This window comes from Labeo rohita, chromosome 10 (assembly GCF_022985175.1).
Source record: "Labeo rohita strain BAU-BD-2019 chromosome 10, IGBB_LRoh.1.0, whole genome shotgun sequence".
Lineage (NCBI taxonomy): Eukaryota > Metazoa > Chordata > Actinopteri > Cypriniformes > Cyprinidae > Labeo > Labeo rohita.
Window position 1 is genome coordinate 27427160 of NC_066878.1, and position 121896 is coordinate 27549055.

General features: G+C 30.2%; 7 protein-coding genes across 9 annotated transcripts; 5 read left to right on the forward strand and 2 right to left on the reverse strand.

Annotated features, from left to right (window-relative positions):
- Positions 1-3652: 3652 nt before the first annotated feature.
- nxnl2 (nucleoredoxin like 2) lies at positions 3653-7562 on the forward strand. The gene is made up of 2 exons (XM_051121891.1): positions 3653-4293; positions 6227-7562. The coding sequence occupies exons 1-2, from the start codon at positions 3992-3994 to the stop codon at positions 6393-6395; spliced, it is 471 nt and encodes a 156-aa protein (XP_050977848.1). The 5' UTR covers positions 3653-3991; the 3' UTR covers positions 6396-7562.
- A 1659-nt stretch (positions 7563-9221) lies between these two features.
- wu:fb59d01 (uncharacterized protein LOC322379 homolog) lies at positions 9222-15134 on the forward strand. Its single transcript, XM_051121890.1, has 6 exons — positions 9222-9514; positions 11549-11743; positions 11829-11993; positions 14235-14300; positions 14463-14541; positions 14631-15134. Exons 1-6 carry the CDS (start codon positions 9445-9447, stop codon positions 14686-14688), a joined length of 633 nt encoding a protein of 210 aa, XP_050977847.1. The 5' UTR covers positions 9222-9444; the 3' UTR covers positions 14689-15134.
- A 4355-nt stretch (positions 15135-19489) lies between these two features.
- Positions 19490-73263, forward strand: LOC127172250 (myosin-IIIb). The gene is made up of 30 exons (XM_051121483.1): positions 19490-19727; positions 19845-19910; positions 19996-20126; positions 24171-24273; positions 32156-32258; positions 32382-32538; positions 35002-35104; positions 37661-37786; positions 42285-42393; positions 42488-42604; positions 44873-44973; positions 46221-46307; positions 46827-46892; positions 51033-51146; positions 51343-51454; positions 52455-52498; positions 52699-52761; positions 55659-55778; positions 61099-61184; positions 61263-61310; positions 61456-61503; positions 62821-62912; positions 64772-64939; positions 65030-65160; positions 66949-67148; positions 67235-67324; positions 70174-70339; positions 70429-70779; positions 72722-72782; positions 73031-73263. The coding sequence occupies exons 1-30, from the start codon at positions 19623-19625 to the stop codon at positions 73036-73038; spliced, it is 3276 nt and encodes a 1091-aa protein (XP_050977440.1). The 5' UTR covers positions 19490-19622; the 3' UTR covers positions 73039-73263.
- Positions 73264-73309: 46 nt separating this feature from the next.
- On the forward strand, positions 73310-75016 carry ccl27b (chemokine (C-C motif) ligand 27b). 2 transcript variants are annotated; one of them, XM_051121484.1, is made up of 3 exons: positions 73310-73508; positions 74414-74537; positions 74617-75016. In XM_051121484.1, exons 1-3 carry the CDS (start codon positions 73448-73450, stop codon positions 74717-74719), a joined length of 288 nt encoding a protein of 95 aa, XP_050977441.1. In that variant the 5' UTR covers positions 73310-73447; the 3' UTR covers positions 74720-75016. The 2 variants fall into 2 exon arrangements, with proteins under 2 accessions (XP_050977441.1, XP_050977442.1); XM_051121485.1 differs by having other exon boundaries at positions 74420-74537.
- A 3669-nt stretch (positions 75017-78685) lies between these two features.
- pdxp (pyridoxal (pyridoxine, vitamin B6) phosphatase) lies at positions 78686-85688 on the reverse strand. Of its 2 annotated transcripts, none has more exons than XM_051120225.1 (3): positions 84706-85688; positions 82120-82496; positions 78686-79446 (listed from the first exon to the last, which is right to left on the reverse strand). In XM_051120225.1, the coding sequence occupies exons 1-2, from the start codon at positions 85307-85309 to the stop codon at positions 82171-82173; spliced, it is 930 nt and encodes a 309-aa protein (XP_050976182.1). In that variant the 5' UTR covers positions 85310-85688; the 3' UTR covers positions 78686-79446; positions 82120-82170. The 2 variants fall into 2 exon arrangements, with proteins under 2 accessions (XP_050976182.1, XP_050976181.1); XM_051120224.1 differs by having other exon boundaries at positions 82057-82496.
- A 2615-nt stretch (positions 85689-88303) lies between these two features.
- Positions 88304-93606, forward strand: setd9 (SET domain containing 9). The gene is made up of 6 exons (XM_051120385.1): positions 88304-88657; positions 88750-89072; positions 92828-92951; positions 93021-93136; positions 93211-93316; positions 93399-93606. The coding sequence occupies exons 1-6, from the start codon at positions 88560-88562 to the stop codon at positions 93484-93486; spliced, it is 855 nt and encodes a 284-aa protein (XP_050976342.1). The 5' UTR covers positions 88304-88559; the 3' UTR covers positions 93487-93606.
- A 16069-nt stretch (positions 93607-109675) lies between these two features.
- Positions 109676-121687, reverse strand: mier3a (mesoderm induction early response 1, family member 3 a). The gene is made up of 13 exons (XM_051121395.1): positions 121546-121687; positions 120390-120414; positions 119503-119648; positions 119121-119255; positions 116911-117031; positions 116721-116794; positions 116485-116554; positions 116148-116290; positions 114123-114204; positions 113931-114025; positions 113491-113618; positions 113228-113373; positions 109676-112140 (listed from the first exon to the last, which is right to left on the reverse strand). Exons 1-13 carry the CDS (start codon positions 121552-121554, stop codon positions 111719-111721), a joined length of 1596 nt encoding a protein of 531 aa, XP_050977352.1. The 5' UTR covers positions 121555-121687; the 3' UTR covers positions 109676-111718.
- Positions 121688-121896: the final 209 nt, after the last annotated feature.

Below are 121896 nucleotides of genomic sequence, written 5' to 3' on the forward strand. Positions count from 1 at the left end.
GGCTATTCGTTCCCTAAATGAAAGGTTCTGTTCATTGTGTTGCTAATTGTGACGTTTCTGTTCTGGTTTTTGGAATCCATTTCTAAGTAAAAACAAAGGTTAAACTTAAGTATTTTATTTTCTGCTATGCTCTGTAAGAACAAACACACTGGTGTTGTGTGGCGTGCCAATTCGAGGCAAAGAAACCAGTGTTAAAAACAGCATTTGAGGGATCATATCCTTTTGACGCAGCACCACCGTCCTGCTACAGGACAAACTTACTACGTTTCTATAAAGAGTGCCATATTTAATGATGAAACGGGCCTTACGCGACAAAATCGGGACTATATCTCATATTCAGAGCGGGCTAATGTGTGCATGTATTGAATACCACATATCTAATTCAAGCGTGTAGATATAGAACTAAAGCAAACGCACACTTTAAACTACATGGAGAGAATTGAACGTATGGTCCCTTTAAGATGCTGTTGCTCTTTAATTACTTTGTATAAAAAAAAGAAAAGATCGACAAAAATGCAGTGCAATTTGATGATTGTTGCAGATACATGTATAGTTCAAATTTCATGTTCTTTCACGTATAGGTAAATGGCTTCTATTGGACCGAATCTGTTTTTTGTTTTTTTCCTTTTCCTTTTTTTAACATGTAGATAGTTCATTTTATTTTCATTTAAGTATAAACACATTTTAAAAGCTGTTACTTAATTCATTAAGTAATTTTTATAATTATTATGTAAGTCTATCCTTATAAGATTAAAAAAAGTTAATGTGAATGTGTGTGTGTGGATTTTTATCTCGGCCTCAGAAAAAAAATTTAAGTGTTTAAGCTTTACAAATAAATTTGAAAAAACATTTCAAATTTAATTTGGGTTTTATATTATCCTAAAATTGTATTGGAAAATACAAACACTGATTCAAGAGAAACGTTTCTTCTCTCAGACTGTATTGTTGAACTATTGGCTAATATTAATAATTACGATGGCGTTTTGGTGCCACTCTAAAAAAGAAAACACATGCAAGATTATGAGAATAAAGTTGAAATGTTTCAAAAATTCATAGCAGTTACGAGATTGGCCCGGATTGGGAGCACCGGGACATATTCCAAAGTCAAAATCTGTCAGTTGTGTTGTGAAATACAAACAGTATGTTTACTACAATAATGTGTTTACAAAGCTTGTTATTATTGGCTGGCTGGCGCACTAAAAATAGGCCTAATGATGCAATCAAAGACTTGAAATATTATTTTCAAGCATACTGTCTCTGTGAGTATAACGCATGGTATGATTTCTGCTAACAATCCCACATATATTCAAATCAATTCCACTGGCTTGGCAACTTTTCCCGGTGCTCCCAGTCTGAGCCATATTATAACTTTAATTGCTACAATTTAGTTCTCAAAACATTTTTATTTGTTTACTTGAAATATTTCGACTTTATTCTCGAAACATTTAAACTTTATTCTCAATTTCGACTTTGTTCTCGAAACATTTGTTTACTCGAAATATTTTGACTTTATTCTCGAAACATTTCGAGTTTATTCTCTCAATTTTGACTTTATTCTAAAAATTTCAACTTTATTCTCAAAATCTCGACTTTATTCTTGAAACATTTGTTTACTTGAAATATATCAACTTTATTCTCTAAACATTTAAACCTTATTCTCGAAACATTTAGACTTTATTCACGTAATTTCGACTTCATTCTTGTAACATTTAAACTTTATTCTCAATTTCAACTTTTTATTCTTGAAACATTTAGATTTTTTTTCTCTAAACATTTCGACTTTTCTCAAAACATTTCGACTTTATTCACGTAATTTCGACTTCATTCTCCGAACATTTAGATTTTTTTTCCTCAAAACATTTCAACTTTATTCTCAAAACATTTTCATTTGTTTACTCAAAATATTTTGACTTTATTCTTGAAACATTTAAACTTTATTCTCAATTTCGACTTTATTCTCCAAACATTTAGATTTTTTTTCTCAAAACATTTTGACTTTATTCACGTAATTTCGACTTTATTCTCAAAACATTTCAACTTTATTCTCAAAACGTTTTCATTTGTTTACTCAAAATATTTCGACTTTATTCTCGAAACATTTTTATGTTTACTCAAAATATTTCGACTTTATTCTTGAAACATTTAAACTTTATTCTCAATTTCGACTTTATTCTCGATACATTTAGATTTTTTTTTTTCTCTAAACATTTCGACTTTATTCACGTAATTTCGACTTTATTCTCTAAACATTTAGATTTTTTTTTCCTCAAAACATTTAAACTTTATTCTCAAAATTTCGACTTTGTTCTCGAAACATTTCGACTTTATTCTCGAAACATTTAGTTTTTTTTCTCGAAACATTTTGACTTTATTCTCAAAATCTCGACTTTATTCTTGAAACATTTGTTTACTCAAAATATTTCGGCTTTATTCTCGAAACATTTAAACTTTATTCTCAATTTCGACTTTATTCTCGATACATTTAGATTTTGTTTTTCTCTAAACATTTAGACTTTTCTCAAAACATTTCGAATTTATTCACGTAATTTCGACTTCATTCTCGAAACATTTAGATTTTTTTTCCTCAAAACATTTAAACTTTATTCTCAAAATTTCGACTTTATTCTCAAAATATTTCGATTTTTTTCTTGAAACATTTAAACTTTCTCTCAATTTCAACTTTATTCTCAAAACATTTTTATTTGTTTACTCAAAATATTTCGACTTTATTCTCTAAATATTTAGATTTTTTTTCTTGAAACATTTAAACATTATTCTCAGTTTCGATTTTGTTCTCGAAACATTTCGACTTTATTCTCAAAACATTTAGTTTTTTTTCTCGAAACATTTTTACTTTATTCTCAAAATTTCGTCTTTATTCTTGAAACATTTAGATTTTTTTTTCTCTAAACATTTAGACTTTTCTCAAAACAATTCGATTTTATTCACGTAATTTCGACTTCATTCTCAAAACATTTCAACTTTATTATTGAAACATTTCAACTTTATTCTGGAAATATTTCAATTTTATTCTCGACACATTTCAACTTTATTCTCCAAACATTTCGATATTTTTTGTATCAACATTTCAACTTCATTCTCAAAACATTTATACTTTATTCTTGAAACATTTCGACTTTATTCTCCAAATTTCGTTTTTTTTTTTCTCGAAACATTTCAACGTTATTCTTGAAATATTTCAGCTTTATTCTCAAAACATTTTGACTTTTTCTTGTAATTTCGACATTAATCTTGTAGTCTTTTTTGTTGTTGTTTTTAAAATGGCACTAAAATGCCGTCCTAATAAATAAGTATCGTTAATAATTTTTTAATCCAATCATCTGCTGAACAGCACAGTCCCTTTTGTTTCTGTAAGCTAATTTCTCTTTACCTTCGGTCAGGGGTCACCGCACTCGGTCCTGGAGGGCCGGTGTCCTACAGAGTTTGGCTCCAACCTTAATCGAACACACCTGAACCAGCTAATCAAGGTATTAATATGCATACTTGAAACTTCCAGGCAGGTGTGTTGAGGCAAGTCAAACCTAAACTCTGCAGGACTCCGGCCCTTCAGGATCAACTTTGGAGACCCCTGCTTTAGGTAATGTATTTTAGGATAATTCAATTTTTTTCCAATAATAAAAAGTTAATTCTACTTGGCAACCGCGCTCAAAATCTTGATTGGTATGGTACTATGGCGTAGCCTTATCTAATTAATAACAATTACGCAGCTTTTATGTTGCTCGGCAACCTTCTCTGAGCGTCTACTGCCTACCTAATTTATATTCATGAGCTGTCAGCAAATCAGTCACGGCGCGTCATTAATATTCATGACGACAGTAGGAAGCGATTTGTAAACACGCTTCGCTGCGAGCAAAGCTGTCAAAGGACTCACTGGAGCGCGCCGTGAACATAGAGCAAAGGTGTTTTTCGCACTTTTTAAGACTTTAACATAAAGTTAGGCACTTTATCCTAGTGGACAGGAAGTCCTGCGATGGTCGAGGTGTTTGCAGGCCGAACTTTGGTGAATAAAGAAGGTGATCTGGTGGACCCAGAAGAAGCGCTCAGGAATAAAGTGGTCGGGCTGTATTTTTCGGCCGGATGGTGTCCGCCGTGTCGAGACTTCACCCCGCTGCTGTGTGATTTCTACACCGAGCTGGTGGAGGAGACTGAGCCTCCTGCCCAGCTTGAGATCGTCTTCATATCCTCGGATAAATCCACAGAAGACATGGTGGAGTATTATCATGACATGCACGGAGACTGGCTGGCTCTGCCCTGGACGGATCCGTATAAACAGTGAGTTGTCGTCATTGTTTCTGAATGCGTGCATGAACCTCAGATGTGCATCTGCCACAGTAACCTTTCATTACAGCTTTCAGTCTGTCCCTGATAAGAGCTTTAATGCACACACACTTGGAGGATTATGTTATAAATAGACTGTCTGTGTAGGTTCACTGCATCTCTGTGCCATTTTATTGCATTAATCAGGTTAATATGGGAATGTCGGGGATTTTTAAAAATGTGCTTAAGTCTAAAATATGTTATGCATTTCTTTGTAAAATTATTTTAGAATTATGTATAAAATTTAGGGCGACTTGGGGTGAAATTTATCTAAAAGTTGGCCAAACCTTTATAATTGTTTTACATGCACCTTTTATGATTTTATGATCAATTGAAAGACTATATAGAGCATACAATGCTCAATCCATCCTTTAACATGCTATCCTATAACATGCATTATATGAAGAGTTCATTTGCAAAAACTCAGTTTTCCAAAATCATGTTTCTTCATTGTGCATTTGAATCTCAATCAAACTGCAGTTGGGTTAAGTAAAAATAACTAAAAAAATACAGCTAGCACAATAAAAACAGGAGTTACCTGTTTTTGCAAAAATAAATAAATAAATTAATAATAATAATAATAATATAATAAAAAATAAAAATAAATAATAATAATAATAATAATATATATATATATATATATATATATATATATATATATATATACACACATATTATATATATATATATATATAATTTATTATTAATATTATTTATTTATTTATTTTTGAAATAAATAATTGCATTTGCATTATATTTTTAAATTGACAACAATTTCTGTTCTCTGTCAAAATGATGGTTCTTTTTATTTTCTTTTTTTGTATTTAGATTTTTTTGTACTGTATTTTACTTTTTTATTGCATTATTCATTTTAAATTTTATATATAGCAATTCTTACTATATCTTTTAATATTTACCGATACAAATAAACATTATGATGTTGTTATTTATATTTTTATTTATATTCTTTTAGTTTATTGCATTATTAATTTGCAAATTTATATATATGTTAGTCTGTATAAATAACAATTATTGTATTGTTAATTATTTTGGAAAAAAGCTTGGAAAACATGGCTTTATTTATTTTTTAGCTTGTTTTATTTTTTGATAATTATTTTGTTTTATGTTTTTGTTATTTTTGTGCTGCATTTTACGATTTTTAAAAAATTGCATTACGCATTTAAAATCAGCATCTATTTCTGTTTTTATCAAAACAATGGTTCCTTTGACTTCCTTTATTATTTTTAGCCATTTTATTTTATTTTTTATTTATTATTTTTTTTGGTGCGGTAGTTCACTATTTATACTTTTACTATTTGTTGTATTAAACAATTTAAATTTACAACAATTTCTGTTTGGTTTAATTTCCTGTATTATATTTAGCTAGATTTTTGTACTGTATTTTACTTTGTGTATTGCATTATACCTTTTAAAATGGCAAACTTTCTATTTATTTATTTATTTATTTTTAGTCAAAATGATGTTGAAATTTAAAACTGTTTAAAACTATATATATATATATAATTTATTGTAATGTTGGTCAGTATAAATAAAAAATATTATGTATGTATTAATATTGTTAATTATTTTGGAAAACAGCTTGGAAAACATGGCTTTATTTATTTTGTAGCTTGTTTTATTTTTTTTTATTTTTTGGGTGCAGTATTTCACTATTTATACTATTTTTTACTATTTATTGCATTAATTTAAATGTCCAACCATTTCTGTTTGCTTTGATTATCTTTATTATTTTTAGCTAGATTTTTGTACTGTATTTGACTTTTTTATTGCATTATACCTTTTCAAATGGCAACAACTAAATGATGGTCAAAAGAAAATAAAAAAGTTGTGATTTGTGATCCTGACATGTTTTCTGCCGTTTTCCCAGCGAGCTGAAGAAGAGATACAACATCACAGCCGTACCGAAGCTGGTGATCGTGAAAGAGAACGGTCAGGTGATCACCGACAAAGGCCGAAAGCAGATCCGGGACCAGGGCCTGGCGTGTTTCCGGAGCTGGCTAGAGGTGGCCGAGATCTTCCAGAACTTTAAAGGCTGAGAATCACATACAGAAACTTCCTCTGAATTCACAAGGGCTGCTGAAACTGACGTTTTACCTGCAGAAAAGAGCCAGAACATTCTTATGCAATTGTGTGCAAGAGTCTTTTCAGGTCAACAACCCACACAACTAGTCAGGAGTTACTTTACTGTTATTCTTAAATATTGTGGTAGCGAGCAGATGTGTCCAAACTTTTGACGGGTAGTGTATTTAAAGAAATAGTTCACCAAAAAAATCAACGTTAGCTGAAAATGTGCTCATTTTCAGGCCATCCAAGATGTAGATGAGTTAGTTTCTTCATCAGATTTGGAGAAATGTAGCATTGCATCTCCTGCTCACCAATGGATGTGAATGGGTGCCGTCGGAATGAGAGTCCAAAAAGCTGTTAAAACATCACAATGATCAACAAATACATTACTTGTGGATTATTGTGATGTTTTTATCAGCTGTTTGGACTCTCATTCTGACGGCACCCATTCACATCCATTGGTAAGCAAGTGATGCAATGCTACATTTCTCCAAATCTGATGAACAAACAAGCTCATCTAGATCTTGAAGATGAAGATGAGCACATTTTCAGCCAATTTTCGCGTTTTCCAAATGCTTTCGCTACTTATTTTTTGTACAGCTGCTTTTGTAAGAATCTATTTCTTTGAATCTTATATGAATCTATGCATATTCTCTCATGTTACTTGAAGAACAGCAGATGTTTACTGGTTCTGTTGTTGTGGTACATCTAAACGCTTGCTATTCCTCTGTGTCTCATTAAAATCGTCCTCCGAGAGTGTTTTTCCACAGCACTCAGTTCCCCGTCCGTATCTGTTTTGCTTTCAGTTGCAAAACACGCGCCGAACCCATTCCTTCAGTATGTCAACAACGTCGTGACTAATGAGGGAATATTGTGCAAAGAAATGAGCTGTGGGATTATGATCGCTCATATCTCAACTATACTACGACTATACCTGACTAAGCAAAGCGTTTGAATTAAGATACGACATTACCATGAGACCAGCTGCTGTTTCCGGTAATAAAACTATTAATATAGTGAATAATAATGAATTATATCTGTTTAATGTACTTAGAAAATTCAGCTAATTAGACTAGGAAATATTTATAATATTTATAATTTATAATAAAATTGATTTATCAGAATTAATGTTTTGTCATTTGTCTTGTGAACATTGCTATTTAACTTATTATTAAAATAATAATTTTATATTTATCGAACTTTATACAATGGTAATACAATATTTAAATTATTATTGAAATAATCATTTAATATTTATTAATGTTTAGTCATTTGTCCTGTTAACATTAATATTTAAATAATTAAAAGTAATTTAATACTTATCACAATCAAAGTTTAATTCAATATTTAAATTATTATTTACATTATTTAATATTTATCAGAATAAATGTTTTGTTGTTTGTCTTGTGAACATTAACACTGAAAATATTACTGAAATAATAATTTAATATTTATCAGAATTAATGTTCTGTCGTTCGTCCTCTGAGCATTAATATTCAAAATATTATTAAAGCAATTTAATATTTATCAGAATTAATGTTTTCATTGTTTGTACTGTGAACATTAATATTCAAATTATTATTGTTGTTTTTTTTTAAGATTTATTTTTGGCAATATTTAAATGATTATTGAAATAATAATTTAATATTTATTAATATTTTGTCTTTTGTCCTGTTAACATTAATATTGAAATTATTAAAAGTAATTTAATACTTCTCGCAATCAAAGTTTTGCAATATTTAAATTATTATTTACATAATTTAATGTTTATCAGAATGAATGTTTTGTCGTTCGTCCTGTGAGCATTAATATTCAAAATATTCAAAATATTATTAAAACAATTAAATATTTAATAGAATCAATGTTTTCGTTGTTTGTCCTGTGAACAATAATATTATTATTTTTTAAGATTAATTTTTGGGCAATATTTAAATGATTATTGAACTAATAAATTTATCATAATTAAAGTTTTGTGTCCTGTGAACATTAATATTTAAATTATTACTGAAATAATAATTTTATATTTATCGGAATTTAAATTATTATTTAAATAATGTAATATTTATCAGAATTAATATTTTGTTGTTTGTCCTGTTAACATTAACATTCAAAATATTATTAAAGCAATTTAATATTTATCAGAATTAATAACATTTTTAATGTAATATTTTAAGTATTTCATTTATTATTGAAATAATAATTTCATATTTATCAGAATTAATGTTTTGCTGTTTGTCCTGTGAAGTGATATTTAAATTTTGATTAAATGCTAAAGTAATTGTTTTGAAAAAACTTTGACAAACACAAACAAATACGTAAATATTTAAATTATTATTAAAAGAATCTTTTAAAAAAAAAAATCAACTGTCAAATACAGAACCAATATTTAAATATTTAAATTATTATAAAAATAACAAACAAAATAATAAACTCAACTTTTTTAAAAACAGAACAAATATTAAAATATTTAATTTTTTTTTTTATAAAATCAAATTTTTTTTTGTCAAATACAGAACAAATAATTTAAATAATTTAATATATATCAAAATTAATGTTTTGTCTGTTGGATTTTCTTTGTTTCTTTTTTATGCGTCTCTGAGTTCATAGGGTCTGTAGAAGAAACTAAGGGCAAATGGGACGTTGCTTGCCTTTCATTGATAAAATATCAGATGTTTTTAAATGGAATATGTTTATTGTATTACAAATTTCACATACTGCCACATCCCTCGGACCCAAATGAATCATTTCTCAGTTTTATTCGCTATCACAAACAGGTTTCTGGGAGAGCGGTTAGATCATTTCGGTTCGAAACTGTACAGTGAGACCATAAGAGGAGTCATCGACAGGTTTTATGACAGAAACCGACCTCGGTGTGAGAGAAACACACCCTGATCATAAAAACTGAGCTGATAAGAGGGTCTAAAGGACGCGAGCCGGACTCAAGTTGAGCCAGTCGTGCGGAGCGAGCAGCTGTTGGAGCTTCACCGGACCAAACCGAGTCAAAACTCAATAATATCCACCATGAGGAGAACAACACTGTACGTTCTGCTGGTCATTCTGGGATTCGGCGGTGTTTTTGCTCAATCAGGGGGTGAGTTCTGACAGATTTCAGTCATTTCCGGAGTTATTATACATGCTTTCTTTACAGGAAGTATTTCTTTTGATATTCTGTATCAAAAACGTTGATAATATTGAAAATAATTCTAACAGACATTCCTGATTCCTTTTACAATATATGCACTGAAATTCAGAATGTTTTGACGCATTCAATCTTACTTGTGACATAAAATTAGTTAAAAAAGAAGAAGAAGAGAATTTAAAGTAATAAATTTGATCTATTCGCAAATATATTTATTTTTATTAGCCTAAATGAATGTTCTATGCCAACCTATAAACACAGTTGTCGAAACCACATGTTTTACAATGACCTCTGTTTGAGGAAGAAATGTGAACTTACTGAAAGGCCAGCAGGAAGTGAAACCAAGTTGAAATTCATTCACAATACACACATTTAAGTATAATATATATACTAATAATATACATTTAATATATATATATATTAAATAAAATCAAATTTACTGTCAAGCGCAAAACAAAATATTTAAATTATTATTACAATGTTAATTTTGTAAAAAAAAAAAAAAAAAGGTAAATTTTATTGTTGATTACAGAACATATATTTAAATATTTAAATTATTATTAAATTAATACTTTTTTAAGACTGTCAAATACAGAATATGTAAATATTTAATATTTAAATTATTAACTTCATTGTCCATAACAGAACATATATTAAAGTATTTAAATTATTATTAAATTAATACTTTGTCTTTTTATGACTGTCAAATACAGAACAAATATTTAAAAATATTTAATATTTAAATTATTATTAAATGAAATCAACTTCATTGTTAAATGCAAAACAAATATTTAAATATTTAAATTATTATTAAATTAATACTTTGTATTTTTAAGACCGTCAAATACAGAACAAATATTTAAATTATTATTAAAATATTAAAAAATAAAATCTACTTTACTGTCAAATACAGAATCAAATTTACAAATATGAAATATAAAAATTATTACTAAATTAATACTTTGTATTTTTAAAACTGTCAAATACAGAACAAGTATTTAAATATATATTTAAATTATTATTAATATATAAAAAATAAAATCATCTTTATTGTCAAATACACAGCAAATATTTAAATATTTAAATTGCTATTAAAACAATTTTTAGAAAAAGATCAAATCTACTTCATTGTTAAGTACAGAAAAATATTTGAATTATTATTAAAATAATACAAATGTGTTTAAAAATAAAATAAATCTGTCAAATACAGACAAAAATAATAATTAAATATTATTATTTAAAATAATAATAATAATAATAATAATGTATTTAAAAAGAAAATCAATTTTTTTAAAGATAAAACATTGTCAAATAGAGAACCAATATTTAAATTATTAAAATATAAAAACATAAAATCAACTTTATTGTCAAATGTAGAACAAATATTTAAATTTTTAAATTTTTATTAAAATAATATTTTTTTAAAGAGAAAATCTACTTCATTGTTAGGTACAATTTTTTTTTTTTAAATATTTAAATATTTAAATTATTATTGAAATAATTCAAATGTGTCTCAAAACAAAATAAAACATTGTCAAATGCAGAAATAAAACAATAACATTTAAATTATTATTAAAATAATAATAATAATAATTTAACATGAAAATCAACTTTGTCAAATACAGGACAATTATTTAAATATTTAAATTATTATTAAAATGATATTTTTAAAAAGATAAAACGTACATTGTCAACTACAGAACCAGTATATAAATATTTAAATTATTATAGACAATTATAACAAATGTTTTACAAATAAAATCACATTATTGCCAAATGCAGAAAAAAATTAATTATTAAAATATGAATAATAATCATAATTTATTTAAAAAATTAAATCAAATATTTAAATTATTATTAAAATATTAATGTATTTAAGCAGAAGCCTACAGAAACTAAAACCATTTTCAGTGTGTCCAAACGCTTGACAAAGGTATTTCACACCTTTAAATGAGATAATAATGAGTAATTTCTGTCTTTTTTCAGGCCCAGAGTGCTCACAGCCCAAAGATGAAGGAACAGGAAAGGAAACGATGTTGAAATTTTTCTATGATCCAAAGCAGCAGGTCTGTGTCCCGTTCTTCTATAAAGGCGAAGGCGGGAACGACAACCGCTTCAACACCGACAAAGACTGTATGATAGCATGTTCAGCCAAAGGAAACGAGCTCTACCCAGACGAAGGTAACTCAGTCAACAAGTATACAGCGTATTTGTTGATTTGACATGAGCGAATGATGTTTCATCCTCTTTCCTTCGTGTTGGTCAGATGCCGTCTGTTCTCTGCCAAAGGACGAAGGCGACTGTTTGGCCATAATTCCCAGGTTTTATTACGACAGTGAAGAGAAGAACTGCCGTATGTTCTTATACAAAGGCTGCCGTGGAAATGGCAACCGTTTCAACACTCGAGAGGAATGTCACAAGATGTGTCTCGGTCAGTTAAAATCTCATTTTGCCATTTTTAATCACTAAATAGTTTTAGATTTCCACTCAACTCGCACTCTCGGGAAAAAAGGTACAATGCTGATTCTGTTGTGGAATCCCAAGGTGCAAAAGCTAAAAGGTACATCTCAAAATACCTTAGAGAAACATATTAGTATTTTAAAAAAGTATTACATTTTAATGCCTCAAATGTACATAACACTACCAGAAGTCTGCATTTTAGTGGCTTTTAAAGGGAGTAACGCTCTAGTGACAGTTTTTGTACCTTTTTTTTTTCTGAGAGCACAGGTGAGTTAATAATTAAACCGTCCGTTTCACTGGAAGTTTATGAGTAGTTAGTGTCTTTACAACAGTTGAAACTTCAGATATATAAAGATGGACTTTTTCTTTGAAGATAGCAAACAATTGATGGTAAGGTAATGAGTTAATAACTGATCTTGTTCTGTAAGTTTCCACAGCTATCACAAGTGCAAGTGCTGAAACAGAGAAAGCCTCGTTTTAAATGTTCAATAAACACATAGAGACAAAGAGAAAATGAGGAAGTCCTAAACATTACTGCTATAAAATGTAGGCAGTAAATGAGGGCGTTTTTGAGTCAGTTATTTGTGAAAATAGTGACTTGAGGGTCTATAAGGAGCTTTAGGATACACTACAGCTCAATTTATTTATTAATTTATTTAAATATTAATACTTTTATTCAGAAAGGATGCATTAGATTGACTAAAAGTCACAGTAAAGACATTTATAATGTTACAAAAAATTCTGTTTCACATTAATGCTGTTCTTTTGAATTTTCTGTTCAGCTAAAAAAAAAAAAAAAAATCTTAAAATTAATAAATAATAAATAAAAATTTAAATTTTAAATTTGCATATTAGAATGATTTCTGAAGTATCATGTGACTCTGATTATTAATAAATCATCTTTTAAAAATAAAATCTACTTCATTGTCAAATACAGAACAAATATTTAAATATTTAAATTATTATTAAATCAATACTTGTTTTTTTAAGTCTGTCAAATATAGAACAAATATTTAAATATTTAAATTATTATTAAAGTAATACAAATGTTTATTAAAAAATAACAAACTTTGTCAAATAGAGAAAAAATATGTAAACTATTATTAAAATAATATAAACGTATTTTAAAAATAAAATCAACTTTATTGTTAAATACAGAAAAAAAAAATATATATATATATATATATATATATTATTTAAACAAATAAAAATAATTTAATTTTTTAAAAATAAAATCAACCTTGCTGTCAAACTATTATTAAAATAATATAAACGTATTTTAAAAATAAAATCAACTTTATTGTTAAATACAGAAAAAAAAAAAAAAAAATATATATATATATATATATATATATATATATATTATTTAAACAAATAAAAATAATTTAATTTTTTAAAAATAAAATCAACCTTGCTGTCAAACTATTATTAAAATAATATAAACATATTTTAAAAATAAAATCAACATTATTGTTAAATACAGAAAAAAAATTATAATTATTATTTTAAAAAATAATAATTTATTTAAAAAATAAAGTCAACCTTATTGTCAAATATGTTTTTAACTATTATTAAAATAACATAAATGTATTTTAAAAATAAAATCAACTTTATTGTTAAATACATACAAAATACAAATTATATTAATGTATATAAAATTATATAAACTATATAGATATTATATAAATTATAATACAATTATTATTTGGAGAAAAAAAGTAAATGTTAAATAAACACATAGAGACACTTTTTGGGCTTTTTGTGAAAATTGAGTATCTATAAACAGCTTTAGGATACACTACAGCTTAATTAATTTATTTATTTATCTAAAGAGTAATACTTTTATTTAGAAAGGACGCATTAGATTGACTAAAAGTGGCATTAAAAAATAAATAAATAAATAAATGTTTGTTGAGCAGCAAATCAGCATATTAGAATGATTTCTGAAGGATCGTGTGACACTGAAGACTGGAGTAATGATGCTGAAAATGCAGCTTTGATCACAGGAATAAATTACATTTTAAAGTATATTCAAATAGTAAACAGTTATTTTAAATGGTAAAAATATAAGATCATTTCTTTTAGGTTTTTCAGTATTTCCTAAAATGTTGATCAGCTTTAGTGATTGAGTGCGTGTTCATCTGTTGTCCACTAGAGGTCAGTCTGTCTGCTCTGACTGGCCTGAACTGACAGTATAAATGTATTTTTACAGCACGATCCGGACGGCTGTTGGGAGCTGCAGACGTGCCAAACCCTGATGAGAGCAGTGTTAATGCAGGTAAACTCACTAATTATTTATATTCATATTATATTTTAATTTTTGCTACTGTTATGTGAAGTTCTGCTGATGCTGTAACTGCACGTTTCATCATGAATATGTTTAAAATGCATTAAAAAGAGTTCATAAACAGGTTTTCATCATGTCCGTTTCCTCTCTCAGGGCTGATTGTGGGTGTTTTGGGTGGGATTGTGTTCGCCGGCGCTCTCATTTCTTTGATTGTGGTGTTTGTGCTCCGCAAGTAAGTATCAAGTGATTTTACAGTCATTTTACCATGTTTAATCTTAATCCTTTTGAGAAAGTATCTAAAATGTTTCTTTTCTTTCATAGGAAAAGCAAGAAAGGAGAACGAAAGCCGGTGCCGACAACTGATATCGAAATGAAATAGATCTTTGTTCACAACACGTGTCTGTACATACATCCTTAGTGCCTTTGTACCGTTTATACTAGTCCTGTTTGAACAGTAATGTAACAATTGGTTTTAATTGATAGATATTATTGGTTACTTTGATAATGTTTTGTTTTTACTAAGAGTTCGGCAATGTAAAGCTATTAAATATTAAAAGCAATCCTGTTTTGTTTTATATATGACAGCAGATATCTGATGATGTATGTGATCAAATGTACTGTACTTGTTAAGATGATGATGTAACAAAAGAAATCATAGCCTTTCTGTGTTTTATATTGTTTTTTTAACAAGAAATTTTAAAATAATAAATCAAGACCAAAAAATAATAAAGACCAAAAAAGCTACTTGTTTTTAATATATAATGTATTATAATATTTGATATATAATACAATTTAATATTAATAAAAGTAGATTCTAATACAGAACCAGATCTGAAGTGCAAATTATTTATGTATTTATTTATTTATTTTAGTGTCTAATTATAATGATTAGAGTTTTTTTTATCAAATACAGAAGAATACTTTTTTATTATATTATAAATGCTATATTTATATGTGTATAATTATTTTAAGATGCACACAGTACTCAAATGAAGAGACTGCATTGATTCCCATAGAATTTAAGCCTGTTTATTTATTTATTGGTCACATGATGTGAAACCCTGTGATGTCTAACACTCATTGATCAGGTCATTTACTCCAGTGAGGTGCCAGTCACATGATCAACATAGGTCATCCAACTCATAATGACCTGTTTTCATAAAACACACCACAGGTTATAAGAATCATTAACCAAGTGCACAACTACTAGTGTAACTGATCCATAATATCCAGCAGGTAATAGTTACATGTGGTGTCTGGATCAAATGCCAAAGGTTAAAAATTCTCCCAGTGAAAAAAACAAACAAAACAAAACTGATCCACCATTCATCTGAATGTTTTGAGATGAACTCCAGAGGTTTTATTTGCTATTATTAATATATTTTTATTATGTTAGTTTTAGGTAATTTAGTACTTGAACTTTTCATGTATACAACAATTTATTTATTTATTTATTTCATTTAGAAACGTTGTTGTTATTGCGGTCTCATCTGAAATAGGTCATAGCATTTATATTACCTGAGAAGTGAAAGTAAATACGCTCGAAAACTGGGCGCTGTCAAGGGCGAACATTTAATTACAGTGTACAGACAGACTATTACAACCAGATACAACAATAATTTATCATATTTATTACAATATATACTGATAAACTGAACATTCACTTCAGTGGTAAAAGTTGACTGCTTTGCTTGAACTGTCACCAACTGAACTGTAGTCAAACGATTCACTGTTTCTCAGATCCTCAGATCGGGTTCGTGAATCTTTTGATTCAGATCGTAATTTCGCAATCATTTCGCGAATTGAATGATTCGCGGTCCAAGTTCAGAAGTCCCAATTAGAAATGGGTCGCGATTCATTATTCAGATCAAGAAATATGCATGGCGGATCACGAATCATGTGATTTAGATCCGAGCTTCGGAGCGGGTTCGAGAATCTTTTGATTCAGATCGGAACTTCCGAATCATTTCGTGAAATGAATGATTCGCGATCGGCGCTCAGAAGTTCCGATCTGAAACGTTTTTGCGAATCATTATTCAGATCCGGACTACGGAGTGCGAATCACTTAATTTAGATCCGAAGTTCCGAATCATTTCGCGAATTGAATGATTCGCGATCCGCGCTTAGAAATCCCAATTATAAATGATGGATCGTGATTCATTATTCAGATCATTAAATATGGATGGCGGATCACGAATCATTTGGATTTAAATCCAAACTCTGGAGCAGGTTCGTGAATCTTAATCAGATCGAAACTTCCGAATCATTTTGCGAATTGAATGATTCGCGATCGGCGCTCAGAAGTTCCGATCTGAAATGATCGTTTTTGAATCATTATTCAGATCGGGACTACGGAGTGCGGATCGCGAATCACTTAATTTAGATCCGAACTTCGGAGCGGGTTCGTGAATCTTTTGATTCAGATCGGAACTTCCGAATCATTTCGCGAATTGAATGATTCGCGATACGCGCTTAGAATCAAATGATGGCATTACGCGTATCTGTGTGACATTTTATATTCTGAGTCCATAGGTGGCCTTGAGCGGGATTCCGATTCCTTGAGAGTTGTGTGACGTCATCGGGGATTCCGGATAAATAGGCTGGGAGGCCACAATGGCGGTTTCTTTGTTTCTTGCGCCGCTTCCCATTTTTCTCGCGGGCGCCTCTTTCATCGCCCCATTGGGGCTATTTTGTTTTTCTACGTTTTTCTAGTTTTGAACTTTGTATTTTTTGGTTATGTCATATCCTTTGTTATTTAATCAGCAGCGGGTAGTTTATTTATTTATTAGTTCACGTTTTGTTAGGTTAGAAGGAACTGATCGAGGGAAGCAGCTGTCCGAAGACTCACCTGTTTTATTTTCACTTCTGGAGTCAGGTAAGAATTCGACTCCGAGAACAGGTGTAGTCAGGCGTTCTGCTTTCTTAGCTTTCCTACCTGTGGATTGATATTATTTCTTTGTTATTATTCATTAGAATTTGTTTGTTCCTTTGTGAATTATCATACTTTGTTTCTTTGGATGTTTAAGTTGAATTCCGTTATTGAAATAAATGGAGGCGTCTTCAAAAATTTACACCAGACGTGGTGACTCTTTAATATGTTCGGCCTGTATTCTTTAATTGTTTGATTTAACGAGCCTTAAAATAGATATAAGCCGTAACAGGCGGTTTTCGGATCATTATTCAGAACGGGAGTGTGGTTTGCGAATCACTAGCGGGTTCGTGAATCTTTTGATTCAGATCGGAACTTTCGAATCATTTTGCGAATTGAATGATTCGCGATCGGCGCTCAGAAGTCCCGATCTGAAATGATGGTTCGCGAATCATTATTCAGATCGTTACTACGGAGAGTGGATCGCGAATCACTTAATTTAGATCCGAACTTCGGAGTGGGTTCGTGAATCATTTGATTCAGATCGGAACTTTCGAATCATTTCGCGAATCACTTGATTTAGATCCGAACTTCTGAGCGGGTTCGTGAATCGTTTGATTCAAATCGGAACTTCGGAATCATTTCGCGAACTGAATGATTCGCGATCGGCATTCAGAAGTCCCGAGCTGAAATTATGGTGTGTGAATCATTATTCATATCGGGACTTTTAGCGCGGGACTTTTTAGATCGCGAATCATTTGATTTTAAATCCGCAGTTCGGTGCGGGTTCGCGATTCATTTGATTCCGATCGGAACTTTCGAATCATTTCGCGAATTGAATGATTCGCGATCGGCGCTCAGAAGTCCCGATCTGAAATGATGGTTCGCGAATCATTATTCAGATCGTTGCTACGGAGAGCGGATCGCGAATCACTTGATTTAGATCCGAACTTCTGAGCGGGTTCGTGAATCATTTAATTCAAATCGGAACTTCGGAATCATTTCGCGAACTGAATGATTCGCGATCGACGCTCAGAAGTCCCGAGCTGAAATTATGGTGTGTGAATCATTATTCAGATCGGGACTATAAAGCGCGCATCGCGAATCATTTGATTTTAGATCCGCATTTCGGTGCGGGTTCGCGAATCATTTGATTCAGATCGGAACTTTCGAATCACTTCGCGAATCACTTAATTTAGATCCGAACTTCTGAGCGGGTTCGTGAATCATTTGATTCAGATCGGAACTTTCGAATCATTTCGAGAATCACTTAATTTAGATCCGAACTTCTGAGCGGGTTCGTGAATCATTTAATTCAAATCGGAACTTCGTAATAATTTCACGAGCTGAATGATTCGCGATCGGCGCTCAGAAGTCCCGAGCTGAAATGATGGTTCGCGAATCATTATTCAGATCGTTGCTACGGAGAGCGGATCGCGAATCACTTGATTTAGATCCGAACTTCTGAGCGGGTTCGTGAATCATTTAATTCAAATCGGAACTTCGGAATCATTTCGCGAACTGAATGATTCGCGATCGACGCTCAGAAGTCCCGAGCTGAAAGTATGGTGTGTGAATCATTATTCAGATCGGGACTATAAAGCGCGCATCGCGAATCATTTGATTTTAGATCCGCATTTCGGTGCGGGTTCGCGAATCATTTGATTCAGATCGGAACTTTCGAATCACTTCGCGAATCACTTAATTTAGATCCGAACTTCTGAGCGGGTTCGTGAATCATTTGATTCAGATCGGAACTTTCGAATCATTTCGAGAATCACTTAATTTAGATCCGAACTTCTGAGCGGGTTCGTGAATCATTTAATTCAAATCGGAACTTCGTAATAATTTCACGAGCTGAATGATTCGCGATCGGCGCTCAGAAGTCCCGAGCTGAAATTATGGTGTGTGAATCATTATTCAGATCGGGACTTTTAGCGCGGGACTTTAGATCGCGAATCATTTGATTTTAGATCCGCATTTCGGTGCGGGTTCGCGAATCATTTGATTCCGATCGGGACTTTTAACGCGTGTTGCGAATCATTGGAACTTCAGAGCGGATTCGTGAATCTTTTGATTCAGATCGGAACTTTCGAATCATTTCGCCTGTTGATCAGTGCCAAAATCAAACCCACGCCCTTAGCATTAGCAGTCTGCTAAGTTGAAACAAATTAATACAGGTTTGTAACTATACATACGTGATTAAACAGTGACAGAATTAAATGTGCCATTGTGAGGAAAGGGTTAACTAGTGTCTATTAGTTGAGGGCGGGGCGAGAGAGAGAGACTCAAAGAGCGTGTAGAGCTCGCGCGCGCACACACAGAATCAACGGAATCAGCTGCTGCATGGACGCGACCAAGCGTGGATATAAATACGAGCTTGTTTTGTGATGCGAGACAGTGAGATTTGACAGTTTGAAGTACACGAACAACATTAGACACCAATGATGGAGGGAAACCTGCCTGAGGATCTGGCGAATCTCTCCGAGCTGGACGAGAAAAGTTTGCTGGAGGTTTTGACTGGACGGTTTACACAGAACCTCATCTACGTGAGTAAACCAGCTGTTTTCTTAGAGATTATCAAACAACGAGCTCTTGTTCTCTGGGAAAGTTGTTGTAGCTGCTTTATATCACTGAGATACATAACTGAATTCATATTTTTACAGACCTACATAGGAGACATCTTGGTGGCTATTAACCCATTTAAATATCTCTCAATCTATGAAAAAGCGGTAAGAGTGTGTTCCTTTAGCTACAAAGAAGTTTCGTGACCAGAAAATATTATTAAACAAGTAATTAAACTGATATTTTGTGCAGGTATCCGAGGGGTATAAGTGCCATGAGAAAAAGTCTTTGCCCCCGCATATATTTGCTGTGGCGGACCGGGCGTATCAGTCCATGCTAGGACGTTTGGCTACGGGACCCAAGAACCAGTGTATCGTGATCAGGTTTGTGTTACAATCATATTAATTCACTAAAACCAGTGGCTTCTCTTGGAAAGCATGTCTGAGGATTTTTCAGCAACTCTAGATGATCATATAGTGGCATGTAAAGTACAGTATGAAATTTCTTGCCCAGTCATGTTTGTTTTTTTCCAATGAGACACGTAGAGACAAGAGGAACATTCCCTCATATTTTTGGTGTATCTGATAAGAGTTCTGGTGTTTCATTTAAAAACACAAGCAGAAGTTTAATAACATACTGTTATTTATGGGAACTTGTTGCCACCACAGGATTAAAAAAAAAAAGGCTTTCTGACTTTTCTGGATTTGCGAGTTAAAATATTATAATTATAATAGTATAAAATAATTAAATAATATCTTATATATATATATATATATATATATATATATAAAACAACTATAGATATATTATGACTTTCTTTGGATTTAAAAAATCCCACAGTTCTGAGTTTATATCTTGTAATTCTAAATTTACATCTTACTATTCTTATTTTATATCTCCGCTTTAACAAGCTTTCATAGTTATTGTATAAACGTGGTTTTAATCCCAAATCTGAGACTAAACTTTGCGATTCCTTCGGTCACAGACCTTCAGCCAGTTCTAATTTGAGTTACTGTATATTTTCCAGTTTACTAATATTTGATATAGATCGGGACTTCGGTGCGGGTTCACACATAATTTGATTCAGATCTGAACTTCAGAGCATGGGTTGCGAATATTTGATTCAGACTGAGCACATGTTGATTTAAGTTGGAACTTTGGAGGGAGTTTGTGATTTATTTTTAATTTTTAAATTTTTTATTAATTAATAAATTTTTATTTATTTAGATCGGAACTTCGGAGCGGGTTCGTAAATCTTTTGATTCAGTTCTGAACTTGGAAGCGAGGGTTGCACATTATTTGATTCAGATCTGAACTTCGGAGCGTGGATCGCGAATATTTGATTCAGACTGGGACTTTGGTGTGGGTTCGCGAATCATTTGATCGGAGCGCATGTTGATTTAAGTTAGAACTTTGGAGCGAGTTTGTGCTTTATTCTTTATTTTTTATTAATTAATTAATTTATTTTTATTTATTTAGATCAGAACTTCGGAGCGGGTTCATAAATCTTTTGATTCAGATCTGAACTTAGGAGCGCAGATCACGAATATCTGATTCCAGTGGGGACTTAGTTACGGGCTCGCAAATGATTTGATCAGAGCACATTTTGGTGAATCTTTTGATTAAGATCGGAACTTCAGAGCGGGTTCACAAATCATTTGATTCCGATTTGAACTTTGAAGCGCAGATCACAAATATTTGATTCAGACTGGAACTTCGGAGAGGTGCGAATCATTTGATTTAGACTGGAACTTCGGAGCTGGTTCGTGAATCATTTGATTCAGATCTAAACTTCGGGAGCGTGGATGATGAATCATTTGATTTAGATGTTGTTTTTCCGGGAATTTCAGAGCACGTATGGCAAATCGGATCCAAATTCAGATCTGGACTTCAGTGTGGGTACGCAAATCACTTGATTCAAATGGGAACTTTCGGAGCGTTGCGGATCATTTGATTTAGATTGGAACTTTGGAGCAGGTTCGTGAATCATTTGAATTGAATGATTCGTAATCCACGCTCAGAAGTCCATATCTGAAATGACAGTTCGAGAATAATTATACAGAGTGCAGATCGCAAGTTATTTGATTCAGATTGGAACTTCAGTGCAGCTTAGTGAATCTTTTGATTCAGATCTAGTGCATCTCACAAAGTTTAGTTTTTCTCAGAATTGTGAGAAAATGTTAGAATTGTAAGATATAAAGCTTTCACAATTATTGTATAAAATTTTTGGATTTTAAACAAATCTAAGACCAAATTTGCGATTCCTTGGGTTTTCATGTCACATAGTTTCAGTTTCATCCTGCAAAAGCCTGTGAAAGTTTCAGATAAATTTCAGTTCCTGGATTCCTCCATAACTTAATAGTATGGTTGATAGCTGTACTCATTGCTGTATCCGGTATCATATTTAAGGTTTTTGCTGTGTGCAACCTTCCTTTGAGACTCCGCACTGCTGCTTTAGGTCGGCTTAATGTATTTTTCAGAAATGCAGCCTCATGGTAAATTTCTTAGGCACGTTGATAGGGAACACAGCAGTGCTAGAAGACCATCAGAAGACATAACGTTGGTTTTGCTTTTCACAGTCACTGGGCAACACACTTTCTCTGACCACGTAAACCATAAACCCTCAATAGAGGACACTGGTGCTCTTAGAAACCATACAGCCGTTCATGAATGAGAGAAGTACCGGTGCAGGGAGGCTGATAATCTCCCAGACAACTAGGACAGAATGTGTTTAATGCATACAGTGACAAAGCAAGACAACACAAACGTAAATGTATGCCTGTGTCATGAATTATTAATAATGCTGCTGTATTTTGAAAGCAGAGAGATTGTATGATGATTTATGTCGTAATGTTATTGTAGCTCCCAAGATGATATAAATTGACTTTGAAATCAAGTCAAAAGTCGTGGACCTTTTTGTGAAAAATATTGATTAGTTCCAGACCTTGGATTGTGTGGGTGGGTCTCTTAAAAGCTGTCAGAAATGATTTCAGATAATAATAAAAAAAAAAAATAGAATTGTAAAAAATATAACCATTATATTATTAATACTTTGCATAAGAATATATATGACAATGAGGCTTATTTTGTAGCATTGTGATTTTTTTTTATTTTTTTATTTTTGCATTGCACTGTTGTTATTTTCATTATTGAAATCTATTATATATTGTTTTTTTTGTGTAAGAATGTATATTGAAAATGAAGTGTATTTGTGCAGCATTAAGATTTTTTTATACTGCACTGTGATGTCATTTTTTTATTATTATTATTTTCAAGACAATAATGTCAACTAAACATTAACTGAAATAAAATATGCAAAAATTAAATGAAAAATATTTTCTCATTCTCATTTAGTTCTAACTTGATTTACTAAAATAACTAAATTAAAACTGACTGAAAACTTTAAAAGTTAAAATGAAAACGGAAAACATTAAAATAAAGCCAATAAAAATGTACAAAAAAACAACAACAACAAATGCTTAACATTTAAGCTAAATTTAAATAGAAAATACCAAAATAAAACAAAATAAAAATGTAAAAAAAAGAAAAGTACTAAAACTTTAGGTTAAAATGAAAATGGAAAATGTAATGATAAAACCAATAAAAATGTTACCTAAATAAGTAAATAATATAAACAAATGCAGAAACTTTAAGTTAATATAAAATAGGAAAATGCAAAAATAAAACTACATAAAAATGTTTTTTTTAAAAATTACTAAAATGAAAATGGAAAATATAAAAATAAAACGAATAAAAAAAAATGCTAAAACTTAAAGTTAGAATAAAATGGAAAATACTAAAAATAAATTTACTAGATCTTTAGGTTAATATGAAAATGGAAAATCTAATGATAAAACCAATAAAAATGTAAGTAAATAAAATAAGTATACAAATAAGTAAATTAAAAAAAAAATGCTAAAACTTAAGTTAAAAAGAAAATGGGAAATGCAAACATAAAACTAATAAAACATTTTTTTTTTTTACATTCTGAAACTTTAGGTTAAAAAGAAAATGGGAAATACAAAAAAAAAATTAAATAAAAAGTAATAAAACAGCAAAATTACTAAAACTTTAAGTTAAAAAGAAAATGGGAAATATAAAAATAAAAAGTAATTGTAAATTTGAACTATAATAGTATGTGTGTGTATGTATGTGTGTGTATGTATGTATGTATGTGTGTGTGTGTATATGTGTGTATATATATAATTTATTTTCCTCTTACACATCTCACATTTTTTGTTACAAAATTTACTACATTTAATTTATTCTAGTTTAGGTTTTCAAAAAGTTGATTTTCTTCAAACTGAAAAGTAAAACATCCATGTCTGTAATGTTTTCAACTGACATGAAATTAAAGTCCAGATAAGGCCTTCTTTTAATTGCATTAACACTAACAGTCTGATATGTTTTATCTATTTGTTCTGCAGTGGTGAGAGCGGCGCAGGCAAAACCGAGAGCACCAAACTGCTGCTGAGACACATCATGGAGCTGTGCAAGGCCAACTCACAGCTGGAGCAGCAGATCCTGCAGGTACGACCCGTCATATGCGTGTGCTGGCGTGTTCATTTGAATACAGCCACCAGGTTTGCACAGATTAGGACTTCAGTGAGACATGATTGTCCTCTGCGTTCAGGTGGTCGGGTGTTTGATTTACACACAGGAAGTTAAAACTGCGCCCCATCCTTGTGGCCACTGCTTGTGTGTGTGTGTGTGTGTGTGTGTGTGTGTGTTAAAGGCAGATGTGTGGTTTGTGACATATTCAAATGGTTGGTATATGGGGTGTGTTTAGTTTGTTTGTTATAATGTGTTTTTGGGAATGGCTTAAAGAGACCATGAAATCAGACTTAGACTTTGTGGCGTTTAGTCTGCATCTATTGACATAGAGGTCATCTCAGGGTTTCAGTAAGTCTTTAAAAGTTCTTAATAACGTCTTAAATGGCCATTCCACAAATTACAGCCTTAAAAAAGATCTTTAATCACAGCAGAAAGTCTTACATTTAAGTCATGGCATTAAATGTTTCATGCACTGCAAAAAAAAAAAAAAGAGAATAGATGTAAAATGAAGATACAAACTTAATTTCTGAAGAAAAAAAACCCACACACTTCCAGTCAAAAGTTTTTGTTTGTTTGTTTGTTTGTTTGTTTGTTTTTTTTAAATAAAGAAGTCTCTTCTGCTCACCAAGCCTGCATTTATTTTATCCATAGTACAGCAAAAAGTCAAATTTTGAAATATTGTTACTATTTAAAATAACTGTTTTCTATTTGAATATATTTTAAAATATAATTTATTCCTGTGATTTAAAAGCTGAATTTTTAGCATCATTACTACAGTCACATGATCCTTCAGAAATCATTCTTATATTCTGATTTGCTGCTCAAAAACGTTTATTATTATTATTATTATGATTATGATTATTATTATGATTATGAAAACAACGGAGTAGAATTTTTTTTTTTTTTCAGGTTTCTTCGGTGAATAGTAAGTTCAGAAGAACAGCATTTATCTGAAATAGAAATCTTTTGTTACGTTAAAAATGTCTTTATCGCTTTTGATCAATTTAAAGCATCCTTGCTAAATAACAGTATTAATTTCTATGTTCTTGTCTAATGTTAAAAAAGATTTTATTATAGATGAATGCTGATCATTGGCTCTTTCTATTCATCAAAGAATCCTGAAAAAATGTATTCAACTGTTTGTCAATAGGGGTGCTCCGATCAGGATTTTTAAGGCCGATCACAGGAAGCTGTATCTGCCAATCTGATCACTGATAATGATCTTTTTAAAGCCTCCTATTAATCATTAGGGCTGTCAAACGATACCGGGTTCGGTACTTTCGGTACTGAAATTTTAAAAGCATCCATTTCCCGCTCACATTTGAGTGCCGATTTTTAAACGTCGCTGATTGGCCATAGTGATGACGCGCTCAACAGACATGACTGTGATTGGCTACAATGATAAGCGCTTCACGCTCCTCACCGAGTACTCACGAATAAGCACAACAGGAGAGTTTGAAAGCCACATGTGTCAGCGGATCCCTAATACATCTGCCTATAGACGGATATCATATCATTGTAGCCGATCACAGTCATGCCTGTTCAGCGCGTGAACACTATGGCCAATCAGCGATGTTAAAAATCGTCTCAACAGCGCTCAAATGAGTGGGAAATAGACGTTTTTAAAATTTCAGTACTGAGAGTACCGAACCCGGTACCGTTTGACAGCTGTATTAATCATGTAGAATTATTTATAGAGATACTCCAATCAGGATTTTTAGACACTTATTCAGGTTTTTTTTTTTTGGAGAGAGGGGAGTTTTTTATTTTAAGGGGTGCAGGGGAGCATTTTTAGACTTTTTTAGACTAATATATATTGCACAATAGCTTACACGCATCACAAGTCTGATTTCCACAAACACATTTATCCATTATTTTGATTTCAAATCCAAACACTGTATTTCAACATTTTTACTGCAAACAGTGCGCTGTCACTTTAATTCTGCGCGTGCAGCCCAGACTCCATGCAGAAACGATCTCTACACTGCTGCAGATACACCGCTCCTGGAACGCACTACTAGACGCGTGTGCAGCTTGAACACTTTAATCCGTTAGCATGAGTGCGGAAAAAATACACACTGCAAGCGGAGGTATGTGGACGTGGTGTTATGTGTTTACGCTTCAGGTGTGCATGAGCGCACAGCCTCCAGGAGAGCGCGCGAGTTCTGAATGGTTAAACACTTACAAAGTGTTACAGGAAATGCAGCTTACAAACTTTAGCGACGGCGCAACACTGATTCTACCGTGCAAGTAACAATTCCTGTGTCAACTGTGCAGCTCGCTTATAGTCAGGCGCGATGTGGTGATTGGAAGCCATTTGCGCACTTTGGAGAGTGAAAGAGAGGCCGTGCGGTCATTCACTCGCGCCGTTTGTGAAATTACGGCTCCCATAAGGTTTTCAAATTACTTTAAGTTATTTAAAGAAATATGAATTGTACCTCACCTTCGGCCTTGTAATTGTTTTACCCATGCCGAAAATAGACTGAGACGGTGCCGCTGCATGCTGTACTAAAAGCTCTTACGGCAGGTGCGTCATCAGCTTTAGATCGGTTTATGAGATCGGCCTTTTTAGAGACCGCCAATCGAACATCCCCATGGGATTATCGGCCGATAATGATCGGTAGCCGATCAATCGGAGCACCCCTATTTTTCAATATTATTATTATTATTATTATTATTATTATTATTAATAACAATAATAATGATAATAATAATAATGTAATGTTTTAAATGATAAAATATTTCAAAATTGTACAGTTTTTGCTGTATATTGGATCAAATAAATGCAGGCTTGGTGAGCAGAAGAGACTTCTTAAAAATATAAAAATATTACTGTTTAAATGCATTTGATTAGTAGTGTAAAAAAAAAATTTCAAAAAGTTGTTTTAATTTGTTATCCTGCTGACTTAAAATTTAAAGTTGACTAAACTAAAAAAATTAAGTTATTTAATGTTAATTTAAGTGACAACTGGAATATTTTAGTTGACTAAAAAAAATTAAGTCAGCGGGGTAACAAACTATTTTAAGTTGAAACTTTTTTTTTAGTATGCTTAAAACAAGAATAAATGTCTGCCAGTGGGAAATGAAAACTTGTTTTTCCTTTGAATTAAGTTGATTTTTCTGAGCCCATTGACAGGTATTTGTTCTTGTTTTAATTATAAACTCACTTTATTTTGAATTTCAGTTTAGACATTTGCAGTGGAAAACAAGACAAAATGCTAAAAAAGAAAAAAATTAATATCATATTTCTTCTAAAATGTGTAAAAAAGTAATATCGTAAGTTGTATTTTCAAGCTTTAAGCAGTGTTGCTAATGCAACTTTTAGTTGACAAATTATGTTCCCTTTAATTTATGCTTAAAAGGGTCTTGGACAAGTCTTTAATTTACCTTCATAAAACCTCAAGAAACCCTGCGTCTTCATGCTAGTGTAAACTTAAAAGATTGAGCAGATATACACATGCAAAATCTTTTTTTTCCAGGAAAACCCTTAGTAATACTGATTACTCATCTTGCAGTTGCGGCATTTTTATCCAATCAGATGTGCTTTAATGATAAATGGCAAATCAGGCTTTTTTTTTTCTTTTTTTTTTTATAAAGCGAAAGGCTCTTTAATCCCTCTTAAACTTTGTGTATAAATACTCATTCTCGTTTCATGTGGCATCTGAAAATGTGTGTGCAACAGCAGTATTTTTGAGCATGTGTCTGTAATTTGAGGTCTTGGGTTGGTTTGAGGAACAGATGTTTATGGCAGAGGTTATTTCTGTTTGTTCCTTTAGTACTTCCTGGTTCGGTCTAGTATTGTGATTTGGGATCTCCCACCATCTGAACTGCTCAGATCTATGATTATAGGTGATAACCGATACTATGAAACACATTTCCATGTTGTCATGTTCACACTGAAAGTTATGACACTGCGTCATTGTAAACATTACAAAACAACCAGGTCTCATTGTATGCGTCACGCCTTTCGTGTTTCACCAGCAGGTTGGCTAATTTTGAAGTCAATTGCGCAACATGGTCAATTTTGATTGGTCAAGAAACACCAGGTATAAACTAAGATAACAAGCTTCCTGTGTTGCTTCAGGTCAGTGTCACTTTCAGGCAGTGAAATGTCCAGCTCTTGGTACATCACATGCTTGTTCTGATGAAACAGCTTAAACAAGCTGTAAATGACGGTGTGTTTTTCTGTGTGAATACCCATGATGGTTGGTTATTTTGAAACCCAATGTGTATTGATATCTATCTTTGTAGTTAGTATAATTGCTGCGGTTTGACTTTGCTCCTGTAGGTTTGCTGGCTTTGTAATGTCCTGCTTTCACTGCAGGTTCATGATGTTTGTTTGCAGGACAATTTTAGCAGACGAAGTGAGAAATATAGCATCTTTTCACCCTGGAGTGTTTACATTCATATGCAATTTAACAGTAGATCTACTTTGCATATATTTACATATGCACAAATGCATTTTGTCAAAACATTTTCTGTTTTTATTATGGGAACGTTAAGTCCAGTTTCTCTATTGTGAATAGGAACGTTAGCACAGTGTTATTTTTAGTAACATTCTATGAATGTTTATTTGGAATGTTCCAAATGTTTAGGCTTCACCGTTTGCATTATTTGAACATTATAATAATTATTTTGGACTATTAAACATTTTTGGGAATGTTGGCACTCTCAACACTGAGATCAATGTGACGTTCAAACAAATTTGCACAACACTGGGAAAATGTTTTAGTGGTCAAACTATATATTGCCATGGCTGATATAATATATATTGTTTTTAAGTATAGCATTTCTCTGTTTGTCTGATAAGTATAGTGAGTGGGACTTTTATTTTGGCAACATTCATTAAATATGCATTTTAACAGCTATTTGAATAGCTAGTAAACATTTCCGGTCACAAACTTCTACGAAAGTTTATTTTACAGATTTATTGTTCTTCTCAAGTTCATGTTCATATTTTTTTATTTATTTGTAATTCTAAATTTTGTGTTTAACTGCTGTTTAAAAGTTTGGGATCAGTAAGATATTTTTTTTATATAAATAAATAAATAAATAAATAAAAATAAATTTTTATATATATATTATATATATATATATATATATATATATATATATATATATATATATATATATATATATATATATATATATATATATATATATATATATATATATATATTATATTATATTATATTATATTTTTTTTTTGTGTATGTGTGTATCATATGATATATTTATATTATTGATGTATTATATTTTTTATTTTTAGTAAATATTGTGCAAAACAAATATTAATTTTATTGCTGAGCAGAATCTTTGCACGAAATACTCTGATGTTATATTGGCCCATATCTGCTTTATATTAAGTTTTCAGATTTATACTTATGAAACATGTAAAACATAAGGATGTTCCATTTAATTTTAAGCATGTCTTAAAGGTGGAGCATGTACTTTCTGCATCACTAGTCACTTTAAATGAAGCAAACAGGTTTTTAAACAGGTTTCCTGAACACTTCTTCCATCTGTGACTGCTGAGACAAATAGAAAGTTCCACATTAACCTCTCACTGTCGGTTGAAAACCAAGATGTTGACATGTCTGAGAGGGTTGTTTCCAAACCTTTACAAAACTTTATGAACATTTTCTCACAGCTCTTTCAGGAAGACAGGATGTCTGGGGGAGTTCAGAGAGACATCTGAGAGGTTTAGGAAGTGACCTTGACTCTCTAAAGCATTGCATCAGCCAGAAGGGTTCATTCACTGGTGTGACTCAGGAAAATTGTACTGTTACATTACCTGATCGGGTCAAAGATACACTTTACACTTTGACCCCCCTTTGCGCATGGAGTTGGCAACCTTTGCTTCTTGTAACTTCTTTTTTTTTTTGCATTTATGCTTCCGTATAACACATTTCAACATCCTGTTCCTACCACATGTGATGTGCCTTAAGGTGTAAAGCTGTTATCTTGAAGACAACCCACTGCTGTCACACTGTATGTTTGCATAGAGAAGTGAGCAAGCTTAGTTGTCGCCCTCTAAAGTGGATTAACTGGTTTTTAGGATCTCCCAAACAAAGATGAGATTCAGCAGTCCAGATTCAGTTTCCCTTTGCTCTCTTGCTCATTGGATCAAGGCCAACGTTGACAGATTGGTCTCAGAGGAAAGTCTTATGGCTCAGAGGCTGCTTATTCATAGCTCAGCTCTTCTGAGCTGATCATTACTTAAAAAAAATAAAAAAAAGTAATTAATAAAATTGGTCTAACAAATGAGTTAAGAGTTGACATACTACTATAAAGCTGTAAGTTATTATAGTAGACTGTAAACATTTTCTCCATTTTCAACTTCAAAATTTAAGTTCAGCAGTTTAAAGTTTAAAATTTTAAGTTAAATCAGCTTGTCATTTCAACTAACTACAATAAAATAAGTTTGAATGACTTGTACTTTTTAAGTTGATTTAACTTAATTTCAAGGCAGCTGCTAAACTTAAGTTTTTAAGTTGAAACTGGTAAAAACTTTTTACAGTATAAACTGAGCACAGTTTAAAATGATACAGTAGAGTGAAATGATTCCTCAATTCATATTTTCTATTTTCCTCCTGGTATATTATATCTGCATACACTTAAGTTTATTCCGGTTCTTATGTAGATGAGTCGAAAGTCAGCATTCATGATTCTTGATAATCTGGGATTTTTATTTTTTTTTTTACTTTACATTACATTACATTACATTACATATGTATTTATTACATTTTTAATATATACATGCAAGAACTAATATTTACAAGTATATACATTTATTTATTTATTTATTTATTTATTTATTTGTAAATATTAATTAGTGTGTGTGTGTGTATTAACAAATGTAATTATGTGAAATGTAAAAATAAATGTGAAAAATATTTATTTCTGATTACTAATGATGTATGATATTTTATACTGTGTAAATATATAATATATATATATATATATATATATATATATATATATATATATATATATATATATATATATATATATATATATATATATATATATATATATATATATATATAGTATCATATTTGTCATTTGTACTATTAATACATTAATATTATATATTGTTATATTATTATTTTTATTTATATTACTATTATTATAATTTATTATTATTATTATTATTATTACTTTTTTATTTTATATTTATGTATAAATAGAAAAAAGAGATTGAACTGCATTTATATTTAATATGTATTATAATAAACTCTTTTTTTTTTTTTATATATATATATATATATATATATATATATATATATATATATATATATATATATATATATATATATATATATATATATATATATATACACTATATATACACATTAATATTTAAACTTTATTTTAGTAAATATTAATTAATGTGTATATACTGAAAGATGTAAAATAATTCTAAAAAATATACATTTATATTTCTGATTAATCAGAATAATGATGTATGCTATATTATATTTATATAGAAATATTACAAATTATTTATCAATATATCATTTATTTATTTGTAAATAATTAATATGTACATTAAAACATGTAAAAATAATTGAAAAAACCATACATGTGCGATTTGATTAATGTATGCTATTTTATATTTATATATAAATATTAAATCTATCTATCTCTATATCTATTTCTATATATATGTATATAGCATGCTACTGCCAAACTGTTTGATAAGATAACAAGTGGTAGTGAACAAATTGATGTTGTCACCAAAACATGTTGCCATTCTCTCAACCAGCTTCGTGGTGCATTCTGAGATGCTTTTTAAAAACAAAGCTCCCTATTCCTCTTTAGCCTAACATGATTGTGTCTGATTGTGTCTAAATAGGTGAATCCACTTCTCGAGGCCTTTGGAAACGCTCAGACGGTCATGAATGACAACAGCAGTCGCTTCGGGAAATACATCCAACTCCGCTTTCAGAACTCTTCAGGTTTGTTTACGACAGAAAAGATAACTTATAACCTTATAACTTCCTTTGGGTGTGTTTCTAGACCAATAAATCAATTCAGTGTTCTACGATTGAACATTAACCCCAATTTTGGTGTCTCTGTAGTCAAAGGGGCCAAAATCAATGAGTACCTCCTGGAGAAATCCCGTGTGGTTCATCAGGATGAGGGAGAGCAGAATTTCCACATCTTCTATTTCATGTTGGCTGGCATTTCCGCCGAGGATAAAGAGATATACGGCCTCCTGGACCCAACGCGATACCGGTGAGTCATCTGTGATGTCATGTGCTTGTGAAACTGGATCAGCAACATTGTTTATGATGCGGGTCATAGATTAGTGTCTTATCCGTGCAGTTAATTGGAGGCGTGTCACACGACGTCTCCTATAGAAGTATTTCTGGCACGGACGGCATGTTTCCAAGTATGACGTTCATTGTGTAAAAGGTCGATACAAAGCATTGTCAAATGATGCAGAGATCTGATTGGTTGAGCCACATTTGAGACCACAACAGGTTGTGCGCTACAGTGATTTAAGCAAATTCACTACAGCGCACAAGGGTTGAGCTACACACAAACATTTTTAAAAATAAATGTTGTAATGTTGGACTAATGTTAGATTTATTATTATTTTCTATTTGCTTATGGGCGAGACTTCTAGTTCATTAGCCACTACAGGGAAATGACTAGAAAAATAACAACTTGCTGTAAACAGTAAAACTGTTTGCACTACAAAGCAGTGTGTTTATAATTAAGATAATATGGTAAATAATATGGTAAGATGCACACGTTTTCAGTAAGAAGCAGCAAAACAAGCTGTTTTGTATACAGCTAAAAATAGCTGGACGCAGATGAGACTGGAAGGTACACACATAAAATTTACAAATGGCCGCGCCCGCTCTGACGTGCAGAAAAATAATATAACTGTGTTAACCCTCCTCTTGCACATTTTACATACTAAAACATTGTGTTGGAAATGGTGTTAGTTTAGTATCATACTGTTAGTTTTTATTAATATTTTGAATAATTTTTTTATTTATTTTTTGTTTTCATTTCTATTTTCATTTCTGTAAAAGTTTTAGAAATTGTTTTTGTCTTTTTTTTTTTTTTTTTTTTTTTTTTAGGATTTTTTTTTTATATATATAGCTTCTAAATTGTTTTAATGTAAGGATAATACATTGTATTTTATTAAATGAAAATATATTTTAAAAAATGTTATCAAATAAAATGTAACAAAATAGTATTAATTATTGCACTGTTTTTAATAAAATAAGCAAAATAATTAAGTGTGATGATGCCATTATATTTTATTAAATAAAAATATATTAAATAAATGGTGTTAAATAAAATAAAATATAACAAAATAGTATTAATTATTGCGCTTATTTTTTTTAATAAAATAAGCAAAATAATGAAGTGTGATAATGGCATTATATTTGATTAAATAAAAATATATTAAATAAATAGTTTTAAATAAAATAAAATTTAACAAAATAGTATTAATCATCGCACTTTGTTTTTTAATAAAATAAGCAAAATAATGAAGTGTGATAATACCATTATATTTTATTAAATAAAAATATATTAAATAAATAGCATTAAATAAAATTTAACAAAATAGTATTAATTATTGCAGTTTTAGTTTTTGAATAAAATAACGAAAATAATGTGTGATAATACCATTAAATTTCATTAAGTAAAAATATATTAAATAAATGGCATTAAATACAATTTAACAAAATGCTATTAATTATTGCACTTTTAGTTTTTGAATAAAATAATCAAAATAATGAAGTGTGATAATGACATTATATTTTATTAAATAAAAACATATTATATAAATAGTATTAAATAAAATAAAATGTAACAAAATAGTATTATTGAGATAATACCATTATATTTTATTAAATAAAAATATATTTAATATATTTATTTAATAATATTTAATCAAATAAAATGTAACAAAATAGTATTAAATAAATAAAAGTAAAATTATTTTATGCTAAACTTAAAAATTAAATGCTTTTTTTTTTTAATCATTTTCAAACTTAAAATAAGTAGGCTTTTAGTTTTGCTGATTGAAGAGCACCAGTGAACAAAATGTCAGTTTTGCATTGTGCTTTGAAAATGGCAGTGATAGCCTAGATTTATGCTTTCAATTCGAATTTCAATTCGAAAAAGTCTCATATAGAATTATAGTTTGTCGATCTAAAACTGTAGTTGTGCATGGTTATTAGGTGTCAACTATGTCGGTATGCAGAAGTGCGGTTGAATTTATTTTGGTCGTGCATGCAGATCTGCGCACCACTTATGTGCATATAGAGTTAATGCTATCTAACAATATAATTTAAAGCTATTTGTACTTGTTGCAAAAGACCCTGTTCTTTACTCTTGTGAGGGTAAAAGTTTTTTATATTAATCTTCAGTACAATTGTTCAGTAATAGAGAATCGTTTTTGTGTTGATTTCTATAAACTGCATGAACACAAATGGAGTTCCTGTGTAACCGTTAATACCGACGTAGTCACCAGAAATTGTCTTTCCAATGCACATATCTGTGTATCAAAACTTTGCATGCACATTCATGACCTTAAATGAGAGTTTCAAGAAGAAATGAATTCAACCAGTGCTTCAAGCAGGTTAAAAATCAGTTAAAAACTGATCTGTAACACAATATTAATCAAATTTCTGAAAAGCGAGCAGTAAGTTTACATCTTTTTGCTCTTGTCAGGTATTTGAATGGCAGGTTTGGGCAGGACGACATTGTTCAGACCTGGCGTGTGAAATACGCTGAAGTGTGTAACGCCATGGACATGGTGGGATTTGAGGAGCAGGTGAGAACAACTTTGTTTTTTTTTGTGTGTCCTGTGCTATGAAATGCTTTTCTATAACGTTTACCCATTAAATAAGATGCTGCATGCTACATTTGTACTTCAAAAGTATCATACAGTACCATGAAGTTAGAGGTGTTTAAAAACTTAACAGCGTTTGCAAGGTATTTTACAGTTTTTGTTTATAGACCAGGGTTTCTGTGAGACAGAAAAAGTCTTAGTTTGCACCTTTCACAAATTAAGGCCTTGAAACAGTGTTAAATAAAAGCAGAAAGTGTTTAAGTTGGGTCTTCGTTGGTTTAAACATGCTAATCATGCTAGCAGCATGCTAGTACCTTGCTAATCATGCAAACAACATACTACTAATATGCTAATCATGCTAGCAACATGCTAGTAACTTGCAAATCATGCCAACAACATGCTACTAATATGCCAATCATATTAGAAACATGCTATCAACATGCTAACAGCATGTTAATCATGTCAAAAACAGGTTAGCAACATCCTAATCATGCTATCAACATGCTAGTAACATGTTAATCATGTTAACAACATGCTACTAATATGCTAATCATGTTAGAAACATCCTGGCGACATGTTAGTAATATGTTAATCATGTTAGAAACATGCTATCAACATGCTAACAACATGCTAATCATGTCAAAAACAGGTTAGCAACATCCTAATCATGCTATCAACATGCTAACAGCATGTTAATCATGTCAAAAACAGGTTAGCAACATCCTAATCATGCTATCAACATGCTAGTAACATGTTAATCATGTTAACAACATGCTACTAATATGCTAATCATGTTAGAAACATCCTGGCGACATGTTAGTAATATGTTAATCATGTTAGAAACATGCTATCAACATGCTAACAACATGCTAATCATGTTAAAAACAGGTTAGCAACATCTTAATCATGCTGTCAGCATGCTAGTAACATGTTAATCATGCCAACAACATGCTACTAATATGCTAATCATGTTAGAAACATGCTGTCAACATGCTAGTAACATGTTAATCATGTTAGCAACATGCGAATCTTGTTAACATCATGCTAGCAACATGCTAATCATGTTAAGAACATGTTAGTAACATGGTAATCTTGTTAAACAGGTTAGCAACATCTTAATCATGCTATCAGCATGCTAGTAACATGTTAATCATATTAACATGCTACTAATATGTTAATCATGCTAGAAACATTCTGGTGACATGCTAGTAATTTGTTAATCATGTTAGAAACATGCTATCAACATGCTAACAATATGTTAATCGTGTCAAAAACAGGTTAGCAACATCCTAATCATGCTATCAACATGCTAGTAACATGTTAATCACATTAACATGCTACTAATATGCTAATCATGTTAGAAACATCCTGACGACATGTTAGTAATATGTTAATCATGTTAGAAACATGCTATCAACATGCCAGTCTTGTTTACATCATGCTAGCAACATGCTAATCATGTTAAGAACATGTTACCAACATGCTAGTAACATGTTAATCGTCCTAGGAACATGCTACCAACATGCTAATTGTGTTAACATCATGCTAGCAACATGTTAATCATATTAAGAACACATTAGCAACATGTTAGTAACGTAAATCATGCTAAAACATGTTAGCAACATGCTAATCATGTTAACAACATACTAATAACATGCGGATCATGTTAGAAACATGCTACCTACATGTTAGAAACATGCTAGCAACATGCTAATCAGGCTATGAACATGTTAATAACTTGCTACTCATGGTAACATGCTGTTAACTTGCTAATCACATTAGAATCATGCTATTAACTTGTTAATCGTGTTAACAAACATGCTAACAACATTGTAATCCGTGTATAAAAATGCAGGCAACAAGCTAATCATGCCAAATCATGCTAACAACATGTTAAATCATGCCAGCAACATCAACGTTCATACTTTTACAACTGCTTCAAACTTCCAGGCTAGGCTTTCTCAAGCCAACTCAAAGTTTGTTCTCAAACTTTACTCGTCTAGTTGACATTAAATGTTGTATGCACTGCAAAAAGTGAATGTTTTCCTCAGTATTTTTGTTTTGTATCCAGTACAAACATCAAAACATCTTTAAATCAAGACACGTTTATTTGAGCTGCACCAGGAAAAGAAAAAAATGTATTCTCTCATTAAACGATTTCGTTTGAGCCCACTTGCTGATATTTGTTCATGTTTTAATCATAAACCCACCGTATAGCATAAACCCAGTCATTTTGCTTCTCAAGCACATGCATCTTAAAAATCTTTTAATATTTGCACTGAAATGCATGACAAAATGCAGAAGAGGAACATCACTTTTTTGCAGTGTGATCTGAAGCTACAGTAAAAGGTTCTTTTCATATTCTGGCTGTTTTGAGCAGATATATTTCTGTATTGATCTAAAACATCATGGAGATTTGAAACTTTAAAGCACCCCATATTGACACATTGTGTTCCTTTCAATTTCCTTTACTTGGTCTTGAAAAGGCCTTCGGTTTACCTGCAGTAACCCTGACAGACATGCACATCTCATTTGCAGGAAAAGGTGGACATGATGACTATTCTAGCTGGCATTCTGTCTTTGGGGAACATCACCTTTGAGACAACCGACAGCGATGCTCTGAAGGTGTCCGAGGCGTCACGTGGCTGGTTAAAAGCTACTGCAGTGAGTTTCTTGTTTGTTTCTCACCGATGTTTGTGTGACCACTGCACCACTGTCACAGTTCGCAAGTCGACATGGCACATGGCGGTGCATGCAGCAGCTCTCAACAGCTCTCAACCACTGTGAAATGTATTTTTAACGGCAGTGCTGTTTTTAGTGTGACAAGTGTGAATACAATTAGAAAAAAACGTTCAAAACACAAATAAACCTCAGCAGAACATACGGCGAAAATACTTGTTCTGATGCATGAAATATGAATAGAGTTTGTGTGCGTGCGTTTCCCTATTTAGACTTTATTTAGACAAAACACTGTAATGTTTGCATGCAAGCGAATTTGGAAATTTTAAAGTTGTGATTCCTAGGTCTAAAAAATAAATAATAAAACATATATGCACTGCATGTTTTTTTAAAGTGCAGCACTGTGTTCTTTTCTTCATGAGCAGCTCATGATCGCAGTTTTTAGTATCTTAGTGCATCTCTGTTTACAGTAAATGCTGCACCTTACAAACTTGTCTCTTGTTGTACTGTTAAATAAAATGTATTATATTATTTTTATTTTAGAGTGAAGTATTACAAAAAAGTAATATCGCTCTTTGTTGAATATTTTTATTTAGTAATAATAATAATTGGTCTGTTTATACTAGTACTATTACTACTACTACTACTAATAATAGTTATTACTGTTGTTATTATTATTATTATTATTATTATTTTTGCTTATTGATAGACATCACAAAAATGATGACCAAAATAAAAGTATTGTTGTACTATATTACAATAGTAATTTCTTTTTGTTGATTTCTTTTTATTTTTATTTATTTTTTTTATTTTTAGTAATAATAATTATTGGTGTTTTAATAATAATTATAATAATCAGTATTATTGTAATTCTTGTCTTATTGATATATAATCACAAAAATGACCAAATTGTAAAATAAAAGTTTGAATTTAGGACAGCAATAGATAATAGTATTGTTGTACTAAAATTGTATTACATTTTATTTTAAGGTGAAATATTTCAAAAGTCGTATTTCTATTTATTAATAATTAATTTTTACAATATAATAATTATTATTATTGTTGTTGTTACTATATTCTTATTGAGATATAATAAAAAAAAAAAAAGTTGGCTAATTTTTGTAGCCCTACAAACAAGCAATGCAGCAAATTTTAAACCAATTATAATTTAATTATTATAAAAATGGCAATTGCAATATTCCAATTAAAGATAGCTCATGATGAATTTTTATTAAATAGCTTTTTTTTTATTGGAATGTATACAAATGTAAGAAATTGCATTTTTTTTTTTGTGCGTGTATGTATGCATGTATGTATATGTAACGACACACATGATTTGAGGAACTCTGCTAGATGACACAACGTTAACTAATACTCATTGCTAGAGGTTTGTTCACATCAGTAACCCTAAACCACGAGCAGCAGCAATAGTGTCTCTTGAATTAGAAAGCCAACACACACACCATGTTTTCTGAGGAGATGAATGTTAGCCTGCAGTCCCAGTGTCACCTCGACTGCCCCGCTGTTTAATCAGGTGAATTACGGCCTGTGCACACACAAAGAAACTCTTTTAAGGGCAAACTAAAGGAGGTGTGGATCCACCTACATCTGGCCTTTTACGATAAGACACTGAGTGCACAGAAAGACCAGAGGTGGCTATGTTTAGCCTCTGTTAGGTCATCCTACACGTATGGGCCAGTTAATAGTAGTCCACCGCATTTCCCTGACGCAGGACCAGTTCCGTATATCAATCCACTGCAGCCGACTTTAACTTATGGACCGGATTGGGCAAATTAGATTTGATGTGTCTTTTGTTGTACCGATGCATATGTGTCCACAGCATCTAAACGCACAAATTAGCTTGACCTTTCCTGCATGACATTTACGTCTTGGTTACATTTGGCTAGTCATTGTTCTTTCAAAATGGCAGGATCTGTTTCTTTTGTGTTTTTTGTAGCAGTTCATTCCTTACATCTGATCTGATTTGCATTGCACAATGTGATTTAGCTTAAAATAACATTCCTTTCAAAGAAACCTGGCATAACCTCAGGAGCGTGTGCATGTTTTGGGAAAGATTAGAGCTGTCCTATTTTATTTTTTATATCTGATTTAATCTGATTTTTTTCTGATTTTATAAAATTGTTATAAAATATGATTATAAAAATCCTAGGTTTTCTGTGCTTGTTTATAGAGCTATACAAAAAAACTGGCCAAAATTTTGTGAATGTATCGCTATAGCTATAAAATAATATTTGATGATAGTAGTAGTAGTAAATAATAATAATAATAATAATAATATAAAACATGATAAAACTATTTAATAAAACTAAATTTGTCAGTGAAATATTACAATATTATTATTGCTTTTTTAAAAAAACAAAAAATACTTTTTACAACAGAATAAATAATGTTACTGTTGTAATGTAGTAGTAGTAGTAGTAGTAGTAGTAGTAGTAATTACTTAAATATAATAAATTAATTAATAGCAGTATAACTAAAATAATATAATGATGATTAAAATGAGTAAAGAATATTAATAATTAATACAATTAATAAAATATTTTATTAATATTATTATTATTATTATTATTATTATTATTATTATTATTAATAATTATTTAATTAAACAAAAAATGCTTAAATGCTTAAATTAAATCTTATTATTAAAACAAATAAATTCTTAATACAAACAGCAATATTACAACTGTAATATAATATTACTAAAATATAAAAAAATGTATAGTAATATTACTAAAATAATACAATAATAAATTATAATAAAAACAATAAAAAAGAAAAAAGAATAAATGTATAATAAAAATGATTAAACAATAACAATAATAGTTAAATAAAATATTTATAATATTTTTATAATAATAATAATGCAGTATTTTACTTTAATACCATATTACAATTTTAATATTGCTTATTTTATTTTGCTTTTATATTTTTCAAGTTTCAAGTTTGTTTTATTTGTATAGCACATTTACAAACAGCATGCACGGCTGACCAAAGTGCTGAACAGATGAAGAAATAGAACACAAATACCAAACCACAGATACAAACCATAAACTCACAAAGAATTAAAAGCCAAAGAAAAGAAATAAGTTTCAAGAGATGATTTAAAAACAGTTAAAGACTGTGCCGATCTAATATAGGCTGGACGGCTATTCCACAGCCTAGGGCCAGCAACCGCAAAAGCTCTATCCCCTCTATGCTTTAACCTTGATCTGGCGACAGAGAGAAGTCTTTGATCACCAGACTTCAAATTTCGTGTAGGATTGTATGGATAAAGTTGATCAGACAGATAGCTCGGTGCCATTTAAAAACATAAAGAAGAATTTTAAACTCAATTCTAAAATGTACAGGTAACCAATGCAATGATTTCAGAATTGGAGCGACGTGATCAAATTTACGTTGCCCTCTGAGGAATTTAGCAGCAGCATTTTGCACTAATTGAAGTCGAGCAATGGAAGATTTAGAAATGCCAAAATAAAGAGAGTTGCAATAATCCAAACGAGATGTAATAAGCGCATTGTTTATTTTGTTTCAGCGGTAGATAAATTTGGGTATCATCTGCATTGCAGTGAAATGATACACCATACTTTCTGAAAATAGAGCCCAAAGGAAGTAAATGCAAAGAAAAAAGAATGGGTTTTTTTTTTTATTTGGTACTAAGTATTTATTTATTTATTTATTTATTTATTAAAAAACAAAAATACTTAATACAAACAAATAAGCAATATTACATTTGTAATGTAATATTACTCAAATAATATAATAATAAATTAATAGCAGTATTACTAAAATAGTACAATATTAAATTAATGATAATAATAATAATAATAATAATAATAATAATAATAATAATAATAATAATAATTAATAATAATAATAAATTAACAAATTGTTTTAAAATAACTATTCAATAAACTAATTTTCAGTGAAATATTACAATATTAATTGCTTATTTGTATTTTGCATTTATTTTTGTTCAGTAAGTATTAATTGATTTGTTATTAAAAAGTATTAATTAATTACTATTTATTAAGTATTATTAAAAAGGAAAATACTTAATACAAACAAAAGCAATATTACTATTGTAATATTTCATTGAAAAATACAAAAATGCACATTTAAGAAAAAAATATAATAATATGATACATATATAATATAAATATAATAAATTTATTTTACATTACAGCTGTAAATAGTATTTTTATTTATTTATTTTTCCCCTCAGTGTTAAACCATCAAACTTTTATTTTGACGTGATTACAAATTTGGGAAGTTGGTTGGCATCTTGTGTTTTCTAATGCATGTTAAAGCGACTAAGTGACAATGAGCTGCTCAAATGCAGCCTTTGCCATATTGTGATTTTGATTAAATGTGCAACTTTAGGAGAAACACATCCTTCTTAGCTAAAACATGGAAAAACACAATAAAACTCAGTTGTGAATTGTGCGTTTGTTTGTGTAACCAGGGTCAGTTTGGTGTTCAGGAAGAGGATTTACTGAAGAGTCTGACCTGCACCACGTCCATGACGCGAGGAGAGGCCATCCAGAGACTCCACAACCAGCAGCAGGCTGAAGGTATGAGACCGAGTCACTTCCTCGTGCAGTGCGATATCACTAATGCATCTGACACCCTTCATATTGATCACCGTGTTTGAAATTAACATTTCAGACGCCAGAGATTCCATCGCTAAAGTGGCCTACGGTCGTGTGTTCGGATGGATCGTCAGTAAAATCAACGAGCTGCTCGCTCCTAAAGTAGACTGTGACGTGGAGCTCAATGAAATAGGTAAGAAATATACCAGTTTATGCTGTTACTGAGACATTTGTGTACTTCTATTTGAAATAAAGTTCAAATAAAACAAACTTAAAGTTTGAAGTTCTAAAATTACTAAAACTACAATAAATAATTAAATAAAATGAATTATATAAAAAAGCAAAAAGCACTTAAACTGAAATTAAAATGAAAACTGAAAAAATAAAAATAATATTTAAATTATAAAATATTATTAAATATTATAATGGTATATAAATAATACTATAACAACACTGGCTTCAGGAGTGCAGGGTTTTAGTGGCTGACATACTGCAAATTGACAGTGATTTAACACAATATTTTTTCAGATGTTTAAAAAAATTGTTTATGTCCTGATAGGGCTGTTGCATTTAAGATAATCTTATGATGAAATATTTGCAGATTTATCAACCTGTCACTAGTGAATTTTTCCAGTTTTTCAATCTCAGTGCTCCTTTAGCCTTCAAAATGCAAAAATTACACTGTAACCAATGTTATGTGAATGTAACTAGCCTGTATCTGCTCAGCACTTTCTGGCTGGTTGTTAAATGCCATGTTTGTCAGCTTGATCATTGCATTTTTAGTTTTCTATTCATTTTTTATTTTTTATTTTATTTTATTTTATTTTATTTTATTTTAAAAGAAACGTACAAACAAACATAAAAGGTTAAAAATGTGATTAAGGTTAAATTTGCTTGCATGTAGGGCTACACAGTTTAGTTTATTTTGTAGTAATAACGTTGTTGTTTTTGTTGTTGTTGTTGTTGTTGTTGTTGTTGTTGTTGTTGTTGTTGTTGTTATTATTATTATTATTATTATTATTATTATTATTATTAAAAAATAATGAACAAAAACAAATTAAGCAAATATTACTTATTTACTGAAAAAAAAAAAGTATTTAAGAAAAAAATACAATAACATATTGTATTATAAAACACAAAAATACATTTTTATTTTATTTTATTTTAAAACAAAAAAAGATTTAAAATGCGATTATGAAAATCCCAGGTTTTGTTTGCTGCTTTGTGGGGCTACACAATTTTGTGTTTATTTTGTTATAATAACTTGTTGTTGTTGTTGTTGTTTTTGTTGTTGTTTTGTTGTTGTTGTTATTATTATTATTATTATTATTATTAAAAATAATTAACAAAAACAAATTAAGCAAATATTACTCTTATATTTACTTGAAAAAGAGTATTTAAGAAAAAATACAATAATATATTCTTTTATAAAACACAAAAATACATTTTATTTTATTTTATTTTAAAGCAAACAAACAAAAATAGATTTAAAATGCAATTTTGAAAATCCCAGGTTTCGTTTGCTTGTTTCTAGAGCTACACAATTTTGTGTTTGTTTATTTTGTAATAACGGTTACAGTTGTTGTTGTTGTTGTTGTTGTTAATAAATATTAATAATAATAATAATATTATTATTATTATTATTATTATTATTAATAATAATAATAATAATAATAATAATAATAATAAAGCAAAATATATCTAATAAAAACAAAGTAAGCAATATTACTGTTACATTTACTGAAAAAAAAAAAAAGAGTATTTGGTGCAAAACTGTAATATATAGTATTATAAAATACAAAAATAAATTTTATTTTATTTTAGGGCTTTACCATTTTGTTTATTTTGTAATAACAATTATTATTATTATTATTATTATTATTATTATTATTATTAAAAAACAAAAATACTTAGCAAAAACAAACAAAGGAAAATTGCTGTTATATTTACTGAAAAATGAAAAAAGGAGTATTTAAGATAAAATACAATATCTAAAATACAAAAATAAATTTTATTTTTTATTTTATTTTAAAACAAACAACCAAAAAGGTTTAAATGTGATTATGAAAATCCCAGGTTTTCTTTGCTTGTTTGTAGGGCTAATAACTTATATTATTGAACAAAAATACTTAACAAAAACAAAGCAATATAACTGTAATGTTTACTGAAAAATATTTTTAAAAAAGCGTATTTAGAAAAAATACAATAATATTTTGTATTATAAAATAGCAAACTAAATATTTTTATTTAACTTAATTTTATTTAATTTAATTTAATTTTTTTTATTTTAACATGGCAGTAAAATCTCAACTACTTTTTTACCTACCATTATTTTTTTCTGAAATGGTATAGCAAATTCTTCTTATATTGTAAATTTTTTGTTTTTGTAGAAGTCTGTAAGAAATCCAGACCACAATTCCGCACCTAAGATGAGTGACATTTGAGGTTTGCTCTTTTACAGGAATCCTTGATATCTTCGGTTTTGAAAACTTTGCTGTGAACAGATTTGAGCAGCTCTGCATTAATCTGGCAAACGAACAGCTCCAGTTTTTCTTCAACCACGTAAGTCCTTCATAGTGCATATGCGTTTGATATTTGTATAGGAAAACATTTGACTGTCTCTTTTAGTAAAATGTTTAAATGGGCCAAAAAAAAATAAAAGGCATCCATGATAATCCACCAATGACCTCAATTAAAAATACTGGACTTTTTTGTTATATTGGACATACTTATACGCCTAAATCTATACGTATTTCAGCATCTTTAAATTAATAATTAAAAATGCATGTTTTTATTTATAATTTATATTAATATTTTATATAATTGCTTTACCGAAATTAAATCATCCTAAATGTCCTATAAATGCAGTTTTTTTTTTATTTTATTTTATTTATTTTTATTATTTTTTTTACAAACTGTAGGATAAAAATTTATTTCTGTGGAAATCCTTCATTTGGCTACATGAAAAATACTAAGCTTTTTAATTATATTAGACATGCTTATATACTTAAGTGTTTAAATTATTATTATTATTATTATTATTATTATTATTATTATTATTATTTTTTTTTTTTTTTTTGGCAATATCTTTAAAATAATAATTAAAAATACACATTTTTATTTATTATTTCTATTCACTGCTTTATCAAAATTAAGCCTCATTATAAATGCATAATAATACATGTATTTTAAATATTTATTTATTTATTTATTTATTTATAGAATTGATTTAGCAAAATGAAACCACATTTTAATTTCAATTTTAAAATTAATCCGCATTACTGTTTTAAGTATTGCATTCTTTTTAAAATTGTATTTTTAAAATATTACTATTATTATTATTATTATTATTATTATTATTATTATTTCAAAAGTGTAATCATTTAAATCTGTTCAATTATTTAATTATATTTAAAATGCTTATTTTTATTATATATATCTTTTTATTATTTTTATGTATGTCTTGCTTTTTTATTTACGAAAATAATTTTAATATATTGCAATCTTTTTAAAAATTGTTTTTTTCTTTATATTTTATATAATTGCTTTAACAAAGTTCAACAATCTTGACTTGCTATAAATGCATTACTATAAAATGACAGAAAGGCTCAAAAAAAAAAAAAATACAAATAAAAATGGTCATTTAACTTTTATTTCGAAAAGTCTTGAAGAAAAACCAAGACAGCAGATGTTAGGAAACTATTAAATGCCACATTCGATCACGCTCACTGCGTGATCGTTCAACAGGATGTGATTTGCCACATCATGAATGTAATAATCACGTTTTCCATGTCGTTTTCCGTTTTCAGCACATTTTTCTGATGGAACAGAAAGAATATAAAGAGGAAGGCATCACATGGGACACCATAACCTACAAGGACAACAAACCCATACTGGTAAGTCTGTGCTCAAAACCGTTTTTACCCTCCGTGATGATTGTGCACTATTTCCAACTTTTCTTCCCCATTTTCCTTCTCTCTGACTCCAAAAATACAGCCGAGCTCTGCGTTTGGCAGACAGCCGTGTGGTAAATCCCAAACACAGGAAGTGCTGACAAAGCACGACACGTAGCTTTGAGAATCTTTCTCATATTTCTACACGCGTTCTGACCCAAATCCTTCGGCGCGCTGCTGAATGGGCAGCTGAAAGAAACCTGAGGCTTGTTTTCACTCTCATGTGACATTCCTGCTCTGTAAATATGAACTCTGCCCTGTAATTGTGGCTGTTGAGAAGCCGCCTATTTGGAAAGCTACAGATTTAATGTATGTCACGTTCATAGGACATTCAGCTCTAAAACCGCTGCGTATCCTGTAGTGTAACATAAATCTGCATCGCCATCAGCGAGAGAGAGGCCTGTTTAGCTTGTCAGTGTGGAAAACTCATTCACCCATGCCAGGTTTGTTCCTCTGTTTCAGGACCTGTTCCTCACCAAACCTATTGGGATTCTCTCACTGCTGGATGAGCAAAGCGCCTTTCCTCAGGTACGTTAGCTGGCACGTGTTGCTAGACAAACCCTGAGATACAAAAAAATGAAAACAACAACAGAATATAAATGTATATATATATATTTTTTGTCTTATTGCATTTACATTCATGCATTTATCGGATGCTTTAGTGCATGTAACAGATATTTACAGCTAAACATTTAAAAATGTAATCTAGTAATTTTCTTTTTGTTAAAACTCTTTGAAATTAAAAAAACTATATATTTAAAAAAAAAAAAACTTAAAATGTTTCTTCATAGTTTATATTTAAAATTTGTCTCATAAATGCATTACTGTAAATGAAGTTTTTTTTGTTTTTGTTTTTTTTTGTTTGTTTGTTTTTGTTTTTTTTTTTTGCATTTCATTCTGAAGGATGAAAATTAATTAGTACAATAATCTTTCATTGGGCAACATTAAAAATACAATTTTTTTTATGTTGGACATTTGTACACCTCAAACTAATTTAAATCAGTTTTTTTTTTTTTTTATGAAGTATTGCACTCTCTTTCAAACTGTATTTTATATTATTATTATTATTATTATTATTATTATTATTATTATTATTATTATTATTATTATTATTTAATTAATTAATTTATTTATTTATTTAAAAATTTATATAATTGCTACCTACAGCCTACAAGCCTACAGCATGCATTACTGTAAATAATTTTTTTTTTGCAAAGTCAAGGATGAAAAATATTGAAAATATTAGCCTTTTTAGTTATACTGAATATATTTATATGCCAAGTGTAATAATTTATATCTATAAATATATCTATAAGTAATTGCGTTTAATTTTTAAATGTTACTTTAAAATACTTATTTTTATTTAAAATGTGTATTTTATGTTTTAAATATTGGTATATATTTTTTATGTATATATATTTTGAATATATATTTATTAAATAAATTATATAGATATTTAAATTTAAAAATGATAGTCAAAATATTTATTATTATTATTAGTACACTGTAAAAAAAAATTCTGTAAAAAAATGGAAAAAGTACTGGCAGCTCATTACCTGGACTTTGTATATATATATGTATATATGTATATGTATATGTATGTATGTATATATATATATATATATATATATATATATATATATATATATATATATATACATATATATATATATATATATATATATATATATATATATATATATATATATATACATATATATATATATATATATATATATATATATATATATATATATATATATATATATATATATATATATATACATATATATGTGTATATATATATATATATGTGTATATGTAAATAAATCCAGCACAATATACAAATTGAACATGGTTTATTTTTACTTCATGTAAACATTCTTAAAAGTGCATTCAATGGCTTTTGTTTGGCTTAAGTGGGTTAGCACTAAACAATATCAAATACTCAATTCATTTAACAATGTGTATTGTAAAAGACAGTTTAGCTTTAAACAGTAACAGACAGAATAAAAAAAAAACAAAAAACATGAGCATCTGTACAATACAGGTGTTGTACTAAAAAGTGGTCACAAAATTTAAACTTCAAATTGTAAAGCAGTCAAGACTCAAAACTTTTTTTTCTTATAAGAGAAAACAATATTGTTTAGAGGGATAGTTCACTCAAAAATGTTAATTCGGTCAATTACTCAGCCTCATACCATTCCAAACCCATAAGACTTTCATTCATTTTTAGAACAGAAATTACGAGTATTTTTAGTTAAATCTGGGTACATTCTGTCCCTCATTGACTGTCTATGCAACTACCATTTTCAAGGTCCAGAAAAGTATAAAGTAAGTGACTCCAGTGGCTTGACAACAGAATTTTGAAGTTCATTATAACTGAAATATCATTGAAGTGATGCAATTCATTATAGGGGATGTATTATTTCCCATTTAACTGCATGTTTAATGCAAGTGCCATTTCTTTCAATTTAAAAACTCAAATATTACATGGATTTTCAAAATTGTTCATGCAAGAGTTTTGGAGGAATGCATAGCCACTTGGTTGCCTTCATCTCAAACCACGTTCAGGATTTCTTCACAGGAAAATTCTAAAAGAAATGGATATGACAAAAAATGAAATGAATTAAACTGAACTACAGAGTAATATGCAGGTGGAGTGGAAAAGTAGTCATACAGTATTTTAAGTTCATTAAATCAACTGCAATCCATAATACTTTCCAATTGTTTACACATTGCTTAACTTACATTTCCAATAGTGTCCATTTGCATCGGTCATATGAGCTTGTCAAATCAACTATGTCCTAAAATATACTTCATTATTTTCAATTAAATAAACAGATACACATTTCATAACATACGTGTTGCTTACTTCTGTATTAATGTAAGTGCCGCCTCCTCTGGGTATTTGTAGCTCACAACCTCAACAGTGGTCATTAACTTCTTGAAGACAGCAATTTTGAACTGCCCGTCACCTTAAACACAAAAGACATTACAAAATTACCATATACGTAATGACAAGCAGTTTGAACACACCTTATACACACAAGGATGATAACATCAAAGTAATCAATCCAATCATTTTGGTAACGTTAGCACGTTGTCTGTGACGTGGCTTCCGACGCATCAGACAGCAAACAACTTCACATTGTTGTGAAAGTCAACAGAATAAATTACTCAATAACTATTTTCATTCTGATACTTAACACTAATGTTAAATAAAACTTAATAAAACAGAATACAAACCCATGATATGAATGCAGGTGTGCTTGAGATTCGAGATGTGTGTGTAAAACAGACAATAAAAGGTCAAAACTTACCTCATTTGGCAGAAAACTCCACGAGGAAGATGTGTGACGATATGCAGAGAAACGTTGAGTGCGACGGCTCCGACGTTCATTTGCCAAACAAGCCAGACAGCAACTAAGTTAACCTTATGTAAACAATTTATGTGACATTTAACTGGTTTACCACGAAGAGTATATGAAAAACATGTTTCCCAAATTCGAAAGCCGACATTAAAATGAAACTTTGACCGAGAAACTCTCCGCGTCTGATCTTCGCTGTTTTCGCGCCTATGTAAGCCACCTACGTTCTTGTTCCCACAATGCAAAGCGTAATTAAAAAATACGGAAAAACACCTGTAAAAACCAAAAACGGAAAACTTCCTTTAATTATTATATCGTACTGTATTTTTACGGATTTTTTTTTACAGTGTATTATTATTATTATTATTATTATTATTATTATTGTTGTTGTTGTTGTTGTTGTTGTTGTTGTTGTTGTTGTTGTTGTTGTTGTTGTTGTTTATTTATAAAAAAATTATGCAATTGCTTCAGCAAAATTAAACCTTCCACCATACACTACTGTAAATGCATATTTTTTAAATTATTAAAATTATATGCCAAGTGTGATGTGTAATTTATATCTATAAATATATCACTTAATTTTTTTTTAATATTAATATACTTACTTTTATTTAAAAATGTATATTTTACATATTTTAAATATTTATATATTCTATATACATCTCTTTTATTTTTTTTATTTTAAATTCTAATAAATAATAAATTTTCATATTTTTGTTTAGATGCTCAAAGCACAACCAACAAAAAATTCTTGATGTTGTGAGCTATGAATTTTATTTATTTATTTTTCATTTTTAAACATTTTTACTGTTATTTTTTTTCTGTATTTAATATTTATTTTCTTGATTGATTTAATTATTATTTTCATTACTGTTATTGTTATTATATTACATTTAATTATGACAATGTTTATATATTTTATATCTAATTTAAAATATTTTTTTAAATCGTTCAAATTTATTTCTTAGTATTGAGATCTCTTTACAGTTATTTAATTTTTATTTAGAATTTACCTTTTAATCATTTTTATTTTTATTTAGAACTCATTTTAAATGCATTAAATGTTTTTTTTCCTTTTCCTTTTTTTTTTTTTTTTAACTGAAAGATTAAATATATATACTGTGATCAAAAGCTCACATAAAGCTCAACTTGTATTGAACCAGGGACAATAATGTTTAACAGCCACTGAAATAAAAATAAGCAACAAAAAGCCGTCAGAGCCCATAAGTCCTTTTTCATTCTATTAAAATTAATATTTGTAGCAAACAACATGTGATGATGATTTCTTTACCCACAGGCCACTGACCGCGATTTTGTTGACAAGTTAAACAGCAAATTTAAAACCGCTCCCAACTTTGAGGTTGTGCGAAACCACACCCCTCTGTTCACTATTGTGCACTACGCAGGGAAGGTGAGTACAAAACCGCCGTCATTACTGTTCCCTAACAATTCACCTGATCAGTGACATCATTTACATTAACAAAGAATGTAATTGTTGTGCTGGTTAATAATTAAATGATTGTGCATTTTCCCAGAGGGGATGCATTAATAATGTCAGTGATATGTGTGTTGTTCCTGCATAAAGTGTCTTTTTGTGGTCTGTTCAGGTGCAATACAATGCAAGTGGATTTCTTGAGAAAAACAGAGACACGATACCAGCCAACATTCGCGAGCTCTTCATCAACAGCGTCACTCCTCTCCTCAGTGTCCTGTTCGCAGGTGTGATTCACTTCCATATTCACACATCATTAGACATTTCATTCTGAATATATGTGTGTGTGTGTGACTAAAAAAAAAAAAGTAATTGTTGTAAGTTTTGAATACGCACATTTGTTTTTATTTTTATTATTATTATTATTATTATTACTATTTTTATTTTTTCCCATGTGTTGTTTATTTTTATTTAAATATTTATTATTATTATTATTATTATTATTATTATTATTATTATTATTATTATTATTATTATTATTATTACCGTTGTTGTTGTATTATAGTACGTTATATTTCATTTATTAGAATATTTATTCCCTAAATATTTGTTCCTTATTATTATTATTATTATTATTATTATTATTATTATTATTATTATTATTATTATTATTATTATGTATATATTTTTTTTAATGTTCAGGTTTTCAGATTTGTTATAAGTTTTGAATACACACATTGGTTTTATTATTTTATTTATTATTATTATTACATTTTAATTTTTTCCCCATGTTATTTTTATTTAAATATTTTTTATGATTATTTTTACCGTTGTTGTTGTATTATAGTACATTTCATTTATTAATATATGTTTTCCCTAAATGTTTGTTCCTTATTTATTATTATTTATTATTATTATTATTATTATTATTATTATTATTATTATTATTGTTAGAATTTGTTCCTTATTATTATTATTATTATTATTATTGTTTTTTTAATGTCCATATGTTTTTTTATTATTATTATTATTATTATTATTATTATTATTATTATTATTATTATTATTATTATTATTATGACCACTGTTCTTGTATTATTATTACATTTTTATTTTTTTCCCTTGTGTTATTTATTTTTATTTAAATATTTATTATTATTATTATTATTATTATTATTATTATTATTATTACCACTGTAGTTGGTTGTGAGTTTCCCATGATCATTTACTGATTATTATTGTTATATTTTATTTATTTTTTTAATTATTTCATTTTTTTTTTTCCAGCCACAATTTCCAGAACAGGCACACTAATGCCACGGAGAGCCAAGGTATAATTAAGATTTTGATTAATTTTTTGACATACCAGTTTTCTTTAAGTGCCTATTAAAACACATGTTGATATTTCCCAGATACCTTGGTGTTTGAACACATTTATAGCTGTACAAATGAGTAATTAATCTTTCCTGTGTTAATTAACGCAGAGAGCAGGTAGTGTTTCACCAGATGAACTTGTGAATTTTTATTTTAGTTACAAGTTGCAGATGACAACTTTAACTCAACCAGGAAACAGTCTGTTGGTGCACAATTCAAGGTAAGTCTTTGCCTCTAAATAACTGTAGTTGTTTTATGTGCCGGTTTATTTAATGCATCCTATAATCAGATCAAATGCATCTGAATGTGTTTGTGCTTAAATCTGTACATCTTTTCATTTCTATTTTGAGTATATCAGAAATAATATATTGATTAATCTCACAAAAACTGTCAAGAACATGCCCAGGTCGTAGTTCTATAGAAGCTTGCTTACGCCACAGGATTTAAAAAAATAAAAAAAAATAAAAAATAATTATGACTTTTTATCTTAAAATTCTGTTTTTTTTGTTTGTTTTTTTTCCATAAACTCAGAATTCTAAAATAGAAACTCAAAGTTATGTGATATAAACTGAGAATTCCAAGATATAAACTGAGAATTTTAAGAGATAAGTTAGATATTAAAGCAAGATAGAAATTTAGAATTTAAAATTCAGAGAATTCTGAGATATAAACTCTAAGATAGAATTCTGAAATATGAACTCGAAATTTGCAAGATATAAATTTAGATTTTTTTTTTTTTTTAGTTTAGAATTTAAAATTACAAGAAATGTAAACTCAAAATTCCGAGATATAAACTCAAAATTGTGAAATATAAGTTAGATATAAATAAGATATTAATTTAGAATTGTAAGGTATAAATTTAGAATTTTGAGATATAAAGTCAGACTTCTGAGATATAAACTAGATATTAAAAAAAACATTCAGAATTTAGATGGTTTATTTTTATTTTTTTAGTTCAGAATTCAGTTAAGAGATATACACTGAGAATCATGAGATATGAACTCAACATTTCGAGATAGAAACTCTGAATTGCATAAATTCTGAGATTTATGAGATCTAAATTAGATATAAGACAAATTTAGAACTGCAAGATATACATTTAGAATTTTGAGTTATAAACTCTGAGATAGAATTCTGAGATATAAACTGAGAATATGATATAAAAGTTAGATATAAATAAGATATAAATTCAAAATTGCAAGATATAAATTTAGAATTCTGAGATATAAACTCAAAATTCAGAGATAAATATAAATAAGATATAAGATGAGAATTCCAATATGTAAAGTGAGAATTCAAGATATGAACTGAGAATTCTGAGATATACATTAGAGGTTAAAAAAAAATGTAGTATCAGAATTTGAAGGGTTTTTTTGAGTTTAGAACTCAAGACATGAGACAAAAAATGGAAAATTCCAAGGTATGAACTGAGAATTCCAAGATATAAACCAGAATTGTGAGATGTAAATTAGATATAAAAAAGTTATAAAGTCAGAATTGAAAGGGTTTTTTTACTATAGAACTCAAGTTGTGAAACTAAAAACTAAAAATTCCAATATATAAACTGAGAATATAAACTCAAGAGTTTTGAGATATAAATTAGATTAAAAAAGAATAGATCATAATGTTTTTTTTTTATATAGAACTCAGAAGACAAAAAACTTTCCAAAATAAACTAAACCAGAATTGTGAGATCTAAATTAAATATAAAACAGAATTGTGAGATCTAAATTAGATATAAAAAAAAGTTATAAATTCTGAATTGAAATGGTGTTTTTTTTTTTTTTTTTTTTTTTTTTTTTTTAGTATAGAACTCAAATTATGAGACAAAAAAACTAAAAATTCCAATATATAAACTGAGAATTCCAAGGTATGAACTGAGAATTCTGAGATATAAGCTCAGAATTCCAATATATAAACCAGAATTGTGAGATGTAAATTAGATATAAAAAAGTTATAGTCGGAATTGAAAGGTTTTGTTTTTTTTTAGCCTAGAACTCAAGTTGTGAAACAAAAAACTGAAAATTCCAATATGTGAACTGAGAATTCCAAGATATAAACTCAAGAGTTTTGAGATATAAATTAGATAAAAAAAAAAAGATAAAATATCAGAATTTGAAGGTTTTTTTGAGTTTAGAACTCAAGACATGAGACAAAAAATGGAAAATTTTGAGATATGAACAGAGAATTCTGAGATACAAACTGTGAATTCCAAGATATAAACCAGAATTGTGAGATGTAAATTAGATATAAAAAAAGTTATACATTCTGAATTGAAATGTTTTTTTTTTTAGTATAGAACTCAAGTTATGAGACAAAAAACTGAAAATTCCAATATATAAGCTGGGAATTCCAAGGTATGAACTGAGAATTCTGAGATATAAACTGAGAATTCCAAGATATAAACTTGAGTTTTTAGATATAAATTAGATTTAAAAAAAAAAAAAAAAAGATATCAGAATTTGAAGGGTTTTTTGAGTTTAGAACTCAAGACATGAGACAAAAAATGGAAAATTCCAAGGTATGAACTGAGAATTCTGAGATATAAACTGTGAATTACAAGATATAAACCAGAATTGTGAGATGTAAATTAGATGTAAAAGTTGATACAAATACAAATATAAACTCAAAATTCAGAGATATAAACTTTAGAAATATAAAATTCTCAGATATTAACTGATAAAATTCCAAGATATAAACTCAGGAATTCCTAGATATATAAACAAAGTTACAAGAAATAAACTTATTCTGATATATAAACTCAAAACTGCAAAATATAAATGAACAATTCTAAGGAGAAAGTCCAAGCCGTGAGATATAAACTTGCACTTCTGGGTTTATAGCTCACAATTCTGATTAGACTTTAAGAATTGTGAGATAAATTTACCTTTATTTAATTATCTCTCTTTTTATTCTGTGGTGGAAACAAATTTCCATGTCTCTCACCCATAATGAAGATAAATGATATTTTCCAAAAGCAAATCCCAATTCTTGGACCATTTCAGATCTTCTGCATTGTGATTTTCATGATGATGAAGCTCTGACATTTTCTTGTGTGTTTGCTCTGGCTTGCATTTATTTAACAGCCCAATGGTCTGTATGTTGTTTTCCGTACAGCATTCTCTGGCTGTCCTCATGGAGAAGATGTTTGCGGCCGGTCCGCACTTCGTTCGGTGCATCAAGCCCAACCGAAGCAAGCAGCCCGATCAGCTGGACAGTAAACTGGTGATGGATCAGGTGGGTTAAACTGGGTCCCTTCAGGATGTGCAGTGGAGCTCTGCTGCATTTGGCCCTGTTTGTGGCCTCTTTTTATTTTCCACAGTGGAGCCAAATGCGTTCTCAGATTTTCCTGCCCTCCGGTGCAGTCTGAGCTCCGTGAGCTCTACTTAAAATCTGGAAGCCTTTTAGTGTTAAGATGGAGCTCGATCCAAATCCCTGTAATGATACGGGAGCCGCTGGGTTTGTGTTTAAAGGCCAATATGGACTAAACGCTGCATTACGCAGTTATCTTGTTGAAGCCACTAGTTCGTTGATGCATTGTAGATTTTAACACTTTTTAAAGTGTTTTTTTTTTTTTTTTTTATAACTAGTCAGTACTATATTAGGGTTCTTCTTAGGGTTCTTGTTGCTAAAGTGTTCTGGATGGTTAGTAATAGTAGTAAGTAGTAACTAGCAACTATTGTTTTCTGTTCTTATCAGATCTTTGTCAGATCAGTTTATCCTGTTCAAATGACATCATTTGTTTCTATCGCTGCGTGTATGTTTATACATAAACAGCTAAGTCACATGGTCAGATGATGTACAGCCTTGGAATGTACAGTTCCATTCAGTACATCAGCAGTACTGTTAAAAAAAAAAAAGTGCAATGCTGACGCCTGCTGGAGATTTGTGCAAGTACAGTTTGCAGCCTATAAGAATCATTTATATTATATATCATAATTCAGAATAAAATGACACTTTTTTTTTTTTTTAATTTTAATATAAAACATTATATATATTACGTAATAAATGTGCAATGTCTTATTACATTTTAGCTAATAAATTTATTATAGTACAATTTATATTAAAATAATATTTTATATGTAAAATGTTATTTTATATAATATTTTATATTTATATTAAAATAATATTTTATATATAATAAATATGTATATAATATATGTCTATATAATATACATATTCTATAATTTAATTTATTTATTTTAATTAAATATAGCTCACAATGATACTTTCTATTTGTTGGTTATTTTTGAAGCTGGGCACTAAAATTGTATGTGATGTTTATTGTTTATTGTTTTATTATTTATTATTATTATTATTATTATTATTATTATTATTACAGATATTGTAATATCAAATATAACATGAATTTAGTAAATCTATTATTATTATTGTTGTTATTAATTATTTAAACCATTTATTTTATTATTATTATTATTATTATTATTATTATTACTATATATTTAAATACATTTTATATAAAAATATTAACAGATACTAATGTAACAAGTATATAACATTAATTAAATTATTTATTATTTAATTAATATATATTCATTTATTTTTTTTTTTAATATATTTTAGATTATAGATAATGTAATTGTTTTATATTTAAATATTATTTTTCAGTCTTTTTTTTGGTCGTAGCATTGTATGTAATGTTGTAACATAAATATATATATATATATATATATGTGTGTATATATATATATATATATATACATATATATATATATATATATACATACAGTATATACAGTAGTCAACATTTGAAGCGGATCAAAACCCTTCATCAAGGTTGTTCTAAAACCAAAGCTAAAACCTGTTTTTGTTTTAGGACAACGTTTTAGGACACTACTGTGTGCATATATATATATATATATATATATATATATATATATATATATATATATATATATATATATATAAGAACTGTGGCAATGTCTCCAAGATGCTTCAAGAGACCTACCTGCAAAGCTACCTGAAAAATTTTGCACAAGTGCACATAAGGCAAAAGCTGCAGTAAACCCAAAGAATGGTCACATCAAATGTTGATTTCATTTAGTTAATAGAAGGTAATTGATAAATAAAATCTATTTATGACAGCATCCTCATTTTACAGCATTTTTACACAAGTGCCTAAAACTTTTAACAGTGCTGCAGCTTTGCAGGTAGATTTCTTGAAGCATCCTGGAGACTATGTCACAGTTCTTCTGGATTTAGTCTGGCTGAGTTTGTTCTGTTTCTTCAAGTCATTCCAGACAGACTGGATGATGATATCATCGCTGTTGTCAGACTCCTTGTGCAAACAAAAATCACACTGGATTATTACGATTAATGGCAAAATGAATGTTTGGAAATGTAATCTGATATTTCCTACTGACACACTACAGCAAAAGACCGACTTTAACTGACTTTAAACCATTTTTTAGCTAATGAAAATACTAGTGGCCTAAGACTTTTGCACAGTACTGTGTGTATATATATGTGTATATATATATGTATGTATATGTATGTGTATGTGTATATGTGTGTATATATACACGCACATACATACAGTCATGTGAAAAAGTTAGGACATAATCAGGACATAATAAAAAATGATCTGGTCCTTGCCAGTTCTTAAAATGTGGAAAATAAATCCTCAGATAAACATCATTACATGACATCACACTGTGTCACTATTTATTTAAGAAAAATACAGCCAAGAGGGAAAGGCCATGTGTGACAAAATTAGAACACCCTATGAGTCAACTGCCTGTAGATCCAATAACTTGAAGCATTCATTTTCTGTGTGACTTTATCAGTCTCTCACATCATTCTGGAGGAATTTGAACCACCCTTCTTTTCAACGTTGAGTTCATTGAGGTTTGTGGGCATTTGCTTATGCACAGCTCTCACCACAGCATTTGAGTCAGGATGAGCTCTGGGCTATTGCAATGCCTTGATGCTTTTCTTTTCAGCCATTCTGTTGTAGATTTGCTGGTGTGCTTGGGACCATTGTCCTGTTGCAAGACCCAATTTTAGCCCAACTTTAGATGTCGGTCAGATGCCCTCGCATTTGACTCTAGAATACTTTGATATACAGAGGAGTTCATGACCAACTCAATGACTGTGAGGTGCCCAGGTCCCGTGGCTACAAAACAAGCCCAAAATTATCAGCTCTCCTCCAGCATGCTTGTCTTTTGGTATGAGGTGTTTGTGCTGATATGCTCTTTATGTTTTCACCAAACTTGGTGCTGTGCCTTATGGCGAAACATCTCCACTTCAGTTTCGTCTGTTCAAAGGACATTATTCTAGTAGACTTGTTTTGTTCGGATGCAACTTTGCAGACCTAAACTGTGCTGCAATGTCTTTTTTTTTTTTTTTTTTTTTTTTTTTTTTTTTAAGATAGAAGAGGCTTTCTTCTGCCAAGCCTTCCAAACATGCAATTTTGTCCCATATTTTTCTAATGGTATCGTCATGAACTTTATCATTTAACATGTTAACTGAGGCCTGTAGAGTCTGAGGTGTAGTTCTTGGGTTGTCTGCCATTTCTCTGAGCTGTACACGGTCTGATCTTGGGATGAATTTTCTGGGATGTCCACTCCTGGAAGGAGAGGTGTCTGTTTTAAACGTCTTCCACTTGTGAATAAACTTCAATTTGTTTGGAAATGCCCGTGCTCCAAAAATTCTGTGTGATCTCAGATTGATGGCAGCAACAATTGCTTCTCTAGAAGGATTGCTGATGTCTTACCTCCTTGGCATTGTGTTAACACACACCTGAAGGCTCCAGACCAGCAAACTGCCAAAGATATTGTTTTTATAGAGGCGCCCAGACTTGCTGATGATCAGTGAATCAAAGGTATTTGATTATCAGCGCTTGAGTGTTATTTACCCTCTTAATTCCAATGTTAACAGTAAGAATGTCCTAACTTTGTCACACATGGCTTTTCCATTTCGCTTTTATTTTTGTTCAGTAAATAATGACACGGTGCAATTTGTCATGTGTTGTTGTTCTTGTTTTTTTTTTTTTTTTTTTTAAAATGACAACCTAATACGGAAAACCATGGAATTCAATAGGGTGTCGTAACTTATATATATATATATATAAAAAACACTACCGTTCAAAAGTTTGGGGTCAGTACATTTTTGTTTCTTTTTTTCTTTTTCTTTTTTTTTTTTAAGAAATTAATACTTTTATTCACCAATTAAAAGTTTATCAAAAGTTAATAATAAATAATTTACATTGTTATAAAATATTTATATTTTGAATAAACACTGTACATTTTAAACTTATTCATGAAAGAATCCTGAAAAAAAAAAAAATCACAGGTTCCAAAAAATATTTGGCAGCACAACTGTTGATATTATCCAACATTGATCATTCTAATAATAAATCCGCATATTACAATGATTTCTGAAGGATCATGTGACACTTAAGACTGGAGTAACAGCTGATAAAAATTCAGCTTTTCATCACAGGAATAAACTCTATTTTAAAGTATGTTAAAATAAAAAACATTATTTTATATTGTAAAAACATTTTTTCTATATTTTTAATCAAATAAATGCAGCCTTGATGAGCATAAGAGACTTCTTTAAAGACTATTACAAGTCTTACTGACCCCAAACTTTTGAACGGTAGTGTATATATATATATATATACACACACACATATATACGCATATATATATATATATATATATATATATATATATATATATATATATATATATTATTATATATTATTATTATTATTATTATTATTATTATTATTATTATTATTATTATTATTATTATTACAGATATTGTAATATCAAATATAACATGAATTTAATAAATCTATTATTATTGTTATTAATTATTTAAGCCATTTATTTTATTTATTTTATTATTATTATTATTATTATTATTATTACTATATATTTAAATACATATATATATATATATATATATATATATATATATATATATATATATATAATATGCAATAATTGCACAATTCTAAAAACAAAAACACACTGCATGATCAAACATTTATGTGATATATAATATATATAATATAATACATATAAAAATGTAAAAACATCAGGCCCTGAATAAGTGTCTAAAAATCCTGATTGGAGTATCTCTATAAATAATTCTACATGATAATAGAAGCCTTTAAAAAGATCAGTATCGGTGATCGGATCGGCAGATATAGCTTCCTGTGATCGGTGATCGGCCTCAAAAAAAGCTTGATCGGAGCACCTCTAGTATATGTGTATATGTGTGTGTGTGTGGATATTACCTTTATGATACTATTGGTATTTTTAATACTAGGATATTGTAGGTTATTTTTGAAGCTTGGCAGTAAAAAAAAAAAAAACATCTGCTTTTGTTGCAAAATCCTTTGTGCTTCATGGAAGCCTGAAAGTTGTATTGGGTTTGGAACCTCATGCGAGTGAATAATGACAGAGGTGTTTTATTTTTGTGTGAACTCTCCCATTAAAAGTGATCTAATGTCACCTTACATAATCTCAGTTGTCCAGTCCGTCATATTCACGTTGTGATTGTCTTTTTCCATCTCCTCTAGCTGAGATACAATGGCCTAATGGAAACCATCCGAATCCGGCGGGATGGTTTCTCGTGGCGTCCGACGTTCAGGGAGTTTGCAGAGAGGTTCGTGTGCAGGCAGGAAAACTGACATTTATGAGTTCATTACATCAGATTTTTGTGACTCACATTTCTGTCCTGTAGGTACAACATTCTGCTGCTGAAACCGGATCTCCCAATGGACAAAAGCAGGTCTGAACAACAGATACATCAGTGTTGTGTTAAAGTCAAGATATTTACTAATACTAATATTAGTTTTTTTTGCATGAGAGGGAGAAGATCCCTGTTATTTAGTTTCACCGTAATGGATTTTTTGTTTGTTTTCTGTTGCTTTCAGTTGCATGTCAATCCTCAACAGCACTGAACTCTCTGGCTGGAAGTGTGGGTAAGTCTGAACACGCTGGAACCTGTTTAGTCAAGTAAATCAAATTATATGGATTATTAGTGGTAATTGAGGCATGCATTATTGTTATTATTGTTTACGTGCTGGTTTAATGACTTGAACAAACCCCAAACCACTCACATTTTTATTCGGAAAGTGTAAGCCCTGTCATAAATAAACTTTTTGATAATAATTAAATTATAGTACATACATAAATGCATAGTGTGTGTGTGTAATATGTGGTAATATGTGTAATGTATAACTTACCATTTTTAAAAAATATATTTATTATTTAAATTGAATTAAAATAACCGTAAAAATGTAAAATAAAATAAATATAAAAATTATTAAAATAATAACATAATAACAAAAAAATATAATAAATATACATAAATTACCCTTCATAATTAATTAAATTATTTAAAAGTGTGTAATAATTTTACATAGATTTAAATTTTACATTATTTATTTGTTGCATTATTTATATATATATATAAATGTTTATTAGTTATATTTTATATTTTAATAAAATTTATATTTTAATTCTGTTTTTATCATATTTTATTTTTTAAAAAATTTATATTTTATATTATATTTATGTATTTTATTTATTAAATAATGTGTATTATATATTATATAATGTGTAGTGTATGTATGTATGTGTGTATATATATATATATATATATATATATATATATATATATATATATTTAACTATTTTATCATTTATTACATTTAAAAATGTTTAATATTACATATATTTAAATTTGACTTTATTATTTGTTGCATTGTGTATTTGTATAAATTGTATAAGTTGTATAAATATTTATTATTTATATTTTATATTTTAATTTATATTTTATTTGTTTATAATATTTTATTATTTTTTATGTAATGTTTATTGCATAATAAATATGCATAACTTTTATAATTTATTAAATTATTTAAAAAGTTTAATATATGTAATGTATAACTTACCAATTTTTTTTTAAAGAATACTTATTTAAAGTAAAATGTGAAAACTTTGTCTCAAATTTAAAAATGTAAAATAAAATAAACAATTTTTTTTCAAAACATAATAATAGTAACAGTTCCAAATTCATATGCTATTTCTATTCATAAAATCTATGTTTTGTAAGTCCTGTCAGGATTGTTAGGTTTGTAGAATTTTTCACAGGATGTAACATGTTTTCATGACGTTTTATTTGGCTTGAGCATTAGGTGATAAAATAATATGAGCCGATAAATTAGATATTTTAATGCTTCAGATAATACTGACTTCGAGCAAGTCACAGCAGTTCTCCTGTGCTGCTCTTTCAGGTCGTCGCGTTTGTTTTTCAAGTACTGGCACCAGGAGGAGTTGGCCCGACTGCTGGAGACACTGGGACGAGCGGCACTTGTCATTCAGAAGAGTAAGGAGCAATTAAATTTGTTTGTTTATCCCCTCAACAATCCTGTATTAAATACTGGGGAGCACACATGACAGCACATGAAAGCTCTTGGCTCACAGTTTGACGGTTTTATAGCATCCTGAATCACCTGTCAAAGAAACATACTTACGAAAACACTCATGAGAACAAGTTCAGACATGAACTCAGGTGTTCCAGGTCTTTACCCAAATATGTGGCTAATGTACTAATATAAATAAAGGCACAGACTGAACGAGACGACCTTATAAAACATCTTTTGTTCTTGCCATGTTTTTCCCCTGACATTCCCTCATAATGTTGAGGCTTGTTTCATCAAAGGTCATGGCTGTTTTCAATGACTGTTTTCCATCTTCTGACCATTAGTTAGAGTTATACAGGCTGTATTTGTGACTGTACCTTTAAGACTTTTGTTTTTGAACTTTTGTAAGCTTTTGTAACATTATACAGAAATCATAGAAATTAATATTTTTATTTAGCAGGGATACTTTAAATTGATCAAAAGTGATGATAAAGACATTTATAATGTTGCAAACAATTTCTATTTCGGATAAATGCTGTTCTTCTGAACTTTCTATTCATCAAAGAAACCTGAATAAATTCTGCTTCGCTGTTTTCAACAATAATAATAAGAAGAAGAAAAATAATAGTAATAATATTATGTTTTTTGATCAGCAAATCAGAATATTAGAATGATTTCTGAAGGATTGTGTGACTGGAGTAATGATGCTAAAAATTCAGCTTTGAAATCACAGAAATAAATTACATTTTTAAAAATATTTAAATAGAAAACAGTTATTTTAAATAGTAAAAATATCTCAGAATATTACTGATTTTGCTGTACTTTGGATCAAATAAATGCAGATTTGGTGAGCAAGAGAGACTTTAAAAACATTAAGTCTGGTAGTGTAAATATGGGTGGTCATACACTATTTATATAAACCTCCCATATTTTTCAATATTTAATAATGCATTTATTTGATCAGAAGCACAGTAAAAATGATATTGTGGAATATTTTTAGAATTTAAAATAAGTGCTTTCTATTTGATTTATGTATTTTAAGGAAAGAAATTATAGAAATTAATTTTTATTTAACTTTAAATGGATCAAAAGTGATAATAAAGACATCTATAATGTTACAAAAGATTTCTATTTCTGATAAATGCTGTGATCAAAGCTCTTCAGATTTTTTTTAAATATAGTTATTATAAAGTTCAAAATAACAGCATTTATTCCAAATCTTTTGTAAGTTTATAAATGTCACTTTTGATCAATTTAATGTGAGCCTGAGAAATAAAGGAAGAAATTGCTTTTTAAACTTAAAATAAATTTTAAATACATTTTAAATTTCAAATTTTAAAATTTCAGATTTTTACATTTTAAATTTCAAATTTCAAAATTTCAAATTTTAAATCTGAAAAGCACAACTGTTTTCAACATTGATAATCTCAAATGTTTCTTGAGCAGCAATTTAGCATATTAGAATGATTTTTGAAGGATCATGTGACTGAATACTGGAGTAAAAAAATGCTAAAAATTCAGCTTTGATCACAGTAATAAAATACATTTTAACAGATATTCACACAGAAAACGGTTCTTTTAAATGGTAAAAATATTTCAATATTTTTGTTTTCACTGTTTTTAAACAAATAAATACAGCTTTAATAAATAATTTTAAAAAAAAATCTGACCTTTTCAGTTTTGAACAATGTGTATTTTCACATTTATCTTTGTATAATTCATTGCTGTAAGATGAAAATAATTCAGTCTTAATTATATTGCTGTAAACATGACTTATACTTGTTTAAACAGTGTGTTTAACACTGCATCTCTTGTTGTGTAGATTACCGCGCTCGGATCTGCCGGAGGAGGTATCTGGCCCTGCTGGCGGAGATACGGCGACAGCGTCAGGCTCAGCGGGAAAGAGAGGAGCGTGAGGAGGAGGAGAGAAGGAGACAGCAGCTGGAGGAGGAGAGGAAGAGACGTCTGGAATTGGAGCAGGAGAATCTGCGTAAGGACTGTCCTCTGTGTTCACCGCAGCGTCAGTGCTGATAGCAGTGGTGTGTGTTAAAGTCGTTTGTTTTTGTGTGTGTGTTTACAGGACCGGCGTCTCCACCGGTGCCCCTGCCGAGAAAGAAGAAGCCGGAGCCCAGGCCGCGATCAGTGCTGAGCGTCATCCCGAAAGCATCGCATCTGGCACCTGTCCCACGGCCCCGCAGCAAACTCTTTGAGGTGTGACATCAGTAGTTTATCCAGTAAAATATTACACCTAAATTTATGAGATTGCCTCCTCAACCTAGCAATTTAAAGATTATTTATGTGCCAAGTCACTTTTCTTGTCAGTATTAGAGCTCAAACATGTTTCACACCCCCTAACCTTTCATTCATTTGTTTATTCATTAATTCATTCATTCATATAAAACATTGTGTTATTATAAATAGTAAATAGTCACATTAATATTAATAATAAATAAATAGTTTCACCCAAACAATAAATAAAATGCATATTATTATTATTATTATTATTATTATTATTATTATTATTATTATTAATAAATAAAAATATTATATTATTAATAATAATGTTATTGTATTTTATTCATAGAAAATGTTTTCTATAAATAAATACATTCATCCAAATAATAAATAAAATATATAATGATAATAACTATTATTATTATGATAGTGATATTAGAAAAAAAAACCTATTAATAATAATGCTATATTTTATTCATAGAAAATGTTTTGTATAAAAAAAATTATCCAAATAATAAATAAAATAAAATATATAATAATAATAATAATAATAATAATAATAATAATAATAATAATAATAATAGTTGTTGTTGTTGTTGTTATTGTTATTGTTATTATTATTATTATTATTATTATTATTATTATTATAAAACTATTCTATTAATATAATATTAATAATAATATTGTAATATTTTATTCATATAAAAGTTTTGTATGTTTATTTATTATTAGTGTTATTATAAATAATAGTCATTTTTACAGTAATAATAAATTACATTAATACAAATAAAATATATGATCATAATATATTGAGAAATAATATTAGTAGTAGTAGTGTTATAATATTTTGTTCATAATGAACTTTTTGTTTACCTTTTTTTTATTAGTTTATCATAAATAGTAATTTATATTATTAATAAATAAATTCATGCAAATAATAAAATAATGAATAATTGATATTATTATTCTTGGTTTATTATTGTTAATAGATGATGATGATGATAACAATAATATGAATGTTATTGAAGTTATTATAAATAGTAGTCACGTTTCTATTCATAATAATAAATACAAATACTAAAGTACATGATGATAATAATGTGATATTGGAAAATGTTATAATAACATTACTATTAATAATATATTTTATTCATACCAAACCTTTTTGTATGTTTACTGTAGTTTATTATAAATAGTCACATTTTATGTTAATAAGTATATACATTTATGCAAATAATAAAATTATAATAATAATACACTGTTAATATTATTATTATTATTGTTGTTTTATTTTTTAAAAATAATGAATACTTATAAAAAATATATATATTTATATTAAATATATATTTATTTATATTAAATATATTTATTATTATTATTGTTATTAATATTATTGTATTGCCTTTCTAAAATGTTTCTCGCATGTTATTTTTTGTGATCGATAATATGCCACATTACAGGATCTTTTTTTTTTAATATAAATTTTAATAGTTTTGAATTGAGTTTTGAATTAATTTTCATTTTTATATTTTCCATTTTAAAGTTTTAACAATTTTGTGGGGGTTTTTTTGTAATTTTTATTTGTTTTAGGTTTTTTTTTTTTTTTTTTTTGGTTTAAATCTCTGTATAGTTTTTATTAATTTTTATTTCAGTTGAAATAAAATATTTTATTTATTTTATTTCAGTAAACGTCTATTTTATTTCAGGGTTTTATGGTTTTAATTTCCCTGACTTTGTCTCATGCTCGTTTTCGTTTGTGGTCAGGCGACTCCGTTTGATAACGAGCTGAATGAAAACGTTCACCTGGACGTGTCTCTGGTGCTTCAGCCGATCGATGAAGAGCGAATTAAAGAGAAACACCTGAAGAAGACCAACACCATCCGCTGGTTCAAAGAGACGCAGGTGCGGAAGCTGACCAGAGACGGCGAATTCCCCAGCTGGTTCCACGGCATGATCACGCGCAGGTCTGCTTTCATCCTCCCTCTTAAATTCATGTGAACTCTGAAGATACAGTGTTTATGATGTGCTGACTGGAACATTGATTTCTCAGACAAGCAGAAGATCTCCTGATCAACAAACCTCTCGGTTGGTTCTTGGTGCGCGTCGGTCAGAGCCGGGAGGGTTTCACACTGACCTTCAAGTACGTTATGCCAAAACATGTCACAATTAACATACTAGTACATAGGTAAAGGTGCTAAAAATCACCTTTTTGGTTTTGCTTTAAACAGTGATATTTCATCATAAAAAGACCATGAACATTTAAGGAGTTTACATAAGCTTACATGGTGTAAACGTACTTGGTCACTGAATTTCAGCAACAGGATATGATGCTTTTTTCCTTTTACTTATTTTATTATTATTATTATTATTATTATTATTATTATTATTATTATTATTATTATTATTGTTACTACTACTACTACTACTACTATCATTATTATTAAAAACGTATAATTTATATAAATTTTAGTGTTACTATTTATTGGTAATTTATTATTATTAATTTAGATAACATTTGCTTTATTATTAAAACATATAATTTATATTAAAAAAAATATTTTTACGATTTATTGCCATTATTATTATTATTATTATTATTATTATTAATTTAGATAACAACATTATTATTATTATTATTATTATTATTAATTTAGATAACAACATTATTATTATTATTATTATTATTATTATTATTATTATTATTATTATTATTATTACAAAATTATAATTTATAAAAGTAAAAATTACTTCACTATTTATGTATATATGTATGTACGTGTGTGTGTGTGTTCTGGTATATATGGTTTATGAGGATGTGTATACACAGGATGTGTATAGAAAATACGGTTTGTACAGTATAAAAACCATTACGCCTATGGAGAGTCCCCGTAAACCACAAATGCAAGAGCGTGTGTGTGTGTATTTATATATACATAACTAAACACAGTACACACATATAGTATGTAAGCAAACTTTTATTTTGGATGCGATTTAATAATGATTTGACAGCCCTAGTATTTTTACTATTTATTGTGAATATTTATTATTAACATTTGCATTATTATTAAAAAATAATTATAATTTATATAAAAATTGTATTTGTACTATTTACTACAAATGTATAATTATTATTATTAATTTAGATAACATTTATTATTATTATTATTATTATTATTATTATTATTTATTATTATTATTATTATTAAAAATTATTTATATAAAACTTGTATGTTTACTATTTATAGTGAATTTATTATTATTTATTTAGATAGTAGTGTTGTTGTTGTTGTTGTTATTGTTATTATTATTATTATTATTATTATTATTATTATTATTAACAATATATTTTATTCATATTTAGTTTGTATTTTTTTTATATTGCTATGAAGAATATAGTAACATTCATTTTTATATTTTTATATAAACAAAATGATGATAATGACTGATAATATGGCATAAAAAAATTTAAACAGTATTGTTTATATGAATAACAAATACATATGTGATGCGATCTAGGAAAACCCAACACATGGTGAAATTTGACCTTTTTTTAGGTTTTGAGACCATATAAAAGCTGGGTTCAAGCCCTTTCCAAAACTTCTTATTTTGTCTTGTTTTTATTTTGTCTTTGTATTTATTTGGGCTTGAACGTAACCAAAGTTAAGTTCTATCTTAAGTTGGCTTATAGTGATGATTTAATGAATGGAATTTTGAGAAAAACGGCTTTGAAGTGAGACGACTTTCACTTTCACTTTACGGATTTAACAAGAGCGGTCTGTCAAGTTAGGAGCGCTACTGCATCATTACACAAACACACTAACGTTATTTATCATGTACATAGTATGCAAACTTTTGATCACCCACTTTGTTCAGATAGCACAAATAATGCAGCCTAGCTTGTAGTATAAACGAGCGCAGCACAACTGTTCGTGCACTGTGCTTAAACAGGCTGTCATCAGACTCCTCCTCTTTAGTAACTTCATCCGATCCTTCATCTCTGGATGTGAAATAACATAATGTCTGTTATAACATCTTTTAGGGCACTGACATCACCAAGATTGAGCAGATTGAGACGAGTAAGATCAGTTAAGTGAGCAGCTGCAGTGCTTTAGACGGCGTTGTTGTGCTCTGCCATTTCACCATATTAAAAAAAATAAAAAATACTTTGCGTGCCATAGTTTACACAGGACTGGTGGAGAATGTGAATTGATACACCTTTACTAAATATGTTACGTGGTTTATTTTGATAGGTTCACTGTTTTTGTGGTGTTAAGCGAAAGCACCTCAGCAGAGCGTTCTTAGCATAAGAGAAAGACAGTCATTTCTGCTTGCTGCAATAAATGGCTATTTTTCTGCACTAAACAAGTGAATTTCACCAAGATATTTTCAGAGATGATAGACAAGATGTTATAGAATGGTAATTTCATAACCTCATTTTGACAAAAAAAAGAATTACATTTGATCTATTTTTCGAATTTCCTGAAAACTTCCCAGCGCAACATCCAATGGGTTTTCTGAGATCACATCTCACATAAATAAATAAATAAATAAATAAATACAAATAGTATATGTTAATATTAATAATAATAAGTATTATTATTGTCATCAATAATAATTGGCAAAAACTAAAATATTTAATTTATTTAAATATATTTTAAATATAAAATTAAATATTAAAATGTTAAATATAAAATATATACATTTTATATTAAATATTAAATTGTATTTTTCGATTTTGTAATTATTATAAAATAATATACAAATATTATTATTAATATTTGTCATTATTAATATTCCGTTTAAAAAAAAATTTATACATAACCTATTTTGGTGATAATACAGTGTAAAAAAAATTTAATATAATAATAATAATAATAATAATAATTAAAAAGTATTATTCAGAATTATTGTTTTCATTTTTGTTTAATTGAATTATAGTATATTGTTTTATTTGTGTATTTTTATGGATTGATTGATTGTAATATTCAGGGGTGCTGATCGCTGCCGTCACTATATGGTGGAGATGCAGAGCAATGGGAAGTATGTGATTCTTGGAGAGGATCGGGCTCATTCCTCTCTCACAGATTTGGTCCAGTATCACACTCAGGTGGGCATCAAGCCCTTCATGGAGTTGCTGACGGTGCCCTGCGGTCAGGTGAGTGTCCTGCGCTCCATTAAGGGCTTTCACAGCTGTTTGCTTCAGTATATAGAGAGAGTGACATTGGTTGGTTTGTGTGTGTGCAGATGTGCGATCAGGAGCCTGACTATGAGGAGCTCAGAGCTTTTACATCATCATCATCATCATCATCATCATCATCGTTGCCAGCGGTGGAGCATCCTGCTGAGGATCGGGACATGGACACGGGTTCACATAAAGTGCACTTGCAGATGCAGAGACTCTTCCTGCCGCCGGGAGGAAACTCAAACACAGACTCACACAAACCACCGGTGCTTAAGCGCATCTCTGACCGCCGCAGACGGGTCGAAGCTCAGATGGAGCACAAGGAGGACGATCCGACTGCTGAGAACAGACCGTTCCCACGACTCTACCCGTCCATACGACTGGCCATGAGAGAAATACAGCAGATACAACAGGTACAAACACACACACACACACACACACACACACAGGACATACACAACATATATAGGCCGGGTTAGTTTTTTACAATTTTTAAAGCAGTGAATGTTTCTTAGGATGAATTTCTGTCTTTCTTTCTTTATTTTTATTAAGTTTGTTTACACAGAAACATCAAAGCCTTAACTAGAAATATATGTGGTGGTGATCATAGTAATATATAAAAAAATATATATTTTTAAAAATATTATACGTTTTATAATTCATAATACATTTTTATAAAATGTATAAATAACTATAATGTTTCTAATACACATTATTTTCATTTTTTAATCTTTGCATATTAGTAGTATCATATATATTAGTAGAATTGTATTTTCCATTATAATTAATGTCAATAATATTAATGTTAGAAAATGTTATAATATAAAAAAAAATATCTAAAATGAATACATTTTAATAAATAGTATGTATTTTAATTAATAATAATTATTATAATAAATAATAAGAATATATAAATTATATAAATAAAATACTAAATCCAAAATTGTATTTTATTTAAAATAAAATAATTTATTTTTATTTTATTTAAAATTTTATTTTATAAGTAAATTTATTAAATTAGTAATTTTTTTCAATAAGTAAATTAGAATAGTATAACAAAATATACTGTAAAACATTTTAGAAGTTTATGTATTTCTAAATTAATAAATACATAATACTATTATATAAATACATATTATGTATACAACGTGTGTGTGTATATTTGTATGTATGTAGTATGTATGTATGTGTGTGTGTGTGTGTGTGTGTGTGTATATATATATATATATATATATATATATATATATATATATATATATATATATATATATATATATATATATATATAAAAATATAAATATATATAAGCATTTTTAATCATATCTAAAACATTACCATCATATCTACTAAACGTACACACACACACACGTGTGTGTGTGTACGTTTAGTAGGCATGATGGTAATGTTTTAGATATGATAAATTAAAAATTAAGAAATATTATTATTGTCAGCAATAATTGGCAAACTTACATTATTTAATATATTTCAAATATTAAAAATTAATTCAATATTGAAATAATAAATACAACTTACGTAAAAAATTGTACATAGTGTTGGTAATAATTAATACAAGAATGTATTATATTATATTGTAAAAATATTTATTAAAATAATTTATATACAAGTTATAAATTATATATTTTTATATAATAATTTAAAATAATACATTTGAATAAATAGTACAGATTTATATTAATAATAAAAATATACAAACATTTTCTGAAAGTTATGGACACTTGAGAAATGAACCTTCAGCTAATGAATAAATAAATAGTATATATTTAAATTACCATTAATACACACACTAATTAACATTAAACACATGCATATAATATGAAACTAAATATAATAAAAACATTCAATGAAATGTCTAATAATAATAACGATATATTGTAAAAAAATATTATGAGTTCGTATTACTTATATAAATACTAATAGTACTAGTAATAATCAAATTATTAATTAAAAAAATTGAATGTAGTATTCATTTATATTAATAATATGCAAAAACATTCTAAAAAATGCCCTTGTCGTGCGAACGTAAGTGAACCTTCAGTTCAAGTTTTGTTTCTGTTTTGCTCCTGATGGTAAAGCTGCGGTTGTTCAAACACAATCGCACAATATTTCAGCACGTTTGCGTAATAAACCGTTTTCCTGTCAGTAGAGAAAAGCCTCATTTTAGCTGCAGGCTAAATGCCACCTAGTGGGAGTGAACTGATAAGCGGCAGATCTGCATTTTCATCAGTTTGTTCTTGTTCAGACAAAAGCGCAATGAACCGACACAAACTCGATCTGTTCCCCAAACTGGAATTTTCCCCAATGATTCATGTTGCTTCAAATCCCATGTTTTTCCAGCACTTCCAAGATCAAATCAAAGTGTCCTCCGGCAAAGCTTCCAGCTCGTGGAAGAGGACGGGTGAGTTATCAATCAGTCTTTCATCCATAAACCCACAGGATGTGCTGTCTTCATATCAGCTCATATTTACTTCATTATGTGTTAAGTTTCATTAAATCCTATCATATATACATAGTTAGCTTTTCTCATTTTTAGAGTTTGACAGCCTTATAAATAAATCAATCTAATAAATAAATCTAATCTTTAATTCTTTAATCTGTTTGTTTAGGATGTAAATCTATTATTTTGTTGTATTTTCTTTGTTTCAGATGCATGACACTGTGGAGACTGAAACTACAGATGTTTTAATGCTGCTATCTGTGATCTTATTTTTTTTTTTAGGTTTATGTAAATGTTAACAACATTTTAATTCTGTTGTTGTGGTGAAAACTACTCAGTAACTTAGATTTTAACTTAATTTTTATTCTTGGTTGAAATGTTATGTATTTGTATTTAATGTAAAAGATGTTTTAGGTGATTGAATAAATGCTTTCATTTGATACACTGCAGCAATCTCTGATTTTAAATGCATGAATGAATAAAGTGAGGAGGTGTTTGAGTTTGTATTTGTCTGTCACTGGAGCGAGTGCTGGTGTTTGCGGTTTGATAGGAGGAGTTTAACGGCTCATATAAGAGCGTGTGTGAGAGTTTCAGATCCCACAGGATTCACAGCAAACCTCAGCGATATGGAGATGAAGCTCATAGTGGTTGGGATTTTACTGTTCGTCACCTTCAGCGCCGTACAAGGTAATGCTGATATTTATTTATTTAATTTAATATATTGTTTCTAATATATTTAATGTTTAATGTTATTTAAATGCATATTTTTACTCTATTCATGTAGCGTAAATTAATCCCTTGGTTTTTCTAACTAACGGCATAAAAACCTCTGAAAATAATTTTATAAACATTTATGCAAAGTTGTGTGTATATATAAGATTTTTAAAACGGTACATTTAATAATTATTTTATGCATTTATATAATATATTCATTTAAATATTTTACGCAATAGTAAGTTAATATTTGTTTGCATTTTGTATGCATTTATATTATATATTAAAAAGCTGCATTTGTTTAAATATTTTATAATAGTAATTTAATATTTATATGGATAATTTTATGCATTTATGTAATACTCAAATTATTTAAATGGTTTTTTTTTTTATATTTTACAGTAGTACTATTTAATGTTTTATTATTATTATGTGTGTATTTGGTCACACTTTATTTTTAAGGTTTTCACTATTAATTAACTGGTTTTTGTCTCTGTAAACTCTTAATTTGCTGTTTATTAATAATACACTTTACAATAAGGTTCAATTATTAACTAAAGTGAACAAAGAATAACAATAACATGTATTACAGTATTTAGTCATCTTTTGTTAATGTTAATTGTTAAAGTCAATCATTAACGTTAGTTAACGCACTGTGAACTAACAAACAACTTTTAATGCATTAGTACATGTTGAAATTAACATTGATTAATAAATGCTGTACGAGTATTGTCCATTCTTAGTTCGTTAACTAATATGCACTAGTGGTCCCTAAACTAAAGTGTTAACATTTGTTTTTAAGTAATTTTGTAGTTGCATTTCTAGTGTAAATACTTTGCTCAGCATAATTGGAGTTGGTTTGGGTTTTTGGTTTTGAGTTTCAGGTGTCACACCCAAATGTTGTGTTCAAACGACTCCAAAGTTTACTAAGGAGATGCTGAATAAAGTCACCAAGTATGAGCGCCAGACAAACCACGGCGTCTGCGCCATCAATGCGCTCGTGTGAGTTTCTCATTTTCCATGTTTTCTGAACGAAAGATTGTGAATGTGGAGTTTTAACTCGTTGATCCTCTGCTTTCAGTCTTCACACTAATGAGAAGCGATACTGCTTGATGCCCACACTGGAGCCATACCTGAAGGTACACCTGAGGAGGCATAGGCGGCATGGTTTGAAAAACGCCTGAATGGACGAGATCTGGACAAACGTTTGAACTTCACTCAAAAAAAGCCTTCGTGAAAGCATTTACTCATTGTCTCTGTTTGCATATTTTTCTACATCTTCAAATAAATTCAGTGAACTTGCGTATGTAGCTGCTCCAGTTTTAAAACTGCTTTCTTGTAACAAATGTTTTCTGATATTTCAGGTGTTTTAAAATGTTTTATGTTTGTGCTTCAAGTATGAGAAAGTCACATAAACCAAATGTTTTACTTTACAAGGTAACACAGTTTCTTGTATCTGAATTAAAGAGTTGTCAGCTTGATGGATGGTGATATTTAGTGTTTTTTTGTAAGTACATATGCAAATAAGCACAGACATTATAAGTACTTGTATGTTCCATGTACACTAAAGAAAACATATGCAGGGAAATACAAACATGGAAACAAATACATTAAAGCAAAATCAAAAAGCAAACAAATAGAGGGAAAAGCAAATACATACAAGGAAACGCAAATCCATGGAAAAAAAAAAAAATCAAACAAGCAAATACATGCAAACGCAAAATACATAGATGCATGCAAAAACAAATAAAAGCAAAAAAAATCAAATGCAAAATCAAAACAAGCAAATACATGCAAACGCAAAATATAAACAAAATGCAAAATCAAATACATGCAAAATCAAAAACATAAAATGCAAAAGCAAAAAATCAAATACATACAAAAAAATCAAATACATGGAAAAATTAAACATGCAAATGCAAAATCAAATACAAGCAAAAACAAATACATGGAAAAATTAAACATGCAAAAGCAAACATACACGGAAAAGCAAATACATACATGCAAAATCAAATACATGCAAAAAAAAAATCAAAATATATGCAAAAAAAATACATGGAAAAAAAATCAAACATGCAAACAAATGCAAAAGCAAATACATGGAAAAATCTAACAAATGCAAAAGAATACAGGGAAACGCAAATACATACATGGAAAAAAAAATTAACATGGGAAAAAAGCAAATACATACAAGCAAAAACATGCATAGAAAATTAAATACATGCAAAATTAAATGCAAAAGCAAACACATAGAAAAGCAAAATCAAATACATGGAAAAATTAAACATACAAATGCAAAAGCAAATACATAAGCGCAAAATCAAATAAGCAAAAAATACAAAAGCAAATACATGGAAAAAAAATCAAACATGCAAACAAATGCAAAAGCAAATACATGGAAAAAATCAAAAATGCAAAAGAAAATCAAATAAAAAAATCAAATACATACATGGAAAAAAAAAAAATACAACATGGGAAAAAAAAAGCAAATGCATACAAGCAAAAACAAATACATACAAAAATAAAATACATGCAAAATTAAAATGCAAAAAATCAAATACATACAAGCAAAATAAATACAAAAGCAAAATCAAATACATGGAAAAAAATCAAATACATACAAAATCAAAATCAAATAAATACATAATCAAATACATACAAGCAAAATCAAATAATACAAGCAAAAAAATACATACAAAAATCAAATACATACAAAAAAAATACAAACAAATACAAATACAAAAAAAAAATCAAATACATACAAGCAAAATCAAATACATGAAAAAAAAAATAAACATAAAAATCAAATACATACATGCAAAATCAAATACATACATGCAAAATCAAATACAAAAAAAATCAAATACACACAAAATCAAATACATACAAAATCAAATACAAATACATACAAAATCAAAATAAAAAATAAAAAATCAAATACATACAAAATCAAATACATACAAGCAAAATCAAATACATACAAAAAATCAAATACATACAAAAATCAAATACATACAAGCAAAATCAAATACATACAAAAAATCAAATACAAATAAATCAAATAATAAAATACATACAAAAAAAAATAAATACATACAAAAAAATCAAATACATACAAAAAAAAATACATACAAAAATCAAATACATACAAAATCAAAATCAAATACATAATACAAAATCAAATACATACAAAAAATCAAATACATACAAAAAAAATCAAATACATAAATGCAAAAAAATACATACATACAAAATCAAATACATACAAAAGCAAATACATACATACAAAATCAAATACATAAAATCAAATACATACAAAAATCAAATACATACAAAAATCAAATACATACAAGCAAAATCAAATACATACAAAATCAAATACAAATCAAATACATACATGCAAAATCAAATACATACAAGCAAAATCAAATACATACAAGCAAAATCAAATACATACATGCAAAATCAAATACACACAAGCAAAATCAAATACATACAAGCAAAATCAAATACATACAAGCAAAATCAAATACATACAAGCAAAATCAAATACATAAATCAAATACATACAAGCAAAATCAAATACATACAAAAATCAAAATCAAATAAAAATCAAATACAAGCAAAATCAAATACATACAAGCAAAATCAAATACATACAAAAATCAAATACATACAAGCAAAATCAAATACATACATGCAAAATCAAACATGCAAAATCAAATACATACAAGCAAAATCAAATACATACAAAATACATACAAGCAAAATCAAATACATACAAGCAAAATCAAATACATACAAGCAAAATCAAATAGCAAAATCAAATACATACAAAAAATCAAATACACACAAAATCAAAAAAAAATCAAATACATACAAAAAAATCAAATACATACAAAATCAAATACAATCAAATCAAATACATACAAGCAAAATCAAATACATACAAATCAAAACATACAAAAAAAAATACATACAAAAAATCAAATATACAAAAAAATCAAATACATACAAAAAATCAAATACATACAAAAAAATCAAATACAAATCAAATACAAAAAATCAAATACATACAAAAAATCAAATACATACAAAAAGCAAAAATACATACAAAAAATCAAATACATACAAAAAATCAAATACATACAAGCAAAATCAAATACATACAAAGAAAAACAAATACATACAAGCAAAATCAAATACATACAAAAAATCAAATACATACAAACAAAATCAAATACATGCAAATAAAATCAAATACATACAAAAAATCAAATACATACATGCAAAATCAAATACATACATGGAAAATCAAATACATACATGCAAAATCAAATACATACAAAATCAAATACATGCAAAATCAAATACATACATGGAAAAGCAAGTACATAAGTTGGCAGTGGTGGCCTCGTGGTTGGTGCGTCGACATGTGGACTGCCGTGGCTGCTCTCGATGCAACCTGGGTTCGGCTCCTGTCTGGAGGTCCTTTACTGGTCCAAATACAGGCTCTTTCCTGCAAAATCAGGTTCTTTCACAGTCATACATATGCAAAAAATCAAATACATACAAAAAAAATCAAATACATACATGTCCTAAATACATACAAAATCAACATCAAAAAAAAAAAAAATAAAATCAAATACATGGAAAAAAAAAATACATACAAACAAAATCAAATACATACATGCAAAATCAAATACATACATGCAAAATCAATTATATACACATGGAAAAGCAAATACATGCATGCAAATACATACATACACATGCAAAAGCAAATACATGCAAAATCAATACATATACATACAAAATCAAAAATCAAATACATGGAAAATCAAAACATACAAATAATCAAATACATGCATACAAAATCAAACACATACTTGGAAAAACAAATACATACATACACACACGCATACATACAAGAAAAAGCAAAAACACAGGTGGAAAAGCAAATACAAAATATTTGCAAATACATGCAAAATCAAACACATACATTCACATGGACATACATAACCACATACATACGCAAATACATAAGCACATGCATTCATAACCACATACATACACGTCCATACATAAGCACATGCATTCATAACCACATACATACATGCAAATAAAGCACAGACAATAATGACACAATATACAAGGCATATTTTTATTTCTAAAAAAGTTAATTCACACCACAGAGAGAGCATTAAATCCATCAAAGCAGTTCACAGTTGACTTCAGATTCATTTAGACATCTGGTGTTTCCTTCCATATTATTACTGTTCAGAATCAGATGTTCATAATGGACACAAAGTCTAAAGACAATGAACAATGACCAGAAATCACTCAAAATAGTCCAGTTTCCATGAAAGGTTGACCGACTAGAATCAAAATCACTACATAATCATTTTCTCATTCATGCAGGTTCACATTCAGTGGTTTCACACGGGATGATTTTGGCACGTCAGATTTGCAGATGTTTCACACGTTTTTGAGTTTTACATTAAACCGAACCACAGAATAACAAGCGGCTCGCAAACATCAACTACTCCGGTCAGAAAGGTCACTTCTGTTAATAAAGGCAGTTGAAACCCAATCAACAAACAAGTGAGCAGTATTCAGACATTTTCACCAAGATCTGAACAACATCTCAGTCAAACAACACTAATTCTATCTAAATAAAAATGATTCAATAAATACACGTACAGTAGTTGGCACATAAAACTGAATTATTCACTGCATTGGTCAAACTGCTCTAAACCGTCCCATTACTAAGTAGAGAATTCAATTGGCACAGTGCTTTAACTAGACTTAACTAATCACCAATGCGGTTTACATCACCATTAGAAATTCATGTTGGATTCAAGGGAAGGAACTTGATTGTCTTCTGACCAGCTGTTGGGTGACAGTGAAGCTGCATCATAACATAACATAAAGGACTGAAGTTAAATGTCAGGAGTTAATTATTAACACAGTCACTGCTTACTCAAACACAGACAACAAACACAGTCTGATTTCTGTGTTTTTTTTTTCCACAATCTTAATTAGACGTTTGTTCTATAGATACTGCTATGAATTACAATCCTACAAAATAAAATTACAAAATAAAATAGTTGAAGTTTTTAGGACACCACCTTTCAAACATCAAATTAAGTTTAAGGGAATTGCATTTATTACACTGACAAAAATAATTAATTTAAAAAAAATGTATATGTATGTATATATATATATATATATATATATATATATATATATGTATATGTATATGTATATGTATATATATATATATATATATATATATATATATATATATATATATATATATATATATATAAAAAAAAAGGAAAATATTAAAAGAATGAAATAAAAAATAAAATCCCCTTAAATATTACATTGGATTGTATTTTTTTACACTGACAAAAAAAAAAAAAAAAAAAAAAAATTAAATCATCCCTTAAAATTTAAATACACTTTAATAATACAGCCGAATAACAAAATAAAAAAGGGAAAATATTAAATTATAGAATAAAATAAATACATTTACTTTAATTTTAGTTTGATTTTGAAACCTATATTATACTTATGGGGATTTTATTATTTTATTTCTTCAGTATTCCCTTTCAAAAATAAAATTAAAATTAAATTAACAAAAAAAAAAAAAAAAAGTAAGTAAAAGAGGAGATAAATTATTCAAGCAACAGATTTCGGTCATCATTTACTTACACTCCAAACCCGGGTTAATTTATTTTTTCTATGGAACGCGTAAGAGGTTGAGCAGAATATTCACACAATATTTCCATTCAGCGAAAGGAAATCAGGATGAGTGTCATTAAGATCCAAAGCAGACAAAAGCCCGCAGTCATACAGAGCTCATCTCATGGACGACTGCTTTTCAAAGCCTGCTTGTCTTTCTGGAATTTGACAGCATCCGTTCTTATTTACTGCTTTTGAGTTACACGGAAGAAAGGAAGTCATATTCATATTCAAGTTCATATTCTTGAATATTCTGCCCTTTGCCTGTTGAAAGCATGTGACGCATAAATGAGTCTGACGTGAAGAGCTGCATTGATTCATTTGAAAGAGATAGAGATATGCATATATATGCATATATATATATATATATATATATATATATATATATATATATATATATATATATATATATATATATATATAAAAACATTTAAAATAAATTCAAATGTAACTAATTTTAAAATTAAATTAAAATTAAATACTACATAATTTTTTTATTTTAATCATTTCTCTTTATTTTAAAATGATGTGTATTTTTTTTTTTACATAAGAGGACTGTATTTTTATTACCTTTTAATGATAAAATAAAAAAAAAAAAAAAAAAAAAAAAAATTACAATACAATCACAAAATAAAATAAAATAATAGAAAAAAAATTAATACTTGTTTGTATTACTGAAATGTATTTTAGGGGATTGTTTATTTTATTTTGTGCTTTTTTTATTTTTTATTTTTTAAAGGAAATTATATTTAAGGAGATTTACATTAAAGATTAATGAAAGTATGATTTAGTAAGATTAAATGTCAATTTTTTTAAATTATTATTTTATATTATTCAAACAGCATTACCTGTCAATAATAAAATAAAATGAAATAAAGAAAAATCTCCTTTAAATATTACTTATCAAATAACAAAAAATAAATATAAAAGGTGAGAAATTATATTTTATTTATGTAGTATTTGTAGAATTCTGTCATTATTTCTTACATTTATTTAATTTGATTACATTTTAATTTAAAGAGATTGTACTTATCACCTTTTAATAATAAAGTAAAATAAAAAAAAAAAAAAAAAAAAAAAGGTTAAACAATTATATTTATTTATTTTTTTTCAATAAAATTAAAAATAAAACAATTGTTTTGTAACTGTTAAATACTTGTTCGCATTATTAAATAGTTACTTTAGGGGATTTTTACATTTTATTTTATTTAGTATTGTGCTATTTTATCATTGAAAAGTAATTATATTTAAGGGGATTTACTCTTTACCATTAATTCTACATTTTTTTTAATTGTCTTAACATTAAATTTATTATCTTTATATACGTATTTAAAAAAAATAAATAAATCCTCTTAAATACAATTAGCCGTTAATAAAAATAAATAATCTTTTTTTTTAATATTATACTTTATCATTTAAAAATAATTATATTTTAGGGGGGTTTATTACTTTAACTTTTTTGTTATTATCATAATGGTTTGTATTATGTTTTTATTTCGATTTTTATTTTATTATTGAAAAGTAATTGTTATTTTGTATTTTCTTTTATTTACATCTTGTTTAAAAATGATAAAAACACCAATAATAAATTCATGAATAATTTTTGAATCCTCTTAAGTAACTTAGAACACAAAATAAAAAAAAAAAAAAAAAAAAACTTAATGACAGACTAATGAAATAAATGCAACCCCCTTAAATATTACCTTTCAAAAATAAACAAAACGTATTAAAGTGGTATATATTTAAGTGGAATTCTGTCATTTATTCAGACCTCATCAGAGCATTAAGGTGAGCGTCCGGTGTCGGACAGTGATTGATGTGGTGCCGACGTTACCAGTCCGTTTTGAGAAACAGCATCGGGATTGAAGGTTTGAAGCTGTAGTTTTCACTCCTCCAGCGCCTGCAGGAAATCAGCCACAGAATCCACCACGTAATCGGGCGTGCAGTCCTTCTGCTGCGGCTCCTGGCTGTCTCTGTAGGCGAGCGCCTCCTCCAGCGTGGAGACGCCGGTCAGCGTGAGCACCGTGGCCAGGCCGCAGTTACTGCCGAACAGAATGTCCGTCTCCAGCCGGTCTCCGATCATCAGCGAGCGCGCCGGGTCCAGGTCGAACTGGCTGGCGATGCACTCGAACATGAAGCGGCTGGGCTTACCGATGACCGTGGCCTTCCTGCTGCTGGCCGTCTCCAGAGCAGCCGTGAGGCTGCCAGAACCTGCGAACACATTCACACGTCATTCACGGATGCTCATTGTGGATCAGTCAATGACCCGACAATGTGTTTCCACAGTGAGCTTCTAGAGTCGCTCAACTCAAACAACAGCTCCGTTCATCACAATAACAGTTCAGCAAAGCAGTCAAACGGTTGAGAATGTGATGAATATTTGAGAGATTTCAGAAACAACAAACTTGTCATGTCGCAAAATCAAAAGAAAAAAAAAAAAATTGAAGTTATTTGCATTGTTCCATACTTTGACCAAGAAATTTTCTATGACCTTTCATGGAAATGTATTTTACCAGTATTTTTTTTTTTTTTTTTTAATCAAATTTTATACTTACAGAGTTTTCTATTTTTATGTTTTTAAGGTTTTCAGGACTGTGGGAGACCCAATATTTAGCTTGAACAAATTAGTTACATTTGCATACTGCATTTTGGTAATTAAGCACATTTACACCCAAAACTCTCATTGTAATTTTAAAAATATGTTCAATTTATACTTGTTTTAATGCACTATTGTGCTTTTTTTCTGTTTTTGTTTTTTTTTTTTTACAGCAATAAGTGTTTTGGTGAAAAGTGTTGAACACGATGCAGAAAAACATTAATATTCAGAATATTTCATGTTATTATTATTATTACTATTATTTATTTATTTGTTTGTTAGTTTGCATTATAACAATGATGAAGATCATAACAGTTAGAATGCATGAAAATGAAAAACTTTAATAGAATGCATAAATGTTATAAATATTTTAACTATTTGACCTATTAATACGCAGAATACAAAAAAATTTATAAATCTCATTTTAATTATTTATTTGCATTACAGCAGGCAATTATGAAAACCATTAACAGTCAGAATGCAGAAAAATGTTATATTCATAAAAAAAATATTATTATTATTATTATTATTATTATAGTAGTTAGTAGTAGTAGTAGTAGTAGTAGTAGTAGTAGTAGTAGTAGTATTATAGAAATGATAAAAATGCAGAAAATACTAATAGTCAGAATGCAGAAAAATATCATTTATAAATAATTTTAGTTATTTATATGCATTACAGCAATGAAGAAAATGAAAAACCTTAATAGTCAGAACGCAGAAAAATATATTTATAAATATTTAACTTTATTATTTATTTGCATTACAGCAATGACAATTATGCAGAAAAACAATAATAGAATGCAGAAAAATATTTTATTTATAAATAAATCATCATCATCATCATCATTATCATTATCATTATTATTATTATTATTAATTTGCATTACAGTAATAACAAAAATGCAGAACACAACTACAGCCAGAATGCAGAACAATATTTATAATTTTTTTTTTTTTTGGCATTACAGCAAAGATGAAAATGATGCAGAAAAACATTTAGACAAAATGCAGAAAAATATATTTATAAATACTAATTTTAATTATTTAATTTGCATTACAGCAGAAAAACATTAAAAGTATATTTCTAATTATTTTATTTTATTATTATTATTATTATTATTATTATTATTATTATTATTTAGTTAAGTTTATTTATTTAATTTATTTGAATTATGAAAATTATATCAGAATGCAGAAATATCATAACTGTCCTAAAATAGCTTTATTTTCTTAATGCAATTTGTACTGACTAAAGAAATGTCTATTATTCTTCCATACTTGTAATGTTTTCCCAGACAGTGGGAATTTAATATTTTGCTTGAAGAAATCATTTGCATTGTACATTTTAAAATCACAGATAAGCACATTTACACCCCCACAAAAAAAAACTCTTAAAAAAGAGTTTTAATTTATGCTGACATTAGTGAAAAAAAAAATCATTGTATTATTTTATTATTTTTTGCAACTGCATCAGAATTTTGAAAAAACCCTAGTAGTTTTTATTTATTATTACCTTTAGTTTCATAATGCATTTTTTTTTTTTTTTTTTACTTTTTTTGTAATTCTAATTTTTAGTTAAGATAAACATGATGAATTACATAGCTAAAGCAAAAGCAAAGATGCAACATAATGAACAAAGGCAGAGAATTATCACATAAATGCGCAAACTTTCACTTGATTTTGAGGTGCAATGTGACCTGGATGTTTCATGACATCCATATTTCTACTTCTGATTTTAATAATAATATTATGCTTGTTATAAGGCATCACATGAGCTGCACTGAACATCCCATGGTGAGTCTACCACCCATGCATTAGTCCTACCTGGGGTGATCCTGCCTCCTCTCAGCGGGTGCCAGGGGTCCGGGTCAGTGGCCAAGAACAGGCACTCAGAGTTCCTCAGATAGCAGCAGGCTTTGGCGAGCTTCATGAAGGTGAAGTTCTCGTCGTATCCCACCAGCACAGCCTTCACATCCGGGTCCAGCGGGCAGTTATAGATGCTGGCGCCCGGCTCCGCGTCCTCCTCCTCCACCACGGGCACGCCGGCGTCCCGCAGCTCCTTCATCACCCCGCCGCAGCCGATCACATACACCTTTCCCTGCAGCCGCGCCACGTCGCGCAGGTACGCGGCGGAACAGTACGCCGAGCTGAAGATCTCCTCCTCCGCCACGTCCGTGAAGCCGAGGCGGCTGAACTTCTGCACGTAGTTCTCCCGCGGCCTGGTGCAGTTGTTGGTGACGAAAAACACGCGTTTGCCCCGCTGCTTCAGCAAAGTCACCACCTCCGGGGCTCCGCTCACGGCCGTTTCGCCGTTCCAGATGACGCCGTCGCAATCGAACAGCACGTTGTGTTTGGCGTCCAGCAGGTCCCGGATCTGAGCGCCGTGGAGCGTCACGCAGCCCCTACCGCCACCCACCGCGCCTGCCATCCTGCTGGCTTGAGATCCTATGATGGAGAGCGTCGAACTGCGTCCGTTTCAATCAAACGCGCTGATGATCCCGTACGCTTTGGTTAACGGCTAGTGGAAAAAACGCAGAACCAAACGCGACGCAGTGGAGCGGCTCACCAGCGCGTCCATCTCCGCTGCTGCATTACACACCGGTGGAGGCGGGCACTGATGCCATCCAATCACGTTAGAGGATGTCGCAGAGGGCACGCCTTCTCCCCAGTGTCCTCCAATCAGAAAGCTAGAAGATGCAAATCACGGTGATCGATTATTATAACATTTTGCATAGGAGATGATTAATATGAAGCAAGGATTCTAAAGTGGGCGGGGCTTGGTGGCCCAGAAAAAAAAAAAAAAAAAAAAAAAAAGGTATGTACCGGGGCGTTTCTAGGATTTTAAAACATCCGGGGCTGGTGCCAAAATATCAGGGGCTAGTGGTGTTGGGTGGGAGCTCACATCATGCTCACATAAGATTTTGTTAGACAGAGGTGGTTGAACCTGGATGGGGTCCCGGGCATTAAACTGGGGGATAAAGACCTTGTCACACTATGAACAATAGTAAATAGTAATCACTGCAAATAGCAAACATATCAAAGTATTATAACAAAATTATAACTTTACAAAATATGTTAGACAAATAAAATAAATCTGAAGATGTATTTATAACTGTAGCAAATATATAATTGCATGCAAAAACAGGGCCCTAATTTTTTTCCCGAATTTAGTTTTTTTAAATTTTTTTATTCCGTATTCTGTTTTCATTTTTCTGGACTTGTTTTTGAAAAGTTAAATTTTTATGAATCAAAATGTAATTAATCATGTGTAATTAATTAAATCCATGAATCTTATACGATTTACCGTCAATTTATCAAAAGTTAAGAAAAATACATGTTTAGGACCCCATGAAATGTTTTATTTTATCTTTTTTTTTTTTTTTTTTTTTTTTTTTTTTTTTTTTTTTCCACCTTACGTTTTATTGTTACCAAATACGTTTTAGCATGTCCGTTATTTGAATGCATAAAAACAATGGTTATTTTTACAATAGCCTTATGGAATTCTGTGTTGTGTATTTTTCTGGTTATCAAATGAAGGTATAAAATAAATAAATTGATCTAATGAAAATGATATTTTATTTTTGACAAATAAAGGGGATTTACTATTCAAATTTAAAACATGGAAGAAATATTGTGTGAAAAAAAAAATTGTATAAATTTTTATTAACTAGTAGTAGTAGTCGTAGTAGGCATGTACATTACTGAATGGTTAATAAAGTTAAACCAAACTTTTACTTTGACGGGTTGCCCTAAATACCTGTAAATTTTTGTGTGTATAATTGACAATTGTTTTACTCCATGAGCATTTCACTGTTTCATTTAAGTGACTCTCAGAGAAGTTCTGGAGATGTTGTTAATGTATTTATGTCCTCCTGAAACGGCACACGCACATCAGTAATATTTGTGTAATGACCAACTTTTGATTAATTCATTTAAACTTTGACAAATTCTGTGAAAAAAAAAAAAAAAAAAAAAAAAAAAAAACATTCGGGGCTGGAGTTAAAACATTCGGGGCTGCAGCCCCGAATGATTAGCCCTAGCAACGCCCCTAGTATGTACTATTGTTTTTTTTTGTTTTTTTGTCAGTTTTTTTTGTTACACATACCTATACATAGCAGTTGTTGCACTGTTTTGAAAATGATTCAGAAAACTGTCAATGCAGGAAATTTTATATTTATAAATAAATATTTTATTATTAGTATAATACATTTACATTAATATAAGACATTATTTTTCAATTAAAATGTAGAAAATATTATAAAAGCTCACTTGTGCAAACAAATGTAACAAAAACTAATGTATTATATTAGTATACATTACATATATTTTTTAAATTATACTGTATATATTATAGGTTGTACAGAATATTTTTTCTGCTTTCCAGTTTGAAGAAATCCAATCTATAAAATCGGGATTTAAATTTTGGAATTTAAAAATGGTACATTTTAAAAATATTATTTAAAAAATGATTTACATTTATGTACTTATGTACTTATGAAAACAAATGTAACAAAAACACAATTCTTAGTAATCAAATCTATATAAATTTGTATTTACTTAGTGTATATATGTGTATATATATATATATATGTGTATATATATATATATATATATATATATATATATATATATATATATATATATATATATATATATATATATATATATATATATATATATATTTTACAAATATTAAAAATATTTTAAAATTAAAATATATTAAAATGTTTACTTATTTAAAAATTAAAATATATTATAAATGTTTACTTATGTAAAAAAGTAACAAACTATAATATATATATATATATATATATATATGTGTGTGTGTGTGTGTACTTCATTATACTGTATATATTATAGATTTTGCATAATATTTTTCTGCTTTCCATTTCAAAGAAATCAAATCTATACAAATTTGCATATTTATAATAAATTGTTCAAAAATATTTTTAAATTGGTATTATTACAATTAAAAAATATAATATTATAAAATATAAATGTTTGCGGATGTAAACAACTGTAACAAAAACTCAAAAAAAAAAAAAAAAAAGCCAGAGGCTCTCAGAATACTTTACATATGTATATACACAATTATTTTTAAAACATTTTGCAAAACACTATAGGAATTGGAGTTTGCCCTCTCTGACTATAGTTGTACTAGTACTAGATAAGATAAGAAAATTGTTACAGAGAGCACTGAGCAGAGAGATTAATGTTTACATCTAAAGCATGCCGAATAAATTAATGTGACATTTTAGAGTTTAAATATATTTTCCTTTTTTTTTTAAAGCACATTTCTACTGTTGCAATGGTCTCCTAAACGCTAGGTGGCGGTAATGTTGAACAGCGTGTAGAAATCAGATTCATTTTAGCGAGTCGGTTCGTTTCAGTGAACCGGTTCACAGAAGCCAGGCGGGAAATTGAATGTTTTATTTTTGCCGTGAACAAATATGTAGTAAAATACCACTGTTTATCTCTATATTTCCGAATACGCTACGAAAGTGTTCACGCTACGATTTAAACGGTTAGGTTCAAAGTTCGGAAAGAGTCGAAATTGAATCGGTTCAACTGAATCATCAAGAAGATTCTCATTCGCGAATCACTAGTGCAGAAACGTGAGAGTTAAAACTGTTTGAAAACTCCAGACTGCACATGCAGCTCTGATGTAAATAAACAATATGATTAAAGCTCTTTTTAAAGCTTTTGAGGTCAGGTGGAAATCCTACAGGCACAGATTTGTCCCGTGGATAGCGTTAAATCTGCGGAGAAATGAGAGGTAACGTTATAGTTCAGTTCGTGCTCTGCTTCAGGTTGTGTCAGGAATAGCCATGTTCACAGTTACTGAGCTCAGTGTTTTTGTTTTCCCAGAACTCTTCGTCAAGTGAAGGATCGATCCCAAGACAAGTTAGTTCAGGATGAGGTTGTGTTCGGATCTCTCGTGTGTTTATTCACTGAACTACTGAAAAACGACCTGAAGAACCAAAGCGAACTGCTGCGGTTCCTCCCTCAATTTAAACACAACACGTACACTAATGTACCGAATGAGACCCGCGATGCTCCCTGTGCAGTGATGTTCAACACTCTGGGCTTCAGTATCGAGCGGAGGCGCAGCTCACTACAGTTCGCGGGAACCGGAGTGTTTGTGACGCGGGGAAGCGCGCCGAAAGGAACTATTGTAGCGATGTATCCAGGTATCCTTTATGACGTCACGTGTCACTGTAACAATTCAGTTCATTCGTCTTTAATAATAATATTAATAAACAACAAAATTACATAAGTATTATTGTTTTTGTTATTATAACCAGCAGCATGATTTAATACGATTTATATTATTACTGTTTCAAACCTGTATTGTGACTTTTTAATAGTGATTAATGCACGATCTCTTTTTAAATCATTTTTAGAAATGTTATGCATACATCTTTTATGCATTTTCATAGTTATGATTAATATATCCAGTTATCTGTGACGTCACGCGTCACTGCAACACTGATATAAATATCAATATTAAATTTAAGTTTTAATAATCATTACTAATAATTAATAAATTAATTAAATACTATATTAATATCCCGAAATTATTAATGATACTACTAACAATAACAGTAGTAGTAGTTGTTGTGAAGCTGTTGTGTTTAATATGACTCATTATTACTTTAGTAGTTACATAATCATTTATAATATGTAGAATTTTTATTTATAAATATTAATACTACTAACAATTACACAAATGTATTACTTTTATTAATATTAAATAGTATAATTCTTTATTACAATAATATTTAATTATAACAATAATACTTAATAAAGAAATAAATTTTATATTATATATATATATATATATATATATATATATATATATATATATATATATATATATATATATATATATATATATATATATACACACACACACATATATATACACATATATAAAAATTAGATAATATTATAATATTAATATAATTCATTATTAATTAGTACTAGTAGCAGTAATTAATTTCTATTAATTCTTAAATATAAATATAATATTAATAAGTAATTATATTATAAAATATTAATACAAATAATATTATAAAATATTTAATTATTGTTAATTTTAATAGGTAATTACTAGTATAAATAGTATTATATTACATTATAATACATTATTATTATTATTATTATTATTATTATTATTACTACTACATGATTAAATGGTATAATATATCAATTATTTTCATTTATTATTATTAATAATCACACATACACATACATATACACACACATATACATACACATATATATATACATATTATATATATATATATACACACACACACACACACACACACACATATATATATATATATATATATATATATATATATATATTATATTATATTATATTATATTATATTATATTATATTATATTATATATATATATATATATATATATATATATATATATATATATATATATATATTAGGGCTGCAACGATTCAACGATTGCAACGACAAAAATCGATAATAGAAATAGTCGACAATGAATTTCATTGTCGAAGTTGTCGCCAGACATGTTTTTTCCGACCGAGTGGAAGCATTTGTGCGAGTGCGAGAAATTGTTGTGGTGCGACTTGTTTTCATTTCTTTACAAAACTTTCGCTAGCCTAACTACTGCCCAGACCGCTGTGAGCTGATACAGTGACAGTTTCGCCGTTTTCTCCAACATTACACAACTAATTAAACTTGATCTGTACATTCTTCACTTGCAGATTTTAGATATTAGCCGTCAATCACTCCCTGTCACTGACACTGCGCTCCGCTGAAACTCGGAACCGGCCGTTTTTTTCTCTCTCTCTCTCAACCAACCTCCGTTCCGGATTTGTAAACTACATTTCAGTTAGGGGTGTGTGATATGACGATTTTTGATTGTGGACAAATAAAATGTCTCCACAATCTGCTTTTAAGGAAATATACTATATTTCGTGCTACAGCGCACATTCTGTCAGACGCAATTCTGGCGCCTCCATCTCCATATACTGTACAACGCGGCACATTCACATCAAATGATAACTCATCTTCAGAGTTTTACTCACGCAGGGGCGTAATTTCCACTGGGGACACACTTTTCAAAATCCCCCCACTTTCAAATAGTTTTGTTAAATTAATGTCTTGTATTGTAGAATGCACGCTCAGCACCGCCGAGAGTTTAGCACCATCGTTAAAACGAAACCGAAAGTAAAACGCGCGCGCGCATTCAAAAGCAGTTTTAATACCCCAAGTTTAGAGAGCGACTCCCCAATGTGCGCAAATTAGGCTATATAACATATCTAGGCTGTAGGCTATAGGTTGTGTAGTTGTATTTAATACAACCTTAATATTCATTTGGTGCTCCTAAATTTTTTTTGGTGCTCCTAACTTGGGAGTTGGGAAGTTGGGAGCACCAGTGCTACCAAGTAAAAAAAGTTAATTTCGAGCCCTGTGCATGGTTTGCAAAGCAGTCCTTGCGTATCACGGCAGCACCTCGGTGATGCACGAACATTTAAAGAGAAAGCACGTCGGACAGTTGAATGAAACTGACTTGGTTTGACTCGCCTCGGTAAGATTTAAATAACATGGAAGCCAATACGTTTTGTTTTGGATGTACATTGTACATTTTATAAGCGTCCTTTATAAAAATGATAGAGTGTCTTTATTTATGCATTTATGTCTATACTGACCGAGCACTGTGCCTAATTGGTTTTAGACAGGGCATTTTTATTTACTTTTAGTATGAATCGGCCTATCAGCAGCAAAGTTCAATAAACTATGCATTTTTCATTGAAGTACCCCCTTCTTTCTTGTGTTTACTATCATTTTCCACAGAATTAAAACAATCTCATGCTAAATTTTAGAAAAATTTAATAATTATTCGATTAGTCGACTAATCGTTTCAACAGTCGGTGACTAGTCGACTATTAAAATAGTCGTTAGTTGCAGCCCTAGTGTATATATACACATATATATAAAAATTAGATAATATTATAATATTAATATAATTCATTATTAATTAGTACTAGTAGCAGTAATTAATTTCTATTAATTCTTAAATATAAATATAATATTAATAAGTAATTATATTATAAAATATTAATACAAATAATATTATAAAATATTTAATTATTGTTAATTTTAATAGGTATTTACTAGTATAAATAGTATTATATTACATTATAATACATTATTATTATTATTATTATTATTATTACTACTACATGATTAAATGGTATAATATATCAATTATTTTCATTTATTATTATTAATAATCACACATACACATATACATATACACACATATATATATACATATATATATGTGTATATATATATATATATATATATATATATATATATATATATATATATATATATATATATATATATATATATATATATATATATACACACACACATATATATATATATACACATATATACATATATACACACACACACACACACACACATATATATATATACACACACACACACATATATATATATATACACACACACACATACATACACACACATATACACAATTTTTAATTATTAATTTTAACACAATTATATTATAAATATTATCATTATTATTAATTGGTAGTAGTAGTGTTTATCATTTCATTTGTTTCATATCACCATTTTAAAAACTGTATTAGTTACAAATAGTACATTCTTCGTAACTTTTTCTTTTCAAATAATTTTATGTTTTATGTGTAAATCTTATGCAATTTCATAAAGGTGATGTTATTTCTTCTGTTCTGTAGTTTTCCTCAGTTATTATTATCTGAATGTATTTTTAATCTTTTGATTCCGGTCTGTCATCAATATTAACGTTGTTTATATTTTCAGTCAGTTTATATGTCAGTCTTTTGCATAGATAATTCATCATAGAATGAATGTTTGCATGTTCTATTTTAACAGGAACCATCTATCAGACAGATGAGCCGATCTTCTTCCAGTCAATCAGAAATCCATTTGTATTTCGATGCATAGACGGCATTTTGATCGATGGCAATGACAGAGCGATCTCTAAGACAGTGTACCGGTGAGCAGCAGCATTCACAGCGCATTATGAAGCACACAACTTTAACAAACCAAATGTCTTGATGAACAGATCGTGTAGCGGACGGGACAGATTCGGCCCCTTCCGTCTGAGTGACTGCTCCTGGTTGACCTCTGACCCCGGGAACCCTCTCGCAGTGGGACAGTATGTCAACAACTGCTCTAATGGTCAGTCAGGGAAAAAAAGGGAAATAGAAAATAAAAATAAAGGGTCTGAGAATAAAGTGTCTTATTATTTACAGAAAAAGCTGCAAACGTCTGCTATCAGGAATATGACGTGCCGGATGAGTTTCCTTTTGAGCTCCGTCAGTACCTGCCTAATGTGAACTACAGAGCTGATAATCAAAGGTCAGATTATAGATTTCATGTTTTTTGTTATTATTAGGAAATTGTTACTGACATTTGCTTCATCTTTCTGTTTCTATTTCAGACCTTTGCGCTGTGTTGTTCTTGTTTCACTAAGAGATATTCATTGTGGTGAAGAGCTGTTCTCCAACTACTACACGATTGTACATTAAATAGTTTTTTTTGTTTGTTTGTTTGTTTTTTTAAGTTGGTGTTTGTATTATACATATAAAGCCTAAAATAAATTATTTTCTAAAGCAAAGCTGAATGTGAAAACATGCAAAAATTGTGTTTCCATTTTTCCAATAAAGTCAGAGTACTACGAGAATAAAGACTAAATACGAGCAAAGTCAAAATATTTTGAGAATAATCTCTAAATATTGCATGAATAAAGTAGAAATACTACGATCAAAGTCGAAATGCTATGAGAATAAAGTCAAAATACTATGAAAATAAAGTCGAAATATTAGGGGAATAAAGTCAAAATACAAGAATAGAGTCAAAATATTTTGAGAATAAAGTCAAAATACTACGAGCATAAAGTTGAAATACCACGAGAATAAAGTCAAAATATTTCGAGAAGTCAAAATATCACAAGAATAAAGTCTAAATATTGAGAATAAAGTCAAAATACTATGAGAATAAAGTCTAAATATTCAGAGAATAAAGTCTAAATATTTCGAGAATAAGGTTGAAGTACTATGAGAAAGTCAAAATATTTATAAGATCTAAATACTACAAACAAAGGCAAAGTCGAAATACTATGAGAATAAAGTCAAAATACTATGAGAATGCAGTTGAAATACTACGAGAATAAAAGTTGAAATACTAAGAGAATAAAGTCTAAATATTTCGAGAATAAAGTAGAAATACTACAAGAAAAAAGTCAAAATATTGAGAAAAGTCAAAATACTATGAGCATAAAGTCAAAATATTCCGAGAATAAAGTTGAAATACCACGAGAATAAAGTCAAAATATTTCGAGAAGTCAAAATACCACAAGAATAGTTGAAATACTAAGAGAAGTCAAAATACTACAAGCATAAAGTTGAAATACTACGAGCATGAAGTTAAAAATACTATGAGAAAAAAGTATAAATATTTCAAGAATAGTCAAAATACTACGAGAATAAAGTCAAAATATTTAGAGAATAGTCAAAATACTATGAGCATAAAGTCAATATACTATGAGAATAAAGTCGTAATATTTCAAGAATAAAGTCAAAATACTACGAGAATAAAGTCGAAATATTTAGAGAATAGTCAAAATACTATGAGCATAAAGTCAATATACTATGAGAATAAAGTCGTAATATTTCAATAAAGTCGAAGTACTAAGAGAATGTAGTCGAAATACTATGAGAATAAAGTCAAAATATTGAGAATAAAGTCAGAATACTATGAGAATAAAGTTGCAATACTTCGAGCATAAAGTCGAAATACTAAGAGAAAGTCAAAATATTTCGAGAAAAAGAAAATACCATGAGAACAAAGTCAAAATACTACAAGCATAAAGTTGAAATACTATGAGAATGAAGTCAAAATATTTTAAGAATAAAGTCAAAATACTATGAGAATAGTCAAAATATTCAGAGAATAAAGCCGAAATATTTTGAGAATAAGGTTGAAATGCTGTGAAAAAGTCAAAATATTTCAAGAATAAAGTCAAAATACTACAAGCATAAAGTCGAAGTCGAAATACTACGAGAATAAAGTCAAAATATTTTAAGAATAAAGTCAAAATACCACGAGAATAAAGTCAAAATACTACGAGAATAAAGTCAAAATACTAAGAGAACAGTCAAAATACTACGAGCATATAGAAGTCAAAATACTACGAGAATAGTCAAAATATTTCGAGAATAAAGTCAAAATACTACGAGCATAGTCAAAATACTATGAGAATAAAGTTGTAATATTTCGAGAATAAAGTTGAAATACTATGAGAATAGTCAAAATATTTCAAGAAAGTCAAAATATTTTGAGAATAAGGTTGAAATGCTGTGAAAAAGTCGAAATATTTCAAGAATAAAGTCAAAATATTTTAAGAATAAAGTCAAAATACCACGAGAATAAAGTCAAAATACTATGAGAATAAAGTCAAAATACTACGAGCATATAGTCAAAGTCAAAATACTATGAGAATAGTCAAAATATTTCGAGAATAAAGTCAAAATACCACGAGCATAGTCAAAATACTATGAGAATAAAGTCAAAATATTTTGAGAATAAAGTTGAAATACTATGAGAATAGTCAAAATATTCAGAGAATAAAGCCGAAATATTTTGAGAATAAGGTTGAAATGCTGTGAAAGTCAAAATATTTCAAGAATAAAGTCAAAATACTACAAGCATAAAGTCAAAGTCGAAATACTACGAGAATAAAGTCAAAATATTTTAAGAATAAAGTCAAAATACTACGAGAATAAAGTCAAAATACTACGAGCATATAGTCGAAGTCAAAATACTACGAGAATAGTCAAAATATTTCGAGAATAAAGTCAAAGTACCACGAGAATAGTCAAAATACTAAGAGAACAGTCAAAATACTACGAGCATATAGAAGTCAAAATACTACGAGAATAGTCAAAATATTTCGAGAATAAAGTCAAAATACTACGAGCAGTCAAAATACTATGAGAATAAAGTCAAAATATTTCGAGAATAAAGTTGAAATACTATGAGAAAGTTGAAATATTTCGAGAATAAAGTCAAAATACTACAAGCATAAAGGCAAAGTCAAAATACTACGAAAATAGTCAAAATACTATGAGAATGCAGTTGAAATACTACAAGTTGAAATACTACGAGCAAATACTACGAGCATAACGTCAAAATATTTCGAGAATAAGGTTGAAATACTATGAAAGTGAAATATTCCGAGAATAGTCAAAATACTACAAGCATAAAGTCGAAGTCAAAATACTACGAGAATAAAGTCAAAATATTTCGAGAAGTCAAAATACCATGAGAATAAATTTGAAATACTAAGAGAATGAAGTCAAAATACTATGAGAATAAAGTCGAAATACTACAAGCATAAAGTTGAAATACTATGAGAATAAAGTTGTAATATTTCGAGAATAAAGTCCAAATACTATGAGAATAAAGTCAAAATATTCAGAGAATAAAGCCGAAATATTTTGAGAATAAGGTTGAAATACTATGAAAGTCAAAATATTTCAAGAATAAAGTCAAAATACTACAAGCATAAAGTCAAAGTCGAAACACTACGAGAATATTCTCGAAATATTTTGACTTTATTCTCGTAGTATTTTGACTTTATTCTCGAAATATTTTGACTAAAGTCAAAGTACCACGAGAATAAAGTCAAAATACTAAGAGAAAAGTCAAAATACTACAAGCATATAGTCGAAGTCAGAATACTATGAGAATAGTCAAAATATTTTGAGAATAAAGTCAATGTACCACGAGAATAAAGTCAAAATACTATGAGAATAAAGTTGAAATACTTGAGAATAGTCAAAATATTTCAAGAATAAAGTCGAAATACAACGAGCAGAGTCAAAATACTATGAGAATAAAGTCAAAATATTTCAAGAATAAGGTTGAAATACTATGAGAAAGTCGAAATATTTCGAGAATAAAGTCAAAATACTACCAGCATAAAGGCAAAGTCAAAATACTACGAAAATAGTCAAAATACTGAGAATAAGGTTGAAATACTATGAGAATAAAGTCGAAATACTATGTGAATAAAGTCGAAATACTATGAGAATAGTCAAAATTTCAAAAATAAAGTTGAAATACTATGAAAAAGTCGAAATATTTCGAGAATAAAGTCAAAATACTACAAGCATAAAGGCGAAGTCCAAATACTACGAAAATAAAGTCAAAATACTATGAGAATGCAGTTGAAATACTATGAGCATAAAGTCAAAATATTTCGAGAATAAGGTTGAAATACTATGAAAAAGTCAAAATATTTCTAGAATAGTCAAAATACCACAATAAAGTTGAAATACTAAGAGAATAAAGTCAAAATACTACGAGCAGTCAAAATATTTCAAGAATAAAGTCGAAATATGTCAAGAATAAAGTCGAAGTACTAAGAGAATGTAGTCAAAATACTGCGAGCATAAAGTTGAAATACTAAGAGAATAAAGTCGTAATATTTCGAGAATAAAAAAAAAAAAAAAAAAAAAAAAAATACGAGCATAAAGTCAAAATACTATGAGAATAAAGTCGAAATATTCAGAGAATAAAGTCAACATATTTTGAGAATAAGGTTGAAACACTATGAAAAAGTTGAAATATTTTAAGAATAAAAGTCAAAATACTATGAGAATGCAGTTGAAATACTACAAGCATAAAGTCAATATTTCAGGAATAAAGTCAAAATACCATGAGAATAAAGACAAAAAACTACAAGCATAAAGTCGAAATACTATGAGCATAAAGTCGAAATATTTTGAGAATAGTCAAAATACTAGGAGCATAGTCTAAATACTAAAAGAACAAAGTCAAATATTTCAAGCATAAAGTCAAAATACTATGAGAATAAAATCAAAATATGTCAAGAATAAAGTCGAAGTACTAAGAGAATGTAGTCGAAATACTACGAGCATAAAGTCAAAATTTAGAGAATAAAGTCAGAATACTATGAGAATAAAGTTGAAATACTACGAGAAGTCAAAATATTTCAAGAATAAAGTCAAAATACCATGAAAATAAAGTCTAAATATTTCGAGAATAAAGTCGAAATACTACGAGCACAAAGTCAAAATACTACGAACATAAAGTCGAAATACTAAGAGAATAAAGTCTAAATATTTGAAGAATAAAGTCGAAATACTACGAGCATAAAGGTTGATATACTATGAGAAAGTCAAAATATTTCGAGAATAAAGTTGAAATACTAAGAGAATAAAAAGTCTAAATATTATGAGAATAAAGTTGAAATACCACGAAAATAGTCAAAATATTTCAAGAATAAAGTCAAAATACTATAAGCATAAAGTCAATATTTTGAGAATAAAGTCGAAATATTACAAGAATAAAGTCAAAATACCACAAGAATAAAGTCAAAATACCACAAGAATAAAGTCAAAATATTTCGAGAATAAAGTTGAAATACTATGAGCATAAAGTCGAAATACTACATGAATAGTCAAAATACTACGAGAATAAAGAAAAGAAATAAAAAGCTGTTCCTGTTAAGTGGTATAAGCTGTTTCTGCGAGTCCTTAAAATTGACTCTTCCTAATCCCAGTAAGATGATGCGGCCACTTGGACACAACAATATTCAAACGGCCTGGCATTTTTTCCCTGTGCTCTCAATCCAGGCCTTTGCGTGTGCAATATAGGCTATACTTTCTAAATATTATAACTTTAATTTCTATGATTTAAATTCTCAAAACATTTCAACTTTATTCCTGTAATTTCAACTCTATTCTCGTAATATTTCGAATTTATCCCCAGAACTGTTCAAATGTACAACAGTGTTTTAGTGCCACGTTAATTTTTTTTAAAATCTAAGATTATGAGACTGAAGTCATAATATTTTGAGAATAAAGTCATCTCAATCTTAATTAGTTTTTTTGTTTTGTTTTTTTTTTTTTTTTTTTTTTTTTAATGGCACTAAAACACCATTGTACACTTTAACAGTTCTGAGAATTTGTTCATTAAGGAATTTGTCTTCATTTATTTAAAAAATTTGTGAGCACCAGAGTTGGAAAGAAACCAGTTCTCAGGCCAAAAAACAGCTCTGAAAGTGATCAAAATTCCCCAATAGAGTATTTTCACAATGTGTCACCAATCGGCCATACTGACAGCAATTAATGTAAACAATGCCACTGAACTGAACTAGGGCTGGAACCATTCCTCGAATCTATTCGAGTACTAGATTTATGGAGATTAAATAATGCCATAAAGATTTGCATGTGAACAGTATGTTGTGCAAGTGTACGCAAGACTGTAAGCGTAAATTAAATTTGCATGCGCAAGAGAAGCTTTGTAAAAGTGTAAATCGCATTTCAAGCGCAAGAAAAAAAGATTTGCAGTATTTTACTGTTACTCGTAAGTGTAATTCATGTATTGTGAAACTGCAGCTTCATGCTTTCGCAAAATAAATACGATCTGCATTCTTCCGACTTCCATTTCTCCGCGCTTACACTTTTGGCACGTTCTTTTCGCTAAAATACGGTCAAAAGCACTGCAAGCCTGTGAACAGTGATTTGCACATGAAAACAACAGTTTAAAGATCTGCAAAACAGATTGACTGCGTAGGACCAGTCTGTATGTGTAAAAAACACAGTTGCAAATGTTTAAATGACTTGTGTATGTAGGAAACAAAGATGCTAAAATAATCCGATTCTTTTATCTGCGCTTACACTTTTGGCACGATTCTCTCACTCACTGAGTTTTGTAAGCGTGAGGGGGAGGGCGGGTCCACCACCTTTTTGTAGCCAATCAAATGAGACTCTCGCGGACTCCATTTACTCTTATCTGATTGGTTCAATAAACACATCACACGCCAAATCATTTATCTTCATTTAGTTCTCGCTGCCGGTGGAATGGTACTTTTAATGTAGACATACATTAAAAATAAAATAAACTAAAAACACGATATAAGTTGTGTACCAGGCTATGTGTTCATACTGAATTTCGAGCTGTGTCCTTTTCCTCCTCAACAGGCAATATATGATAGTTTGCTGTAATATTGTAATTTTGATTATACTTAATACTAAAACTGCCACAGGGTATATTTTACCCGTGGCTGTTTTTTTAAATGTAGCCTACATAACAGACTTTGAATAAAACATTCAAGTCTCCCAGTCATTGACTTTTACTAAAATGGTTTAGATAAATAAAAAAAGATCAAAAAATGTGGCATTTATATTATGCCTATATTTTCGTGCTGTCATTATCTTGCTACTTATGTTTTAATTGTAACTACATTGCTAGGCAGCACCTTTTACTCACTGAATTAGCAGTTGAGATTCAAAAATAAAGTCAAAGTTAGTAAAAGGTGATTTATGGATGCTGAAGAGCATAGAAGCACTAAATGCCATTAGTCTGAGTCAGCATCTGACAACTCATCTAACTGTGATCTTGTATTTAGATGTTTCTTTATGAAAACAGTGGCATAATACACTGAAATAAAATGTTCTTTAGGCGTATTAAAACAGTAGTCGTGCTTGGGTAAAATTGACCCGCTGGAGGTTTTTAGGTGTACAGCGACCCCTGGCGGTGCTAGCGTTAAACATGGCCTAGCAGCATAATTTGTCATTTATAATAACATGCATAATTTCACCTGTCTACTGATCAGGCACGACTCAAATTTTTAAACTAAAATTTGGTTCAGTATAGTGAGTATAATATTTATTTATTTTTTTTTTTTTTCACTTTAACATGTTATAATTTAAGGGGATTTTACACATTTTTTTCAAAAATTTCAAAGTATACAATTGAGTGTTAAATACAATAAACAGAGACATGGTCTGGAAAATCGTCAAATTCAGATTTATGTAGCTTTATTATTATAGACATAAAAAGTATTGCACTCTGATACTATTGTTGAGCATTGTCACATATCATTTTGTAATGTTTAACATCAGCTATATATTAGGCTATATTATATGCATTTCAATGTAAAGCCAAACCAATCCAATAATGTTAACACCAGCTAACAATTCAGGATGAACACATGAGAGTCTAGCCTAATGATACACAACTTATAATGTATCATGTTTTAATTAAGTTGTTGTTTATTTATTTATTTTAATGTATATGTACATTAAAAGTACCATTCCACCGGAAGTGAGCGGCAGCGAGAACTAAATGAAGATAAATGTTTTGGCGTGTGATGTGTATTGAACCAATCAGATAAGAGTAAATGGAGTCCGCGAGAGTCTCATTTGATTGGCTACAAAAAGGTGGTGGCCCCGCCCTCCCCCTCACACTTGCAAAACTCAGTGAGTGAGAGAATCGTGTCAAAAGTGTAAGCGCGGATAAAAGACGGAGCTGTACATATCGGATTATTTCGGCAACTTTGTGTCCTATATACACAACAAGTCATTTAGACATTTGCTACAGTTTGTTTTTTACACAAACAGATTGGTTGAACGCAGTCAATCTGTTTTGCAGATCTTTAAACTGTTGTTTTCATGTGCAAATCACTGTTCACAGGCTTGCAGTGCTTTTGCCCGTATTTTAGCGAAAAGAACGTGCCAAAAGTGTAAGCGCGGAGAAATGGAAGTCGGAAGAATGCAGATCGTATTTATTTCGCGAAAGCATGAAGCTGCAGTTTCACAATACATGAATTACACTTACGAGTAACAGTAAAATGCTGCAAATCTTTTTTTCTTACGCTTGAAACGCGATTTACACTTTTACAAAGCTTCTCTTGCGCATGCAAATTTAATTTACGCTTACAGTCTTACACTGTAAAAAACAATTTGTTGAGTCAACTTAAAATAATTTGTAACCTGGCTGCCTTAAAATTTTAGGTTCAGGTCAACTCAAAAAAAGTTTATTCAACTTGAATGTTAAATTATACTAAATTATACTAAGTGACAACTTAGATATTTGAGTTGCATCAACTTAAAATTTTAAGGCAGCTGGGTTACTTACCCATCTGTTAAGTTTAGCAAACACAAATATCTAAATTGTTACTTAGTACAACTTAACATTTCAAGTTGAATAAACTTATTTTAGTTGACTGAACTTAATTTTAAGGCAGCAGGGTAACATTATTTTAAGCTGACTCAACAAATTGTGTTTTTTATTTTTTACAGTGTAAGTACACTTGCACAACACGTACTCTTCACATGCAAATCTTTATGGCATTATTTTATCTCCATATAGATTTAAAAAAAAAAAAAAATCCACATCTTACACCCATTTAAAAATCATAAAGCATAATGCTACTAAGAATTCACAAACGCTGCGATTTAATTAAATATATGCGATGCAGGTTTAATATTTACGCTTTAATTATTCACATGTGTGTAGGTTATGTACGTGCATCTCAGATGTAGCTCCCTTCACAGTACTGCTCCGCAAACTGTTATCACTTACATGTGTGGAGTGTCTCAAACTCTATCTGCGTGTTGTTGTGAGGTTGTATTTATTATAACGTTCATCTGAGAACGCAACGTGCGCTATTTCATCAGATCTGCACGGTAAATAACTTATAAACCTCGGAGTTCGAATTGTGTCAAAGCTCTTGAAGGATCCCCGTAACTAGAAACATACATTTTCCGCCCCCATATCCGGAGTTTTGGGAAAATGCATTTTATTAGACTGAATCATGCAGTGAAAAAACGCGCTCTAAATGAGCACAGATGATCACACCGAACGCGTTTTTGCAGCGAGAGGCGCCTTTTTTGAATTGTTTTCTATGGGCAGTGAGCGTTATGCGCACTGTTTATGCGCGTTTTAACCGCCTGCTGCGCCTCGCGTTTTTGCCGGAGCGCTCTGAGCGCCTGAAGTTGGAAAAAAAAAAGCAACACTGAGCAGAAAAGCGCCCGACGTCATCGCGGTTTTTTCCATTATCCAATCGAATGAATGGAGAGGCGGGCCTTCTGTTGTGGTGACCAAAGTTTTACCGTTGCTTAAAAAGTCCGGTTACCCGGAGCTGCCTAGCAACATAAAAAACCGCAACGCACTTAGCTTTTTTTTTTTTTTTTTTTTTTTTTTTTTTTTTTAAGTCAGTGCGTTGCGGTTTTTTATGTTGCTAGGCAACCATCAAATCAGCCGTCCTGTCAATCTAATCAAAGGATTATAGCGCGAGCCCTCTAAAATCTTTGGTTTTTAGCTGTTACTTAAAACATACAGCTCCGGGTAACCCGCGATAGACATCAAAAGTTTCTCCTCCATCACTGCAGTCTCCGGACTTTTTAAGCAACGGTAAAACTTTGGTCACCACAACAGAAGGCCCGCCTCTCCATTCATTCGATTGGATAAGGGGCCGTTCACATATCGCTCCTAAAAACGCGTGGAAAACGCTAGGCGCTTTCCTAAGCGCTCTGTAGCTTGCGCTCCCGTGGCGTCTGCCGTTGCTAAGCAACCATGACCTGCACTCTCAAGTGAAGACGTGAAGTTTCATCAAAGGACAAACGGATTTCCAGCACTAAAAATCACTAGCTGTAGCTCTGCTACTAAATTTATTTAAAAATGTACAGCTATGATCAGTTGTTTCTCCATCTTGGCTGAGCTTTCAATGTTGTTACGGGAAAGGATGAAGCTAATTGGTTGAATCTTGTCACATGACCCGCGGTGCGCTTGCGGCATTCTGAAAAGTTTAGAGCTGTGTCCGAAACCGCTCCCTATCCACTATATAGTGCACTATATCGGGTGTCAGCCATTTTGTAGTGATGTCCGAATTCGGAGTGAACGACTTCATTCCCTACATTCGTTCACTACTTTTTACCCACAGTGCATTCTGATTTCGAGTGTACAACCGATGTACACTCGCTGAAGCACTATATCCCACAATCCAATGCGGAGAACCGACGAGCTGGAAGAGAGAGCAGGAGCGAACAATTTTGAATGAGAGATGCCATTTACATCTTTATTATTTCTGCTTTATTGTTTGTTTAATGAATTATTCATATCAAAATATATTAAATAGGCATTAACTCAGTTTAATATTTTACTAATTTAATGAGCTGGCATCTTTGTTAATTTACAAAAAATGATGATAATTTGGTGGATATTTAAAAATGTTCGTTGGTAGCGTATTCATTCTGATGTAATATTAACGGTCGCCTGAGGGCGCTCTACGATCATTGGAATGTTACGCAGCTCGTGAGAGTTTCAAGATACTACAAACAATAAATACATAAAATTATTAACATGTAATTAATGTATGTTTATTTTTGTTGACAGCATTTTATTAGTATTTAATGATTATGAACACATAATATTACAAAACAAATTAATACTATTAATAAAACCATAAAGCTGATGCGGTGGTATGTATAATTACAGTATAAAGTCATTCAAAGTGTTATTGCTATTAATATTATTTTCTAAAATAAGGTACATGTAATATAAAAGTACATGTGAAAAAGAGATGTTTTTCGGAACAGCTCCAAGTCTCATGCGAAGTGTAACGATATGCGTCACCGTCCGAATTCGTTCACTTCATTTCGTTCACTCCTTCTGATATAGTCCACTCAACGGCCATTCACTATATAGGGATTAGTGAATGAGTGAACGAGTGAGCGATTTCGGACACAGCTTAGATGTTTTCAACTCGATGCGGCGCGGACGCGCCTGAAAAAAACGAGCGCGTCGCACCGCGTGCGCGTCGCTTTCGTTATGAGCGCGGCTGCCGCGAGTCTACATTTGAAATAACGAACTTGAGCGCGCAAAAGACGCGATTTGTGAACGGCCCCTAATGGAAAAAACGCGATGATGTCGGGCGCTTTTCTGCTCAGAGTTGCTTTTTTTCAACTTCAGGCGCTCAGAGCGCTCCGGCAAAAACGCGAGGCGCCCGCGGCGCATAAACAGCGCGCTTAACGCTCACTGCCCATAGAAAACAATTCAAAAAAGGCGCCTCTCGCTGCAAAAACGCGTTCGGTGTGATCGGGGCCTTAGTCTAGCGAGTGTTTAAGCACTCATAACTCCTCTTATAATCAATGAAGCTGTCCATACACTGTATGATAAATTAATCTCTTAGGCTATGTTCACACTTGGCGTCTTTTTTGACAAGAAAAAGTTGACAACGGCGCTTTTTAGTAAAAAAAGAAGCTGGCAGTGTTGCAGCCGAGGGCGTCTTTTGTTGCTATAACAACAGCTGCAATCGTATGAATCTCGAGAAAAGGGGAAGCTCGCTCTTGCGCTGGTGTTTTATTATTATTATAATTTTATTTATTTTTTATTTTTTTTAGCATTTTTGCCCTTTACTTGATAGGGCAGTATTTAGACGGGATCGGGAAGGATCTGCGAGCCGAGACTGGAAAAAGGGACGCCCGAAGCGCAGCGGCGTTGATGTTAACAAAAACCGACGCGCGGCTCCGATAGCCTTGTGGGCAGCGCGTCGGTTTTTTAAGTTAACGGTGAGGAGAATGTCGGTTAACAACAATAAAATAAAAGTCTATCAACCGGCACCGTCTCCATTTTTCTTGCTGTTCTTGTTGTTATGGAAACGACAGGTCTCGCTACTCGCTTGTCATTGGTCAGCTGTCAAAAAGGCGCTTGACGTAGGGCGTTCTTTTCAGAAAAGTTGAACTTTTTTCAACTTGAAAAGACGCTCTGAGCTGCAGAAAAAGACGCCGGCGGTGGCGTTTAAAAAAAGCGCTCATGACCTTTTTGAAAAGACGGTTTACTCCATAGAATTATAATGTAAAATAGACGCTGGCAGTTTGAAAAAAGACGCCAAGTGTGAACGTAGCCTTACATCTGCACTTTGTTGCTTATGATGAGGGAATTCGCTAGTTCAATCTGAACAAAACTACAGGTTTCAGCAATGACCGTTCTGAACGCCTCTGATTGGCCACTGCATTCTAAACTCAACAGAGTCATGTGTGATTGGTTATAATGCGCAACGCTGTAAAAACGCGTAAAAATAAAATATGATTTAACGTGAGCAGGTCTAAATTGAATACAGCATCGAATCTTTTCATTTCATTTTCAGTAGTTTTACATTTTAAGTATTATATTTTTACTGAAAAACCAGGGGACACCCCAAGTATATTTTTTTGGGTGTTATGGGGGGGTCCCTTAAAGCTTATGGGTGGTCCGGCTAGTGTGAAGGCAGCTTAAACCTACACAAACACAGGCGAATACCCCATTAGCTTCCTAAATATGCTAACTAGTCAACGCAATTTCAAAATAAAAAAGTTTAAACCCTCACTCTGAGTGCACACGTTTTGAGGTCCACATATTCAAGAAATTACAGTGGCTGTAGCATGTGTCAAAGAAATGGCCCAATATTAAAGATTAGGTGAACATTTTGTTGAGTCAATAATAAACACGATCTGGTCGTTGGCGCCCTCTACAGGCACTTGTTATAATGCGTAATGCACATTAGCTCTGTTGTTTGTAATACATTATGCATTTTAACGGTTTTGCTCAATAAAACCATATGATTACTTGTTTTGATACTTTATTTGATCTAATAAAGGAACAAAAGGCGTTTGTGGTTGGCCACGGATCCGGTAACGGACCAAATCGTGACGTAAGTGTAAACCCTCAATTATTTAAAATATGGGGGCACATTAATCAATCGTTTTGTATCGGTTATTCAATATCTCATAGATTTCAATGAATAATATACAAAGTGAAAAACAAATTTACTCACCCTCAGGCCATCCAAGATGTAGATTTGGAGAATGATCCACAAGCAATCCACACCACTCCAGTCTTTTAACATCCTGAGAAGCCAAAATCTGTTTGTAAGAAACAAATCCATCATTAAGACGTTTGTAACCTCAAATCGTTCCTGACTAAATAAAACCATAATCCATAAGGCTTCCTCCAGTTAAAAAGTCGCCTCTTCTGAATCAGAAGAGAAATCTGCACAGACCAAACAAGCCAAAACAGTCCAAAACAACTCTAAATAAATATATGAGCCGATTTTTATGATGAGACAACAGGAGATGGACTTTTTTCCTTTTATTTTTTCTTTGATCCTACGAGTTGCAGTGTGTCACGTGACGTTCTTACCTGTCCGTTTTTTCCCGGCCTTGTAAAATATAACGCGTGCTCAAATATGTTACAGTGAGGGGGAGAGGGAACAAAAATATGTATCGGGGCAAACGTACACGAAGGGCAAGCAACACAAACAAAAGTGGATACAATAATTAAACGGGATGGCAACGAAATAACGAGCACGAAACAGCAGCACCATAGGGGCCTGCGGGTGGTCTGGCGTTCTCTTTTATTTGGGAGGGTCTCGTCGGATTGGGAACTGAACGGTGGGTGACGTCAGCGGTTAATGATGATTGACAGGTGACAGGACCAATGACCGGCAATTAAGAAAGTGCAAGTAAAAAAGAGAAGAGCCAGCGAGAAACAGCGTGCACGAGCATGTAACGCCTGAATTCGGAATAACAAAATAAAAGCTTGATCATTTTTGGTTTGAAAATGCCGAAAATTCATATAAAGAATAAAAACGTTTAATCGAACGTTAGATGTACTACAAAATAATTTTATTTTAATTGATTACTCATTTTTATTTTAAAATATAATTAGTGCTGGGCGACGATTAATCGCGATTAATCACATTCAAAATAAAAGTTTTTTGTGTACATAATATATGTGTGTGTACTGTGTATATTGATTATATACATATAAAGACACACACATACAGTATATATTTATATTCATATAATTTATATTATAAATAAAATATGTGACCCCGGTCCACAAAACCTTCAGTAGCACAGGTTTTTTATTTTTTATTATTTAGCCAAAATACATTGTATGCGTCAAAATTATCGACTTCTCTTTTATGCTAAAAAATCATTAGGGTATTATGTAAAAATCATGTTCCATGAAGATATTTTGTACATTTCCTATTGTAAATATATCAACATTTTTGATTAGTAATCTGTATTGCTAAGAACTTCATTTGGACAACTTTAAAAGCAAATATTGTCCTTATTTATTCAGCTTTCAGATGATGTATAAGTCTTAACTTTCTAAAATTGACCCTTATGACTGGTTTTGTGATCCAGGGTCACATATAAACTTGACATATATATATATATATATATATATATATACAGTGTTGGGAAGGTTACTTTGGAAATGTAATAGGTTACATATTACAAGTCACTTGATTTAAAATGTAATAAGTAGTGTAACTTTTCAGTTACTTTAATGTAATAATGTAACTTATTACTTTTTGATTACTTTCCTAAATTTCTAACATTTTCAACTGTTTTGAAACATTTAAACCAGGTAGAATTAATCTTACAGTAGCACTCAACACTGATTACTGTCAGACTTTCAAAATCCTTTATCACTTGAGTTAAGATTATAAGTAAAGGATAATATACATCTTTATTTTGCGATAAAAACTGGATGGATGTACATTAACGCATTTATTACACAGCTGCTTGCCACAAAAGCAAATAATTAGACATGAAACACTGATCTGAGTTGAAATATTTGAACGCAAAGCTTCCACGAAGACAGCAGTTGCTAGCAAGTGGCAAGTTCAAACTAGACACACATTTTAGGGTTACAATGCAGTCATACCACTTTTATTTCACAACATTTCACCACATAAATAATTAAGTCCTAGCAGTTACAGTACTAGTTTGTTAGTTATCTTACAATGTACAAAACAAAATGGCAGCAGCTGCGTTTAAAACAAAAGAACGAGTCCACGAAAACAGGATGACATAATTAAGAAATCGTAAGTTTTAATATTTTATTAGCTAACAAAATCAGAGCTTCAACTAAGAAAAATTATCAAGTGTATAGCGCCAATTTAAGTTTCCCGGATGAATCTGTGTTATTAGATTTTACCAGTAGTTATAACTGTAACTAATTTCAATTACATTTATTTTGTAAATAACGTAATTACATATAAGTAGTTACTCCCCAACACTGTATTATATGTATTATATATATATATATACATATACATACATACATACATACATATACACACACCTACACAAAAACTTCTGATTACTCGTTTCCAAGCACTAATTATAATAGCATTATTACAGTCTATTATTTTGCTTATTTAAAATACAAAACTAAAGTACTTAAAAATACTACTATACTATTAAACGAAATACTATTATCACTTTTATTATTTAATTTATTTTTAAAGTTACTTTTAAAGAATCACACTGGCGCAGTGTGAGCACTAAAACAAATCTTCCACCCCTGATTATGGATTACGGTCTTGGCATTTTAGCCAAAAGTAACCTTTTAAAGTTCAATGATGAGTTTGTTTCTTACAAACACGCAACTTTCAGCTTCTCAAGATGTTAACTAATGGACAGTAATGGTGTGGATTACTTGTAGATTATTGTGATGTTTTATCAGCTGTTGGGACTCATTCTGACGGCACCCATTCACTGCAGAGGATCCACTAGTGAGCAAGTGATGTAATGCTATATTTCTTCAAATCTGATGAAGAAACAAACTCACCTTCATTTTGGATGGCCTCAGGATGAGCACATTTACAGCAAATGTTCATTTTTTTTGCCATCAATGCCATAAAATTAGCATTTAATATCAGATGCTTGTGAAAACATAAGTGGAAGTCAAGGCAAACTCTTTTTTCACAATTAAACTGTGGCCTGTGGTAAAAATTCAAAGGAAATTTAGTCTACGGATGGCTAAAATGATGCATTATCACTGCAAATAAACATCAAGAGGCATCAAATCTGATCAAGCAATTGGATAAACTCACCAACACGGTTATAATATCTCCAGAATTTTATTTCTGGAACGGTTTGCCAGTTAAGTACAACATAAAATACAAAATAAAAACCAACAAAACGAGAACAGTGTCTATGTACAAACATTAAGAATGATACAATTTCCTTTTTCCAATATTAATCGCCGTTTGATTGTCTATTGAACACTATAATTTTATTACATCAAAATTTGCTGAAAAACTGAACTTTACCTAGTAACTTCTCCTCCTCCTCCTCCTCCTCCCCACCCCTCCAAAAAGCATAAAAGTGAAAACCGATTGAATATGAAACCAAAAAATAAAGCATAAAACATTCCAAAGATAAGGGAAGGTTTTTCAATGTACATTTTTTCCCCTGGAAGCAGACAACCATTACTACATTACAATTTCAACTTTTTAGCTATTTTTTTTTTATACAAACTTTGGACATAAATTACTGCACCAACACGATTTCCTAAAGCTCTTTTCGATTCTCGGAGGGACAGAAGAAATGAAATTGCACAACCTACATGACTGAATTGGAGAATATTGTATTTTAAAATCGATCAATACACATCCTTCAAGTATGTCAAGACCAAAAATAAAAATAAAAATAATATATGGAGGATTCTGGCCGCAGGTACGAGGAAACACAATTTTACAGACACAGCACGAGCCGTCCAATAGATCGCCCTCCCGAGCGTTTTCCAGGTCGATTCAACATGCAAGTTTTGAATGAAGGTTAAGGCAACACTGCAAACCGGGCTTCTGCCTTAACTGCGAGACATTCGAGTTCAGTAAATCCCTAAGATGCGATAATACTGTACATTCAGCTAGGACGCCTCTTCACTCGTGTGTACAGAACGCTAACACGCTACACCCACTTGCAGTTGAGTGAATAAATAAATAAATAACTCTCTTCTTAAGCGAATCTCTTATGAGGAAAAGCATCGGTAAAGGAGAAGGCATTCGTGTGGCATTAGCAGACTCAAAAGCAAGTCTTCAAGTTTGAGTCTGTTTGCCGAGGAAGAAAAGAAAACAGGAAGGTATGTCTGTACATATTTACAAATTATTGCCATACGAGAGCGTGGAAAATAAAACTCGGGAAAGCTGGGAAAAAAATTAAAACAAGCGATCGAGGTCCGAAATGATCCGTTTCATCTGTAAGCCTTTCTTGATGCATAGATAAACGTCGGGTCAGTGCTTGCAGGCCAGCAAACGAACGCCGGGCAGTGATGAACAGAAATCATTTACAACGTTGCATAATCGGTCACTGAAGGGAAAAGACGGGTAAAATGGCGGGTCGCTTCTGTTCCCGCGGCGTGGAATCCCTGCAAAATGTTTTTTCAATAAATAGTGATCTTGAAACGAACACACAAAAACAAAAATGAACAAACACATGTGCCAGTACTTCACAACCATTTCGGGAAAAACGACCATAATGCAGTCCAATGGTCTCCATTGCAATAAATACGCCAAACGCCGACTGGTAAAGCAAGAGGAACACTAATAAATATGCGTAGAAGTAGAAAAATTACACACGTCGTAATACCTCTATTGTATGTAGGGCCTATATAGTCGCTAGAACCACTTTCAATTGTTCGCAGGTTTGCTTTCGCAGTCCGTCGAAATCTCCCAGGGCTGAACGTGCCGGGTTCTTGTGCTCAAATGGTGCAAAACGAAACAAAGTGGTCGTAAATGCCGACGAAGGGTGAGCCGAGGCGCCTGTAAACACTGATGGGAACCACAGAGGAGAGGCTGAGCTGACAGCCAGTCGTCATGGCTTAGAAAAACCCTTCGCCGTCGGCCCGAGCGATCAGTTTTCCACAGTATTCGGACGTTTATGACACTTCCAAAAATTCAAGACTGGAAAATAAATGGCTGTATTAACTCTTGAGAAATCAAGATTCAGGTCTGTACAATTAGACATCACTGATGTCATAGTAAAAACAAAAAAAAAAAAAGTCTAAAAAGAATCAAATCTGTACATATATACACACGTATATAATCAGGAAACCAAAAGCGAAGGAATATGCGGCCGGCTATGTACAGGTAGTCCCGTGGCGAAGTCATTCGGACTGCAGCGCCGTGTGCTGATGTAGTGTGTGCGCGCCCATGTAGCTGCTCGCCTCGCTGAAGTCACTGACCGAAACCGCCATTTTGGCACTTGTGATGTGGTGCGCGCGGCCTTCGAAATCCACACCCATGTTTCTGTTGTCGTTTATGAACGGTTCCGACAGGCCCATCTTCAGACGCTTGGCCGGCGGCCGTTCGCAGTCCTCGCCGCACACGTTGATCTGCCCGAGGTCCGAGTGGTAGAAGCCGGTTTCTAGGAGGTTGAGACAGTCGCTGTCGCCGTTGCTCGAGTAGTTGAGCGGCTCCTCGTGGCTCAGGGGTCCGCGGTGAAGCCCGTCAAGCGAGGAGAAGTTGTAGGAGTCCAGACAGCTCACGTCTGCCGGGTTGCACACCGACGCCACCGTGCTCGTCAACGCTGGGGGAAGAGGAAGAGGTTAGAGTTGTCTGTCTGCTCATCGAGGTTGTATTTATCGGATGAAAAATATAGTAAAAACAGGAAAAATGTGAAATATTATTACAATTTCAAATAGCTGCTTTCAGTTTTAATAAGTTTTCAAATGTAGTATATTTCTGTTATTAAAGCTGAATTTCAGAATCATTCTAATATAGTGATTTGCTGCTGAAGAAACATTTCCTACTGCTATCAATGTTGAAAACAGTGCTGCCCAATATTTTTGTGGAAACTGTGATACATTTAATTATTATTATTATTATTATTATTATTATTATTATATATATAAATATTAAAATATTAATTATTTAAATAATGAAAAAATATTTAGAAAAGAGGAATAACCTCAAATTATTTAAGCAATCATTTACAAAAAAATAATAATCAGAAACGGTTAGAATTTTTTTTGATATTTAGTCAGATATTATATCCTTCACAAATTTAGTTTCCATATTTAGTTACATTTAGTAAAATAATTACTTAAAAAGTAAACCTTACTGAGCCCAAATTAATGTAAGCTTATTTGTTTGTTTTACAATATTAATTATTTTAATTAATATTATAACACACATATATGAGATAGATAGATAGATAGATAGATAGACAGACAGATATAAAATACATCTAAAAAGATGTGAGCTGATTCCTTTCTTTTCAACATTTAGTCAGATATTGGTATGTCCTTCAAATATTTGGTTCCAATTTTTAGTTTGATTTTTTTGTTATTCAATAATAAAAAAAATATGGAGGGAAAATACACACAATCTGACTAGCCATTGACATCACAGATGTCAGGAAATTTTGGACTAAACACTGGCTCAGCCAATGGCTGATAAATTAGTCTATCACTTACTTTTTGTATTTTATTTATTGAACATTGGCATCTTATATTCATGTTGTAATTTAATATGTTTAAACTCAATAAGCTACTACAGGCAGTTTATTACTGTAACACAATGACTTATTGCTTTATACATTAATAGAAGCCTGTCACCAAAGATTTAAAACAGATATGAAGGAAAAGCACATTTAAATATGTTTAGTAGCGTACCGGAGAGGTCACTGGCTGTGATGGAGTTGAGCAGGTTGAGCTGTTGTTCGGTCGGAGGCTCTATCCTGCCGCTGCTGCTGGAACACACAGAAGCAGATCCATCCACCAAACCCTCTGCCTCATCCACCAACCGGTCCATCAGATCCCTGCAGAGAACATCAGCCGTCAAAACTCACCGGTCTAGGCTCACTAATATAACTCAGTATCAGGTTCACACTGAACATCTGAAAATCCACTCAACAAAAGATCATTAAAAAACTCACGTAACACCAGGATAACTGCTGAACTTCTTCTTCCCGAATCGGTTTTGCTGCACGAAAAAGTCGAATCGCTCAGACTTCTTCCACATGTAGTAAAATGCAACACATTCTGCCACCGTCCGTGTGTTGACCTTGAAAAGAAAGTTACATTTAACTTAAACATTATTGGTGCAAAAAATCTTTTCAATATTGTTAGACTTTTTTTTAACCAATTATATCCCAATAGATACATTATTTTCCACACCCATGAATATTCACTTAGAAATACATGTCTACAATGTTATAGTATATATATATATATATATATATATATATATATATATAAAAAGTGTATATAGTGACATCTGACTCAATGTAAAGCCTGACTCAAATCTGCATTTGCTCTATTTAGATATCTGAGACCACTGTGTTCAGGATCAAAAATGCAGGAGACGGCATCTTACTTTGTGTTTCTGGATGAGGTGGAAGTTCTTTTCGTACAACAGAAGAGCGTGTTCAAAATTTCGACATTCCTCTTCAGACCACGGGAGCATCTCGTCTAAAAAATAACATTTATATTAGTTTATTTTTCAACACTTATTTCAACAACACTGCTATAACAAAACCACCATGACTACTTCAACATTTCCACTTACCCTTTGAGGATTTGTCATTGCTGCGATACCGTTCAAGAGCTTCCTGGACGTTGTAGTTGCACTTTAAGAGCTCATATAAGGCCTGTAGAAAACGAACAGGTTAGTCAACCCTATCCTAAAGTGTCTAATCATCAACATAACAAAAATTTGCTTTTAAACCTGTTGCACACAATCTACTAACAGAACTTTTAGTCTAGTTGTACAAACATCCACATTCAGCTGATTCACATGTCTTTTTGCAGTAAAATCTACTGATTTTTATCAAGTAAACGTCAGAATTACTTCAGTCACATTTCCAGATGAACACTTACTGGACTGAAGCAGCTTGGCTTCACTTAATTTAGGGATGGAACGATAACCGGTTTGACGATAAATCATCACAAAATTCCCCACGTTAGTATTACAGTTTCATATTTTAAATATCATTAAAACCATATTCGATTACCGTGATTTAAACAATTGGATTGCATTGCATTATATATTAGGATCATTGCAATCTCATCTTACTTGGGCATATTATTGGAGATATTGGAGTGATGACTGATATTTCTATCATTTTTATGCAAGTGCCTGCTATACTGTTATAAAAACCTCATTGATTTACATTGCAAGCATCAGAATTTCATCACTTTTTAGCAATATAATCAGCAGAGTCTGCACCAAATTGCATATTTTTGCAAGTTTTGGCCTCTGCAAAAAAAACAAAAAACAGATGTGCTTTATTCTTCCATATTCTCACTGTATCACACTATGAGAGGCATAAAAGCCTGATACATGATATGATACTCAAAAAACACATGATAATTTTTTTTCTTAGTGATTTTTTTTATTTTGTCTAAAGTTTCAATCTTCAGATTTAATTTTAAAAAAAAAAATAGAATGTGACTTCATGTGAGGCTTTACAAGGTTAATAAAAACTAGGGCTGGGCGATATAACCAAAAAATATTGATGATTGTAATGATAAATGTCAAATTTTTATTTCTTTAAAGTTTAAAGGCAAATTTTTGCTACAATGTGAAAGTTATCCAAAACAGACAGTTAATTGTGGCTTTAAACTATTCTTTATGGTCAGAACATAAACACTTCACTTGTTGAATTCTTTACATTTTTTCCAGTCATTTTAACTTAAAATAAATATCTTAATAGAAAAAAAATAATTTTAGTTCTGCGTGGTTTAATGAATAACATTGTTTCAAATCAATAAACAGGTTTGTGCTGCCTGATAATAATAATAATTTAACCTTTTGTCTCTTAAAAATAGACATTTGATAGTAGTTTGAGTTAGGATGCAGATTTATGTTTATTATCAAAATCAGTAATAAATGTAAAAATTGTACCAGTCTCATTTTTATATGTTGAAACGTAATTATTCAGTTTTTTTTAAATTAACCATTGCTCCTCCATAGTAGCAGACATTTAGAATAGTTAAAACCACAAATATATATTTATAATACATAAATACTGTAATTATATTCCATTACTCCTCCTTCAATACATTTAATACACGTCTACATTATTAATATAAAATTCTACACAAACACCCTCATCTCTGACACAATACCACTGTGCAGTTAGTGCTACTACAGTAAATCTATAGCAAATGGCGGCTGATTGCATCGTTGTGCACAGTGTTTCTCCTGTTTGTCAGCGCTGTTTCATCTGGCTTTGAAGTAATTTGTGTTCTTTGCTGAATTCAAGCACTTTACACTGGATCTTACAGCGCCGTTTATTAGTCACACGAGCGAGACTCATCAGCGAGTGAACGCACCTGCTCTAGTAAGTTCAAGCCACGCCGCATAAGCATTATACTGAACGTTTATCTAACTCTTGGTATTGCTTATCAAATAAATTTATATTGCACGATAATTATCATTATCAGTTTATCGCCCAGCCCTACTAATAACAGCACCATTAACAGCAAATTGCTTAAGTCTTTGGCTAAATCCATTTAGTGGACATAGCTAACAGTCCCTAAGTATAACCAATGTGTTTGGTTGGTATAAAACTAGATCTGTGATCTTCACCTGTTCGTTGTCTTTGACCAGAGAACATTTTCCATCTCCGTCCATCTTTCCGTCCACACTCAGAGCGTCCTGCAAGAAGCTTTTGACTTTTGACTCGGGTAAGACATCCGGCTGCCAAAGCAGCTGATCTTCCTCTGCATACACTGAAAAACACATTAATGGAAAATTTGCATCAAACTCTAATATGTTTACACCTCCAAAAACAACTTTTCTGCTTGCATCCAAACTAAGAAATACATGTATGCAATGTTAATGCCATTTTATGTTGTATTTAACAGTGGTGGCATATGATTTACATAAATACTAACTCAAATCTGCACAAATATTAAAGACTCACCTTTTTCTTGGTCATTATAACAGGAAAGAGCAGGAATTTCTGCCTGATATTCAGACCCCACCATGATCTCCTGTGAAAACACAAATTAATATACACATTGACTGAACTTTGTCTGAGACACATAAATAAGAAGCAACCCCCTTTGAGCTCAAACTTTAAATAAGACTGTATATGATCTCATATGTCATACTGTAGACTACAATGACAAAGCCTATAGAAAAAAAAAAACAAATCACCTTGCGAGAGTCTTCAGGACTCAAACCATCATCCTCACCCTCAGACTCTTTGTCTCCATCGTAAACTGTATTAGCTGGAAAACAAACAACAGAACTGAGTGCTACAGAAAATCAGAAACTTAATGGAAACTGGAGGACAGACTGCACATTCGTAAGTGATAGCAAAAGTAAACAACGTCTATGTGCTTACAGCGAAGAGTTCTTGGGAAGAAATCATTGGTTTCATGTGACGTCACAGACGGTGTGAGATCATCGGCAGAAGATTGTGTTTCCTCATCGTCTCCAGAGAGCAGATCTTTAGCGATTTCCTCCTATTACGAGACAAGTGGACATGTAACAATGTTAATTGAAGGCAAAATACAGGTAAAAAAAAAAAAAAAACTGTAATAAATCACAATGTGTGTTTTTTAAGAATGTGCTGATTTGCTATTATTATTATCCATGGATCAAGTGACACTGAAGACTGGAGTAATGATGCTGAAAATTCTTTGTATCACAGGAATAAATTACTTTTTAAACATACACAAAAATTTTCAATCAGTAAGATTTTAAAAGTTTCTTTTTTTTTTTTTTTAAAAGAAGTCCACTTTCAGAACAAAGATTTACAGGTAATGTACTCACCTTTATTCAGTCGTAAAGAAATTGTTTTTTTGAAAAAACAAAAAACAAAAAAACATTTCAGCTTTTTTCTCCATATAGTGGACTTCTATGGTGCCCCGAGTTTAAACTTCCAAAATTAAGTTTAAATGCAGCTTCAAACGATCCCAGCCAAGGTAGAAGGGTCTTATCTAGCGAAACGATCAGTTATTTTCATAAAAATAATGCAATTTATATCGTCTTGTCGAAAAACTCCCATCTCATGTTCTCCCTCAACTTCAAAATCGTCCTATATCGCTGTTTTACCTTTTTTGTTAAGGGTGTTTGATCTTCTTTGCATGTTCACTTTGCAAAGACTGGGTCGGTGCTTCTGCAGTGATGTAGGATGATTTTGAAATGATTTTTGAAGTTGAGGGAGAAAATATGATTGGAGTTTTTCGACATACCCTAACTGTCTTGAACCAGAATACACAGAGTTCAGGAAGAGTAAGACAAGACGAGTGTTTGAGATTAAAAAGTATTTAAATTGTATTATTTTTATAAAAATAACCAATTGTTTCGCTAGATAAGACCCTTCTTCCTCAGCTGGGATCATTTACAACCACATTTCGGATCGTTTGAAACTACATTTTGGAAGCTCAAAATCGGGGCACCATATCAGTCCATTATATGGAGAAAAATCCAAAAATGTTTTCCTCAAAAAATTATTTCTTTGCGAATGAAGAAAAAAAGACAAACATCTTGGATGACAAGGAGGTGAGTACATTATCTGTGAATTTTTGTTCTGGAAGTGGATTTCTGCTTTAAACACGTCCATTTATTTGATCAAAAAATACAGGAAAAAAAAGTAATATTCTGAAAATTTTTAAATAACAGTTTTCCATATTAATATACTTTAAAATAGAATTTATTTCTATGCTGCAAAGCTTAATTTTCATTGGTCATTACTCTAGCCTTCAGTCTCACATGATCCTTCAGAAATCATTCTAATATGCTGATTTATTATCAATGTTGTAAACAGCTGTGCTGCTTAATATTTTTTTGGAACCTGTCATACTTTTTTCAGGATTCTTTGATGAATAAGTTAAAAGAACAGCATTTAGTCAAACTGGAAATCTTTTCTAACAATATAAGCTTTTACTATCACCTTTTTATCAATTTAACACATCCTTGCTGAATAAAAGTATTAAATAAATAAAAAAGAATAAATTACTGACCCCAAATGTTAAACAGTAGTGTATATTGTTACAAAAGATTACCATTTTAAATGCGGTTTGTTTTTAGCATTTTATTCCTCAAAGAATCCTGAAAAAGTATCACAGGTTCCAGAAAAATATTAAGCAGCACAACTGTTTCCATCATTTATAATAAATCAGCATATTAGAATGATTTCTGAAGGATGAAGTGACACTGAAGACTGGAGTAACGATGCTGAAAATTCAGCTTCACAGAAATAAATTCTATTAAAATATATTAAAACATAAAAAAGTTTTTTAAAATTGCAATAATATTTCACAATATTCCTGTTTTTGCTATATTTTTGCTCAATAAATGCAGCCTTGGTAGGCAAAAGAGACTTCTATCAAAGACATTTATAAAAAAAAAAAAAAAAAAAAAAAAAAAAAAAAAAAAGTTATCATTCCAAAATTTGACTGGTAGTGTGTTTTTGACTTGACTGGCCAACTGCAGCATTTTGCATAATGCCCAATGAACTGTATATTTGACAGCTGTCAATGGTAATTACTAAACTTGCTTGAATTGAAAAAATAAAAACCAACCAAGATCTCTACTCTAGTGACTTACTTTATCTAACGTCATGTCAGGCAGCTCATCGGTCAGCTCTACAGACGAGCTGTCCGCACTCGACCCTCCGACAGCGCTGTCCGCAGCTTCATATCTGTACAACGCCAGCAGCTCTTCCAACGGCATATTCCCCTCCTGTGACACAGACGTTTAATTCAATGCTTTATCACTGCAAACAATTCATAAAACTACGCATGCACAATGTGTGTTATCATATCAGTTCTGGCTAATATTAACCAATATTAATACACTGATAATGTACACGATTTTTGTTTTGATAATGTCAGCCAGGTCATATCTGTTATTTGCCATAATTTTAAAATTAATCACTATCTCTAAATGAAAAGAACATGTGCATTGGACTAAAAAAATCAAAACAAACCTTCTCCAGATCAGCGATTTCCGAGCTCCCGCTTGACTCGCCCTCCCTCATCTCCTCTTCCTCTAATGTACGCTCATCGTCGAAATCGTGCACCAACATTTCTGCCGTCGGGTCAAAATCGTGATCTTCCGATGACAAAGAGCCAACTGAAAAGATCCAATTTAAAGAAAAAATATTTAATTGTATGTATAATTTACATAATTAACACAGTATTCAATTAAATATATATATAAATAATCTAATCACACACATACTTATACATATTACATATACATATATAAATGCACACACACACACAACTATACATGTATATGAATATTTAATTTGCAAAAACATAACTTTTTTTTTTAAACATTTTTCAAAAATCATGAACATGTTTTTTTTATTCTGCAATCCATGTAATAGCAATCAGTTGGGTTGTTTTGATTAATAAGAACTCAAATAATACAGCTAACACAATAAAACACACAAAAAAATGTAACAATAAAAAACATGACATGAAAATTAATAAAAACATATATATACACACACACACATATATACATATACATAGATACATACACACACACACATATACATATATACACACATACTGATTAATAAGAACTCAAATAATACAGCTAACACAACAAAAAACACAAAACAGTAACAAAAAAACATGACATGAAAATTAATAAAAACCGATATACATATACACACACACATATACATATACATATATATGTATATATACATACACACACACACACACACACACATATACATATACATACATATATATAAATATGGATTTATTATATACATATTTCTTAATATTATTATAAGAGGTACTAAAGTAGATATTAAAGACATAATCGAGTAAATTTTACATTTGGAGGAAAATTTACCTGGGCTTGTACTTCCCAAGGAAGCCTGAAATTAGAAAGGAAAAAAAAAATACATGTGAGGTTTATGAATTTACAGTATAATAAGGAGTACTGGTTAACTTCCCTTACCAAAATGTTACTATAGCAACCATAATTTCCACCAAATTTCTATAGCTACTAAAATTATGGTTACTAAAACCAAAATACATTATTATGAGATGTATTTCAAAACGTGTAATAAGTTTTCAAAGTTTTTGTGATTTTGTTACCAGTTTGGCTTTGATGAAAGTGGCAGCTGAAAATAATATTACCACAGTTTTACTGAAGTAGAGCTCACTTTAAAGTACATTTGTGAATAGCAAGGGTATGAATCATAATTTATATATTAATAAAATGAATTATAACACGGACCACACAGATGACAGTCCGATGAAGATTAACGCCATTAAAATAACCAAAAACGGTCACTGACAATAAAAATATTTAAATGTACAAAAATATTCAAACAAAAATAAGATGAATTACTATTTATATTTTTAAATAATGCAAAGAACATACAACAGAAGCAGTTTGTGAGGCTCACTAACAAGCCAACGCAATATTTAATATTTATTCAGCGCTTCCGAGTCTCTTAAACAAAATCCAGCCATGATATATAATAAAACAACACATGTGTTTTATTTTAAAATAATACGAAAAATAAATGGTTTGATGTCGTCACTTCACAGCATCAATCCGGTACTGCAGCAACGAAAAAAAAATCACTCTGAGAGCAAACTGAAGTAAACAGTCGAAAAAACGGAGAAGTAAAAATAAGAAAAAAGCGCGGAAAAAAATAAACCGTCCGCCTCACGACTGACTGACTGACTAACGTTAACGACCGCCGGGCGCTCGACGCTCTCAGTTGAGCGGCTTCGGCCGCTCGCAGCTCCGCTCCGTGAGATCTGACGCCAAATACGGACGCCCGATCGGAACGCTCGACGCTAAAAGAGGCCCCATCGACGTTTCAAACACTCGTTTTGACGGCCAAAACCGCTCAGATATCCACAAAACCGGCCTTTATCCAGAGATAAGACATTATTACACGTAATCAGACACAGAAAGCCCAAACTAATGCACTGTGGGAAGAGAAATTAACGACCAAAATATGACGCCTTCCCCCTATTTTCCAACTTACCTCCGCCATCTTGGTACCTTTCGGCTACTAAACTGGCTTTACGACGGAGCCCGGATTGACGTCGTGAACCAATGGCGAGAGACTGTTCCTGGAGGTCCGCTCTGATTGGCTGACGCGTTTGAAACGCACGGCAAGCAGGGCACGGGATTGGCTGCTGACAGCGAACTGGTTGACGTCGAGATACTGTATTCCAATGGGTTTAATTACCTGAGAATTCATTAGGATGAATTAAAAAGACACGTATAAAGTTGTAATTTATTAGAATTGTGGGTGAATCGACTGTGTATGATAAATAACGTTTTAAAAACGTATTAGAATCATCTTCAGTAAGCAGTGTTGAGGAGTAACTAG

Coding starts and splice junctions, on each gene's coding strand:
- LOC127172250 (XM_051121483.1), top strand. CDS start 19,623: ATGATGGAGGGAAACCTGCCTGAGGATCTGGCGAATCTCTCCGAGCTG. Junction 61,185..61,262: donor TTCAGGGAGTTTGCAGAGAG/GTTCGTGTGCAG, acceptor TCTGTCCTGTAG/GTACAACATTCTGCTGCTGA. Junction 64,940..65,029: donor ATTGGAGCAGGAGAATCTGC/GTAAGGACTGTC, acceptor GTGTGTTTACAG/GACCGGCGTCTCCACCGGTG.
- pdxp (XM_051120225.1), bottom strand. CDS start 85,309: ATGGCAGGCGCGGTGGGTGGCGGTAGGGGCTGCGTGACGCTCCACGGC. Junction 82,497..84,705: donor AGGAGGCAGGATCACCCCAG/GTAGGACTAATG, acceptor ATGTGTTCGCAG/GTTCTGGCAGCCTCACGGCT.
- setd9 (XM_051120385.1), top strand. CDS start 88,560: ATGATTAAAGCTCTTTTTAAAGCTTTTGAGGTCAGGTGGAAATCCTAC. Junction 89,073..92,827: donor TATTGTAGCGATGTATCCAG/GTATCCTTTATG, acceptor CTATTTTAACAG/GAACCATCTATCAGACAGAT. Junction 93,137..93,210: donor TGTCAACAACTGCTCTAATG/GTCAGTCAGGGA, acceptor TATTATTTACAG/AAAAAGCTGCAAACGTCTGC.
- nxnl2 (XM_051121891.1), top strand. CDS start 3,992: ATGGTCGAGGTGTTTGCAGGCCGAACTTTGGTGAATAAAGAAGGTGAT. Junction 4,294..6,226: donor TGGACGGATCCGTATAAACA/GTGAGTTGTCGT, acceptor CCGTTTTCCCAG/CGAGCTGAAGAAGAGATACA.
- mier3a (XM_051121395.1), bottom strand. Junction 116,555..116,720: donor GTCCTGAAGACTCTCGCAAG/GTGATTTGTTTT, acceptor GTGTTTTCACAG/GAGATCATGGTGGGGTCTGA. Junction 112,141..113,227: donor CACAGCCAGTGACCTCTCCG/GTACGCTACTAA, acceptor CTCTTCCCCCAG/CGTTGACGAGCACGGTGGCG.
- wu:fb59d01 (XM_051121890.1), top strand. CDS start 9,445: ATGAGGAGAACAACACTGTACGTTCTGCTGGTCATTCTGGGATTCGGC. Junction 14,301..14,462: donor TGAGAGCAGTGTTAATGCAG/GTAAACTCACTA, acceptor TTCCTCTCTCAG/GGCTGATTGTGGGTGTTTTG. Junction 14,542..14,630: donor GTGGTGTTTGTGCTCCGCAA/GTAAGTATCAAG, acceptor TTTCTTTCATAG/GAAAAGCAAGAAAGGAGAAC.
- ccl27b (XM_051121484.1), top strand. CDS start 73,448: ATGGAGATGAAGCTCATAGTGGTTGGGATTTTACTGTTCGTCACCTTC. Junction 73,509..74,413: donor CACCTTCAGCGCCGTACAAG/GTAATGCTGATA, acceptor TTTGGTTTTGAG/TTTCAGGTGTCACACCCAAA. Junction 74,538..74,616: donor TGCGCCATCAATGCGCTCGT/GTGAGTTTCTCA, acceptor CTCTGCTTTCAG/TCTTCACACTAATGAGAAGC.